This window comes from Danio rerio, chromosome 11, assembly GCF_049306965.1.
Source record: "Danio rerio strain Tuebingen ecotype United States chromosome 11, GRCz12tu, whole genome shotgun sequence".
In the NCBI taxonomy this organism is placed as follows: domain Eukaryota; kingdom Metazoa; phylum Chordata; class Actinopteri; order Cypriniformes; family Danionidae; genus Danio; species Danio rerio.
This window is the reverse complement of record NC_133186.1, coordinates 15,891,247-16,035,425: the sequence shown is the minus strand read 5'-3', so window position 1 is coordinate 16,035,425 and position 144,179 is coordinate 15,891,247.

Sequence of the window (144,179 nt, the reverse complement as noted above, 5' to 3'; positions counted from 1 at the left end):
GCTTATCTCAGCCAGCAGAGAGGTCAAATCACAGTAATGCAAACTCAGTCAGAGACATAGATTTTCACTTGCAACTTGCTTTAACATGTTTAACAGTGCATGAAATGTTGTCTAAAACAAAAAAGAATGATGCATTTTATAGCTGGATCAGGTTTTATTACATTCTGAATTGGACGTTGAAAATGAGCTTATCTCAGCCAGCAGAGAGGTCAAATCACAGTAATGCAAACTCAGTCAGAGACATAGATTTTCACTTGCAACTTGCTTTAACATGTTTAACAGTGCATGAAATGTTGTCTAAAACAAAAAAGAATGATGCATTTTATGGCTGGATCTGTTTTTATCACTTTCTGAATTGGACGTTGAAAATGAGCTTATCTCAGCCAGCAGAGAGGTCAAATCACAGTAATGCAAACTCAGTCAGAGACATAGATTTTCACTTGCAACTTGCTTTAACATGTTTAACAGTGCATGAAATGTTGTSTAAAACAAAAAAGAATGATGCATTTTATGGCTGGATCTGGTTTTATTACATTCTGAATTGGACGTTGAAAATGAGCTTATCTCAGCCAGCAGAGAGGTCAAATCACAGTAATGCAAACTCAGTCAGAGACATAGATTTTCWYTTGCAACTTGCTTTAACATGTTTAACAGTGCATGAAATGTTGTCTAAAACAAAAAAGAATGATGCATTTTATAGCTGGATCTGGTTTTATTACATTCTGAATTGGACGTTGAAAATGAGCTTATCTCAGCCAGCAGAGAGGTCAAATCACAGTAATGCAAACTCAGTCAGAGACATAGATTTTCACTTGCAACTTGCTTTAACATGTTTAACAGTGCATGAAATGTTGTCTAAAACAAAAAAGAATGATGCATTTTATAGCTGGATCTGGTTTTATCACTTTCTGAATTGGACGTTGAAAATGAGCTTATCTCAGCCAGCAGAGAGGTCAAATCACAGTAATGCAAACTCAGTCAGAGACATAGATTTTCACTTGCAACTTGCTTTAACATGTTTAACAGTGCATGAAATGTTGTCTAAAACAAAAAAGAATGATGCATTTTATAGCTGGATCAGGTTTTATTACATTCTGAATTGGACGTTGAAAATGAGCTTATCTCAGCCAGCAGAGAGGTCAAATCACAGTAATGCAAACTCAGTCAGAGACATAGATTTTCACTTGCAACTTGCTTTAACATGTTTAACAGTGCATGAAATGTTGTCTAAAACAAAAAAGAATGATGCATTTTATGGCTGGATCTGGTTTTATCACTTTCTGAATTGGACGTTGAAAATGAGCTTATCTCAGCCAGCAGAGAGGYCAAATCACAGTAATGCAAACTCAGTCAGAGACATAGATTTTCACTTGCAACTTGCTTTAACATGTTTAACAGTGCATGAAATGTTGTGTAAAACAAAAAAGAATGATGCATTTTATGGCTGGATCTGGTTTTATTACATTCTGAATTGGACGTTGAAAATGAGCTTATCTCAGCCAGCAGAGAGGTCAAATCACAGTAATGCAAACTCAGTCAGAGACATAGATTTTCACTTGCAACTTGCTTTAACATGTTTAACAGTGCATGAAATGTTGTCTAAAACAAAAAAGAATGATGCATTTTATAGCTGGATCTGGTTTTATTACATTCTGAATTGGACGTTGAAAATGAGCTTATCTCAGCCAGCAGAGAGGTCAAATCACAGAAATGCAAACTCAGTCAGAGACATAGATTTTCACTTGCAACTTGCTTTAACATGTTTAACAGTGCATGAAATGTTGTCTAAAACAAAAAAGAATGATGCATTTTATAGCTGGATCAGTATTTATTATATTCTGAATTGGACGTTGAAAATGAGCTTATCTCAGCCAGCAGAGAGGTCAAATCACAGTAATGCTAACTCAGTCAGAGACATAGATTTTCACTTGCAACTTGCTTTAACATGTTTAACAGTGCATGAAATGTTGTCTAAAACAAAAAAGAATGATGCATTTTATGGCTGGATCTGGTTTTATTACATTCTGAATTGGACGTTGAAAATGAGCTTATCTCAGCCAGCAGAGAGGTCAAATCACAGTAATGCAAACTCAGTCAGAGACATAGATTTTCACTTGCAACTTGCTTTAACATGTTTAACAGTGCATGAAATGTTGTCTAAAACAAAAAAGAATGATGCATTTTATGGCTGGATCTGGTTTTATCACTTTCTGAATTGGACGTTGAAAATGAGCTTATCTCAGTCAGCAGAGAGGTCAAATCACAGTAATGCAAACTCAGTCAGAGACATAGATTTTCACTTGCAACTTGCTTTAACATGTTTAACAGTGCATGAAATGTTGTCTAAAACAAAAAAGAATGATGCATTTTATAGCTGGATCAGGTTTTATTACATTCTGAATTGGACGTTGAAAATGAGCTTATCTCAGCCAGCAGAGAGGTCAAATCACAGTAATGCAAACTCAGTCAGAGACATAGATTTTCACTTGCAACTTGCTTTAACATGTTTAACAGTGCATGAAATGTTGTCTAAAACAAAAAAGAATGATGCATTTTATGGCTGGATCTGTTTTTATCACTTTCTGAATTGGACGTTGAAAATGAGCTTATCTCAGCCAGCAGAGAGGTCAAATCACAGTAATGCAAACTCAGTCAGAGACATAGATTTTCACTTGCAACTTGCTTTAACATGTTTAACAGTGCATGAAATGTTGTCTAAAACAAAAAAGAATGATGCATTTTATGGCTGGATCTGGTTTTATTACATTCTGAATTGGACGTTGAAAATGAGCTTATCTCAGCCAGCAGAGAGGTCAAATCACAGTAATGCAAACTCAGTCAGAGACATAGATTTTCACTTGCAACTTGCTTTAACATGTTTAACAGTGCATGAAATGTTGTCTAAAACAAAAAAGAATGATGCATTTTATAGCTGGATCAGGTTTTATTACATTCTGAATTGGACGTTGAAAATGAGCTTATCTCAGCCAGCAGAGAGGTCAAATCACAGTAATGCAAACTCAGTCAGAAACATAGATTTTCACTTGCAACTTGCTTTAACATGTTTAACAGTGCATGAAATGTTGTCTAAAACAAAAAAGAATGATGCATTTTATGGCTGGATCTGGTTTTATCACTTTCTGAATTGGACGTTGAAAATGAGCTTATCTCAGCCAGCAGAGAGGTCAAATCACAGTAATGCAAACTCAGTCAGAGACATAGATTTTCACTTGCAACTTGCTTTAACATGTTTAACAGTGCATGAAATGTTGTGTAAAACAAAAAAGAATGATGCATTTTATGGCTGGATCTGGTTTTATTACATTCTGAATTGGACGTTGAAAATGAGCTTATCTCAGCCAGCAGAGAGGTCAAATCACAGTAATGCAAACTCAGTCAGAGACATAGATTTTCACTTGCAACTTGCTTTAACAGTGCATGAAATGTTGTCTAAAACAAAAAAGAATGATGCATTTTATAGCTGGATCTGGTTTTATTACATTCTGAATTGGACGTTGAAAATGAGCTTATCTCAGCCAGCAGAGAGGTCAAATCACAGTAATGCAAACTCAGTCAGAGACATAGATTTTCACTTGCAACTTGCTTTAACATGTTTAACAGTGCATGAAATGTTGTCTAAAACAAAAAAGAATGATGCATTTTATGGCTGGATCTGGTTTTATTACATTCTGAATTGGACGTTGAAAATGAGCTTATCTCAGCCAGCAGAGAGGTCAAATCACAGAAATGCAAACTCAGTCAGAGACATAGATTTTCACTTGCAACTTGCTTTAACATGTTTAACAGTGCATGAAATGTTGTCCAAAACAAAAAAGAATGATGCATTTTATAGCTGGATCTGGTTTTATTACATTCTGAATTGGACGTTGAAAATGAGCTTATCTCAGCCAGCAGAGAGGTCAAATCACAGTAATACAAACTCAGTCAGAGACATAGATTTTCACTTGCAACTTGCTTTAACATGTTTAACAGTGCATGAAATGTTGTCTAAAACAAAAAAGAATGATGCATTTTATGGCTGGATCTGGTTTTATCACTTTCTGAATTGGACGTTGAAAATGAGCTTATCTCAGTCAGCAGAGAGGTCAAATCACAGTAATGCAAACTCAGTCAGAGACATAGATTTTCACTTGCAACTTGCTTTAACATGTTTAACAGTGCATGAAATGTTGTCTAAAACAAAAAAGAATGATGCATTTTATAGCTGGATCAGGTTTTATTACATTCTGAATTGGACGTTGAAAATGAGCTTATCTCAGCCAGCAGAGAGGTCAAATCACAGTAATGCAAACTCAGTCAGAGACATAGATTTTCACTTGCAACTTGCTTTAACATGTTTAACAGTGCATGAAATGTTGTCTAAAACAAAAAAGAATGATGCATTTTATGGCTGGATCTGTTTTTATCACTTTCTGAATTGGACGTTGAAAATGAGCTTATCTCAGCCAGCAGAGAGGTCAAATCACAGTAATGCAAACTCAGTCAGAGACATAGATTTTCACTTGCAACTTGCTTTAACATGTTTAACAGTGCATGAAATGTTGTCTAAAACAAAAAAGAATGATGCATTTTATGGCTGGATCTGGTTTTATTACATTCTGAATTGGACGTTGAAAATGAGCTTATCTCAGCCAGCAGAGAGGTCAAATCACAGTAATGCAAACTCAGTCAGAGACATAGATTTTCACTTGCAACTTGCTTTAACATGTTTAACAGTGCATGAAATGTTGTCTAAAACAAAAAAGAATGATGCATTTTATAGCTGGATCAGGTTTTATTACATTCTGAATTGGACGTTGAAAATGAGCTTATCTCCGCCAGCAGAGAGGTCAAATCACAGTAATGCAAACTCAGTCAGAGACATAGATTTTCACTTGCAACTTGCTTTAACATGTTTAACAGTGCATGAAATGTTGTCTAAAACAAAAAAGAATGATGCATTTTATGGCTGGATCTGTTTTTATCACTTTCTGAATTGGACGTTGAAAATGAGCTTATCTCAGCCAGCAGAGAGGTCAAATCACAGTAATGCAAACTCAGTCAGAGACATAGATTTTCACTTGCAACTTGCTTTAACATGTTTAACAGTGCATGAAATGTTGTCTAAAACAAAAAAGAATGATGCATTTTATGGCTGGATCTGGTTTTATCACTTTCTGAATTGGACGTTGAAAATAAGCTTATCTCAGCCAGCAGAGAGGTCAAATCACAGTAATGCAAACTCAGTCAGAGACATAGATTTTCACTTGCAACTTGCTTTAACATGTTTAACAGTGCATGAAATGTTGTGTAAAACAAAAAAGAATGATGCATTTTATGGCTGGATCTGGTTTTATTACATTCTGAATTGGACGTTGAAAATGAGCTTATCTCAGCCAGCAGAGAGGTCAAATCACAGTAATGCAAACTCAGTCAGAGACATAGATTTTCACTTGCAACTTGCTTTAACATGTTTAACAGTGCATGAAATGTTGTCTAAAACAAAAAAGAATGATGCATTTTATAGCTGGATCTGGTTTTATTACATTCTGAATTGGACGTTGAAAATGAGCTTATCTCAGCCAGCAGAGAGGTCAAATCACAGTAATGCAAACTCAGTCAGAGACATAGATTTTCACTTGCAACTTGCTTTAACATGTTTAACAGTGCATGAAATGTTGTCTAAAACAAAAAAGAATGATGCATTTTATAGCTGGATCTGGTTTTATCACTTTCTGAATTGGACGTTGAAAATGAGCTTATCTCAGCCAGCAGAGAGGTCAAATCACAGTAATGCAAACTCAGTCAGAGACATAGATTTTCACTTGCAACTTGCTTTAACATGTTTAACAGTGCATGAAATGTTGTCTAAAACAAAAAAGAATGATGCATTTTATAGCTGGATCAGGTTTTATTACATTCTGAATTGGACGTTGAAAATGAGCTTATCTCAGCCAGCAGAGAGGTCAAATCACAGTAATGCAAACTCAGTCAGAGACATAGATTTTCACTTGCAACTTGCTTTAACATGTTTAACAGTGCATGAAATGTTGTCTAAAACAAAAAAGAATGATGCATTTTATGGCTGGATCTGGTTTTATCACTTTCTGAATTGGACGTTGAAAATGAGCTTATCTCAGCCAGCAGAGAGGCCAAATCACAGTAATGCAAACTCAGTCAGAGACATAGATTTTCACTTGCAACTTGCTTTAACATGTTTAACAGTGCATGAAATGTTGTGTAAAACAAAAAAGAATGATGCATTTTATGGCTGGATCTGGTTTTATTACATTCTGAATTGGACGTTGAAAATGAGCTTATCTCAGCCAGCAGAGAGGTCAAATCACAGTAATGCAAACTCAGTCAGAGACATAGATTTTCACTTGCAACTTGCTTTAACATGTTTAACAGTGCATGAAATGTTGTCTAAAACAAAAAAGAATGATGCATTTTATAGCTGGATCTGGTTTTATTACATTCTGAATTGGACGTTGAAAATGAGCTTATCTCAGCCAGCAGAGAGGTCAAATCACAGAAATGCAAACTCAGTCAGAGACATAGATTTTCACTTGCAACTTGCTTTAACATGTTTAACAGTGCATGAAATGTTGTCTAAAACAAAAAAGAATGATGCATTTTATAGCTGGATCAGTATTTATTATATTCTGAATTGGACGTTGAAAATGAGCTTATCTCAGCCAGCAGAGAGGTCAAATCACAGTAATGCTAACTCAGTCAGAGACATAGATTTTCACTTGCAACTTGCTTTAACATGTTTAACAGTGCATGAAATGTTGTCTAAAACAAAAAAGAATGATGCATTTTATGGCTGGATCTGGTTTTATTACATTCTGAATTGGACGTTGAAAATGAGCTTATCTCAGCCAGCAGAGAGGTCAAATCACAGTAATGCAAACTCAGTCAGAGACATAGATTTTCACTTGCAACTTGCTTTAACATGTTTAACAGTGCATGAAATGTTGTCTAAAACAAAAAAGAATGATGCATTTTATGGCTGGATCTGGTTTTATCACTTTCTGAATTGGACGTTGAAAATGAGCTTATCTCAGTCAGCAGAGAGGTCAAATCACAGTAATGCAAACTCAGTCAGAGACATAGATTTTCACTTGCAACTTGCTTTAACATGTTTAACAGTGCATGAAATGTTGTCTAAAACAAAAAAGAATGATGCATTTTATAGCTGGATCAGGTTTTATTACATTCTGAATTGGACGTTGAAAATGAGCTTATCTCAGCCAGCAGAGAGGTCAAATCACAGTAATGCAAACTCAGTCAGAGACATAGATTTTCACTTGCAACTTGCTTTAACATGTTTAACAGTGCATGAAATGTTGTCTAAAACAAAAAAGAATGATGCATTTTATGGCTGGATCTGTTTTTATCACTTTCTGAATTGGACGTTGAAAATGAGCTTATCTCAGCCAGCAGAGAGGTCAAATCACAGTAATGCAAACTCAGTCAGAGACATAGATTTTCACTTGCAACTTGCTTTAACATGTTTAACAGTGCATGAAATGTTGTCTAAAACAAAAAAGAATGATGCATTTTATGGCTGGATCTGGTTTTATTACATTCTGAATTGGACGTTGAAAATGAGCTTATCTCAGCCAGCAGAGAGGTCAAATCACAGTAATGCAAACTCAGTCAGAGACATAGATTTTCACTTGCAACTTGCTTTAACATGTTTAACAGTGCATGAAATGTTGTCTAAAACAAAAAAGAATGATGCATTTTATAGCTGGATCAGGTTTTATTACATTCTGAATTGGACGTTGAAAATGAGCTTATCTCAGCCAGCAGAGAGGTCAAATCACAGTAATGCAAACTCAGTCAGAAACATAGATTTTCACTTGCAACTTGCTTTAACATGTTTAACAGTGCATGAAATGTTGTCTAAAACAAAAAAGAATGATGCATTTTATGGCTGGATCTGGTTTTATCACTTTCTGAATTGGACGTTGAAAATGAGCTTATCTCAGCCAGCAGAGAGGTCAAATCACAGTAATGCAAACTCAGTCAGAGACATAGATTTTCACTTGCAACTTGCTTTAACATGTTTAACAGTGCATGAAATGTTGTGTAAAACAAAAAAGAATGATGCATTTTATGGCTGGATCTGGTTTTATTACATTCTGAATTGGACGTTGAAAATGAGCTTATCTCAGCCAGCAGAGAGGTCAAATCACAGTAATGCAAACTCAGTCAGAGACATAGATTTTCACTTGCAACTTGCTTTAACAGTGCATGAAATGTTGTCTAAAACAAAAAAGAATGATGCATTTTATAGCTGGATCTGGTTTTATTACATTCTGAATTGGACGTTGAAAATGAGCTTATCTCAGCCAGCAGAGAGGTCAAATCACAGTAATGCAAACTCAGTCAGAGACATAGATTTTCACTTGCAACTTGCTTTAACATGTTTAACAGTGCATGAAATGTTGTCTAAAACAAAAAAGAATGATGCATTTTATGGCTGGATCTGGTTTTATTACATTCTGAATTGGACGTTGAAAATGAGCTTATCTCAGCCAGCAGAGAGGTCAAATCACAGAAATGCAAACTCAGTCAGAGACATAGATTTTCACTTGCAACTTGCTTTAACATGTTTAACAGTGCATGAAATGTTGTCCAAAACAAAAAAGAATGATGCATTTTATAGCTGGATCTGGTTTTATTACATTCTGAATTGGACGTTGAAAATGAGCTTATCTCAGCCAGCAGAGAGGTCAAATCACAGTAATACAAACTCAGTCAGAGACATAGATTTTCACTTGCAACTTGCTTTAACATGTTTAACAGTGCATGAAATGTTGTCTAAAACAAAAAAGAATGATGCATTTTATGGCTGGATCTGGTTTTATCACTTTCTGAATTGGACGTTGAAAATGAGCTTATCTCAGTCAGCAGAGAGGTCAAATCACAGTAATGCAAACTCAGTCAGAGACATAGATTTTCACTTGCAACTTGCTTTAACATGTTTAACAGTGCATGAAATGTTGTCTAAAACAAAAAAGAATGATGCATTTTATAGCTGGATCAGGTTTTATTACATTCTGAATTGGACGTTGAAAATGAGCTTATCTCAGCCAGCAGAGAGGTCAAATCACAGTAATGCAAACTCAGTCAGAGACATAGATTTTCACTTGCAACTTGCTTTAACATGTTTAACAGTGCATGAAATGTTGTCTAAAACAAAAAAGAATGATGCATTTTATGGCTGGATCTGTTTTTATCACTTTCTGAATTGGACGTTGAAAATGAGCTTATCTCAGCCAGCAGAGAGGTCAAATCACAGTAATGCAAACTCAGTCAGAGACATAGATTTTCACTTGCAACTTGCTTTAACATGTTTAACAGTGCATGAAATGTTGTCTAAAACAAAAAAGAATGATGCATTTTATGGCTGGATCTGGTTTTATTACATTCTGAATTGGACGTTGAAAATGAGCTTATCTCAGCCAGCAGAGAGGTCAAATCACAGTAATGCAAACTCAGTCAGAGACATAGATTTTCACTTGCAACTTGCTTTAACATGTTTAACAGTGCATGAAATGTTGTCTAAAACAAAAAAGAATGATGCATTTTATAGCTGGATCAGGTTTTATTACATTCTGAATTGGACGTTGAAAATGAGCTTATCTCCGCCAGCAGAGAGGTCAAATCACAGTAATGCAAACTCAGTCAGAGACATAGATTTTCACTTGCAACTTGCTTTAACATGTTTAACAGTGCATGAAATGTTGTCTAAAACAAAAAAGAATGATGCATTTTATGGCTGGATCTGTTTTTATCACTTTCTGAATTGGACGTTGAAAATGAGCTTATCTCAGCCAGCAGAGAGGTCAAATCACAGTAATGCAAACTCAGTCAGAGACATAGATTTTCACTTGCAACTTGCTTTAACATGTTTAACAGTGCATGAAATGTTGTCTAAAACAAAAAAGAATGATGCATTTTATGGCTGGATCTGGTTTTATCACTTTCTGAATTGGACGTTGAAAATAAGCTTATCTCAGCCAGCAGAGAGGTCAAATCACAGTAATGCAAACTCAGTCAGAGACATAGATTTTCACTTGCAACTTGCTTTAACATGTTTAACAGTGCATGAAATGTTGTGTAAAACAAAAAAGAATGATGCATTTTATGGCTGGATCTGGTTTTATTACATTCTGAATTGGACGTTGAAAATGAGCTTATCTCAGCCAGCAGAGAGGTCAAATCACAGTAATGCAAACTCAGTCAGAGACATAGATTTTCACTTGCAACTTGCTTTAACATGTTTAACAGTGCATGAAATGTTGTGTAAAACAAAAAAGAATGATGCATTTTATGGCTGGATCTGGTTTTATTACATTCTGAATTGGACGTTGAAAATGAGCTTATCTCAGCCAGCAGAGAGGTCAAATCACAGTAATGCAAACTCAGTCAGAGACATAGATTTTCACTTGCAACTTGCTTTAACATGTTTAACAGTGCATGAAATGTTGTCTAAAACAAAAAAGAATGATGCATTTTATAGCTGGATCTGGTTTTATTACATTCTGAATTGGACGTTGAAAATGAGCTTATCTCAGCCAGCAGAGAGGTCAAATCACAGAAATGCAAACTCAGTCAGAGACATAGATTTTCACTTGCAACTTGCTTTAACATGTTTAACAGTGCATGAAATGTTGTCTAAAACAAAAAAGAATGATGCATTTTATAGCTGGATCAGTATTTATTATATTCTGAATTGGACGTTGAAAATGAGCTTATCTCAGCCAGCAGAGAGGTCAAATCACAGTAATGCAAACTCAGTCAGAGACATAGATTTTCACTTGCAACTTGCTTTAACATGTTTAACAGTGCATGAAATGTTGTCTAAAACAAAAAAGAATGATGCATTTTATGGCTGGATCTGGTTTTATTACATTCTGAATTGGACGTTGAAAATGAGCTTATCTCAGCCAGCAGAGAGGTCAAATCACAGTAATGCAAACTCAGTCAGAGACATAGATTTTCACTTGCAACTTGCTTTAACATGTTTAACAGTGCATGAAATGTTGTCTAAAACAAAAAAGAATGATGCATTTTATGGCTGGATCTGGTTTTATCACTTTCTGAATTGGACGTTGAAAATGAGCTTATCTCAGTCAGCAGAGAGGTCAAATCACAGTAATGCAAACTCAGTCAGAGACATAGATTTTCACTTGCAACTTGCTTTAACATGTTTAACAGTGCATGAAATGTTGTCTAAAACAAAAAAGAATGATGCATTTTATAGCTGGATCAGGTTTTATTACATTCTGAATTGGACGTTGAAAATGAGCTTATCTCAGCCAGCAGAGAGGTCAAATCACAGTAATGCAAACTCAGTCAGAGACATAGATTTTCACTTGCAACTTGCTTTAACATGTTTAACAGTGCATGAAATGTTGTCTAAAACAAAAAAGAATGATGCATTTTATGGCTGGATCTGTTTTTATCACTTTCTGAATTGGACGTTGAAAATGAGCTTATCTCAGCCAGCAGAGAGGTCAAATCACAGTAATGCAAACTCAGTCAGAGACATAGATTTTCACTTGCAACTTGCTTTAACATGTTTAACAGTGCATGAAATGTTGTGTAAAACAAAAAAGAATGATGCATTTTATGGCTGGATCAGGTTTTATTACATTCTGAATTGGACGTTGAAAATGAGCTTATCTCAGCCAGCAGAGAGGTCAAATCACAGTAATGCAAACTCAGTCAGAAACATAGATTTTCACTTGCAACTTGCTTTAACATGTTTAAAAGTGCATGAGATGTTGTCTAAAACAAAAAAGAATGATGCATTTTATAGCTGGATCAGGTTTTATTACATTCTGAATTGGACGTTGAAAATGAGCTTATCTCAGCCAGCAGAGAGGTCAAATCACAGTAATGCAAACTCAGTCAGAAACATAGATTTTCACTTGCAACTTGCTTTAACATGTTTAACAGTGCATGAAATGTTGTCTAAAACAAAAAAGAATGATGCATTTTATGGCTGGATCTGGTTTTATCACTTTCTGAATTGGACGTTGAAAATGAGCTTATCTCAGCCAGCAGAGAGGTCAAATCACAGTAATGCAAACTCAGTCAGAGACATAGATTTTCACTTGCAACTTGCTTTAACATGTTTAACAGTGCATGAAATGTTGTCTAAAACAAAAAAGAATGATGCATTTTATGGCTGGATCTGGTTTTATTACATTCTGAATTGGACGTTGAAAATGAGCTTATCTCAGCCAGCAGAGAGGTCAAATCACAGTAATGCAAACTCAGTCAGAGACATAGATTTTCACTTGCAACTTGCTTTAACAGTGCATGAAATGTTGTCTAAAACAAAAAAGAATGATGCATTTTATAGCTGGATCTGGTTTTATTACATTCTGAATTGGACGTTGAAAATGAGCTTATCTCAGCCAGCAGAGAGGTCAAATCACAGTAATGCAAACTCAGTCAGAGACATAGATTTTCACTTGCAACTTGCTTTAACATGTTTAACAGTGCATGAAATGTTGTCTAAAACAAAAAAGAATGATGCATTTTATGGCTGGATCTGGTTTTATTACATTCTGAATTGGACGTTGAAAATGAGCTTATCTCAGCCAGCAGAGAGGTCAAATCACAGAAATGCAAACTCAGTCAGAGACATAGATTTTCACTTGCAACTTGCTTTAACATGTTTAACAGTGCATGAAATGTTGTCTAAAACAAAAAAGAATGATGCATTTTATAGCTGGATCTGGTTTTATTACATTCTGAATTGGACGTTGAAAATGAGCTTATCTCAGCCAGCAGAGAGGTCAAATCACAGTAATACAAACTCAGTCAGAGACATAGATTTTCACTTGCAACTTGCTTTAACATGTTTAACAGTGCATGAAATGTTGTCTAAAACAAAAAAGAATGATGCATTTTATAGCTGGATCAGTTTTTATTATATTCTGAATTGGACGTTGAAAATGAGCTTATCTCAGCCAGCAGAGAGGTCAAATCACAGTAATGCAAACTCAGTCAGAGACATAGATTTTCACTTGCAACTTGCTTTAACATGTTTAACAGTGCATGAAATGTCTAAAACAAAAAAGAATGATGCATTTTATGGCTGGATCTGGTTTTATTACATTCTGAATTGGACGTTGAAAATGAGCTTATCTCAGCCAGCAGAGAGGTCAAATCACAGTAATGCAAACTCAGTCAGAGACATAGATTTTCACTTGCAACTTGCTTTAACATGTTTAACAGTGCATGAAATGTTGTCTAAAACAAAAAAGAATGATGCATTTTATGGCTGGATCTGGTTTTATCACTTTCTGAATTGGACGTTGAAAATGAGTTTATCTCAGCCAGCAGAGAGGTCAAATCACAGTAATGCAAACTCAGTCAGAGACATAGATTTTCACTTGCAACTTGCTTCAACATGTTTAACAGTGCATGAAATGTTGTCTAAAACAAAAAAGAATGATGCATTTTATAGCTGGATCAGGTTTTATTACATTCTGAATTGGACGTTGAAAATGAGCTTATCTCAGCCAGCAGAGAGGTCAAATCACAGTAATGCAAACTCAGTCAGAGACATAGATTTTCACTTGCAACTTGCTTTAACATGTTTAACAGTGCATGAAATGTTGTCTAAAACAAAAAAGAATGATGCATTTTATGGCTGGATCTGTTTTTATCACTTTCTGAATTGGACGTTGAAAATGAGCTTATCTCAGCCAGCAGAGAGGTCAAATCACAGTAATGCAAACTCAGTCAGAGACATAGATTTTCACTTGCAACTTGCTTTAACATGTTTAACAGTGCATGAAATGTTGTCTAAAACAAAAAAGAATGATGCATTTTATGGCTGGATCTGGTTTTATTACATTCTGAATTGGACGTTGAAAATGAGCTTATCTCAGCCAGCAGAGAGGTCAAATCACAGTAATGCAAACTCAGTCAGAGACATAGATTTTCACTTGCAACTTGCTTTAACATGTTTAACAGTGCATGAAATGTTGTCTAAAACAAAAAAGAATGATGCATTTTATGGCTGGATCTGGTTTTATTACATTCTGAATTGGACGTTGAAAATGAGCTTATCTCAGCCAGCAGAGAGGTCAAATCACAGTAATGCAAACTCAGTCAGAGACATAGATTTTCACTTGCAACTTGCTTTAACAGTGCATGAAATGTTGTCTAAAACAAAAAAGAATGATGCATTTTATAGCTGGATCTGGTTTTATTACATTCTGAATTGGACGTTGAAAATGAGCTTATCTCAGCCAGCAGAGAGGTCAAATCACAGTAATGCAAACTCAGTCAGAGACATAGATTTTCACTTGCAACTTGCTTTAACATGTTTAACAGTGCATGAAATGTTGTCTAAAACAAAAAAGAATGATGCATTTTATGGCTGGATCTGGTTTTATTACATTCTGAATTGGACGTTGAAAATGAGCTTATCTCAGCCAGCAGAGAGGTCAAATCACAGAAATGCAAACTCAGTCAGAGACATAGATTTTCACTTGCAACTTGCTTTAACATGTTTAACAGTGCATGAAATGTTGTCTAAAACAAAAAAGAATGATGCATTTTATAGCTGGATCTGGTTTTATTACATTCTGAATTGGACGTTGAAAATGAGCTTATCTCAGCCAGCAGAGAGGTCAAATCACAGTAATACAAACTCAGTCAGAGACATAGATTTTCACTTGCAACTTGCTTTAACATGTTTAACAGTGCATGAAATGTTGTCTAAAACAAAAAAGAATGATGCATTTTATAGCTGGATCAGTTTTTATTATATTCTGAATTGGACGTTGAAAATGAGCTTATCTCAGCCAGCAGAGAGGTCAAATCACAGTAATGCAAACTCAGTCAGAGACATAGATTTTCACTTGCAACTTGCTTTAACATGTTTAACAGTGCATGAAATGTCTAAAACAAAAAAGAATGATGCATTTTATGGCTGGATCTGGTTTTATTACATTCTGAATTGGACGTTGAAAATGAGCTTATCTCAGCCAGCAGAGAGGTCAAATCACAGTAATGCAAACTCAGTCAGAGACATAGATTTTCACTTGCAACTTGCTTTAACATGTTTAACAGTGCATGAAATGTTGTCTAAAACAAAAAAGAATGATGCATTTTATGGCTGGATCTGGTTTTATCACTTTCTGAATTGGACGTTGAAAATGAGTTTATCTCAGCCAGCAGAGAGGTCAAATCACAGTAATGCAAACTCAGTCAGAGACATAGATTTTCACTTGCAACTTGCTTCAACATGTTTAACAGTGCATGAAATGTTGTCTAAAACAAAAAAGAATGATGCATTTTATAGCTGGATCAGGTTTTATTACATTCTGAATTGGACGTTGAAAATGAGCTTATCTCAGCCAGCAGAGAGGTCAAATCACAGTAATGCAAACTCAGTCAGAGACATAGATTTTCACTTGCAACTTGCTTTAACATGTTTAACAGTGCATGAAATGTTGTCTAAAACAAAAAAGAATGATGCATTTTATGGCTGGATCTGTTTTTATCACTTTCTGAATTGGACGTTGAAAATGAGCTTATCTCAGCCAGCAGAGAGGTCAAATCACAGTAATGCAAACTCAGTCAGAGACATAGATTTTCACTTGCAACTTGCTTTAACATGTTTAACAGTGCATGAAATGTTGTCTAAAACAAAAAAGAATGATGCATTTTATGGCTGGATCTGGTTTTATTACATTCTGAATTGGACGTTGAAAATGAGCTTATCTCAGCCAGCAGAGAGGTCAAATCACAGTAATGCAAACTCAGTCAGAGACATAGATTTTCACTTGCAACTTGCTTTAACATGTTTAACAGTGCATGAAATGTTGTCTAAAACAAAAAAGAATGATGCATTTTATAGCTGGATCAGGTTTTATTACATTCTGAATTGGACGTTGAAAATGAGCTTATCTCAGCCAGCAGAGAGGTCAAATCACAGTAATGCAAACTCAGTCAGAGACATAGATTTTCACTTGCAACTTGCTTTAACATGTTTAACAGTGCATGAAATGTTGTCTAAAACAAAAAAGAATGATGCATTTTATAGCTGGATCAGGTTTTATTACATTCTGAATTGGACGTTGAAAATGAGCTTATCTCCGCCAGCAGAGAGGTCAAATCACAGTAATGCAAACTCAGTCAGAGACATAGATTTTCACTTGCAACTTGCTTTAACATGTTTAACAGTGCATGAAATGTTGTCTAAAACAAAAAAGAATGATGCATTTTATGGCTGGATCTGTTTTTATCACTTTCTGAATTGGACGTTGAAAATGAGCTTATCTCAGCCAGCAGAGAGGTCAAATCACAGTAATGCAAACTCAGTCAGAGACATAGATTTTCACTTGCAACTTGCTTTAACATGTTTAACAGTGCATGAAATGTTGTCTAAAACAAAAAAGAATGATGCATTTTATGGCTGGATCTGGTTTTATCACTTTCTGAATTGGACGTTGAAAATAAGCTTATCTCAGCCAGCAGAGAGGTCAAATCACAGTAATGCAAACTCAGTCAGAGACATAGATTTTCACTTGCAACTTGCTTTAACATGTTTAACAGTGCATGAAATGTTGTGTAAAACAAAAAAGAATGATGCATTTTATGGCTGGATCTGGTTTTATTACATTCTGAATTGGACGTTGAAAATGAGCTTATCTCAGCCAGCAGAGAGGTCAAATCACAGTAATGCAAACTCAGTCAGAGACATAGATTTTCACTTGCAACTTGCTTTAACATGTTTAACAGTGCATGAAATGTTGTCTAAAACAAAAAAGAATGATGCATTTTATAGCTGGATCTGGTTTTATTACATTCTGAATTGGACGTTGAAAATGAGCTTATCTCAGCCAGCAGAGAGGTCAAATCACAGTAATGCAAACTCAGTCAGAGACATAGATTTTCACTTGCAACTTGCTTTAACATGTTTAACAGTGCATGAAATGTTGTCTAAAACAAAAAAGAATGATGCATTTTATAGCTGGATCTGGTTTTATCACTTTCTGAATTGGACGTTGAAAATGAGCTTATCTCAGCCAGCAGAGAGGTCAAATCACAGTAATGCAAACTCAGTCAGAGACATAGATTTTCACTTGCAACTTGCTTTAACATGTTTAACAGTGCATGAAATGTTGTCTAAAACAAAAAAGAATGATGCATTTTATAGCTGGATCAGGTTTTATTACATTCTGAATTGGACGTTGAAAATGAGCTTATCTCAGCCAGCAGAGAGGTCAAATCACAGTAATGCAAACTCAGTCAGAGACATAGATTTTCACTTGCAACTTGCTTTAACATGTTTAACAGTGCATGAAATGTTGTCTAAAACAAAAAAGAATGATGCATTTTATGGCTGGATCTGGTTTTATCACTTTCTGAATTGGACGTTGAAAATGAGCTTATCTCAGCCAGCAGAGAGGCCAAATCACAGTAATGCAAACTCAGTCAGAGACATAGATTTTCACTTGCAACTTGCTTTAACATGTTTAACAGTGCATGAAATGTTGTGTAAAACAAAAAAGAATGATGCATTTTATGGCTGGATCTGGTTTTATTACATTCTGAATTGGACGTTGAAAATGAGCTTATCTCAGCCAGCAGAGAGGTCAAATCACAGTAATGCAAACTCAGTCAGAGACATAGATTTTCACTTGCAACTTGCTTTAACATGTTTAACAGTGCATGAAATGTTGTCTAAAACAAAAAAGAATGATGCATTTTATAGCTGGATCTGGTTTTATTACATTCTGAATTGGACGTTGAAAATGAGCTTATCTCAGCCAGCAGAGAGGTCAAATCACAGAAATGCAAACTCAGTCAGAGACATAGATTTTCACTTGCAACTTGCTTTAACATGTTTAACAGTGCATGAAATGTTGTCTAAAACAAAAAAGAATGATGCATTTTATAGCTGGATCAGTATTTATTATATTCTGAATTGGACGTTGAAAATGAGCTTATCTCAGCCAGCAGAGAGGTCAAATCACAGTAATGCAAACTCAGTCAGAGACATAGATTTTCACTTGCAACTTGCTTTAACATGTTTAACAGTGCATGAAATGTTGTCTAAAACAAAAAAGAATGATGCATTTTATGGCTGGATCTGGTTTTATTACATTCTGAATTGGACGTTGAAAATGAGCTTATCTCAGCCAGCAGAGAGGTCAAATCACAGTAATGCAAACTCAGTCAGAGACATAGATTTTCACTTGCAACTTGCTTTAACATGTTTAACAGTGCATGAAATGTTGTCTAAAACAAAAAAGAATGATGCATTTTATGGCTGGATCTGGTTTTATCACTTTCTGAATTGGACGTTGAAAATGAGCTTATCTCAGTCAGCAGAGAGGTCAAATCACAGTAATGCAAACTCAGTCAGAGACATAGATTTTCACTTGCAACTTGCTTTAACATGTTTAACAGTGCATGAAATGTTGTCTAAAACAAAAAAGAATGATGCATTTTATAGCTGGATCAGGTTTTATTACATTCTGAATTGGACGTTGAAAATGAGCTTATCTCAGCCAGCAGAGAGGTCAAATCACAGTAATGCAAACTCAGTCAGAGACATAGATTTTCACTTGCAACTTGCTTTAACATGTTTAACAGTGCATGAAATGTTGTCTAAAACAAAAAAGAATGATGCATTTTATGGCTGGATCTGTTTTTATCACTTTCTGAATTGGACGTTGAAAATGAGCTTATCTCAGCCAGCAGAGAGGTCAAATCACAGTAATGCAAACTCAGTCAGAGACATAGATTTTCACTTGCAACTTGCTTTAACATGTTTAACAGTGCATGAAATGTTGTGTAAAACAAAAAAGAATGATGCATTTTATGGCTGGATCAGGTTTTATTACATTCTGAATTGGACGTTGAAAATGAGCTTATCTCAGCCAGCAGAGAGGTCAAATCACAGTAATGCAAACTCAGTCAGAAACATAGATTTTCACTTGCAACTTGCTTTAACATGTTTAAAAGTGCATGAGATGTTGTCTAAAACAAAAAAGAATGATGCATTTTATAGCTGGATCAGGTTTTATTACATTCTGAATTGGACGTTGAAAATGAGCTTATCTCAGCCAGCAGAGAGGTCAAATCACAGTAATGCAAACTCAGTCAGAAACATAGATTTTCACTTGCAACTTGCTTTAACATGTTTAACAGTGCATGAAATGTTGTCTAAAACAAAAAAGAATGATGCATTTTATGGCTGGATCTGGTTTTATCACTTTCTGAATTGGACGTTGAAAATGAGCTTATCTCAGCCAGCAGAGAGGTCAAATCACAGTAATGCAAACTCAGTCAGAGACATAGATTTTCACTTGCAACTTGCTTTAACATGTTTAACAGTGCATGAAATGTTGTCTAAAACAAAAAAGAATGATGCATTTTATGGCTGGATCTGGTTTTATTACATTCTGAATTGGACGTTGAAAATGAGCTTATCTCAGCCAGCAGAGAGGTCAAATCACAGTAATGCAAACTCAGTCAGAGACATAGATTTTCACTTGCAACTTGCTTTAACAGTGCATGAAATGTTGTCTAAAACAAAAAAGAATGATGCATTTTATAGCTGGATCTGGTTTTATTACATTCTGAATTGGACGTTGAAAATGAGCTTATCTCAGCCAGCAGAGAGGTCAAATCACAGTAATGCAAACTCAGTCAGAGACATAGATTTTCACTTGCAACTTGCTTTAACATGTTTAACAGTGCATGAAATGTTGTCTAAAACAAAAAAGAATGATGCATTTTATGGCTGGATCTGGTTTTATTACATTCTGAATTGGACGTTGAAAATGAGCTTATCTCAGCCAGCAGAGAGGTCAAATCACAGAAATGCAAACTCAGTCAGAGACATAGATTTTCACTTGCAACTTGCTTTAACATGTTTAACAGTGCATGAAATGTTGTCTAAAACAAAAAAGAATGATGCATTTTATAGCTGGATCTGGTTTTATTACATTCTGAATTGGACGTTGAAAATGAGCTTATCTCAGCCAGCAGAGAGGTCAAATCACAGTAATACAAACTCAGTCAGAGACATAGATTTTCACTTGCAACTTGCTTTAACATGTTTAACAGTGCATGAAATGTTGTCTAAAACAAAAAAGAATGATGCATTTTATAGCTGGATCAGTTTTTATTATATTCTGAATTGGACGTTGAAAATGAGCTTATCTCAGCCAGCAGAGAGGTCAAATCACAGTAATGCAAACTCAGTCAGAGACATAGATTTTCACTTGCAACTTGCTTTAACATGTTTAACAGTGCATGAAATGTTGTCTAAAACAAAAAAGAATGATGCATTTTATGGCTGGATCTGGTTTTATTACATTCTGAATTGGACGTTGAAAATGAGCTTATCTCAGCCAGCAGAGAGGTCAAATCACAGTAATGCAAACTCAGTCAGAGACATAGATTTTCACTTGCAACTTGCTTTAACATGTTTAACAGTGCATGAAATGTTGTCTAAAACAAAAAAGAATGATGCATTTTATGGCTGGATCTGGTTTTATCACTTTCTGAATTGGACGTTGAAAATGAGTTTATCTCAGCCAGCAGAGAGGTCAAATCACAGTAATGCAAACTCAGTCAGAGACATAGATTTTCACTTGCAACTTGCTTTAACATGTTTAACAGTGCATGAAATGTTGTCTAAAACAAAAAAGAATGATGCATTTTATAGCTGGATCAGGTTTTATTACATTCTGAATTGGACGTTGAAAATGAGCTTATCTCAGCCAGCAGAGAGGTCAAATCACAGTAATGCAAACTCAGTCAGAGACATAGATTTTCACTTGCAACTTGCTTTAACATGTTTAACAGTGCATGAAATGTTGTCTAAAACAAAAAAGAATGATGCATTTTATGGCTGGATCTGGTTTTATTACATTCTGAATTGGACGTTGAAAATGAGCTTATCTCAGCCAGCAGAGAGGTCAAATCACAGTAATGCAAACTCAGTCAGAGACATAGATTTTCACTTGCAACTTGCTTTAACATGTTTAACAGTGCATGAAATGTTGTCTAAAACAAAAAAGAATGATCCATTTTATGGCTGGATCAGGTTTTATTATATTCTGAATTGGACGTTGAAAATGAGCTTATCTCAGCCAGCAGAGAGGTCAAATCACAGTAATGCAAACTCAGTCAGAGACATAGATTTTCACTTGCAACTTGCTTTAACATGTTTAACAGTGCATGAAATGTTGTCTAAAACAAAAAAGAATGATGCATTTTATGGCTGGATCTGGTTTTATTACATTCTGAATTGGACGTTGAAAATGAGTTTATCTAAGCCAGCAGAGAGGTCAAATCACAGTAATGCAAACTCAGTCAGAGACATAGATTTTCACTTGCAACTTGCTTTAACATGTTTAACAGTGCATGAAATGTTGTCTAAAACAAAAAAGAATGATCCATTTTATGGCTGGATCTGTTTTTATCACTTTCTGAATTGGACGTTGAAAATGAGCTTATCTCAGCCAGCAGAGAGGTCAAATCACAGTAATGCAAACTCAGTCAGAGACATAGGTTTTCACTTGCAACTTGCTTTAACATGTTTAACAGTGCATGAAATGTTGTCTAAAACAAAAAAGAATGATGCATTTTATAGCTGGATCAGGTTTTATTACATTCTGAATTGGACGTTGAAAATGAGCTTATCTCAGCCAGCAGAGAGGTCAAATCACAGTAATGCAAACTCAGTCAGAGACATAGATTTTCACTTGCAACTTGCTTTAACATGTTTAACAGTGCATGAAATGTTGTCTAAAACAAAAAAGAATGATGCATTTTATGGCTGGATCTGTTTTTATCACTTTCTGAATTGGACGTTGAAAATGAGCTTATCTCAGCCAGCAGAGAGGTCAAATCACAGTAATGCAAACTCAGTCAGAAACATAGATTTTCACTTGCAACTTGCTTTAACATGTTTAAAAGTGCATGAGATGTTGTCTAAAACAAAAAAGAATGATGCATTTTATAGCTGGATCAGGTTTTATTACATTCTGAATTGGACGTTGAAAATGAGCTTATCTCAGCCAGCAGAGAGGTCAAATCACAGTAATGCAAACTCAGTCAGAAACATAGATTTTCACTTGCAACTTGCTTTAACATGTTTAACAGTGCATGAAATGTTGTCTAAAACAAAAAAGAATGATGCATTTTATGGCTGGATCTGGTTTTATCACTTTCTGAATTGGACGTTGAAAATGAGCTTATCTCAGCCAGCAGAGAGGTCAAATCACAGTAATGCAAACTCAGTCAGAGACATAGATTTTCACTTGCAACTTGCTTTAACATGTTTAACAGTGCATGAAATGTTGTCTAAAACAAAAAAGAATGATGCATTTTATGGCTGGATCTGGTTTTATTACATTCTGAATTGGACGTTGAAAATGAGCTTATCTCAGCCAGCAGAGAGGTCAAATCACAGTAATGCAAACTCAGTCAGAGACATAGATTTTCACTTGCAACTTGCTTTAACAGTGCATGAAATGTTGTCTAAAACAAAAAAGAATGATGCATTTTATAGCTGGATCTGGTTTTATTACATTCTGAATTGGACGTTGAAAATGAGCTTATCTCAGCCAGCAGAGAGGTCAAATCACAGTAATGCAAACTCAGTCAGAGACATAGATTTTCACTTGCAACTTGCTTTAACATGTTTAACAGTGCATGAAATGTTGTCTAAAACAAAAAAGAATGATGCATTTTATGGCTGGATCTGGTTTTATTACATTCTGAATTGGACGTTGAAAATGAGCTTATCTCAGCCAGCAGAGAGGTCAAATCACAGAAATGCAAACTCAGTCAGAGACATAGATTTTCACTTGCAACTTGCTTTAACATGTTTAACAGTGCATGAAATGTTGTCTAAAACAAAAAAGAATGATGCATTTTATAGCTGGATCTGGTTTTATTACATTCTGAATTGGACGTTGAAAATGAGCTTATCTCAGCCAGCAGAGAGGTCAAATCACAGTAATACAAACTCAGTCAGAGACATAGATTTTCACTTGCAACTTGCTTTAACATGTTTAACAGTGCATGAAATGTTGTCTAAAACAAAAAAGAATGATGCATTTTATAGCTGGATCAGTTTTTATTATATTCTGAATTGGACGTTGAAAATGAGCTTATCTCAGCCAGCAGAGAGGTCAAATCACAGTAATGCAAACTCAGTCAGAGACATAGATTTTCACTTGCAACTTGCTTTAACATGTTTAACAGTGCATGAAATGTTGTCTAAAACAAAAAAGAATGATGCATTTTATGGCTGGATCTGGTTTTATTACATTCTGAATTGGACGTTGAAAATGAGCTTATCTCAGCCAGCAGAGAGGTCAAATCACAGTAATGCAAACTCAGTCAGAGACATAGATTTTCACTTGCAACTTGCTTTAACATGTTTAACAGTGCATGAAATGTTGTCTAAAACAAAAAAGAATGATGCATTTTATGGCTGGATCTGGTTTTATCACTTTCTGAATTGGACGTTGAAAATGAGTTTATCTCAGCCAGCAGAGAGGTCAAATCACAGTAATGCAAACTCAGTCAGAGACATAGATTTTCACTTGCAACTTGCTTTAACATGTTTAACAGTGCATGAAATGTTGTCTAAAACAAAAAAGAATGATGCATTTTATAGCTGGATCAGGTTTTATTACATTCTGAATTGGACGTTGAAAATGAGCTTATCTCAGCCAGCAGAGAGGTCAAATCACAGTAATGCAAACTCAGTCAGAGACATAGATTTTCACTTGCAACTTGCTTTAACATGTTTAACAGTGCATGAAATGTTGTCTAAAACAAAAAAGAATGATGCATTTTATGGCTGGATCTGGTTTTATTACATTCTGAATTGGACGTTGAAAATGAGCTTATCTCAGCCAGCAGAGAGGTCAAATCACAGTAATGCAAACTCAGTCAGAGACATAGATTTTCACTTGCAACTTGCTTTAACATGTTTAACAGTGCATGAAATGTTGTCTAAAACAAAAAAGAATGATCCATTTTATGGCTGGATCAGGTTTTATTATATTCTGAATTGGACGTTGAAAATGAGCTTATCTCAGCCAGCAGAGAGGTCAAATCACAGTAATGCAAACTCAGTCAGAGACATAGATTTTCACTTGCAACTTGCTTTAACATGTTTAACAGTGCATGAAATGTTGTCTAAAACAAAAAAGAATGATGCATTTTATGGCTGGATCTGGTTTTATTACATTCTGAATTGGACGTTGAAAATGAGTTTATCTAAGCCAGCAGAGAGGTCAAATCACAGTAATGCAAACTCAGTCAGAGACATAGATTTTCACTTGCAACTTGCTTTAACATGTTTAACAGTGCATGAAATGTTGTCTAAAACAAAAAAGAATGATCCATTTTATGGCTGGATCTGTTTTTATCACTTTCTGAATTGGACGTTGAAAATGAGCTTATCTCAGCCAGCAGAGAGGTCAAATCACAGTAATGCAAACTCAGTCAGAGACATAGGTTTTCACTTGCAACTTGCTTTAACATGTTTAACAGTGCATGAAATGTTGTCTAAAACAAAAAAGAATGATGCATTTTATAGCTGGATCAGGTTTTATTACATTCTGAATTGGACGTTGAAAATGAGCTTATCTCAGCCAGCAGAGAGGTCAAATCACAGTAATGCAAACTCAGTCAGAGACATAGATTTTCACTTGCAACTTGCTTTAACATGTTTAACAGTGCATGAAATGTTGTCTAAAACAAAAAAGAATGATGCATTTTATGGCTGGATCTGTTTTTATCACTTTCTGAATTGGACGTTGAAAATGAGCTTATCTCAGCCAGCAGAGAGGTCAAATCACAGTAATGCAAACTCAGTCAGAAACATAGATTTTCACTTGCAACTTGCTTTAACATGTTTAAAAGTGCATGAGATGTTGTCTAAAACAAAAAAGAATGATGCATTTTATAGCTGGATCAGGTTTTATTACATTCTGAATTGGACGTTGAAAATGAGCTTATCTCAGCCAGCAGAGAGGTCAAATCACAGTAATGCAAACTCAGTCAGAAACATAGATTTTCACTTGCAACTTGCTTTAACATGTTTAACAGTGCATGAAATGTTGTCTAAAACAAAAAAGAATGATGCATTTTATGGCTGGATCTGGTTTTATCACTTTCTGAATTGGACGTTGAAAATGAGCTTATCTCAGCCAGCAGAGAGGTCAAATCACAGTAATGCAAACTCAGTCAGAGACATAGATTTTCACTTGCAACTTGCTTTAACATGTTTAACAGTGCATGAAATGTTGTCTAAAACAAAAAAGAATGATGCATTTTATGGCTGGATCTGGTTTTATTACATTCTGAATTGGACGTTGAAAATGAGCTTATCTCAGCCAGCAGAGAGGTCAAATCACAGTAATGCAAACTCAGTCAGAGACATAGATTTTCACTTGCAACTTGCTTTAACAGTGCATGAAATGTTGTCTAAAACAAAAAAGAATGATGCATTTTATAGCTGGATCTGGTTTTATTACATTCTGAATTGGACGTTGAAAATGAGCTTATCTCAGCCAGCAGAGAGGTCAAATCACAGTAATGCAAACTCAGTCAGAGACATAGATTTTCACTTGCAACTTGCTTTAACATGTTTAACAGTGCATGAAATGTTGTCTAAAACAAAAAAGAATGATGCATTTTATGGCTGGATCTGGTTTTATTACATTCTGAATTGGACGTTGAAAATGAGCTTATCTCAGCCAGCAGAGAGGTCAAATCACAGAAATGCAAACTCAGTCAGAGACATAGATTTTCACTTGCAACTTGCTTTAACATGTTTAACAGTGCATGAAATGTTGTCTAAAACAAAAAAGAATGATGCATTTTATAGCTGGATCTGGTTTTATTACATTCTGAATTGGACGTTGAAAATGAGCTTATCTCAGCCAGCAGAGAGGTCAAATCACAGTAATACAAACTCAGTCAGAGACATAGATTTTCACTTGCAACTTGCTTTAACATGTTTAACAGTGCATGAAATGTTGTCTAAAACAAAAAAGAATGATGCATTTTATAGCTGGATCAGTTTTTATTATATTCTGAATTGGACGTTGAAAATGAGCTTATCTCAGCCAGCAGAGAGGTCAAATCACAGTAATGCAAACTCAGTCAGAGACATAGATTTTCACTTGCAACTTGCTTTAACATGTTTAACAGTGCATGAAATGTTGTCTAAAACAAAAAAGAATGATGCATTTTATGGCTGGATCTGGTTTTATTACATTCTGAATTGGACGTTGAAAATGAGCTTATCTCAGCCAGCAGAGAGGTCAAATCACAGTAATGCAAACTCAGTCAGAGACATAGATTTTCACTTGCAACTTGCTTTAACATGTTTAACAGTGCATGAAATGTTGTCTAAAACAAAAAAGAATGATGCATTTTATGGCTGGATCTGGTTTTATCACTTTCTGAATTGGACGTTGAAAATGAGTTTATCTCAGCCAGCAGAGAGGTCAAATCACAGTAATGCAAACTCAGTCAGAGACATAGATTTTCACTTGCAACTTGCTTTAACATGTTTAACAGTGCATGAAATGTTGTCTAAAACAAAAAAGAATGATGCATTTTATAGCTGGATCAGGTTTTATTACATTCTGAATTGGACGTTGAAAATGAGCTTATCTCAGCCAGCAGAGAGGTCAAATCACAGTAATGCAAACTCAGTCAGAGACATAGATTTTCACTTGCAACTTGCTTTAACATGTTTAACAGTGCATGAAATGTTGTCTAAAACAAAAAAGAATGATGCATTTTATGGCTGGATCTGGTTTTATTACATTCTGAATTGGACGTTGAAAATGAGCTTATCTCAGCCAGCAGAGAGGTCAAATCACAGTAATGCAAACTCAGTCAGAGACATAGATTTTCACTTGCAACTTGCTTTAACATGTTTAACAGTGCATGAAATGTTGTCTAAAACAAAAAAGAATGATCCATTTTATGGCTGGATCAGGTTTTATTATATTCTGAATTGGACGTTGAAAATGAGCTTATCTCAGCCAGCAGAGAGGTCAAATCACAGTAATGCAAACTCAGTCAGAGACATAGATTTTCACTTGCAACTTGCTTTAACATGTTTAACAGTGCATGAAATGTTGTCTAAAACAAAAAAGAATGATGCATTTTATGGCTGGATCTGGTTTTATTACATTCTGAATTGGACGTTGAAAATGAGTTTATCTAAGCCAGCAGAGAGGTCAAATCACAGTAATGCAAACTCAGTCAGAGACATAGATTTTCACTTGCAACTTGCTTTAACATGTTTAACAGTGCATGAAATGTTGTCTAAAACAAAAAAGAATGATCCATTTTATGGCTGGATCTGTTTTTATCACTTTCTGAATTGGACGTTGAAAATGAGCTTATCTCAGCCAGCAGAGAGGTCAAATCACAGTAATGCAAACTCAGTCAGAGACATAGGTTTTCACTTGCAACTTGCTTTAACATGTTTAACAGTGCATGAAATGTTGTCTAAAACAAAAAAGAATGATGCATTTTATAGCTGGATCAGGTTTTATTACATTCTGAATTGGACGTTGAAAATGAGCTTATCTCAGCCAGCAGAGAGGTCAAATCACAGTAATGCAAACTCAGTCAGAGACATAGATTTTCACTTGCAACTTGCTTTAACATGTTTAACAGTGCATGAAATGTTGTCTAAAACAAAAAAGAATGATGCATTTTATGGCTGGATCTGTTTTTATCACTTTCTGAATTGGACGTTGAAAATGAGCTTATCTCAGCCAGCAGAGAGGTCAAATCACAGTAATGCAAACTCAGTCAGAGACATAGATTTTCACTTGCAACTTGCTTTAACATGTTTAACAGTGCATGAAATGTTGTCTAAAACAAAAAAGAATGATGCATTTTATGGCTGGATCTGGTTTTATTACATTCTGATATGGACGTTGAAAATGAGCTTATCTCAGCCAGCAGAGAGGTCAAATCACAGTAATGCAAACTCAGTCAGAGACATAGATTTTCACTTGCAACTTGCTTTAACATGTTTAACAGTGCATGAAATGTTGTCTAAAACAAAAAAGAATGATGCATTTTATGGCTGGATCTGGTTTTATCACTTTCTGAATTGGACGTTGAAAATGAGCTTATCTCAGCCAGCAGAGAGGTCAAATCACAGTAATGCAAACTCAGTCAGAGACATAGATTTTCACTTGCAACTTGCTTTAACATGTTTAACAGTGCATGAAATGTTGTCTAAAACAAAAAAGAATGATCCATTTTATGGCTGGATCTGTTTTTATCACTTTCTGAATTGGACGTTGAAAATGAGCTTATCTCAGCCAGCAGAGAGGTCAAATCACAGTAATGCAAACTCAGTCAGAGACATAGATTTTCACTTGCAACTTGCTTTAACATGTTTAACAGTGCATGAAATGTTGTCTAAAACAAAAAAGAATGATGCATTTTATAGCTGGATCAGGTTTTATTACATTCTGAATTGGACGTTGAAAATGAGCTTATCTCAGCCAGCAGAGAGGTCAAATCACAGTAATGCAAACTCAGTCAGAGACATAGATTTTCACTTGCAACTTGCTTTAACATGTTTAACAGTGCATGAAATGTTGTCTAAAACAAAAAAGAATGATGCATTTTATGGCTGGATCTGTTTTTATCACTTTCTGAATTGGACGTTGAAAATGAGCTTATCTCAGCCAGCAGAGAGGTCAAATCACAGTAATGCAAACTCAGTCAGAGACATAGATTTTCACTTGCAACTTGCTTTAACATGTTTAACAGTGCATGAAATGTTGTCTAAAACAAAAAAGAATGATGCTTTTTATAGCTGGATCAGGTTTTATTACATTCTGAATTGGACGTTGAAAATGAGCTTATCTCAGCCAGCAGAGAGGTCAAATCACAGTAATGCAAACTCAGTCAGAGACATAGATTTTCACTTGCAACTTGCTTTAACATGTTTAACAGTGCATGAAATGTTGTCTAAAACAAAAAAGAATGATGCATTTTATAGCTGGATCAGGTTTTATTACATTCTGAATTGGACGTTGAAAATGAGCTTATCTCAGCCAGCAGAGAGGTCAAATCACAGTAATGCAAACTCAGTCAGAGACATAGATTTTCACTTGCAACTTGCTTTAACATGTTTAACAGTGCATGAAATGTTGTCTAAAACAAAAAAGAATGATGCATTTTATAGCTGGATCAGGTTTATTACATTCTGAATTGGACGTTGAAAATGAGCTTATCTCAGCCAGCAGAGAGGTCAAATCACAGTAATGCAAACTCAGTCAGAGACATAGATTTTCACTTGCAACTTGCTTTAACATGTTTAACAGTGCATGAAATGTTGTCTAAAACAAAAAAGAATGATGCATTTTATGGCTGGATCTGTTTTTATCACTTTCTGAATTGGACGTTGAAAATGAGCTTATCTCAGCCAGCAGAGAGGTCAAATCACAGTAATGCAAACTCAGTCAGAGACATAGATTTTCACTTGCAACTTGCTTTAACATGTTTAACAGTGCATGAAATGTTGTGTAAAACAAAAAAGAATGATGCATTTTATGGCTGGATCTGGTTTTATTACATTCTGAATTGGACGTTGAAAATGAGCTTATCTCAGCCAGCAGAGAGGTCAAATCACAGTAATGCAAACTCAGTCAGAGACATAGATTTTCACTTGCAACTTGCTTTAACATGTTTAACAGTGCATGAAATGTTGTCTAAAACAAAAAAGAATGATGCATTTTATAGCTGGATCTGGTTTTATCACTTTCTGAATTGGACGTTGAAAATGAGCTTATCTCAGCCAGCAGAGAGGTCAAATCACAGTAATGCAAACTCAGTCAGAGACATAGATTTTCACTTGCAACTTGCTTTAACATGTTTAACAGTGCATGAAATGTTGTCTAAAACAAAAAAGAATGATGCATTTTATGGCTGGATCTGGTTTTATTACATTCTGAATTGGACGTTGAAAATGAGCTTATCTCAGCCAGCAGAGAGGTCAAATCACAGTAATGCAAACTCAGTCAGAGACATAGATTTTCACTTGCAACTTGCTTTAACATGTTTAACAGTGCATGAAATGTTGTCTAAAACAAAAAAGAATGATGCATTTTATAGCTGGATCTGGTTTTATTACATTCTGAATTGGACGTTGAAAATGAGCTTATCTCAGCCAGCAGAGAGGTCAAATCACAGTAATGCAAACTCAGTCAGAGACATAGATTTTCACTTGCAACTTGCTTTAACATGTTTAACAGTGCATGAAATGTTGTCTAAAACAAAAAAGAATGATGCATTTTATGGCTGGATCTGGTTTTATTACATTCTGAATTGGACGTTGAAAATGAGCTTATCTCAGCCAGCAGAGAGGTCAAATCACAGTAATGCAAACTCAGTCAGAGACATAGATTTTCACTTGCAACTTGCTTTAACATGTTTAACAGTGCATGAAATGTTGTCTAAAACAAAAAAGAATGATGCATTTTATAGCTGGATCAGTTTTTATTATATTCTGAATTGGACGTTGAAAATGAGCTTATCTCAGCCAGCAGAGAGGTCAAATCACAGTAATGCAAACTCAGTCAGAGACATAGATTTTCACTTGCAACTTGCTTTAACATGTTTAACAGTGCATGAAATGTTGTCTAAAACAAAAAAGAATGATGCATTTTATGGCTGGATCTGGTTTTATTACATTCTGAATTGGACGTTGAAAATGAGCTTATCTCAGCCAGCAGAGAGGTCAAATCACAGTAATGCAAACTCAGTCAGAGACATAGATTTTCACTTGCAACTTGCTTTAACATGTTTAACAGTGCATGAAATGTTGTCTAAAACAAAAAAGAATGATGCATTTTATGGCTGGATCTGGTTTTATCACTTTCTGAATTGGACCTTGAAAATGAGCTTATCTCAGCCAGCAGAGAGGTCAAATCACAGTAATGCAAACTCAGTCAGAGACATAGATTTTCACTTGCAACTTGCTTTAACATGTTTAACAGTGCATGAAATGTTGTCTAAAACAAAAAAGAATGATGCATTTTATGGCTGGATCTGGTTTTATTACATTCTGAATTGGACCTTGAAAATGAGTTTATCTCAGCCAGCAGAGAGGTCAAATCACAGTAATGCAAACTCAGTCAGAGACATAGATTTTCACTTGCAACTTGCTTTAACATGTTTAACAGTGCATGAAATGTTGTCTAAAACAAAAAAGAATGATGCATTTTATAGCTGGATCAGGTTTTATTACATTCTGAATTGGACGTTGAAAATGAGCTTATCTCAGCCAGCAGAGAGGTCAAATCACAGTAATGCAAACTCAGTCAGAGACATAGATTTTCACTTGCAACTTGCTTTAACATGTTTAACAGTGCATGAAATGTTGTCTAAAACAAAAAAGAATGATGCATTTTATGGCTGGATCTGGTTTTATTACATTCTGAATTGGACGTTGAAAATGAGCTTATCTCAGCCAGCAGAGAGGTCAAATCACAGTAATGCAAACTCAGTCAGAGACATAGATTTTCACTTGCAACTTGCTTTAACATGTTTAACAGTGCATGAAATGTTGTCTAAAACAAAAAAGAATGATCCATTTTATGGCTGGATCAGGTTTTATTATATTCTGAATTGGACGTTGAAAATGAGCTTATCTCAGCCAGCAGAGAGGTCAAATCACAGTAATGCAAACTCAGTCAGAGACATAGATTTTCACTTGCAACTTGCTTTAACATGTTTAACAGTGCATGAAATGTTGTCTAAAACAAAAAAGAATGATGCATTTTATGGCTGGATCTGGTTTTATTACATTCTGAATTGGACGTTGAAAATGAGTTTATCTAAGCCAGCAGAGAGGTCAAATCACAGTAATGCAAACTCAGTCAGAGACATAGATTTTCACTTGCAACTTGCTTTAACATGTTTAACAGTGCATGAAATGTTGTCTAAAACAAAAAAGAATGATCCATTTTATGGCTGGATCTGTTTTTATCACTTTCTGAATTGGACGTTGAAAATGAGCTTATCTCAGCCAGCAGAGAGGTCAAATCACAGTAATGCAAACTCAGTCAGAGACATAGATTTTCACTTGCAACTTGCTTTAACATGTTTAACAGTGCATGAAATGTTGTCTAAAACAAAAAAGAATGATGCATTTTATGGCTGGATCTGGTTTTATTACATTCTGAATTGGACGTTGAAAATGAGCTTATCTCAGCCAGCAGAGAGGTCAAATCACAGTAATGCAAACTCAGTCAGAGACATAGATTTTCACTTGCAACTTGCTTTAACATGTTTAACAGTGCATGAAATGTTGTCTAAAACAAAAAAGAATGATGCATTTTATGGCTGGATCTGGTTTTATTACATTCTGAATTGGACGTTGAAAATGAGCTTATCTCAGCCAGCAGAGAGGTCAAATCACAGTAATGCAAACTCAGTCAGAGACATAGATTTTCACTTGCAACTTGCTTTAACATGTTTAACAGTGCATGAAATGTTGTCTAAAACAAAAAAGAATGATGCATTTTATGGCTGGATCTGGTTTTATCACTTTCTGAATTGGACCTTGAAAATGAGCTTATCTCAGCCAGCAGAGAGGTCAAATCACAGTAATGCAAACTCAGTCAGAGACATAGATTTTCACTTGCAACTTGCTTTAACATGTTTAACAGTGCATGAAATGTTGTCTAAAACAAAAAAGAATGATGCATTTTATGGCTGGATCTGGTTTTATTACATTCTGAATTGGACCTTGAAAATGAGTTTATCTCAGCCAGCAGAGAGGTCAAATCACAGTAATGCAAACTCAGTCAGAGACATAGATTTTCACTTGCAACTTGCTTTAACATGTTTAACAGTGCATGAAATGTTGTCTAAAACAAAAAAGAATGATGCTTTTTATAGCTGGATCAGGTTTTATTACATTCTGAATTGGACGTTGAAAATGAGCTTATCTCAGCCAGCAGAGAGGTCAAATCACAGTAATGCAAACTCAGTCAGAGACATAGATTTTCACTTGCAACTTGCTTTAACATGTTTAACAGTGCATGAAATGTTGTCTAAAACAAAAAAGAATGATGCATTTTATGGCTGGATCTGGTTTTATTACATTCTGAATTGGACGTTGAAAATGAGCTTATCTCAGCCAGCAGAGAGGTCAAATCACAGTAATGCAAACTCAGTCAGAGACATAGATTTTCACTTGCAACTTGCTTTAACATGTTTAACAGTGCATGAAATGTTGTCTAAAACAAAAAAGAATGATCCATTTTATGGCTGGATCAGGTTTTATTATATTCTGAATTGGACGTTGAAAATGAGCTTATCTCAGCCAGCAGAGAGGTCAAATCACAGTAATGCAAACTCAGTCAGAGACATAGATTTTCACTTGCAACTTGCTTTAACATGTTTAACAGTGCATGAAATGTTGTCTAAAACAAAAAAGAATGATGCATTTTATGGCTGGATCTGGTTTTATTACATTCTGAATTGGACGTTGAAAATGAGTTTATCTAAGCCAGCAGAGAGGTCAAATCACAGTAATGCAAACTCAGTCAGAGACATAGATTTTCACTTGCAACTTGCTTTAACATGTTTAACAGTGCATGAAATGTTGTCTAAAACAAAAAAGAATGATCCATTTTATGGCTGGATCTGTTTTTATCACTTTCTGAATTGGACGTTGAAAATGAGCTTATCTCAGCCAGCAGAGAGGTCAAATCACAGTAATGCAAACTCAGTCAGAGACATAGGTTTTCACTTGCAACTTGCTTTAACATGTTTAACAGTGCATGAAATGTTGTCTAAAACAAAAAAGAATGATGCATTTTATGGCTGGATCAGGTTTTATTACATTCTGAATTGGACGTTGAAAATGAGCTTATCTCAGCCAGCAGAGAGGTCAAATCACAGTAATGCAAACTCAGTCAGAGACATAGATTTTCACTTGCAACTTGCTTTAACATGTTTAACAGTGCATGAAATGTTGTCTAAAACAAAAAAGAATGATGCATTTTATGGCTGGATCTGTTTTTATCACTTTCTGAATTGGACGTTGAAAATGAGCTTATCTCAGCCAGCAGAGAGGTCAAATCACAGTAATGCAAACTCAGTCAGAGACATAGATTTTCACTTGCAACTTGCTTTAACATGTTTAACAGTGCATGAAATGTTGTCTAAAACAAAAAAGAATGATGCATTTTATGGCTGGATCTGGTTTTATTACATTCTGATATGGACGTTGAAAATGAGCTTATCTCAGCCAGCAGAGAGGTCAAATCACAGTAATGCAAACTCAGTCAGAGACATAGATTTTCACTTGCAACTTGCTTTAACATGTTTAACAGTGCATGAAATGTTGTCTAAAACAAAAAAGAATGATGCATTTTATAGCTGGATCAGGTTTTATTACATTCTGAATTGGACGTTGAAAATGAGCTTATCTCAGCCAGCAGAGAGGTCAAATCACAGTAATGCAAACTCAGTCAGAGACATAGATTTTCACTTGCAACTTGCTTTAACATGTTTAACAGTGCATGAAATGTTGTCTAAAACAAAAAAGAATGATGCATTTTATGGCTGGATCTGGTTTTATTACATTCTGAATTGGACGTTGAAAATGAGCTTATCTCAGCCAGCAGAGAGGTCAAATCACAGTAATGCAAACTCAGTCAGAGACATAGATTTTCACTTGCAACTTGCTTTAACATGTTTAACAGTGCATGAAATGTTGTCTAAAACAAAAAAGAATGATGCATTTTATGGCTGGATCTGGTTTTATCACTTTCTGAATTGGACGTTGAAAATGAGCTTATCTCAGCCAGCAGAGAGGTCAAATCACAGTAATGCAAACTCAGTCAGAGACATAGATTTTCACTTGCAACTTGCTTTAACATGTTTAACAGTGCATGAAATGTTGTCTAAAACAAAAAAGAATGATCCATTTTATGGCTGGATCTGTTTTTATCACTTTCTGAATTGGACGTTGAAAATGAGCTTATCTCAGCCAGCAGAGAGGTCAAATTACAGTAATGCAAACTCAGTCAGAGACATAGATTTTCACTTGCAACTTGCTTTAACATGTTTAACAGTGCATGAAATGTTGTCTAAAACAAAAAAGAATGATGCATTTTATAGCTGGATCAGGTTTTATTACATTCTGAATTGGACGTTGAAAATGAGCTTATCTCAGCCAGCAGAGAGGTCAAATCACAGTAATGCAAACTCAGTCAGAGACATAGATTTTCACTTGCAACTTGCTTTAACATGTTTAACAGTGCATGAAATGTTGTCTAAAACAAAAAAGAATGATGCATTTTATGGCTGGATCTGTTTTTATCACTTTCTGAATTGGACGTTGAAAATGAGCTTATCTCAGCCAGCAGAGAGGTCAAATCACAGTAATGCAAACTCAGTCAGAGACATAGATTTTCACTTGCAACTTGCTTTAACATGTTTAACAGTGCATGAAATGTTGTCTAAAACAAAAAAGAATGATGCTTTTTATAGCTGGATCAGGTTTTATTACATTCTGAATTGGACGTTGAAAATGAGCTTATCTCAGCCAGCAGAGAGGTCAAATCACAGTAATGCAAACTCAGTCAGAGACATAGATTTTCACTTGCAACTTGCTTTAACATGTTTAACAGTGCATGAAATGTTGTCTAAAACAAAAAAGAATGATGCATTTTATAGCTGGATCAGGTTTTATTACATTCTGAATTGGACGTTGAAAATGAGCTTATCTCAGCCAGCAGAGAGGTCAAATCACAGTAATGCAAACTCAGTCAGAGACATAGATTTTCACTTGCAACTTGCTTTAACATGTTTAACAGTGCATGAAATGTTGTCTAAAACAAAAAAGAATGATGCATTTTATAGCTGGATCAGGTTTATTACATTCTGAATTGGACGTTGAAAATGAGCTTATCTCAGCCAGCAGAGAGGTCAAATCACAGTAATGCAAACTCAGTCAGAGACATAGATTTTCACTTGCAACTTGCTTTAACATGTTTAACAGTGCATGAAATGTTGTCTAAAACAAAAAAGAATGATGCATTTTATGGCTGGATCTGTTTTTATCACTTTCTGAATTGGACGTTGAAAATGAGCTTATCTCAGCCAGCAGAAAGGTCAAATCACAGTAATGCAAACTCAGTCAGAGACATAGATTTTCACTTGCAACTTGCTTTAACATGTTTAACAGTGCATGAAATGTTGTGTAAAACAAAAAAGAATTATGCATTTTATGGCTGTTTCTGCTTTTATTACATTCTGAATTGGACGTTGAAAATGAGCTTATCTCAGCCAGCAGAGAGGTCAAATCACAGTAATGCAAACTCAGTCAGAGACATAGATTTTCACTTGCAACTTGCTTTAACATGTTTAACAGTGCATGAAATGTTGTCTAAAACAAAAAAGAATGATGCATTTTATAGCTGGATCTGGTTTTATCACTTTCTGAATTGGACGTTGAAAATGAGCTTATCTCAGCCAGCAGAGAGGTCAAATCACAGTAATGCAAACTCAGTCAGAGACATAGATTTTCACTTGCAACTTGCTTTAACATGTTTAACAGTGCATGAAATGTTGTCTAAAACAAAAAAGAATGATGCATTTTATGGCTGGATCTGGTTTTATTACATTCTGAATTGGACGTTGAAAATGAGCTTATCTCAGCCAGCAGAGAGGTCAAATCACAGTAATGCAAACTCAGTCAGAGACATAGATTTTCACTTGCAACTTGCTTTAACATGTTTAACAGTGCATGAAATGTTGTCTAAAACAAAAAAGAATGATGCATTTTATAGCTGGATCAGGTTTTATTACATTCTGAATTGGACGTTGAAAATGAGCTTATCTCAGCCAGCAGAGAGGTCAAATCACAGTAATGCAAACTCAGTCAGAGACATAGATTTTCACTTGCAACTTGCTTTAACATGTTTAACAGTGCATGAAATGTTGTCTAAAACAAAAAAGAATGATGCATTTTATGGCTGGATCTGTTTTTATCACTTTCTGAATTGGACGTTGAAAATGAGCTTATCTCAGCCAGCAGAGAGGTCAAATCACAGTAATGCAAACTCAGTCAGAGACATAGATTTTCACTTGCAACTTGCTTTAACATGTTTAACAGTGCATGAAATGTTGTCTAAAACAAAAAAGAATGATGCATTTTATAGCTGGATCAGGTTTTATTACATTCTGAATTGGACGTTGAAAATGAGCTTATCTCAGCCAGCAGAGAGGTCAAATCACAGTAATGCAAACTCAGTCAGAGACATAGATTTTCACTTGCAACTTGCTTTAACATGTTTAACAGTGCATGAAATGTTGTCTAAAACAAAAAAGAATGATGCATTTTATAGCTGGATCTGGTTTTATTACATTCTGAATTGGACGTTGAAAATGAGCTTATCTCAGCCAGCAGAGAGGTCAAATCACAGTAATGCAAACTCAGTCAGAGACATAGATTTTCACTTGCAACTTGCTTTAACATGTTTAACAGTGCATGAAATGTTGTCTAAAACAAAAAAGAATGATGCATTTTATAGCTGGATCTGGTTTTATTACATTCTGAATTGGACGTTGAAAATGAGCTTATCTCAGCCAGCAGAGAGGTCAAATCACAGTAATGCAAACTCAGTCAGAGACATAGATTTTCACTTGCAACTTGCTTTAACATGTTTAACAGTGCATGAAATGTTGTCTAAAACAAAAAAGAATGATGCATTTTATGGCTGGATCTGGTTTTATTACATTCTGAATTGGACGTTGAAAATGAGTTTATCTCAGCCAGCAGAGAGGTCAAATCACAGTAATGCAAACTCAGTCAGAGACATAGATTTTCACTTGCAACTTGCTTTAACATGTTTAACAGTGCATGAAATGTTGTCTAAAACAAAAAAGAATGATGCATTTTATAGCTGGATCAGGTTTTATTACATTCTGAATTGGACGTTGAAAATGAGCTTATCTCAGCCAGCAGAGATGTCAAATCACAGTAATGCAAACTCAGTCAGAGACATAGATTTTCACTTGCAACTTGCTTTAACATGTTTAACAGTGCATGAAATGTTGTCTAAAACAAAAAAGAATGATGCATTTTATGGCTGGATCTGGTTTTATTACATTCTGATTTGGACGTTGAAAATGAGCTTATCTCAGCCAGCAGAGAGGTCAAATCACAGTAATGCAAACTCAGTCAGAGACATAGATTTTCACTTGCAACTTGCTTTAACATGTTTAACAGTGCATGAAATGTTGTCTAAAACAAAAAAGAATGATCCATTTTATGGCTGGATCAGGTTTTATTATATTCTGAATTGGACGTTGAAAATGAGCTTATCTCAGCCAGCAGAGAGGTCAAATCACAGTAATGCAAACTCAGTCAGAGACATAGATTTTCACTTGCAACTTGCTTTAACATGTTTAACAGTGCATGAAATGTTGTCTAAAACAAAAAAGAATGATGCATTTTATGGCTGGATCTGGTTTTATTACATTCTGAATTGGACGTTGAAAATGAGTTTATCTAAGCCAGCAGAGAGGTCAAATCACAGTAATGCAAACTCAGTCAGAGACATAGATTTTCACTTGCAACTTGCTTTAACATGTTTAACAGTGCATGAAATGTTGTCTAAAACAAAAAAGAATGATCCATTTTATGGCTGGATCTGTTTTTATCACTTTCTGAATTGGACGTTGAAAATGAGCTTATCTCAGCCAGCAGAGAGGTCAAATCACAGTAATGCAAACTCAGTCAGAGACATAGGTTTTCACTTGCAACTTGCTTTAACATGTTTAACAGTGCATGAAATGTTGTCTAAAACAAAAAAGAATGATGCATTTTATAGCTGGATCAGGTTTTATTACATTCTGAATTGGACGTTGAAAATGAGCTTATCTCAGCCAGCAGAGAGGTCAAATCACAGTAATGCAAACTCAGTCAGAGACATAGATTTTCACTTGCAACTTGCTTTAACATGTTTAACAGTGCATGAAATGTTGTCTAAAACAAAAAAGAATAATGCATTTTATGGCTGGATCTGTTTTTATCACTTTCTGAATTGGACGTTGAAAATGAGCTTATCTCAGCCAGCAGAGAGGTCAAATCACAGTAATGCAAACTCAGTCAGAGACATAGATTTTCACTTGCAACTTGCTTTAACATGTTTAACAGTGCATGAAATGTTGTCTAAAACAAAAAAGAATGATGCTTTTTATAGCTGGATCAGGTTTTATTACATTCTGAATTGGACGTTGAAAATGAGCTTATCTCAGCCAGCAGAGAGGTCAAATCACAGTAATGCAAACTCAGTCAGAGACATAGATTTTCACTTGCAACTTGCTTTAACATGTTTAACAGTGCATGAAATGTTGTCTAAAACAAAAAAGAATGATGCATTTTATAGCTGGATCAGGTTTTATTACATTCTGAATTGGACGTTGAAAATGAGCTTATCTCAGCCAGCAGAGAGGTCAAATCACAGTAATGCAAACTCAGTCAGAGACATAGATTTTCACTTGCAACTTGCTTTAACATGTTTAACAGTGCATGAAATGTTGTCTAAAACAAAAAAGAATGATGCATTTTATAGCTGGATCAGGTTTATTACATTCTGAATTGGACGTTGAAAATGAGCTTATCTCAGCCAGCAGAGAGGTCAAATCACAGTAATGCAAACTCAGTCAGAGACATAGATTTTCACTTGCAACTTGCTTTAACATGTTTAACAGTGCATGAAATGTTGTCTAAAACAAAAAAGAATGATGCATTTTATGGCTGGATCTGTTTTTATCACTTTCTGAATTGGACGTTGAAAATGAGCTTATCTCAGCCAGCAGAGAGGTCAAATCACAGTAATGCAAACTCAGTCAGAGACATAGATTTTCACTTGCAACTTGCTTTAACATGTTTAACAGTGCATGAAATGTTGTGTAAAACAAAAAAGAATGATGCATTTTATGGCTGGATCTGCTTTTATTACATTCTGAATTGGACGTTGAAAATGAGCTTATCTCAGCCAGCAGAGAGGTCAAATCACAGTAATGCAAACTCAGTCAGAGACATAGATTTTCACTTGCAACTTGCTTTAACATGTTTAACAGTGCATGAAATGTTGTCTAAAACAAAAAAGAATGATGCATTTTATAGCTGGATCTGGTTTTATCACTTTCTGAATTGGACGTTGAAAATGAGCTTATCTCAGCCAGCAGAGAGGTCAAATCACAGTAATGCAAACTCAGTCAGAGACATAGATTTTCACTTGCAACTTGCTTTAACATGTTTAACAGTGCATGAAATGTTGTCTAAAACAAAAAAGAATGATGCATTTTATGGCTGGATCTGGTTTTATTACATTCTGAATTGGACGTTGAAAATGAGCTTATCTCAGCCAGCAGAGAGGTCAAATCACAGTAATGCAAACTCAGTCAGAGACATAGATTTTCACTTGCAACTTGCTTTAACATGTTTAACAGTGCATGAAATGTTGTCTAAAACAAAAAAGAATGATGCATTTTATAGCTGGATCAGGTTTTATTACATTCTGAATTGGACGTTGAAAATGAGCTTATCTCAGCCAGCAGAGAGGTCAAATCACAGTAATGCAAACTCAGTCAGAGACATAGATTTTCACTTGCAACTTGCTTTAACATGTTTAACAGTGCATGAAATGTTGTCTAAAACAAAAAAGAATGATGCATTTTATGGCTGGATCTGTTTTTATCACTTTCTGAATTGGACGTTGAAAATGAGCTTATCTCAGCCAGCAGAGAGGTCAAATCACAGTAATGCAAACTCAGTCAGAGACATAGATTTTCACTTGCAACTTGCTTTAACATGTTTAACAGTGCATGAAATGTTGTCTAAAACAAAAAAGAATGATGCATTTTATAGCTGGATCAGGTTTTATTACATTCTGAATTGGACGTTGAAAATGAGCTTATCTCAGCCAGCAGAGAGGTCAAATCACAGTAATGCAAACTCAGTCAGAGACATAGATTTTCACTTGCAACTTGCTTTAACATGTTTAACAGTGCATGAAATGTTGTCTAAAACAAAAAAGAATGATGCATTTTATAGCTGGATCTGGTTTTATTACATTCTGAATTGGACGTTGAAAATGAGCTTATCTCAGCCAGCAGAGAGGTCAAATCACAGTAATGCAAACTCAGTCAGAGACATAGATTTTCACTTGCAACTTGCTTTAACATGTTTAACAGTGCATGAAATGTTGTCTAAAACAAAAAAGAATGATGCATTTTATAGCTGGATCTGGTTTTATTACATTCTGAATTGGACGTTGAAAATGAGCTTATCTCAGCCAGCAGAGAGGTCAAATCACAGTAATGCAAACTCAGTCAGAGACATAGATTTTCACTTGCAACTTGCTTTAACATGTTTAACAGTGCATGAAATGTTGTCTAAAACAAAAAAGAATGATGCATTTTATGGCTGGATCTGGTTTTATTACATTCTGAATTGGACGTTGAAAATGAGCTTATCTCAGCCAGCAGAGAGGTCAAATCACAGTAATGCAAACTCAGTCAGAGACATAGATTTTCACTTGCAACTTGCTTTAACATGTTTAACAGTGCATGAAATGTTGTCTAAAACAAAAAAGAATGATGCATTTTATGGCTGGATCTGGTTTTATTACATTCTGAATTGGACGTTGAAAATGAGTTTATCTCAGCCAGCAGAGAGGTCAAATCACAGTAATGCAAACTCAGTCAGAGACATAGATTTTCACTTGCAACTTGCTTTAACATGTTTAACAGTGCATGAAATGTTGTCTAAAACAAAAAAGAATGATGCATTTTATAGCTGGATCAGGTTTTATTACATTCTGAATTGGACGTTGAAAATGAGCTTATCTCAGCCAGCAGAGATGTCAAATCACAGTAATGCAAACTCAGTCAGAGACATAGATTTTCACTTGCAACTTGCTTTAACATGTTTAACAGTGCATGAAATGTTGTCTAAAACAAAAAAGAATGATGCATTTTATAGCTGGATCAGGTTTTATTACATTCTGAATTGGACGTTGAAAATGAGCTTATCTCAGACAGCAGAGAGGTCAAATCACAGTAATGCAAACTCAGTCAGAGACATAGATTTTCACTTGCAACTTGCTTTAACATGTTTAACAGTGCATGAAATGTTGTCTAAAACAAAAAAGAATGATGCATTTTATGGCTGGATCTGTTTTTATCACTTTCTGAGTTGGACGTTGAAAATGAGCTTATCTCAGCCAGCAGAGAGGTCAAATCACAGTAATGCAAACTCAGTCAGAGACATAGATTTTCACTTGCAACTTGCTTTAACATGTTTAACAGTGCATGAAATGTTGTCTAAAACAAAAAAGAATGATGCATTTTATGGCTGGATCTGGTTTTATTACATTCTGATATGGACGTTGAAAATGAGCTTATCTCAGCCAGCAGAGAGGTCAAATCACAGTAATGCAAACTCAGTCAGAGACATAGATTTTTACTTGCAACTTGCTTTAACATGTTTAACAGTGCATGAAATGTTGTCTAAAACAAAAAAGAATGATGCATTTTATAGCTGGATCAGGTTTTATTACATTCTGAATTGGACGTTGAAAATGAGCTTATCTCAGCCAGCAGAGAGGTCAAATCACAGTAATGCAAACTCAGTCAGAGACATAGATTTTCACTTGCAACTTGCTTTAACATGTTTAACAGTGCATGAAATGTTGTCTAAAACAAAAAAGAATGATGCATTTTATGGCTGGATCTGGTTTTATTACATTCTGAATTGGACGTTGAAAATGAGCTTATCTCAGCCAGCAGAGAGGTCAAATCACAGTAATGCAAACTCAGTCAGAGACATAGATTTTCACTTGCAACTTGCTTTAACATGTTTAACAGTGCATGAAATGTTGTCTAAAACAAAAAARAATGATGCATTTTATGGCTGGATCTGGTTTTATCACTTTCTGAATTGGACGTTGAAAATGAGCTTATCTCAGCCAGCAGAGAGGTCAAATCACAGTAATGCAAACTCAGTCAGAGACATAGATTTTCACTTGCAACTTGCTTTAACATGTTTAACAGTGCATGAAATGTTGTCTAAAACAAAAAAGAATGATGCATTTTATAGCTGGATCAGGTTTTATTACATTCTGAATTGGACGTTGAAAATGAGCTTATCTCAGCCAGCAGAGAGGTCAAATCACAGTAATGCAAACTCAGTCAGAGACATAGATTTTCACTTGCAACTTGCTTTAACATGTTTAACAGTGCATGAAATGTTGTCTAAAACAAAAAAGAATGATCCATTTTATGGCTGGATCTGTTTTTATCACTTTCTGAATTGGACGTTGAAAATGAGCTTATCTCAGCCAGCAGAGAGGTCAAATCACAGTAATGCAAACTCAGTCAGAGACATAGATTTTCACTTGCAACTTGCTTTAACATGTTTAACAGTGCATGAAATGTTGTCTAAAACAAAAAAGAATGATGCATTTTATAGCTGGATCTGGTTTTATCACTTTCTGAATTGGACGTTGAAAATGAGCTTATCTCAGCCAGCAGAGAGGTCAAATCACAGTAATGCAAACTCAGTCAGAGACATAGATTTTCACTTGCAACTTGCTTTAACATGTTTAACAGTGCATGAAATGTTGTCTAAAACAAAAAAGAATGATGCATTTTATGGCTGGATCTGGTTTTATTACATTCTGAATTGGACGTTGAAAATGAGCTTATCTCAGCCAGCAGAGAGGTCAAATCACAGTAATGCAAACTCAGTCAGAGACATAGATTTTCACTTGCAACTTGCTTTAACATGTTTAACAGTGCATGAAATGTTGTCTAAAACAAAAAAGAATGATGCATTTTATAGCTGGATCAGGTTTTATTACATTCTGAATTGGACGTTGAAAATGAGCTTATCTCAGCCAGCAGAGAGGTCAAATCACAGTTATGCAAACTCAGTCAGAGACATAGATTTTCACTTGCAACTTGCTTTAACATGTTTAACAGTGCATGAAATGTTGTCTAAAACAAAAAAGAATGATGCATTTTATGGCTGGATCTGTTTTTATCACTTTCTGAATTGGACGTTGAAAATGAGCTTATCTCAGCCAGCAGAGAGGTCAAATCACAGTAATGCAAACTCAGTCAGAGACATAGATTTTCACTTGCAACTTGCTTTAACATGTTTAACAGTGCATGAAATGTTGTCTAAAACAAAAAAGAATGATGCATTTTATAGCTGGATCAGGTTTTATTACATTCTGAATTGGACGTTGAAAATGAGCTTATCTCAGCCAGCAGAGAGGTCAAATCACAGTAATGCAAACTCAGTCAGAGACATAGATTTTCACTTGCAACTTGCTTTAACATGTTTAACAGTGCATGAAATGTTGTCTAAAACAAAAAAGAATGATGCATTTTATAGCTGGATCTGGTTTTATTACATTCTGAATTGGACGTTGAAAATGAGCTTATCTCAGCCAGCAGAGAGGTCAAATCACAGTAATGCAAACTCAGTCAGAGACATAGATTTTCACTTGCAACTTGCTTTAACATGTTTAACAGTGCATGAAATGTTGTCTAAAACAAAAAAGAATGATGCATTTTATAGCTGGATCTGGTTTTATTACATTCTGAATTGGACGTTGAAAATGAGCTTATCTCAGCCAGCAGAGAGGTCAAATCACAGTAATGCAAACTCAGTCAGAGACATAGATTTTCACTTGCAACTTGCTTTAACATGTTTAACAGTGCATGAAATGTTGTCTAAAACAAAAAAGAATGATGCATTTTATGGCTGGATCTGGTTTTATTACATTCTGAATTGGACGTTGAAAATGAGCTTATCTCAGCCAGCAGAGAGGTCAAATCACAGTAATGCAAACTCAGTCAGAGACATAGATTTTCACTTGCAACTTGCTTTAACATGTTTAACAGTGCATGAAATGTTGTCTAAAACAAAAAAGAATGATGCATTTTATAGCTGGATCTGGTTTTATTACATTCTGAATTGGACGTTGAAAATGAGYTTATCTCAGCCAGCAGAGAGGTCAAATCACAGTAATGCAAACTCAGTCAGAGACATAGATTTTCACTTGCAACTTGCTTTAACATGTTTAACAGTGCATGAAATGTTGTCTAAAACAAAAAAGAATGATGCATTTTATAGCTGGATCAGGTTTTATTACATTCTGAATTGGACGTTGAAAATGAGCTTATCTCAGCCAGCAGAGAKGTCAAATCACAGTAATGCAAACTCAGTCAGAGACATAGATTTTCACTTGCAACTTGCTTTAACATGTTTAACAGTGCATGAAATGTTGTCTAAAACAAAAAAGAATGATGCATTTTATAGCTGGATCAGGTTTTATTACATTCTGAATTGGACGTTGAAAATGAGCTTATCTCAGCCAGCAGAGAGGTCAAATCACAGTAATGCAAACTCAGTCAGAGACATAGATTTTCACTTGCAACTTGCTTTAACATGTTTAACAGTGCATGAAATGTTGTCTAAAACAAAAAAGAATGATGCATTTTATGGCTGGRTCTGTTTTTATCACTTTCTGAATTGGACGTTGAAAATGAGCTTATCTCAGCCAGCAGAGAGGTCAAATCACAGTAATGCAAACTCAGTCAGAGACATAGATTTTCACTTGCAACTTGCTTTAACATGTTTAACAGTGCATGAAATGTTGTCTAAAACAAAAAAGAATGATGCATTTTATGGCTGGATCTGGTTTTATTACATTCTGATATGGACGTTGAAAATGAGCTTATCTCAGCCAGCAGAGAGGTCAAATCACAGTAATGCAAACTCAGTCAGAGACATAGATTTTCACTTGCAACTTGCTTTAACATGTTTAACAGTGCATGAAATGTTGTCTAAAACAAAAAAGAATGATGCATTTTATAGCTGGATCAGGTTTTATTACATTCTGAATTGGACGTTGAAAATGAGCTTATCTCAGCCAGCAGAGAGGTCAAATCACAGTAATGCAAACTCAGTCAGAGACATAGATTTTCACTTGCAACTTGCTTTAACATGTTTAACAGTGCATGAAATGTTGTCTAAAACAAAAAAGAATGATGCATTTTATGGCTGGATCTGGTTTTATTACATTCTGAATTGGACGTTGAAAATGAGCTTATCTCAGCCAGCAGAGAGGTCAAATCACAGTAATGCAAACTCAGTCAGAGACATAGATTTTCACTTGCAACTTGCTTTAACATGTTTAACAGTGCATGAAATGTTGTCTAAAACAAAAAAGAATGATGCATTTTATGGCTGGATCTGGTTTTATCACTTTCTGAATTGGACGTTGAAAATGAGCTTATCTCAGCCAGCAGAGAGGTCAAATCACAGTAATGCAAACTCAGTCAGAGACATAGATTTTCACTTGCAACTTGCTTTAACATGTTTAACAGTGCATGAAATGTTGTCTAAAACAAAAAAGAATGATCCATTTTATGGCTGGATCTGTTTTTATCACTTTCTGAATTGGACGTTGAAAATGAGCTTATCTCAGCCAGCAGAGAGGTCAAATCACAGTAATGCAAACTCAGTCAGAGACATAGATTTTCACTTGCAACTTGCTTTAACATGTTTAACAGTGCATGAAATGTTGTCTAAAACAAAAAAGAATGATGCATTTTATAGCTGGATCAGGTTTTATTACATTCTGAATTGGACGTTGAAAATGAGCTTATCTCAGCCAGCAGAGAGGTCAAATCACAGTAATGCAAACTCAGTCAGAGACATAGATTTTCACTTGCAACTTGCTTTAACATGTTTAACAGTGCATGAAATGTTGTCTAAAACAAAAAAGAATGATGCATTTTATGGCTGGATCTGTTTTTATCACTTTCTGAATTGGACGTTGAAAATGAGCTTATCTCAGCCAGCAGAGAGGTCAAATCACAGTAATGCAAACTCAGTCAGAGACATAGATTTTCACTTGCAACTTGCTTTAACATGTTTAACAGTGCATGAAATGTTGTCTAAAACAAAAAAGAATGATGCTTTTTATGGCTGGATCTGTTTTTATCACTTTCTGAATTGGACGTTGAAAATGAGCTTATCTCAGCCAGCAGAGAGGTCAAATCACAGTAATGCAAACTCAGTCAGAGACATAGATTTTCACTTGCAACTTGCTTTAACATGTTTAACAGTGCATGAAATGTTGTCTAAAACAAAAAAGAATGATGCATTTTATGGCTGGATCTGGTTTTATTACATTCTGATATGGACGTTGAAAATGAGCTTATCTCAGCCAGCAGAGAGGTCAAATCACAGTAATGCAAACTCAGTCAGAGACATAGATTTTCACTTGCAACTTGCTTTAACATGTTTAACAGTGCATGAAATGTTGTCTAAAACAAAAAAGAATGATGCATTTTATAGCTGGATCAGGTTTTATTACATTCTGAATTGGACGTTGAAAATGAGCTTATCTCAGCCAGCAGAGAGGTCAAATCACAGTAATGCAAACTCAGTCAGAGACATAGATTTTCACTTGCAACTTGCTTTAACATGTTTAACAGTGCATGAAATGTTGTCTAAAACAAAAAAGAATGATGCATTTTATGGCTGGATCTGGTTTTATTACATTCTGAATTGGACGTTGAAAATGAGCTTATCTCAGCCAGCAGAGAGGTCAAATCACAGTAATGCAAACTCAGTCAGAGACATAGATTTTCACTTGCAACTTGCTTTAACATGTTTAACAGTGCATGAAATGTTGTCTAAAACAAAAAAGAATGATGCATTTTATGGCTGGATCTGGTTTTATCACTTTCTGAATTGGACGTTGAAAATGAGCTTATCTCAGCCAGCAGAGAGGTCAAATCACAGTAATGCAAACTCAGTCAGAGACATAGATTTTCACTTGCAACTTGCTTTAACATGTTTAACAGTGCATGAAATGTTGTCTAAAACAAAAAAGAATGATSCATTTTATGGCTGGATCTGTTTTTATCACTTTCTGAATTGGACGTTGAAAATGAGCTTATCTCAGCCAGCAGAGAGGTCAAATCACAGTAATGCAAACTCAGTCAGAGACATAGATTTTCACTTGCAACTTGCTTTAACATGTTTAACAGTGCATGAAATGTTGTCTAAAACAAAAAAGAATGATGCATTTTATAGCTGGATCAGGTTTTATTACATTCTGAATTGGACGTTGAAAATGAGCTTATCTCAGCCAGCAGAGAGGTCAAATCACAGTAATGCAAACTCAGTCAGAGACATAGATTTTCACTTGCAACTTGCTTTAACATGTTTAACAGTGCATGAAATGTTGTCTAAAACAAAAAAGAATGATGCATTTTATGGCTGGATCTGTTTTTATCACTTTCTGAATTGGACGTTGAAAATGAGCTTATCTCAGCCAGCAGAGAGGTCAAATCACAGTAATGCAAACTCAGTCAGAGACATAGATTTTCACTTGCAACTTGCTTTAACATGTTTAACAGTGCATGAAATGTTGTCTAAAACAAAAAAGAATGATGCWTTTTATGGCTGGATCTGTTTTTATCACTTTCTGAATTGGACGTTGAAAATGAGCTTATCTCAGCCAGCAGAGAGGTCAAATCACAGTAATGCAAACTCAGTCAGAGACATAGATTTTCACTTGCAACTTGCTTTAACATGTTTAACAGTGCATGAAATGTTGTCTAAAACAAAAAAGAATGATGCATTTTATGGCTGGATCTGGTTTTATTACATTCTGATATGGACGTTGAAAATGAGCTTATCTCAGCCAGCAGAGAGGTCAAATCACAGTAATGCAAACTCAGTCAGAGACATAGATTTTCACTTGCAACTTGCTTTAACATGTTTAACAGTGCATGAAATGTTGTCTAAAACAAAAAAGAATGATGCATTTTGTAGCTGGATCAGGTTTTATTACATTCTGAATTGGACGTTGAAAATGAGCTTATCTCAGCCAGCAGAGAGGTCAAATCACAGTAATGCAAACTCAGTCAGAGACATAGATTTTCACTTGCAACTTGCTTTAACATGTTTAACAGTGCATGAAATGTTGTCTAAAACAAAAAAGAATGATGCATTTTATGGCTGGATCTGGTTTTATTACATTCTGAATTGGACGTTGAAAATGAGCTTATCTCAGCCAGCAGAGAGGTCAAATCACAGTAATGCAAACTCAGTCAGAGACATAGATTTTCACTTGCAACTTGCTTTAACATGTTTAACAGTGCATGAAATGTTGTCTAAAACAAAAAAGAATGATGCATTTTATGGCTGGATCTGGTTTTATCACTTTCTGAATTGGACGTTGAAAATGAGCTTATCTCAGCCAGCAGAGAGGTCAAATCACAGTAATGCAAACTCAGTCAGAGACATAGATTTTCACTTGCAACTTGCTTTAACATGTTTAACAGTGCATGAAATGTTGTCTAAAACAAAAAAGAATGATCCATTTTATGGCTGGATCTGTTTTTATCACTTTCTGAATTGGACGTTGAAAATGAGCTTATCTCAGCCAGCAGAGAGGTCAAATCACAGTAATGCAAACTCAGTCAGAGACATAGATTTTCACTTGCAACTTGCTTTAACATGTTTAACAGTGCATGAAATGTTGTCTAAAACAAAAAAGAATGATGCATTTTATAGCTGGATCAGGTTTTATTACATTCTGAATTGGACGTTGAAAATGAGCTTATCTCAGCCAGCAGAGAGGTCAAATCACAGTAATGCAAACTCAGTCAGAGACATAGATTTTCACTTGCAACTTGCTTTAACATGTTTAACAGTGCATGAAATGTTGTCTAAAACAAAAAAGAATGATGCATTTTATGGCTGGATCTGTTTTTATCACTTTCTGAATTGGACGTTGAAAATGAGCTTATCTCAGCCAGCAGAGAGGTCAAATCACAGTAATGCAAACTCAGTCAGAGACATAGATTTTCACTTGCAACTTGCTTTAACATGTTTAACAGTGCATGAAATGTTGTCTAAAACAAAAAAGAATGATGCTTTTTATAGCTGGATCAGGTTTTATTACATTCTGAATTGGACGTTGAAAATGAGCTTATCTCAGCCAGCAGAGAGGTCAAATCACAGTAATGCAAACTCAGTCAGAGACATAGATTTTCACTTGCAACTTGCTTTAACATGTTTAACAGTGCATGAAATGTTGTCTAAAACAAAAAAGAATGATGCATTTTATAGCTGGATCAGGTTTATTACATTCTGAATTGGACGTTGAAAATGAGCTTATCTCAGCCATCAGAGAGGTCAAATCACAGTAATGCAAACTCAGTCAGAGACATAGATTTTCACTTGCAACTTGCTTTAACATGTTTAACAGTGCATGAAATGTTGTCTAAAACAAAAAAGAATGATGCATTTTATAGCTGGATCTGGTTTTATCACTTTCTGAATTGGACGTTGAAAATGAGCTTATCTCAGCCAGCAGAGAGGTTAAATCACAGTAATGCAAACTCAGTCAGAGACATAGATTTTCACTTGCAACTTGCTTTAACATGTTTAACAGTGCATGAAATGTTGTCTAAAACAAAAAAGAATGATGCATTTTAGGGCTGGATCTGGTTTTATTACATTCTGAATTGGACGTTGAAAATGAGCTTATCTCAGCCAGCAGAGAGGTCAAATCACAGTAATGCAAACTCAGTCAGAGACATAGATTTTCACTTGCAACTTGCTTTAACATGTTTAACAGTGCATGAAATGTTGTCTAAAACAAAAAAGAATGATGCATTTTATAGCTGGATCAGGTTTTATTACATTCTGAATTGGACGTTGAAAATGAGCTTATCTCAGCCAGCAGAGAGATCAAATCACAGTAATGCAAACTCAGTCAGAGACATAGATTTTCACTTGCAACTTGCTTTAACATGTTTAACAGTGCATGAAATGTTGTCTAAAACAAAAAAGAATGATGCATTTTATGGCTGGATCTGGTTTTATTACATTCTGAATTGGACGTTGAAAATGAGCTTATCTCAGCCAGCAGAGAGGTCAAATCACAGTAATGCAAACTCAGTCAGAGACATAGATTTTCACTTGCAACTTGCTTTAACATGTTTAACAGTGCATGAAATGTTGTCTAAAACAAGAAAGAATGATGCATTTTATGGCTGGATCTGGTTTTATCACTTTCTGAATTGGACGTTGAAAATGAGCTTATCTCAGCCAGCAGAGAGGTCAAATCACAGTAATGCAAACTCAGTCAGAGACATAGATTTTCACTTGCAACTTGCTTTAACATGTTTAACAGTGCATGAAATGTTGTGTAAAACAAAAAAGAATGATGCATTTTATGGCTGGATCTGGTTTTATTACATTCTGAATTGGACGTTGAAAATGAGCTTATCTCAGCCAGCAGAGAGGTCAAATCACAGTAATGCAAACTCAGTCAGAGACATAGATTTTCACTTGCAACTTGCTTTAACATGTTTAACAGTGCATGAAATGTTGTCTAAAACAAAAAAGAATGATGCATTTTATAGCTGGATCTGGTTTTATTACATTCTGAATTGGACGTTGAAAATGAGCTTATCTCAGCCAGCAGAGAGGTCAAATCACAGTAATGCAAACTCAGTCAGAGACATAGATTTTCACTTGCAACTTGCTTTAACATGTTTAACAGTGCATGAAATGTTGTCTAAAACAAAAAAGAATGATCCATTTTATGGCTGGATCTGTTTTTATCACTTTCTGAATTGGACGTTGAAAATGAGCTTATCTCAGCCAGCAGAGAGGTCAAATCACAGTAATGCAAACTCAGTCAGAGACATAGATTTTCACTTGCAACTTGCTTTAACATGTTTAACAGTGCATGAAATGTTGTCTAAAACAAAAAAGAATGATGCATTTTATAGCTGGATCAGGTTTTATTACATTCTGAATTGGACGTTGAAAATGAGCTTATCTCAGCCAGCAGAGAGATCAAATCACAGTAATGCAAACTCAGTCAGAGACATAGATTTTCACTTGCAACTTGCTTTAACATGTTTAACAGTGCATGAAATGTTGTCTAAAACAAAAAAGAATGATGCATTTTATAGCTGGATCAGGTTTTTTTACATTCTGAATTGGACGTTGAAAATGAGCTTATCTCAGCCAGCAGAGAGGTCAAATCACAGTAATGCAAACTCAGTCAGAGACATAGATTTTCACTTGCAACTTGCTTTAACATGTTTAACAGTGCATGAAATGTTGTCTAAAACAAAAAAGAATGATGCATTTTATGGCTGGATCTGGTTTTATCACTTTCTGAATTGGACGTTGAAAATGAGCTTATCTCAGCCAGCAGAGAGGTCAAATCACAGTAATGCAAACTCAGTCAGAGACATAGATTTTCACTTGCAACTTGCTTTAACATGTTTAACAGTGCATGAAATGTTGTGTAAAACAAAAAAGAATGATGCATTTTATGGCTGGATCTGGTTTTTTTACATTCTGAATTGGACGTTGAAAATGAGCTTATCTCAGCCAGCAGAGAGGTCAAATCACAGTAATGCAAACTCAGTCAGAGACATAGATTTTCACTTGCAACTTGCTTTAACATGTTTAACAGTGCATGAAATGTTGTCTAAAACAAAAAAGAATGATGCATTTTATAGCTGGATCTGGTTTTATTACATTCTGAATTGGACGTTGAAAATGAGCTTATCTCAGCCAGCAGAGAGGTCAAATCACAGTAATGCAAACTCAGTCAGAGACATAGATTTTCACTTGCAACTTGCTTTAACATGTTTAACAGTGCATGAAATGTTGTCTAAAACAAAAAAGAATGATGCATTTTATGGCTGGATCTGGTTTTATCACTTTCTGAGTTGGACATTGAAAATGAGCTTATCTCAGCCAGCAGAGAGGTCAAATCACAGTAATGCAAACTCAGTCAGAGACATAGATTTTCACTTGCAACTTGCTTTAACATGTTTAACAGTGCATGAAATGTTGTGTAAAACAAAAAAGAATGATGCATTTTATGGCTGGATCTGGTTTTATTACATTCTGAATTGGACGTTGAAAATGAGCTTATCTCAGCCAGCAGAGAGGTCAAATCACAGTAATGCAAACTCAGTCAGAGACATAGATTTTCACTTGCAACTTGCTTTAACATGTTTAACAGTGCATGAAATGTTGTCTAAAACAAAAAACAATGATGCATTTTATAGCTGGATCTGGTTTTATTACATTCTGAATTGGACGTTGAAAATGAGCTTATCTCAGCCAGCAGAGAGGTCAAATCACAGTAATGCAAACTCAGTCAGAGACATAGATTTTCACTTGCAACTTGCTTTAACATGTTTAACAGTGCATGAAATGTTGTCTAAAACAAAAAAGAATGATGCATTTTATAGCTGGATCTGGTTTTATTACATTCTGAATTGGACGTTGAAAATGAGCTTATCTCAGCCAGCAGAGAGGTCAAATCACAGTAATACAAACTCAGTCAGAGACATAGATTTTCACTTGCAACTTGCTTTAACATGTTTAACAGTGCATGAAATGTTGTCTAAAACAAAAAAGAATGATGCATTTTATAGCTGGATCAGTTTTTATTATATTCTGAATTGGACGTTGAAAATGAGCTTATCTCAGCCAGCAGAGAGGTCAAATCACAGTAATGCAAACTCAGTCAGAGACATAGATTTTCACTTGCAACTTGCTTTAACATGTTTAACAGTGCATGAAATGTTGTCTAAAACAAAAAAGAATGATGCATTTTATGGCTGGATCTGGTTTTATTACATTCTGAATTGGACGTTGAAAATGAGCTTATCTCAGCCAGCAGAGAGGTCAAATCACAGTAATGCAAACTCAGTCAGAGACATAGATTTTCACTTGCAACTTGCTTTAACATGTTTAACAGTGCATGAAATGTTGTCTAAAACAAAAAAGAATGATGCATTTTATGGCTGGATCTGGTTTTATCACTTTCTGAATTGGACGTTGAAAATGAGCTTATCTCAGCCAGCAGAGAGGTCAAATCACAGTAATGCAAACTCAGTCAGAGACATAGATTTTCACTTGCAACTTGCTTTAACATGTTTAACAGTGCATGAAATGTTGTCTAAAACAAAAAAGAATGATGCATTTTATGGCTGGATCTGGTTTTATCACTTTCTGAATTGGACGTTGAAAATGAGCTTATCTCAGCCAGCAGAGAGGTCAAATCACAGTAATGCAAACTCAGTCAGAGACATAGATTTTCACTTGCAACTTGCTTTAACATGTTTAACAGTGCATGAAATGTTGTCTAAAACAAAAAAGAATGATCCATTTTATGGCTGGATCAGGTTTTATTATATTCTGAATTGGACGTTGAAAATGAGCTTATCTCAGCCAGCAGAGAGGTCAAATCACAGTAATGCAAACTCAGTCAGAGACATAGATTTTCACTTGCAACTTGCTTTAACATGTTTAACAGTGCATGAAATGTTGTCTAAAACAAAAAAGAATGATGCATTTTATGGCTGGATCTGGTTTTATTACATTCTGAATTGGACGTTGAAAATGAGTTTATCTAAGCCAGCAGAGAGGTCAAATCACAGTAATGCAAACTCAGTCAGAGACATAGATTTTCACTTGCAACTTGCTTTAACATGTTTAACAGTGCATGAAATGTTGTCTAAAACAAAAAAGAATGATCCATTTTATGGCTGGATCTGTTTTTATCACTTTCTGAATTGGACGTTGAAAATGAGCTTATCTCAGCCAGCAGAGAGGTCAAATCACAGTAATGCAAACTCAGTCAGAGACATAGGTTTTCACTTGCAACTTGCTTTAACATGTTTAACAGTGCATGAAATGTTGTCTAAAACAAAAAAGAATGATGCATTTTATAGCTGGATCAGGTTTTATTACATTCTGAATTGGACGTTGAAAATGAGCTTATCTCAGCCAGCAGAGAGGTCAAATCACAGTAATGCAAACTCAGTCAGAGACATAGATTTTCACTTGCAACTTGCTTTAACATGTTTAACAGTGCATGAAATGTTGTCTAAAACAAAAAAGAATGATGCATTTTATGGCTGGATCTGTTTTTATCACTTTCTGAATTGGACGTTGAAAATGAGCTTATCTCAGCCAGCAGAGAGGTCAAATCACAGTAATGCAAACTCAGTCAGAGACATAGATTTTCACTTGCAACTTGCTTTAACATGTTTAACAGTGCATGAAATGTTGTCTAAAACAAAAAAGAATGATGCATTTTATGGCTGGATCTGGTTTTATTACATTCTGAATTGGACGTTGAAAATGAGCTTATCTCAGCCAGCAGAGAGGTCAAATCACAGTAATGCAAACTCAGACAGAGACATAGATTTTCACTTGCAACTTGCTTTAACATGTTTAACAGTGCATGAAATGTTGTCTAAAACAAAAAAGAATGATGCATTTTATAGCTGGATCTGGTTTTATTACATTCTGAATTGGACGTTGAAAATGAGCTTATCTCAGCCAGCAGAGAGGTCAAATCACAGTAATACAAACTCAGTCAGAGACATAGATTTTCACTTGCAACTTGCTTTAACATGTTTAACAGTGCATGAAATGTTGTCTAAAACAAAAAAGAATGATGCATTTTATAGCTGGATCAGTTTTTATTATATTCTGAATTGGACGTTGAAAATGAGCTTATCTCAGCCAGCAGAGAGGTCAAATCACAGTAATGCAAACTCAGTCAGAGACATAGATTTTCACTTGCAACTTGCTTTAACATGTTTAACAGTGCATGAAATGTTGTCTAAAACAAAAAAGAATGATGCATTTTATAGCTGGATCTGGTTTTATTACATTCTGAATTGGACGTTGAAAATGAGTTTATCTCAGCCAGCAGAGAGGTCAAATCACAGTAATGCAAACTCAGTCAGAGACATAGATTTTCACTTGCAACTTGCTTTAACATGTTTAACAGTGCATGAAATGTTGTCTAAAACAAAAAAGAATGATGCATTTTATAGCTGGATCAGGTTTTATTACATTCTGAATTGGACGTTGAAAATGAGCTTATCTCAGCCAGCAGAGATGTCAAATCACAGTAATGCAAACTCAGTCAGAGACATAGATTTTCACTTGCAACTTGCTTTAACATGTTTAACAGTGCATGAAATGTTGTCTAAAACAAAAAAGAATGATGCATTTTATAGCTGGATCAGGTTTTATTACATTCTGAATTGGACGTTGAAAATGAGCTTATCTCAGCCAGCAGAGAGGTCAAATCACAGTAATGCAAACTCAGTCAGAGACATAGATTTTCACTTGCAACTTGCTTTAACATGTTTAACAGTGCATGAAATGTTGTCTAAAACAAAAAAGAATGATGCATTTTATGGCTGGGTCTGTTTTTATCACTTTCTGAATTGGACGTTGAAAATGAGCTTATCTCAGCCAGCAGAGAGGTCAAATCACAGTAATGCAAACTCAGTCAGAGACATAGATTTTCACTTGCAACTTGCTTTAACATGTTTAACAGTGCATGAAATGTTGTCTAAAACAAAAAAGAATGATGCATTTTATGGCTGGATCTGGTTTTATTACATTCTGATATGGACGTTGAAAATGAGCTTATCTCAGCCAGCAGAGAGGTCAAATCACAGTAATGCAAACTCAGTCAGAGACATAGATTTTCACTTGCAACTTGCTTTAACATGTTTAACAGTGCATGAAATGTTGTCTAAAACAAAAAAGAATGATGCATTTTATAGCTGGATCAGGTTTTATTACATTCTGAATTGGACGTTGAAAATGAGCTTATCTCAGCCAGCAGAGAGGTCAAATCACAGTAATGCAAACTCAGTCAGAGACATAGATTTTCACTTGCAACTTGCTTTAACATGTTTAACAGTGCATGAAATGTTGTCTAAAACAAAAAAGAATGATGCATTTTATGGCTGGATCTGGTTTTATTACATTCTGAATTGGACGTTGAAAATGAGCTTATCTCAGCCAGCAGAGAGGTCAAATCACAGTAATGCAAACTCAGTCAGAGACATAGATTTTCACTTGCAACTTGCTTTAACATGTTTAACAGTGCATGAAATGTTGTCTAAAACAAAAAAGAATGATGCATTTTATGGCTGGATCTGGTTTTATCACTTTCTGAATTGGACGTTGAAAATGAGCTTATCTCAGCCAGCAGAGAGGTCAAATCACAGTAATGCAAACTCAGTCAGAGACATAGATTTTCACTTGCAACTTGCTTTAACATGTTTAACAGTGCATGAAATGTTGTCTAAAACAAAAAAGAATGATCCATTTTATGGCTGGATCTGTTTTTATCACTTTCTGAATTGGACGTTGAAAATGAGCTTATCTCAGCCAGCAGAGAGGTCAAATCACAGTAATGCAAACTCAGTCAGAGACATAGATTTTCACTTGCAACTTGCTTTAACATGTTTAACAGTGCATGAAATGTTGTCTAAAACAAAAAAGAATGATGCATTTTATAGCTGGATCAGGTTTTATTACATTCTGAATTGGACGTTGAAAATGAGCTTATCTCAGCCAGCAGAGAGGTCAAATCACAGTAATGCAAACTCAGTCAGAGACATAGATTTTCACTTGCAACTTGCTTTAACATGTTTAACAGTGCATGAAATGTTGTCTAAAACAAAAAAGAATGATGCATTTTATGGCTGGATCTGTTTTTATCACTTTCTGAATTGGACGTTGAAAATGAGCTTATCTCAGCCAGCAGAGAGGTCAAATCACAGTAATGCAAACTCAGTCAGAGACATAGATTTTCACTTGCAACTTGCTTTAACATGTTTAACAGTGCATGAAATGTTGTCTAAAACAAAAAAGAATGATGCTTTTTATGGCTGGATCTGTTTTTATCACTTTCTGAATTGGACGTTGAAAATGAGCTTATCTCAGCCAGCAGAGAGGTCAAATCACAGTAATGCAAACTCAGTCAGAGACATAGATTTTCACTTGCAACTTGCTTTAACATGTTTAACAGTGCATGAAATGTTGTCTAAAACAAAAAAGAATGATGCATTTTATGGCTGGATCTGGTTTTATTACATTCTGATATGGACGTTGAAAATGAGCTTATCTCAGCCAGCAGAGAGGTCAAATCACAGTAATGCAAACTCAGTCAGAGACATAGATTTTCACTTGCAACTTGCTTTAACATGTTTAACAGTGCATGAAATGTTGTCTAAAACAAAAAAGAATGATGCATTTTGTAGCTGGATCAGGTTTTATTACATTCTGAATTGGACGTTGAAAATGAGCTTATCTCAGCCAGCAGAGAGGTCAAATCACAGTAATGCAAACTCAGTCAGAGACATAGATTTTCACTTGCAACTTGCTTTAACATGTTTAACAGTGCATGAAATGTTGTCTAAAACAAAAAAGAATGATGCATTTTATGGCTGGATCTGGTTTTATTACATTCTGAATTGGACGTTGAAAATGAGCTTATCTCAGCCAGCAGAGAGGTCAAATCACAGTAATGCAAACTCAGTCAGAGACATAGATTTTCACTTGCAACTTGCTTTAACATGTTTAACAGTGCATGAAATGTTGTCTAAAACAAAAAAGAATGATGCATTTTATGGCTGGATCTGGTTTTATCACTTTCTGAATTGGACGTTGAAAATGAGCTTATCTCAGCCAGCAGAGAGGTCAAATCACAGTAATGCAAACTCAGTCAGAGACATAGATTTTCACTTGCAACTTGCTTTAACATGTTTAACAGTGCATGAAATGTTGTCTAAAACAAAAAAGAATGATCCATTTTATGGCTGGATCTGTTTTTATCACTTTCTGAATTGGACGTTGAAAATGAGCTTATCTCAGCCAGCAGAGAGGTCAAATCACAGTAATGCAAACTCAGTCAGAGACATAGATTTTCACTTGCAACTTGCTTTAACATGTTTAACAGTGCATGAAATGTTGTCTAAAACAAAAAAGAATGATGCATTTTATAGCTGGATCAGGTTTTATTACATTCTGAATTGGACGTTGAAAATGAGCTTATCTCAGCCAGCAGAGAGGTCAAATCACAGTAATGCAAACTCAGTCAGAGACATAGATTTTCACTTGCAACTTGCTTTAACATGTTTAACAGTGCATGAAATGTTGTCTAAAACAAAAAAGAATGATGCATTTTATGGCTGGATCTGTTTTTATCACTTTCTGAATTGGACGTTGAAAATGAGCTTATCTCAGCCAGCAGAGAGGTCAAATCACAGTAATGCAAACTCAGTCAGAGACATAGATTTTCACTTGCAACTTGCTTTAACATGTTTAACAGTGCATGAAATGTTGTCTAAAACAAAAAAGAATGATGCTTTTTATAGCTGGATCAGGTTTTATTACATTCTGAATTGGACGTTGAAAATGAGCTTATCTCAGCCAGCAGAGAGGTCAAATCACAGTAATGCAAACTCAGTCAGAGACATAGATTTTCACTTGCAACTTGCTTTAACATGTTTAACAGTGCATGAAATGTTGTCTAAAACAAAAAAGAATGATGCATTTTATAGCTGGATCAGGTTTATTACATTCTGAATTGGACGTTGAAAATGAGCTTATCTCAGCCAGCAGAGAGGTCAAATCACAGTAATGCAAACTCAGTCAGAGACATAGATTTTCACTTGCAACTTGCTTTAACATGTTTAACAGTGCATGAAATGTTGTCTAAAACAAAAAAGAATGATGCATTTTATGGCTGGATCTGTTTTTATCACTTTCTGAATTGGACGTTGAAAATGAGCTTATCTCAGCCAGCAGAGAGGTCAAATCACAGTAATGCAAACTCAGTCAGAGACATAGATTTTCACTTGCAACTTGCTTTAACATGTTTAACAGTGCATGAAATGTTGTGTAAAACAAAAAAGAATGATGCATTTTATGGCTGGATCTGCTTTTATTACATTCTGAATTGGACGTTGAAAATGAGCTTATCTCAGCCATCAGAGAGGTCAAATCACAGTAATGCAAACTCAGTCAGAGACATAGATTTTCACTTGCAACTTGCTTTAACATGTTTAACAGTGCATGAAATGTTGTCTAAAACAAAAAAGAATGATGCATTTTATAGCTGGATCTGGTTTTATCACTTTCTGAATTGGACGTTGAAAATGAGCTTATCTCAGCCAGCAGAGAGGTCAAATCACAGTAATGCAAACTCAGTCAGAGACATAGATTTTCACTTGCAACTTGCTTTAACATGTTTAACAGTGCATGAAATGTTGTCTAAAACAAAAAAGAATGATGCATTTTAGGGCTGGATCTGGTTTTATTACATTCTGAATTGGACGTTGAAAATGAGCTTATCTCAGCCAGCAGAGAGGTCAAATCACAGTAATGCAAACTCAGTCAGAGACATAGATTTTCACTTGCAACTTGCTTTAACATGTTTAACAGTGCATGAAATGTTGTCTAAAACAAGAAAGAATGATGCATTTTATGGCTGGATCTGGTTTTATCACTTTCTGAATTGGACGTTGAAAATGAGCTTATCTCAGCCAGCAGAGAGGTCAAATCACAGTAATGCAAACTCAGTCAGAGACATAGATTTTCACTTGCAACTTGCTTTAACATGTTTAACAGTGCATGAAATGTTGTGTAAAACAAAAAAGAATGATGCATTTTATGGCTGGATCTGGTTTTATTACATTCTGAATTGGACGTTGAAAATGAGCTTATCTCAGCCAGCAGAGAGGTCAAATCACAGTAATGCAAACTCAGTCAGAGACATAGATTTTCACTTGCAACTTGCTTTAACATGTTTAACAGTGCATGAAATGTTGTCTAAAACAAAAAAGAATGATGCATTTTATAGCTGGATCTGGTTTTATTACATTCTGAATTGGACGTTGAAAATGAGCTTATCTCAGCCAGCAGAGAGGTCAAATCACAGTAATGCAAACTCAGTCAGAGACATAGATTTTCACTTGCAACTTGCTTTAACATGTTTAACAGTGCATGAAATGTTGTCTAAAACAAAAAAGAATGATCCATTTTATGGCTGGATCTGTTTTTATCACTTTCTGAATTGGACGTTGAAAATGAGCTTATCTCAGCCAGCAGAGAGGTCAAATCACAGTAATGCAAACTCAGTCAGAGACATAGATTTTCACTTGCAACTTGCTTTAACATGTTTAACAGTGCATGAAATGTTGTCTAAAACAAAAAAGAATGATGCATTTTATAGCTGGATCAGGTTTTATTACATTCTGAATTGGACGTTGAAAATGAGCTTATCTCAGCCAGCAGAGAGATCAAATCACAGTAATGCAAACTCAGTCAGAGACATAGATTTTCACTTGCAACTTGCTTTAACATGTTTAACAGTGCATGAAATGTTGTCTAAAACAAAAAAGAATGATGCATTTTATAGCTGGATCAGGTTTTTTTACATTCTGAATTGGACGTTGAAAATGAGCTTATCTCAGCCAGCAGAGAGGTCAAATCACAGTAATGCAAACTCAGTCAGAGACATAGATTTTCACTTGCAACTTGCTTTAACATGTTTAACAGTGCATGAAATGTTGTCTAAAACAAAAAAGAATGATGCATTTTATGGCTGGATCTGGTTTTATCACTTTCTGAATTGGACGTTGAAAATGAGCTTATCTCAGCCAGCAGAGAGGTCAAATCACAGTAATGCAAACTCAGTCAGAGACATAGATTTTCACTTGCAACTTGCTTTAACATGTTTAACAGTGCATGAAATGTTGTGTAAAACAAAAAAGAATGATGCATTTTATGGCTGGATCTGGTTTTTTTACATTCTGAATTGGACGTTGAAAATGAGCTTATCTCAGCCAGCAGAGAGGTCAAATCACAGTAATGCAAACTCAGTCAGAGACATAGATTTTCACTTGCAACTTGCTTTAACATGTTTAACAGTGCATGAAATGTTGTCTAAAACAAAAAAGAATGATGCATTTTATAGCTGGATCTGGTTTTATTACATTCTGAATTGGACGTTGAAAATGAGCTTATCTCAGCCAGCAGAGAGGTCAAATCACAGTAATGCAAACTCAGTCAGAGACATAGATTTTCACTTGCAACTTGCTTTAACATGTTTAACAGTGCATGAAATGTTGTCTAAAACAAAAAAGAATGATGCATTTTATGGCTGGATCTGGTTTTATCACTTTCTGAGTTGGACATTGAAAATGAGCTTATCTCAGCCAGCAGAGAGGTCAAATCACAGTAATGCAAACTCAGTCAGAGACATAGATTTTCACTTGCAACTTGCTTTAACATGTTTAACAGTGCATGAAATGTTGTGTAAAACAAAAAAGAATGATGCATTTTATGGCTGGATCTGGTTTTATTACATTCTGAATTGGACGTTGAAAATGAGCTTATCTCAGCCAGCAGAGAGGTCAAATCACAGTAATGCAAACTCAGTCAGAGACATAGATTTTCACTTGCAACTTGCTTTAACATGTTTAACAGTGCATGAAATGTTGTCTAAAACAAAAAACAATGATGCATTTTATAGCTGGATCTGGTTTTATTACATTCTGAATTGGACGTTGAAAATGAGCTTATCTCAGCCAGCAGAGAGGTCAAATCACAGTAATGCAAACTCAGTCAGAGACATAGATTTTCACTTGCAACTTGCTTTAACATGTTTAACAGTGCATGAAATGTTGTCTAAAACAAAAAAGAATGATGCATTTTATAGCTGGATCTGGTTTTATTACATTCTGAATTGGACGTTGAAAATGAGCTTATCTCAGCCAGCAGAGAGGTCAAATCACAGTAATACAAACTCAGTCAGAGACATAGATTTTCACTTGCAACTTGCTTTAACATGTTTAACAGTGCATGAAATGTTGTCTAAAACAAAAAAGAATGATGCATTTTATAGCTGGATCAGTTTTTATTATATTCTGAATTGGACGTTGAAAATGAGCTTATCTCAGCCAGCAGAGAGGTCAAATCACAGTAATGCAAACTCAGTCAGAGACATAGATTTTCACTTGCAACTTGCTTTAACATGTTTAACAGTGCATGAAATGTTGTCTAAAACAAAAAAGAATGATGCATTTTATGGCTGGATCTGGTTTTATTACATTCTGAATTGGACGTTGAAAATGAGCTTATCTCAGCCAGCAGAGAGGTCAAATCACAGTAATGCAAACTCAGTCAGAGACATAGATTTTCACTTGCAACTTGCTTTAACATGTTTAACAGTGCATGAAATGTTGTCTAAAACAAAAAAGAATGATGCATTTTATGGCTGGATCTGGTTTTATCACTTTCTGAATTGGACGTTGAAAATGAGCTTATCTCAGCCAGCAGAGAGGTCAAATCACAGTAATGCAAACTCAGTCAGAGACATAGATTTTCACTTGCAACTTGCTTTAACATGTTTAACAGTGCATGAAATGTTGTCTAAAACAAAAAAGAATGATGCATTTTATGGCTGGATCTGGTTTTATCACTTTCTGAATTGGACGTTGAAAATGAGCTTATCTCAGCCAGCAGAGAGGTCAAATCACAGTAATGCAAACTCAGTCAGAGACATAGATTTTCACTTGCAACTTGCTTTAACATGTTTAACAGTGCATGAAATGTTGTCTAAAACAAAAAAGAATGATCCATTTTATGGCTGGATCAGGTTTTATTATATTCTGAATTGGACGTTGAAAATGAGCTTATCTCAGCCAGCAGAGAGGTCAAATCACAGTAATGCAAACTCAATCAGAGACATAGATTTTCACTTGCAACTTGCTTTAACATGTTTAACAGTGCATGAAATGTTGTCTAAAACAAAAAAGAATGATGCATTTTATGGCTGGATCTGGTTTTATTACATTCTGAATTGGACGTTGAAAATGAGTTTATCTAAGCCAGCAGAGAGGTCAAATCACAGTAATGCAAACTCAGTCAGAGACATAGATTTTCACTTGCAACTTGCTTTAACATGTTTAACAGTGCATGAAATGTTGTCTAAAACAAAAAAGAATGATCCATTTTATGGCTGGATCTGTTTTTATCACTTTCTGAATTGGACGTTGAAAATGAGCTTATCTCAGCCAGCAGAGAGGTCAAATCACAGTAATGCAAACTCAGTCAGAGACATAGGTTTTCACTTGCAACTTGCTTTAACATGTTTAACAGTGCATGAAATGTTGTCTAAAACAAAAAAGAATGATGCATTTTATAGCTGGATCAGGTTTTATTACATTCTGAATTGGACGTTGAAAATGAGCTTATCTCAGCCAGCAGAGAGGTCAAATCACAGTAATGCAAACTCAGTCAGAGACATAGATTTTCACTTGCAACTTGCTTTAACATGTTTAACAGTGCATGAAATGTTGTCTAAAACAAAAAAGAATGATGCATTTTATGGCTGGATCTGTTTTTATCACTTTCTGAATTGGACGTTGAAAATGAGCTTATCTCAGCCAGCAGAGAGGTCAAATCACAGTAATGCAAACTCAGTCAGAGACATAGATTTTCACTTGCAACTTGCTTTAACATGTTTAACAGTGCATGAAATGTTGTCTAAAACAAAAAAGAATGATGCATTTTATGGCTGGATCTGGTTTTATTACATTCTGAATTGGACGTTGAAAATGAGCTTATCTCAGCCAGCAGAGAGGTCAAATCACAGTAATGCAAACTCAGACAGAGACATAGATTTTCACTTGCAACTTGCTTTAACATGTTTAACAGTGCATGAAATGTTGTCTAAAACAAAAAAGTATGATGCATTTTATAGCTGGATCTGGTTTTATTACATTCTGAATTGGACGTTGAAAATGAGCTTATCTCAGCCAGCAGAGAGGTCAAATCACAGTAATACAAACTCAGTCAGAGACATAGATTTTCACTTGCAACTTGCTTTAACATGTTTAACAGTGCATGAAATGTTGTCTAAAACAAAAAAGAATGATGCATTTTATAGCTGGATCAGTTTTTATTATATTCTGAATTGGACGTTGAAAATGAGCTTATCTCAGCCAGCAGAGAGGTCAAATCACAGTAATGCAAACTCAGTCAGAGACATAGATTTTCACTTGCAACTTGCTTTAACATGTTTAACAGTGCATGAAATGTTGTCTAAAACAAAAAAGAATGATGCATTTTATGGCTGGATCTGGTTTTATTACATTCTGAATTGGACGTTGAAAATGAGCTTATCTCAGCCAGCAGAGAGGTCAAATCACAGTAATGCAAACTCAGTCAGAGACATAGATTTTCACTTGCAACTTGCTTTAACATGTTTAACAGTGCATGAAATGTTGTCTAAAACAAAAAAGAATGATGCATTTTATGGCTGGATCTGGTTTTATCACTTTCTGAATTGGACGTTGAAAATGAGCTTATCTCAGCCAGCAGAGAGGTCAAATCACAGTAATGCAAACTCAGTCAGAGACATAGATTTTCACTTGCAACTTGCTTTAACATGTTTAACAGTGCATGAAATGTTGTCTAAAACAAAAAAGAATGATGCATTTTATGGCTGGATCTGGTTTTATCACTTTCTGAATTGGACGTTGAAAATGAGCTTATCTCAGCCAGCAGAGAGGTCAAATCACAGTAATGCAAACTCAGTCAGAGACATAGATTTTCACTTGCAACTTGCTTTAACATGTTTAACAGTGCATGAAATGTTGTCTAAAACAAAAAAGAATGATCCATTTTATGGCTGGATCAGGTTTTATTATATTCTGAATTGGACGTTGAAAATGAGCTTATCTCAGCCAGCAGAGAGGTCAAATCACAGTAATGCAAACTCAGTCAGAGACATAGATTTTCACTTGCAACTTGCTTTAACATGTTTAACAGTGCATGAAATGTTGTCTAAAACAAAAAAGAATGATGCATTTTATGGCTGGATCTGTTTTTATCACTTTCTGAATTGGACGTTGAAAATGAGCTTATCTCAGCCAGCAGAGAGGTCAAATCACAGTAATGCAAACTCAGTCAGAGACATAGATTTTCACTTGCAACTTGCTTTAACATGTTTAACAGTGCATGAAATGTTGTCTAAAACAAAAAAGAATGATGCATTTTATGGCTGGATCTGGTTTTATTACATTCTGAATTGGACGTTGAAAATGAGCTTATCTCAGCCAGCAGAGAGGTCAAATCACAGTAATGCAAACTCAGACAGAGACATAGATTTTCACTTGCAACTTGCTTTAACATGTTTAACAGTGCATGAAATGTTGTCTAAAACAAAAAAGAATGATGCATTTTATAGCTGGATCAGGTTTTATTACATTTTGAATTGGACGTTGAAAATGAGCTTATCTCAGCCAGCAGAGAGGTCAAATCACAGTAATGCAAACTCAGTCAGAGACATAGATTTTCACTTGCAACTTGCTTTAACATGTTTAACAGTGCATGAAATGTTGTCTAAAACAAAAAAGAATGATGCATTTTATGGCTGGATCTGGTTTTATCACTTTCTGAATTGGACGTTGAAAATGAGCTTATCTCAGCCAGCAGAGAGGTCAAATCACAGTAATGCAAACTCAGTCAGAGACATAGATTTTCACTTGCAACTTGCTTTAACATGTTTAACAGTGCATGAAATGTTGTGTAAAACAAAAAAGAATGATGCATTTTATGGCTGGATCTGGTTTTATTACATTCTGAATTGGACGTTGAAAATGAGCTTATCTCAGCCAGCAGAGAGGTCAAATCACAGTAATGCAAACTCAGTCAGAGACATAGATTTTCACTTGCAACTTGCTTTAACATGTTTAACAGTGCATGAAATGTTGTCTAAAACAAAAAAGAATGATGCATTTTATGGCTGGATCTGTTTTTATCACTTTCTGAATTGGACGTTGAAAATGAGCTTATCTCAGCCAGCAGAGAGGTCAAATCACAGTAATGCAAACTCAGTCAGAGACATAGATTTTCACTTGCAACTTGCTTTAACATGTTTAACAGTGCATGAAATGTTGTCTAAAACAAAAAAGAATGATGCATTTTATGGCTGGATCTGGTTTTATTACATTCTGAATTGGACGTTGAAAATGAGTTTATCTAAGCCAGCAGAGAGGTCAAATCACAGTAATGCAAACTCAGTCAGAGACATAGATTTTCACTTGCAACTTGCTTTAACATGTTTAACAGTGCATGAAATGTTGTCTAAAACAAAAAAGAATGATCCATTTTATGGCTGGATCTGTTTTTATCACTTTCTGAATTGGACGTTGAAAATGAGCTTATCTCAGCCAGCAGAGAGGTCAAATCACAGTAATGCAAACTCAGTCAGAGACATAGGTTTTCACTTGCAACTTGCTTTAACATGTTTAACAGTGCATGAAATGTTGTCTAAAACAAAAAAGAATGATGCATTTTATAGCTAGATCAGGTTTTATTACATTCTGAATTGGACGTTGAAAATGAGCTTATCTCAGCCAGCAGAGAGGTCAAATCACAGTAATGCAAACTCAGTCAGAGACATAGATTTTCACTTGCAACTTGCTTTAACATGTTTAACAGTGCATGAAATGTTGTCTAAAACAAAAAAGAATGATGCATTTTATGGCTGGATCTGTTTTTATCACTTTCTGAATTGGACGTTGAAAATGAGCTTATCTCAGCCAGCAGAGAGGTCAAATCACAGTAATGCAAACTCAGTCAGAGACATAGATTTTCACTTGCAACTTGCTTTAACATGTTTAACAGTGCATGAAATGTTGTCTAAAACAAAAAAGAATGATGCATTTTATGGCTGGATCTGGTTTTATTACATTCTGAATTGGACGTTGAAAATGAGCTTATCTCAGCCAGCAGAGAGGTCAAATCACAGTAATGCAAACTCAGTCAGAGACATAGATTTTCACTTGCAACTTGCTTTAACATGTTTAACAGTGCATGAAATGTTGTCTAAAACAAAAAAGAATGATGCATTTTATAGCTGGATCAGGTTTTATTACATTCTGAATTGGACGTTGAAAATGAGCTTATCTCAGCCAGCAGAGAGGTCAAATCACAGTAATGCAAACTCAGTCAGAGACATAGATTTTCACTTGCAACTTGCTTTAACATGTTTAACAGTGCATGAAATGTTGTCTAAAACAAGAAAGAATGATGCATTTTATGGCTGGATCTGGTTTTATCACTTTCTGAATTGGACGTTGAAAATGAGCTTATCTCAGCCAGCAGAGAGGTCAAATCACAGTAATGCAAACTCAGTCAGAGACATAGATTTTCACTTGCAACTTGCTTTAACATGTTTAACAGTGCATGAAATGTTGTGTAAAACAAAAAAGAATGATGCATTTTATGGCTGGATCTGGTTTTATAACATTCTGAATTGGACGTTGAAAATGAGCTTATCTCAGCCAGCAGAGAGGTCAAATCACAGTAATGCAAACTCAGTCAGAGACATAGATTTTCACTTGCAACTTGCTTTAACATGTTTAACAGTGCATGAAATGTTGTCTAAAACAAAAAAGAATGATGCATTTTATAGCTGGATCTGGTTTTATTACATTCTGAATTGGACGTTGAAAATGAGCTTATCTCAGCCAGCAGATAGGTCAAATCACAGTAATGCAAACTCAGTCAGAGACATAGATTTTCACTTGCAACTTGCTTTAACATGTTTAACAGTGCATGAAATGTTGTCTAAAACAAAAAAGAATGATGCATTTTATGGCTGGATCTGGTTTTATCACTTTCTGAATTGGACGTTGAAAATGAGCTTATCTCAGCCAGCAGAGAGGTCAAATCACAGTAATGCAAACTCAGTCAGAGACATAGATTTTCACTTGCAACTTGCTTTAACATGTTTAACAGTGCATGAAATGTTGTCTAAAACAAAAAAGAATGATGCATTTTATGGCTGGATCTGGTTTTATCACTTTCTGAATTGGACGTTGAAAATGAGCTTATCTCAGCCAGCAGAGAGGTCAAATCACAGTAATGCAAACTCAGTCAGAGACATAGATTTTCACTTGCAACTTGCTTTAACATGTTTAACAGTGCATGAAATGTTGTCTAAAACAAAAAAGAATGATCCATTTTATGGCTGGATCTGTTTTTATTACATTCTGAATTGGACGTTGAAAATGAGCTTATCTCAGCCAGCAGAGAGGTCAAATCACAGTAATGCAAACTCAGTCAGAGACATAGATTTTCACTTGCAACTTGCTTTAACATGTTTAACAGTGCATGAAATGTTGTCTAAAACAAAAAAGAATGATCCATTTTATGGCTGGATCTGTTTTTATTACATTCTGAATTGGACGTTGAAAATGAGCTTATCTCAGCCAGCAGAGAGGTCAAATCACAGTAATGCAAACTCAGTCAGAGACATAGATTTTCACTTGCAACTTGCTTTAACATGTTTAACAGTGCATGAAATGTTGTCTAAAACAAAAAAGAATGATCCATTTTATGGCTGGATCTGTTTTTATCACTTTCTGAATTGGACGTTGAAATGAGCTTATCTCAGCCAGCAGAGAGGTCAAATCACAGTAATGCAAACTCAGTCAGAGACATAGATTTTCACTTGCAACTTGCTTTAACATGTTTAACAGTGCATGAAATGTTGTCTAAAACAAAAAAGAATGATCCATTTTATGGCTGGATCTGTTTTTATTACATTCTGAATTGGACGTTGAAAATGAGCTTATCTCAGCCAGCAGAGAGGTCAAATCACAGTAATGCAAACTCAGTCAGAGACATAGATTTTCACTTGCAACTTGCTTTAACATGTTTAACAGTGCATGAAATGTTGTCTAAAACAAAAAAGAATGATGCATTTTATAGCTGGATCAGGTTTTATTACATTCTGAATTGGACGTTGAAAATGAGCTTATCTCAGCCAGCAGAGAGGTCAAATCACAGTAATGCAAACTCAGTCAGAGACATAGATTTTCACTTGCAACTTGCTTTAACATGTTTAACAGTGCATGAAATGTTGTCTAAAACAAAAAAGAATGATCCATTTTATGGCTGGATCTGTTTTTATCACTTTCTGAATTGGACGTTGAAATGAGCTTATCTCAGCCAGCAGAGAGGTCAAATCACAGTAATGCAAACTCAGTCAGAGACATAGATTTTCACTTGCAACTTGCTTTAACATGTTTAACAGTGCATGAAATGTTGTCTAAAACAAAAAAGAATGATGCATTTTATGGCTGGATCTGGTTTTATTACATTCTGAATTGGACGTTGAAAATGAACTTACCTCAGCCAGCAGAGAGGTCAAATCACAGTAATGCAAACTCAGTCAGAGACATAGATTTTCACTTGCAACTTGCTTTAACATGTTTAACAGTGCATGAAATGTTGTCTAAAACAAAAAAGAATGATGCATTTTATGGCTGGATCTGGTTTTATTACATTCTGAATTGGATGTTGAAAATGAGCTTATCTCAGCCAGCAGAGAGGTCAAATCACAGTAATGCAAACTCAGTCAGAGACATAGATTTTCACTTGCAACTTGCTTTAACATGTTTAACAGTGCATGAAATGTTGTCTAAAACAAAAAAGAATGATGCATTTTATGGCTGGATCTGGTTTTATCACTTTCTGAATTGGACGTTGAAAATGAGCTTATCTCAGCCAGCAGAGAGGTCAAATCACAGTAATGCAAACTCAGTCAGAGACATAGATTTTCACTTGCAACTTGCTTTAACATGTTTAACAGTGCATGAAATGTTGTCTAAAACAAAAAAGAATGATGCATTTTATGGCTGGATCTGGTTTTATTACATTCTGAATTGGACATTGAAAATGAGCTTATCTCAGCCAGCAGAGAGGTCAAATCACAGTAATGCAAACTCAGTCAGAGACATAGATTTTCACTTGCAACTTGCTTTAACATGTTTAACAGTGCATGAAATGTTGTCTAAAACAAAAAAGAATGATGCATTTTATGGCTGGATCTGGTTTTATTACATTCTGAATTGGACGTTGAAAATGAGCTTATCTCAGCCAGCAGAGAGGTCAAATCACAGTAATGCAAACTCAGTCAGAGACATAGATTTTCACTTGCAACTTGCTTTAACATGTTTAACAGTGCATGAAATGTTGTCTAAAACAAAAAAGAATGATGCATTTTATAGCTGGATCTGGTTTTATTACATTCTGAATTGGACGTTGAAAATGAGCTTATCTCATTTAGCAGAGAGGTCAAATCACAGTAATGCAAACTCAGTCAGAAACATTGATTTTCACTTGCAACTTGCTTTAACATGTTTAACAGTGCATGAAATGTTGTCTAAAACAAAAAGAATGATGCATTTTATAGCTGGATCAGGTTTTATTACATTCTGAATTGGACGTTGAAAATGAGCTTATCTCAGCCAGCAGAGAGGTCAAATCACAGTAATGCAAACTCAGTCAGAGACATAGATTTTCACTTGCAACTTGCTTTAACATGTTTAACAGTGCATGAAATGTTGTCAAAAACAAAAAAGAATGATGCATTTTATGGCTGGATCTGGTTTTATTACATTCTGAATTGGACGTTGAAAATGAGCTTATCTCAGCCAGCAGAGAGGTCAAATCACAGTAATGCAAACTCAGTCAGAGACATAGATTTTCACTTGCAACTTGCTTTAACATGTTTAACAGTGCATGAAATGTTGTCTAAAACAAAAAAGAATGATGCATTTTATAGCTGGATCTGGTTTTATTACATTCTGAATTGGACGTTGAAAATTAGCTTATCTCAGCCAGCAGAGAGGTCAAATCACAGTAATGCAAACTCAGTCAGAGACATAGATTTTCACTTGCAACTTGCTTTAACATGTTTAACAGTGCATGAAATGTTGTCTAAAACAAAAAAGAATGATGCATTTTATGGCTGGATCTGGTTTTATTACATTCTGAATTGGACGTTGAAAATGAGTTTATCTCAGCCAGCAGAGAGGTCAAATCACAGTAATGCAAACTCAGTCAGAGACATAGATTTTCACTTGCAACTTGCTTTAACATGTTTAACAGTGCATGAAATGTTGTCTAAAACAAAAAAGAATGATGCATTTTATAGCTGGATCTGGTTTTATTACATTCTGAATTGGACGTTGAAAATGAGCTTATCTCAGCCAGCAGAGAGGTCAAATCACAGTAATGCAAACTCAGTCAGAGACATAGATTTTCACTTGCAACTAGCTTTAACATGTTTAACAGTGCATGAAATGTTGTCTAAAACAAAAAAGAATGATGCATTTTATGGCTGGATCTGTTTTTATCACTTTCTGAATTGGACGTTGAAGATGAGCTTATCTCAGCCAGCAGAGAGGTCAAATCACAGTAATGCAAACTCAGTCAGAGACATAGATTTTCACTTGCAACTTGCTTTAACATGTTTAACAGTGCATGAAATGTTGTCTAAAACAAAAAAGAATGATGCATTTTATAGCTGGATCAGGTTTTATTACATTCTGAATTGGACGTTAAAAATGAGCTTATCTCAGCCAGCAGAGAGGTCAAATCACAGTAATGCAAACTCAGTCAGAGACATAGATTTTCACTTGCAACTTGCTTTAACATGTTTAACAGTGCATGAAATGTTGTCTAAAACAAAAAAGAATGATCCATTTTATGGCTGGATCTGTTTTTATCACTTTCTGAATTGGACGTTGAAATGAGCTTATCTCAGCCAGCAGAGAGGTCAAATCACAGTAATGCAAACTCAGTCAGAGACATAGATTTTCACTTGCAACTTGCTTTAACATGTTTAACAGTGCATGAAATGTTGTCTAAAACAAAAAAGAATGATGCATTTTATGGCTGGATCTGGTTTTATTACATTCTGAATTGGACGTTGAAAATGAACTTACCTCAGCCAGCAGAGAGGTCAAATCACAGTAATGCAAACTCAGTCAGAGACATAGATTTTCACTTGCAACTTGCTTTAACATGTTTAACAGTGCATGAAATGTTGTCTAAAACAAAAAAGAATGATGCATTTTATGGCTGGATCTGGTTTTATTACATTCTGAATTGGATGTTGAAAATGAGCTTATCTCAGCCAGCGGAGAGGTCAAATCACAGTAATGCAAACTCAGTCAGAGACATAGATTTTCACTTGCAACTTGCTTTAACATGTTTAACAGTGCATGAAATGTTGTCTAAAACAAAAAAGAATGATGCATTTTATGGCTGGATCTGGTTTTATCACTTTCTGAATTGGACGTTGAAAATGAGCTTATCTCAGCCAGCAGAGAGGTCAAATCACAGTAATGCAAACTCAGTCAGAGACATAGATTTTCACTTGCAACTTGCTTTAACATGTTTAACAGTGCATGAAATGTTGTCTAAAACAAAAAAGAATGATGCATTTTATGGCTGGATCTGGTTTTATTACATTCTGAATTGGACATTGAAAATGAGCTTATCTCAGCCAGCAGAGAGGTCAAATCACAGTAATGCAAACTCAGTCAGAGACATAGATTTTCACTTGCAACTTGCTTTAACATGTTTAACAGTGCATGAAATGTTGTCTAAAACAAAAAAGAATGATGCATTTTATGGCTGGATCTGGTTTTATTACATTCTGAATTGGACGTTGAAAATGAGTTTATCTCAGCCAGCAGAGAGGTCAAATCACAGTAATGCAAACTCAGTCAGAGACATAGATTTTCACTTGCAACTTGCTTTAACATGTTTAACAGTGCATGAAATGTTGTCTAAAACAAAAAAGAATGATGCATTTTATAGCTGGATCTGGTTTTATTACATTCTGAATTGGACGTTGAAAATGAGCTTATCTCAGCCAGCAGAGAGGTCAAATCACAGTAATGCAAACTCAGTCAGAGACATAGATTTTCACTTGCAACTAGCTTTAACATGTTTAACAGTGCATGAAATGTTGTCTAAAACAAAAAAGAATGATGCATTTTATGGCTGGATCTGTTTTTATCACTTTCTGAATTGGACGTTGAAGATGAGCTTATCTCAGCCAGCAGAGAGGTCAAATCACAGTAATGCAAACTCAGTCAGAGACATAGATTTTCACTTGCAACTTGCTTTAACATGTTTAACAGTGCATGAAATGTTGTCTAAAACAAAAAAGAATGATGCATTTTATAGCTGGATCTGTTTTTATCACATTCTGAATTGGACGTTGAAATGAGCTTATCTCAGCCAGCAGAGAGGTCAAATCACAGTAATGCAAACTCAGTCAGAGACATAGATTTTCACTTGCAACTTGCTTTAACATGTTTAACAGTGCATGAAATGTTGTCTAAAACAAAAAAGAATGATGCATTTTATGGCTGGATCTGGTTTTATTACATTCTGAATTGGACGTTGAAAATGAACTTACCTCAGCCAGCAGAGAGGTCAAATCACAGTAATGCAAACTCAGTCAGAGACATAGATTTTCACTTGCAACTTGCTTTAACATGTTTAACAGTGCATGAAATGTTGTCTAAAACAAAAAAGAATGATGCATTTTATGGCTGGATCTGGTTTTATTACATTCTGAATTGGATGTTGAAAATGAGCTTATCTCAGCCAGCAGAGAGGTCAAATCACAGTAATGCAAACTCAGTCAGAGACATAGATTTTCACTTGCAACTTGCTTTAACATGTTTAACAGTGCATGAAATGTTGTCTAAAACAAAAAAGAATGATGCATTTTATGGCTGGATCTGGTTTTATCACTTTCTGAATTGGACGTTGAAAATGAGCTTATCTCAGCCAGCAGAGAGGTCAAATCACAGTAATGCAAACTCAGTCAGAGACAGATTTTCACTTGCAACTTGCTTTAACATGTTTAACAGTGCATGAAATGTTGTCTAAAACAAAAAAGAATGATGCATTTTATGGCTGGATCTGGTTTTATTACATTCTGAATTGGACATTGAAAATGAGCTTATCTCAGCCAGCAGAGAGGTCAAATCACAGTAATGCAAACTCAGTCAGAGACATAGATTTTCACTTGCAACTTGCTTTAACATGTTTAACAGTGCATGAAATGTTGTCTAAAACAAAAAAGAATGATGCATTTTATGGCTGGATCTGGTTTTATTACATTCTGAATTGGACGTTGAAAATGAGCTTATCTCAGCCAGCAGAGAGGTCAAATCACAGTAATGCAAACTCAGTCAGAGACATAGATTTTCACTTGCAACTTGCTTTAACATGTTTAACAGTGCATGAAATGTTGTCTAAAACAAAAAAGAATGATGCATTTTATAGCTGGATCTGGTTTTATTACATTCTGAATTGGACGTTGAAAATGAGCTTATCTCATTTAGCAGAGAGGTCAAATCACAGTAATGCAAACTCAGTCAGAAACATTGATTTTCACTTGCAACTTGCTTTAACATGTTTAACAGTGCATGAAATGTTGTCTAAAACAAAAAGAATGATGCATTTTATAGCTGGATCAGGTTTTATTACATTCTGAATTGGACGTTGAAAATGAGCTTATCTCAGCCAGCAGAGAGGTCAAATCACAGTAATGCAAACTCAGTCAGAGACATAGATTTTCACTTGCAACTTGCTTTAACATGTTTAACAGTGCATGAAATGTTGTCAAAAACAAAAAAGAATGATGCATTTTATGGCTGGATCTGGTTTTATTACATTCTGAATTGGACGTTGAAAATGAGCTTATCTCAGCCAGCAGAGAGGTCAAATCACAGTAATGCAAACTCAGTCAGAGACATAGATTTTCACTTGCAACTTGCTTTAACATGTTTAACAGTGCATGAAATGTTGTCTAAAACAAAAAAGAATGATGCATTTTATAGCTGGATCTGGTTTTATTACATTCTGAATTGGACGTTGAAAATGAGCTTATCTCAGCCAGCAGAGAGGTCAAATCACAGTAATGCAAACTCAGTCAGAGACATAGATTTTCACTTGCAACTTGCTTTAACATGTTTAACAGTGCATGAAATGTTGTCTAAAACAAAATAGAATGATGCATTTTATGGCTGGATCTGTTTTTATCACTTTCTGAATTGGACGTTGAAAATGAGCTTATCTCAGCCAGCAGATAGGTCAAATCACAGTAATGCAAACTCAGTCAGAGACATAGATTTTCACTTGCAACTTGCTTTAACATGTTTAACAGTGCATGAAATGTTGTCTAAAACAAAAAAGAATGATGCATTTTATGGCTGGATCTGGTTTTATTACATTCTGAATTGGATGTTGAAAATGAGCTTATCTCAGCCAGCAGAGAGGTCAAATCACAGTAATGCAAACTCAGTCAGAGACATAGATTTTCACTTGCAACTTGCTTTAACATGTTTAACAGTGCATGAAATGTTGTCTAAAACAAAAAAGAATGATGCATTTTATGGCTGGATCTGGTTTTATCACTTTCTGAATTGGACGTTGAAAATGAGCTTATCTCAGCCAGCAGAGAGGTCAAATCACAGTAATGCAAACTCAGTCAGAGACATAGATTTTCACTTGCAACTTGCTTTAACATGTTTAACAGTGCATGAAATGTTGTCTAAAACAAAAAAGAATGATGCATTTTATGGCTGGATCTGGTTTTATTACATTCTGAATTGGACGTTGAAAATGAGCTTATCTCAGCCAGCAGAGAGGTCAAATCACAGTAATGCAAACTCAGTCAGAGACATAGATTTTCACTTGCAACTTGCTTTAACATGTTTAACAGTGCATGAAATGTTGTCTAAAACAAAAAAGAATGATGCATTTTATGGCTGGATCTGTTTTTATCACTTTCTGAATTGGACGTTGAAAATGAGCTTATCTCAGCCAGCAGAGAGGTCAAATCACAGTAATGCAAACTCAGTCAGAGACATAGATTTTCACTTGCAACTTGCTTTAACATGTTTAACAGTGCATGAAATGTTGTCTAAAACAAAAAAGAATGATGCATTTTATGGCTGGATCAGGTTTTATTACATTCTGAATTGGACGTTGAAAATGAGCTTATCTCAGCCAGCAGAGAGGTCAAATCACAGTAATGCAAACTCAGTCAGAGACATAGATTTTCACTTGCAACTTGCTTTAACATGTTTAACAGTGCATGAAATGTTGTCTAAAACAAAAAAGAATGATGCATTTTATAGCTGGATCAGGTTTTATTACATTCTGAATTGGACGTTGAAAATGAGCTTATCTCAGCCAGCAGAGAGGTCAAATCACAGTAATGCAAACTCAGTCAGAGACATAGATTTTCACTTGCAACTTGCTTTAACATGTTTAACAGTGCATGAAATGTTGTCTAAAACAAAAAAGAATGATGCATTTTATGGCTGGATCTGTTTTTATCACTTTCTGAATTGGACGTTGAAAATGAGCTTATCTCAGCCAGCAGAGAGGTCAAATCACAGTAATGCAAACTCAGTCAGAGACATAGATTTTGACTTGCAACTTGCTTTAACATGTTTAACAGTGCATGAAATGTTGTCTAAAACAAAAAAGAATGATGCATTTTATGGCTGGATCTGGTTTTATTACATTCTAAATTGGACGTTAAAAATGAGCTTATCTCAGCCAGCAGAGAGGGCAAATCACAGTAATGCAAACTCAGTCAGAGACATAGATTTTCACTTGCAACTTGCTTTAACATGTTTAACAGTGCATGAAATGTTGTCTAAAACAAAAAAGAATGATGCATTTTATAGCTGGATCAGGTTTTATTACATTCTGAATTGGACGTTGAAAATGAGCTTATCTCAGCCAGCAGAGAGGTTAAATCACAGTAATGCAAACTCAGTCAGAGACATAGATTTTCACTTGCAACTTGCTTTAACATGTTTAACAGTGCATGAAATGTTGTCTAAAACAAAAAAGAATGATGCATTTTATGGCTGGATCTGTTTTTATCACTTTCTGAATTGGACGTTGAAAATGAGCTTATCTCAGCCAGCAGAGAGGTCAAATCACAGTAATGCAAACTCAGTCAGAGACATAGATTTTGACTTGCAACTTGCTTTAACATGTCTAACAGTGCATGAAATGTTGTCTAAAACAAAAAAGAATGATGCATTTTATGGCTGGATCTGGTTTTATTACATTCTAAATTGGACGTTGAAAATGAGCTTATCTCAGCCAGCAGAGAGGTCAAATCACAGTAATGCAAACTCAGTCAGAGACATAGATTTTCACTTGCAACTTGCTTTAACATGTTTAACAGTGCATGAAATGTTGTCTAAAACAAAAAAGAATGATGCATTTTATGGCTGGATCTGGTTTTATTACATTCTAAATTGGACGTTGAAAATGAGCTTATCTCAGCCAGCAGAGAGGGCAAATCACAGTAATGCAAACTCAGTCAGAGACATAGATTCTTACTTGCAACTTGCTTTAACATGTTTAACAGTGCATGAAATGTTGTCTAAAACAAAAAAGAATGATGCATTTTATAGCTGGATCAGGTTTCATTACATTCTGAATTGGACGTTAAAAAATGAGCTTATCTCAGCCAGCAGAGAGGTCAAATCACAGTAATGCAAACTCAGTCAGAGACATAGATTTTCACTTGCAACTTGCTTTAACATGTTTAACAGTGCATGAAATGTTGTCTAAAACAAAAAAGAATGATGCATTTTATGGCTGGATCTGTTTATATCACTTTCTGAATTGGACGTTGAAAATGAGCTTATCTCAGCCAGCAGAGAGGTCAAATCACAGTAATGCAAACTCAGTCAGAGACATAGATTTTCACTTGCAACTTGCTTTAACATGTTTAACAGTGCATGAAATGTTGTCTAAAACAAAAAAGAATGATGCATTTTATAGCTGGATCTGGTTTTATTACATTCTGAATTGGACGTTGAAAATGAGCTTATCTCAGCCAGCAGAGAGGTCAAATCACAGTAATGCAAACTCAGTCAGAGACATAGATTTTCACTTGCAACTTGCTTTAACATGTTTAACAGTGCATGAAATGTTGTCTAAAACAAAAAAGAATGATGCATTTTATGGCTGGATCTGTTTTTATCACTTTCTGAATTGGACGTTGAAAATGAGCTTATCTCAGCCAGCAGAGAGGTCAAATCACAGTAATGCAAACTCAGTCAGAGACATAGATTTTGACTTGCAACTTGCTTTAACATGTTTAACAGTGCATGAAATGTTGTCTAAAACAAAAAAGAATGATGCATTTTATGGCTGGATCTGGTTTTATTACATTCTAAATTGGACGTTGAAAATGAGCTTATCTCAGCCAGCAGAGAGGGCAAATCACAGTAATGCAAACTCAGTCAGAGACATAGATTCTTACTTGCAACTTGCTTTAACATGTTTAACAGTGCATGAAATGTTGTCTAAAACAAAAAAGAATGATGCATTTTATAGCTGGATCAGGTTTCATTACATTCTGAATTGGACGTTAAAAAATGAGCTTATCTCAGCCAGCAGAGAGGTCAAATCACAGTAATGCAAACTCAGTCAGAGACATAGATTTTCACTTGCAACTTGCTTTAACATGTTTAACAGTGCATGAAATGTTGTCTAAAACAAAAAAGAATGATGCATTTTATGGCTGGATCTGTTTATATCACTTTCTGAATTGGACGTTGAAAATGAGCTTATCTCAGCCAGCAGAGAGGTCAAATCACAGTAATGCAAACTCAGTCAGAGACATAGATTTTCACTTGCAACTTGCTTTAACATGTTTAACAGTGCATGAAATGTTGTCTAAAACAAAAAAGAATGATGCATTTTATAGCTGGATCTGGTTTTATTACATTCTGAATTGGACGTTGAAAATGAGCTTATCTCAGCCAGCAGAGAGGTCAAATCACAGTAATGCAAACTCAGTCAGAGACATAGATTTTCACTTGCAACTTGCTTTAACATGTTTAACAGTGCATGAAATGTTGTCTAAAACAAAAAAGAATGATGCATTTTATGGCTGGATCTGTTTTTATCACTTTCTGAATTGGACGTTGAAAATGAGCTTATCTCAGCCAGCAGAGAGGTCAAATCACAGTAATGCAAACTCAGTCAGAGACATAGATTTTGACTTGCAACTTGCTTTAACATGTTTAACAGTGCATGAAATGTTGTCTAAAACAAAAAAGAATGATGCATTTTATGGCTGGATCTGGTTTTATTACATTCTAAATTGGACGTTGAAAATGAGCTTATCTCAGCCAGCAGAGAGGGCAAATCACAGTAATGCAAACTCAGTCAGAGACATAGATTTTCACTTGCAACTTGCTTTAACATGTTTAACAGTGCATGAAATGTTGTCTAAAACAAAAAAAAAAATGATGCATTTTATAGCTGGATCAGGTTTTATTACATTCTGAATTGGACCTTGAAAATGAGCTTATCTCAGCCAGCAGAGAGGTCAAATCACAGTAATGCAAACTCAGTCAGAGACATAGATTTTCACTTGCAACTTGCTTTAACATGTTTAACAGTGCATGAAATGTTGTCTAAAACAAAAAAGAATGATGCATTTTATGGCTGGATCTGTTTTTATCACTTTCTGAATTGGACGTTGAAAATGAGCTTATCTCAGCCAGCAGAGAGGTCAAATCACAGTAATGCAAACTCAGTCAGAGACATAGATTTTCACTTGCAACTTGCTTTAACATGTTTAACAGTGCATGAAATGTTGTCTAAAACAAAAAAGAATGATGCATTTTATAGCTGGATCAGGTTTTATTACATTCTGAATTGGACGTTGAAAATGAGCTTATCTCAGCCAGCAGAGAGGTCAAATCACAGTAATGCAAACTCAGTCAGAGACATAGATTTTCACTTGCAACTTGCTTTAACATGTTTAACAGTGCATGAAATGTTGTCTAAAACAAAAAAGAATGATGCATTTTATGGCTGGATCTGGTTTTATTACATTCTAAATTGGACGTTGAAAATGAGCTTATCTCAGCCAGCAGAGAGGGCAAATCACAGTAATGCAAACTCAGTCAGAGACATAGATTTTCACTTGCAACTTGCTTTAACATGTTTAACAGTGCATGAAATGTTGTCTGAAACAAAAAAGAATGATGCATTTTATAGCTGGATCAGGTTTTATTACATTCTGAATTGGACCTTGAAAATGAGCTTATCTCAGCCAGCAGAGAGGTCAAATCACAGTAATGCAAACTCAGTCAGAGACATAGATTTTCACTTGCAACTTGCTTTAACATGTTTAACAGTGCATGAAATGTTGTCTAAAACAAAAAAGAATGATGCATTTTATGGCTGGATCTGTTTTTATCACTTTCTGAATTGGACGTTGAAAATGAGCTTATCTCAGCCAGCAGAGAGGTCAAATCACAGTAATGCAAACTCAGTCAGAGACATAGATTTTCACTTGCAACTTGCTTTAACATGTTTAACAGTGCATGAAATGTTGTCTAAAACAAAAAAGAATGATGCATTTTATGGCTGGATCTGGTTTTATTACATTCTGAATTGGATGTTGAAAATGAGCTTATCTCAGCCAGCAGAGAGGTCAAATCACAGTAATGCAAACTCAGTCAGAGACATAGATTTTCACTTGCAACTTGCTTTAACATGTTTAACAGTGCATGAAATGTTGTCTAAAACAAAAAAGAATGATGCATTTTATGGCTGGATCTGGTTTTATCACTTTCTGAATTGGACGTTGAAAATGAGCTTATCTCAGCCAGCAGAGAGGTCAAATCACAGTAATGCAAACTCAGTCAGAGACATAGATTTTCACTTGCAACTTGCTTTAACATGTTTAACAGTGCATGAAATGTTGTCTAAAACAAAAAAGAATGATGCATTTTATGGCTGGATCTGGTTTTATTACATTCTGAATTGGACGTTGAAAATGAGCTTATCTCAGCCAGCAGAGAGGTCAAATCACAGTAATGCAAACTCAGTCAGAGACATAGATTTTCACTTGCAACTTGCTTTAACATGTTTAACAGTGCATGAAATGTTGTCTAAAACAAAAAAGAATGATGCATTTTATGGCTGGATCTGTTTTTATCACTTTCTGAATTGGACGTTGAAAATGAGCTTATCTCAGCCAGCAGAGAGGTCAAATCACAGTAATGCAAACTCAGTCAGAGACATAGATTTTCACTTGCAACTTGCTTTAACATGTTTAACAGTGCATGAAATGTTGTCTAAAACAAAAAAGAATGATGCATTTTATGGCTGGATCTGTTTTTATCACTTTCTGAATTGGACGTTGAAAATGAGCTTATCTCAGCCAGCAGAGAGGTCAAATCACAGTAATGCAAACTCAGTCAGAGACATAGATTTTCACTTGCAACTTGCTTTAACATGTTTAACAGTGCATGAAATGTTGTTTAAAACAAAAAAGAATGATGCATTTTATGGCTGGATCTGGTTTTATTACATTCTGAATTGGACGTTGAAAATGAGCTTATCTCAGCCAGCAGAGAGGTCAAATCACAGTAATGCAAACTCAGTCAGAGACATAGATTTTCACTTGCAACTTGCTTTAACATGTATAACAGTGCATGAAATGTTGTCTAAAACAAAAAAGAATGATGCATTTTATAGCTGGATCAGGTTTCATTACATTCTGAATTGGACGTTGAAAATGAGCTTATCTCAGCCAGCAGAGAGGTCAAATCACAGTAATGCAAACTCAGTCAGAGACATAGATTTTCACTTGCAACTTGCTTTAACATGTTTAACAGTGCATGAAATGTTGTCTAAAACAAAAAAGAATGATGCATTTTATGGCTGGATCAGGTTTTATTACATTCTGAATTGGACGTTGAAAATGAGCTTATCTCAGCCAGCAGAGAGGTCAAATCACAGTAATGCAAACTCAGTCAGAGACATAGATTTTCACTTGCAACTTGCTTTAACATGTTTAACAGTGCATGAAATGTTGTCTAAAACAAAAAAGAATGATGCATTTTATAGCTGGATCAGGTTTTATTACATTCTGAATTGGACGTTGAAAATGAGCTTATCTCAGCCAGCAGAGAGGTCAAATCACAGTAATGCAAACTCAGTCAGAGACATAGATTTTCACTTGCAACTTGCTTTAACATGTTTAACAGTGCATGAAATGTTGTCTAAAACAAAAAAGAATGATGCATTTTATGGCTGGATCTGTTTTTATCACTTTCTGAATTGGACGTTGAAAATGAGCTTATCTCAGCCAGCAGAGAGGTCAAATCACAGTAATGCAAACTCAGTCAGAGACATAGATTTTGACTTGCAACTTGCTTTAACATGTTTAACAGTGCATGAAATGTTGTCTAAAACAAAAAAGAATGATGCATTTTATGGCTGGATCTGGTTTTATTACATTCTAAATTGGACGTTGAAAATGAGCTTATCTCAGCCAGCAGAGAGGTCAAATCACAGTAATGCAAACTCAGTCAGAGACATAGATTTTCACTTGCAACTTGCTTTAACATGTTTAACAGTGCATGAAATGTTGTCTAAAACAAAAAAGAATGATGCATTTTATAGCTGGATCTGGTTTTATTACATTCTGAATTGGACGTTGAAAATGAGCTTATCTCAGCCAGCAGAGAGGTCAAATCACAGTAATGCAAACTCAGTCAGAGACATAGATTTTCACTTGCAACTTGCTTTAACATGTTTAACAGTGCATGAAATGTTGTCTAAAACAAAAAAGAATGATCCATTTTATGGCTGGATCTGTTTTTATCACATTCTGAATTGGACGTTGAAAATGAGCTTATCTCAGCCAGCAGAGAGGTCAAATCACAGTAATGCAAACTCAGTCAGAGACATAGATTTTCACTTGCAACTTGCTTTAACATGTTTAACAGTGCATGAAATGTTGTCTAAAAAAAAAAGAATGATGCATTTTATAGCTGGATCAGGTTTTATTATATTCTGAATTGGACGTTGAAAATGAGCTTATCTCAGCCAGCAGAGAGGTCAAATCACAGTAATGCAAACTCAGTCAGAGACATAGATTTTCACTTGCAACTTGCTTTAACATGTTTAACAGTGCATGAAATGTTGTCTAAAACAAAAAAGAATGATGCATTTTATAGCTGGATCAGGTTTTATTACATTCTGAATTGGACGTTGAAAATGAGCTTATCTCAGCCAGCAGAGAGGTCAAATCACAGTAATGCAAACTCAGTCAGAGACATAGATTTTCACTTGCAACTTGCTTTAACATGTTTAACAGTGCATGAAATGTTGTCTAAAACAAAAAAGAATGATGCATTTTATGGCTGGATCTGTTTTTATCACTTTCTGAATTGGACGTTGAAAATGAGCTTATCTCAGCCAGCAGACAGGTCAAATCACAGTAATGCAAACTCAGTCAGAGACATAGATTTTGACTTGCAACTTGCTTTAACATGTTTAACAGTGCATGAAATGTTGTCTAAAACAAAAAAGAATGATGCATTTTATGGCTGGATCTGGTTTTATTACATTCTAAATTGGACGTTGAAAATGAGCTTATCTCAGCCAGCAGAGAGGGCAAATCACAGTAATGCAAACTCAGTCAGAGACATAGATTTTCACTTGCAACTTGCTTTAACATGTTTAACAGTGCATGAAATGTTGTCTAAAACAAAAAAAAATGATGCATTTTATAGCTGGATCAGGTTTTATTACATTCTGAATTGGACCTTGAAAATGAGCTTATCTCAGCCAGCAGAGAGGTCAAATCACAGTAATGCAAACTCAGTCAGAGACATAGATTTTGACTTGCAACTTGCTTTAACATGTTTAACAGTGCATGAAATGTTGTCTAAAACAAAAAAGAATGATGCATTTTATGGCTGGATCTGTTTTTATCACTTTCTGAATTGGACGTTGAAAATGAGCTTATCTCAGCCAGCAGAGAGGTCAAATCACAGTAATGCAAACTCAGTCAGAGACATAGATTTTGACTTGCAACTTGCTTTAACATGTTTAACAGTGCATGAAATGTTGTCTAAAACAAAAAAGAATGATGCATTTTATGGCTGGATCTGGTTTTATTACATTCTAAATTGGACGTTGAAAATGAGCTTATCTCAGCCAGCAGAGAGGGCAAATCACAGTAATGCAAACTCAGTCAGAGACATAGATTTTCACTTGCAACTTGCTTTAACATGTTTAACAGTGCATGAAATGTTGTCTAAAACAAAAAAGAATGATGCATTTTATGGCTGGATCTGTTTTTATTACATTCTGAATTGGACCTTGAAAATGAGCTGATCTCAGCCAGCAGAGAGGTCAAATCACAGTAATGCAAACTCAGTCAGAGACATAGTTTTTCACTTGCAACTTGCTTTAACATGTTTAACAGTGCATGAAATGTTGTCTAAAACTAAAAAGAATGATGCATTTTATAGCTGGATCAGGTTTTATTACATTCTGAATTGGACGCTGAAAATGAGCTTATCTCAGCCAGCAGAGAGGTCAAATCACAGTAATGCAAACTCAGTCAGAGACATAGATTTTCACTTGCAACTTGCTTTAACATGTTTAACAGTGCATGAAATGTTGTCTAAAACAAAAAAGAATGATCCATTTTATGGCTGTATCTGTTTTTATCACTTTCTGATTGGACGTTGAAAATGAGCTTATCTCAGCCAGCAGAGAGGTCAAATCACAGTAATGCAAACTCAGTCAGAGACATAGATTTTCACTTGCAACTTGCTTTAACATGTTTAACAGTGCATGAAATGTTGTCTAAAACAAAAAAAAATGATGCATTTTATGGCTGGATCTGGTTTTATTACATTCTGAATTGGACGTTGAAAATGAGCTTATCTCAGCCAGCAGAGAGGTCAAATCACAGTAATGCAAACTCAGTCAGAGACATAGATTTTCACTTGCAACTTGCTTTAACATGTTTAACAGTGCATGAAATGTTGTCTAAAACAAAAAAGAATGATGCATTTTATAGCTGGATCAGGTTTTATTACATTCTGAATTGGACGTTGAAAATGAGCTTATCTTAGCCAGCAGAGAGGTCAAATCACAGTAATGCAAACTCAGTCAGAGACATAGATTTTCACTTGCAACTTGCTTTAACATGTTTAACAGTGCATGAAATGTTGTCTAAAACAAAAAAAAATGATGCATTTTATGGCTGGATCTGGTTTTATTACATTCTGAATTGGACATTGAAAATGAGATTATCTCAGCGAGCAGAGAGGTCAAATCACAGTAATGCAAACTCAGTCAGAGACATAGATTTTCACTTGCAACTTGCTTTAACATGTTTAACAGTGCATGAAATGTTGTCTAAAACAAAAAAGAATGATGCATTTTATAGCTGGATCTGGTTTTATTACATTCTGAATTGAACGTTGAAAATGAGCTTATCTCAGCCAGCAGAGAGGTCAAATCACAGTAATGCAAACTCAGTCAGAGACATAGATTTTCACTTGCAACTTGCTTTAACATGTTTAACAGTGCATGAAATGTTGTCTAAAACAAAAAAGAATGATGCATTTTATAGCTGGATCAGGTTTTATTACATTCTGAATTGGACGTTGAAAATGAGCTTATCTCAGCCAGCAGAGAGGTCAAATCACAGTAATGCAAACTCAGTCAGAGACATAGATTTTCACTTGCAACTTGCTTTAACATGTTTAACAGTGCATGAAATGTTGTCTAAAACAAAAAAGAATGATGCATTTTATGGCTGTATCTGTTTTTATCACTTTCTGAATTGGACGTTGAAAATGAGCTTATCTCAGCCAGCAGAGAGGTCAAATCACAGTAATGCAAACTCAGTCAGAGACATAAATTTTCACTTGCAACTTGCTTTAACATGTTTAACAGTGCATGAAATGTTGTCTAAAACAAAAAAGAATGATGCATTTTATGGCTGGATCTGGTTTTATTACATTCTGAATTGGACGTTGAAAATTAGCTTATCTCAGCCAGCAGATAGGTCAAATCACAGTAATGCAAACTCAGTCAGAGACATAGATTTTCACTTGCAACTTGCTTTAACATGTTTAACAGTGCATGAAATGTTGTCTAAAACAAAAAAGAATGATGCATTTTATAGCTGGATCAGGTTTTATTACATTCTGAATTGGACGTTGAAAATGAGCTTATCTCAGCCAGCAGAGAGGTCAAATCACAGTAATGCAAACTCAGTCAGAGACATAGATTTTCACTTGCAACTTGCTTTAACATGTTTAAGAGTGCATGAAATGTTGTCTAAAACAAAAAAGAATGATGCATTTTATGGCTGGATCTGGTTTTATTACATTCTGAATTGGACGTTGAAAATGAGCTTATCTCAGCCAGCAGAGAGGTCAAATCACAGTAATGCAAACTCAGTCAGAGACATAAATTTTCACTTGCAACTTGCTTTAACATGTTTAACAGTGCATGAAATGTTGTCTAAAACAAAAAGGAATGATGCATTTTATGGCTGGATCTGTTTTTATTACATTCTGAATTGGACGTTGAAAATGAGCTTATCTCAGCCAGCAGATAGGTCAAATCACAGTAATGCAAACTCAGTCAGAGACATAGATTTTCACTTGCAACTTGCTTTAACATGTTTAACAGTGCATGAAATGTTGTCTAAAACAAAAAAGAATGATGAATTTTATAGCTGGATCAGGTTTTATTACATTCTGAATTGGACGTTGAAAATGAGCTTATCTCAGCCAGCAGAGAGGTCAAATCACAGTAATGCAAACTCAGTCAGAGACATAGGCTTTCACCTGCAACTTGCTTTAACATGTTTAACAGTGCATGAAATGTTGTCTAAAACAAAAAAGAATGATGCATTTTATGGCTGGATCTGGTTTTATTACATTCTGAATTGGACGTTGAAAATGAGCTTATCTCAGCCAGCAGAGAGGTCAAATCACAGTAATGCAAACTCAGTCAGAGACATAGATTTTCACTTGCAACTTGCTTTAACATGTTTAACAGTGCATGAAATGTTGTCTAAAACAAAAAAAAATGATGCATTTTATGGCTGGATCTGGTTTTATTACATTCTGAATTGGACGTTGAAAATGAGCTTATCTCAGCCAGCAGAGAGGTCAAATCACAGTAATGCAAACTCAGTCAGAGACATAGATTTTCACTTGCAACTTGCTTTAACATGTTTAACAGTGCATGAAATGTTGTCTAAAACAAAAAAGAATGATGCATTTTATAGCTGGATCAGGTTTTATTACATTCTGAATTGGACGTTGAAAATGAGCTTATCTCAGCCAGCAGAGAGGTCAAATCACAGTAATGCAAACTCAGTCAGAGACATAGATTTTCACTTGCAACTTGCTTTAACATGTTTAACAGTGCATGAAATGTTGTCTAAAACAAAAAAGAATGATGCATTTTATGGCTGGATCTGGTTTTATTACATTCTGAATTGGACATTGAAAATGAGATTATCTCAGCGAGCAGAGAGGTCAAATCACAGTAATGCAAACTCAGTCAGAGACATAGATTTTCACTTGCAACTTGCTTTAACATGTTTAACAGTGCATGAAATGTTGTCTAAAACAAAAAAGAATGATGCATTTTATAGCTGGATCTGGTTTTATTACATTCTGAATTGGACGTTGAAAATGAGCTTATCTCAGCCAGCAGAGAGGTCAAATCACAGTAATGCAAACTCAGTCAGAGACATAGATTTTCACTTGCAACTTGCTTTAACATGTTTAACAGTGCATGAAATGTTGTCTAAAACAAAAAAGAATGATGCATTTTATAGCTGGATCAGGTTTTATTACATTCTGAATTGGACGTTGAAAATGAGCTTATCTCAGCCAGCAGAGAGGTCAAATCACAGTAATGCAAACTCAGTCAGAGACATAGATTTTCACTTGCAACTTGCTTTAACATGTTTAACAGTGCATGAAATGTTGTCTAAAACAAAAAAGAATGATCCATTTTATGGCTGTATCTGTTTTTATCACTTTCTGAATTGGACGTTGAAAATGAGCTTATCTCAGCCAGCAGAGAGGTCAAATCACAGTAATGCAAACTCAGTCAGAGACATAAATTTTCACTTGCAACTTGCTTTAACATGTTTAACAGTGCATGAAATGTTGTCTAAAACAAAAAAGAATGATGCATTTTATGGCTGGATCTGGTTTTATTACATTCTGAATTGGACGTTGAAAATGAGCTTATCTCAGCCAGCAGATAGGTCAAATCACAGTAATGCAAACTCAGTCAGAGACATAGATTTTCACTTGCAACTTGCTTTAACATGTTTAACAGTGCATGAAATGTTGTCTAAAACAAAAAAGAATGATGCATTTTATAGCTGGATCAGGTTTTATTACATTCTGAATTGGACGTTGAAAATGAGCTTATCTCAGCCAGCAGAGAGGTCAAATCACAGTAATGCAAACTCAGTCAGAGACATAGATTTTCACTTGCAACTTGCTTTAACATGTTTAACAGTGCATGAAATGTTGTCTAAAACAAAAAAGAATGATGCATTTTATGGCTGGATCTGGTTTTATTACATTCTGAATTGGACGTTGAAAATGAGCTTATCTCAGCCAGCAGAGAGGTCAAATCACAGTAATGCAAACTCAGTCAGAGACATAAATTTTCACTTGCAACTTGCTTTAACATGTTTAACAGTGCATGAAATGTTGTCTAAAACAAAAAAGAATGATGCATTTTATGGCTGGATCTGTTTTTATTACATTCTGAATTGGACGTTGAAAATGAGCTTATCTCAGCCAGCAGATAGGTCAAATCACAGTAATGCAAACTCAGTCAGAGACATAGATTTTCACTTGCAACTTGCTTTAACATGTTTAACAGTGCATGAAATGTTGTCTAAAACAAAAAAGAATGATGAATTTTATAGCTGGATCAGGCTTTATTACATTCTGAATTGGACGTTGAAAATGAGCTTATCTCAGCCAGCAGAGAGGTCAAATCACAGTAATGCAAACTCAGTCAGAGACATAGATTTTCACTTGCAACTTGCTTTAACATGTTTAACAGTGCATGAAATGTTGTCTAAAACAAAAAAGAATGATGCATTTTATGGCTGGATCTGGTTTTATTACATTCTGAATTGGACGTTGAAAATGAGCTTATCTCAGCCAGCAGAGAGGTCAAATCACAGTAATGCAAACTCAGTCAGAGACATAGAATTTCACTTGCAACTTGCTTTAACATGTTTAACAGTGCATGAAATGTTGTCTAAAACAAAAAAGAATGATGCATTTTATGGCTGGATCTGGTTTTATTACATTCTGAATTGGACGTTGAAAATGAGCTTATCTCAGCCAGCAGATAGGTCAAATCACAGTAATGCAAACTCAGTCAGAGACATAGATTTTCACTTGCAACTTGCTTTAACATGTTTAACAGTGCATGAAATGTTGTCTAAAACAAAAAAGAATGATGCATTTTATAGCTGGATCAGGTTTTATTACATTCTGAATTGGACGTTGAAAATGAGCTTATCTCAGCCAGCAGAGAGGTCAAATCACAGTAATGCAAACTCAGTCAGAGACATAGATTTTCACTTGCAACTTGCTTTAACATGTTTAACAGTGCATGAAATGTTGTCTAAAACAAAAAAGAATGATGCATTTTATGGCTGGATCTGGTTTTATTACATTCTGAATTGGACGTTGAAAATGAGCTTATCTCAGCCAGCAGAGAGGTCAAATCACAGTAATGCAAACTCAGTCAGAGACATAAATTTTCACTTGCAACTTGCTTTAACATGTTTAACAGTGCATGAAATGTTGTCTAAAACAAAAAAGAATGATGCATTTTATGGCTGGATCTGTTTTCATTACATTCTGAATTGGACGTTGAAAATGAGCTTATCTCAGCCAGCAGATAGGTCAAATCACAGTAATGCAAACTCAGTCAGAGACATAGATTTTCACTTGCAACTTGCTTTAACATGTTTAACAGTGCATGAAATGTTGTCTAAAACAAAAAAGAATGATGCATTTTATAGCTGGATCTGGTTTTATTACATTCTGAATTGGACGTTGAAAATGAGCTTATCTCAGCCAGCAGAGAGGTCAAATCACAGTAATGCAAACTCAGTCAGAGACATAGATTTTCACTTGCAACTTGCTTTAACATGTTTAACAGTGCATGAAATGTTTTCTAAAACAAAAAAGAATGATGCATTTTATGGCTGGATCTGTTTTTATAACTTTCTGAATTGGACGTTGAAAATGAGCTTATCTCAGCCAGCAGATAGGTCAAATCACAGTAATGCAAACTCAGTCAGAGACATAGATTTTCACTTGCAACTTGCTTTAACATGTTTAACAGTGCATGAAATGTTGTCTAAAACAAAAAAGAATGATCCATTTTATGGCTGGATCTGTTTTTATCACATTCTGAATTGGACGTTGAAAATGAGCTTATCTCAGCCAGCAGAGAGGTCAAATCACAGTAATGCAAACTCAGTCAGAGACATAGATTTTCACTTGCAACTTGCTTTAACATGTTTAACAGTGCATGAAATGTTGTCTAAAAAAAAAAGAATGATGCATTTTATAGCTGGATCAGGTTTTATTATATTCTGAATTGGACGTTGAAAATGAGCTTATCTCAGCCAGCAGAGAGGTCAAATCACAGTAATGCATACTCAGTCAGAGACATAGATTTTCACTTGCAACTTGCTTTAACATGTTTAACAGTGCATGAAATGTTGTCTAAAACAAAAAAGAATGATGCATTTTATGGCTGGATCTGTTTTTATCACTTTCTGAATTGGACGTTGAAATGAGCTTATCTCAGCCAGCAGAGAGGTCAAATCACAGTAATGCAAACTCAGTCAGAGACATAGATTTTCACTTGCAACTTGCTTTAACATGTTTAACAGTGCATGAAATGTTGTCTAAAACAAAAAAGAATGATGCATTTTATGGCTGGATCTGGTTTTATTACATTCTGAATTGGACGTTGAAAATGAACTTACCTCAGCCAGCAGAGAGGTCAAATCACAGTAATGCAAACTCAGTCAGAGACATAGATTTTCACTTGCAACTTGCTTTAACATGTTTAACAGTGCATGAAATGTTGTCTAAAACAAAAAAGAATGATGCATTTTATGGCTGGATCTGGTTTTATTACATTCTGAATTGGATGTTGAAAATGAGCTTATCTCAGCCAGCAGAGAGGTCAAATCACAGTAATGCAAACTCAGTCAGAGACATAGATTTTCACTTGCAACTTGCTTTAACATGTTTAACAGTGCATGAAATGTTGTCTAAAACAAAAAAGAATGATGCATTTTATGGCTGGATCTGGTTTTATCACTTTCTGAATTGGACGTTGAAAATGAGCTTATCTCAGCCAGCAGAGAGGTCAAATCACAGTAATGCAAACTCAGTCAGAGACATAGATTTTCACTTGCAACTTGCTTTAACATGTTTAACAGTGCATGAAATGTTGTCTAAAACAAAAAAGAATGATGCATTTTATGGCTGGATCTGGTTTTATTACATTCTGAATTGGACATTGAAAATGAGCTTATCTCAGCCAGCAGAGAGGTCAAATCACAGTAATGCAAACTCAGTCAGAGACATAGATTTTCACTTGCAACTTGCTTTAACATGTTTAACAGTGCATGAAATGTTGTCTAAAACAAAAAAGAATGATGCATTTTATGGCTGGATCTGGTTTTATTACATTCTGAATTGGACGTTGAAAATGAGCTTATCTCAGCCAGCAGAGAGGTCAAATCACAGTAATGCAAACTCAGTCAGAGACATAGATTTTCACTTGCAACTTGCTTTAACATGTTTAACAGTGCATGAAATGTTGTCTAAAACAAAAAAGAATGATGCATTTTATAGCTGGATCTGGTTTTATTACATTCTGAATTGGACGTTGAAAATGAGCTTATCTCATTTAGCAGAGAGGTCAAATCACAGTAATGCAAACTCAGTCAGAAACATTGATTTTCACTTGCAACTTGCTTTAACATGTTTAACAGTGCATGAAATGTTGTCTAAAACAAAAAGAATGATGCATTTTATAGCTGGATCAGGTTTTATTACATTCTGAATTGGACGTTGAAAATGAGCTTATCTCAGCCAGCAGAGAGGTCAAATCACAGTAATGCAAACTCAGTCAGAGACATAGATTTTCACTTGCAACTTGCTTTAACATGTTTAACAGTGCATGAAATGTTGTCAAAAACAAAAAAGAATGATGCATTTTATGGCTGGATCTGGTTTTATTACATTCTGAATTGGACGTTGAAAATGAGCTTATCTCAGCCGGCAGAGAGGTCAAATCACAGTAATGCAAACTCAGTCAGAGACATAGATTTTCACTTGCAACTTGCTTTAACATGTTTAACAGTGCATGAAATGTTGTCTAAAACAAAAAAGAATGATGCATTTTATAGCTGGATCTGGTTTTATTACATTCTGAATTGGACGTTGAAAATTAGCTTATCTCAGCCAGCAGAGAGGTCAAATCACAGTAATGCAAACTCAGTCAGAGACATAGATTTTCACTTGCAACTTGCTTTAACATGTTTAACAGTGCATGAAATGTTGTCTAAAACAAAAAAGAATGATGCATTTTATAGCTGGATCTGGTTTTATTACATTCTGAATTGGACGTTGAAAATGAGCTTATCTCAGCCAGCAGAGAGGTCAAATCACAGTAATGCAAACTCAGTCAGAGACATAGATTTTCACTTGCAACTAGCTTTAACATGTTTAACAGTGCATGAAATGTTGTCTAAAACAAAAAAGAATGATGCATTTTATGGCTGGATCTGTTTTTATCACTTTCTGAATTGGACGTTGAAGATGAGCTTATCTCAGCCAGCAGAGATGTCAAATCACAGTAATGCAAACTCAGTCAGAGACATAGATTTTCACTTGCAACTTGCTTTAACATGTTTAACAGTGCATGAAATGTTGTCTAAAACAAAAAAGAATGATGCATTTTATAGCTGGATCAGGTTTTATTACATTCTGAATTGGACGTTAAAAATGAGCTTATCTCAGCCAGCAGAGAGGTCAAATCACAGTAATGCAAACTCAGTCAGAGACATAGATTTTCACTTGCAACTTGCTTTAACATGTTTAACAGTGCATGAAATGTTGTCTAAAACAAAAAAGAATGATCCATTTTATGGCTGGATCTGTTTTTATCACTTTCTGAATTGGACGTTGAAATGAGCTTATCTCAGCCAGCAGAGAGGTCAAATCACAGTAATGCAAACTCAGTCAGAGACATAGATTTTCACTTGCAACTTGCTTTAACATGTTTAACAGTGCATGAAATGTTGTCTAAAACAAAAAAGAATGATGCATTTTATGGCTGGATCTGGTTTTATTACATTCTGAATTGGACGTTGAAAATGAACTTACCTCAGCCAGCAGAGAGGTCAAATCACAGTAATGCAAACTCAGTCAGAGACATAGATTTTCACTTGCAACTTGCTTTAACATGTTTAACAGTGCATGAAATGTTGTCTAAAACAAAAAAGAATGATGCATTTTATGGCTGGATCTGGTTTTATTACATTCTGAATTGGATGTTGAAAATGAGCTTATCTCAGCCAGCGGAGAGGTCAAATCACAGTAATGCAAACTCAGTCAGAGACATAGATTTTCACTTGCAACTTGCTTTAACATGTTTAACAGTGCATGAAATGTTGTCTAAAACAAAAAAGAATGATGCATTTTATGGCTGGATCTGGTTTTATCACTTTCTGAATTGGACGTTGAAAATGAGCTTATCTCAGCCAGCAGAGAGGTCAAATCACAGTAATGCAAACTCAGTCAGAGACATAGATTTTCACTTGCAACTTGCTTTAACATGTTTAACAGTGCATGAAATGTTGTCTAAAACAAAAAAGAATGATGCATTTTATGGCTGGATCTGGTTTTATTACATTCTGAATTGGACATTGAAAATGAGCTTATCTCAGCCAGCAGAGAGGTCAAATCACAGTAATGCAAACTCAGTCAGAGACATAGATTTTCACTTGCAACTTGCTTTAACATGTTTAACAGTGCATGAAATGTTGTCTAAAACAAAAAAGAATGATGCATTTTATGGCTGGATCTGGTTTTATTACATTCTGAATTGGACGTTGAAAATGAGTTTATCTCAGCCAGCAGAGAGGTCAAATCACAGTAATGCAAACTCAGTCAGAGACATAGATTTTCACTTGCAACTTGCTTTAACATGTTTAACAGTGCATGAAATGTTGTCTAAAACAAAAAAGAATGATGCATTTTATAGCTGGATCTGGTTTTATTACATTCTGAATTGGACGTTGAAAATGAGCTTATCTCAGCCAGCAGAGAGGTCAAATCACAGTAATGCAAACTCAGTCAGAGACATAGATTTTCACTTGCAACTAGCTTTAACATGTTTAACAGTGCATGAAATGTTGTCTAAAACAAAAAAGAATGATGCATTTTATGGCTGGATCTGTTTTTATCACTTTCTGAATTGGACGTTGAAGATGAGCTTATCTCAGCCAGCAGAGAGGTCAAATCACAGTAATGCAAACTCAGTCAGAGACATAGATTTTCACTTGCAACTTGCTTTAACATGTTTAACAGTGCATGAAATGTTGTCTAAAACAAAAAAGAATGATGCATTTTATAGCTGGATCTGTTTTTATCACATTCTGAATTGGACGTTGAAATGAGCTTATCTCAGCCAGCAGAGAGGTCAAATCACAGTAATGCAAACTCAGTCAGAGACATAGATTTTCACTTGCAACTTGCTTTAACATGTTTAACAGTGCATGAAATGTTGTCTAAAACAAAAAAGAATGATGCATTTTATGGCTGGATCTGGTTTTATTACATTCTGAATTGGACGTTGAAAATGAACTTACCTCAGCCAGCAGAGAGGTCAAATCACAGTAATGCAAACTCAGTCAGAGACATAGATTTTCACTTGCAACTTGCTTTAACATGTTTAACAGTGCATGAAATGTTGTCTAAAACAAAAAAGAATGATGCATTTTATGGCTGGATCTGGTTTTATTACATTCTGAATTGGATGTTGAAAATGAGCTTATCTCAGCCAGCAGAGAGGTCAAATCACAGTAATGCAAACTCAGTCAGAGACATAGATTTTCACTTGCAACTTGCTTTAACATGTTTAACAGTGCATGAAATGTTGTCTAAAACAAAAAAGAATGATGCATTTTATGGCTGGATCTGGTTTTATCACTTTCTGAATTGGACGTTGAAAATGAGCTTATCTCAGCCAGCAGAGAGGTCAAATCACAGTAATGCAAACTCAGTCAGAGACAGATTTTCACTTGCAACTTGCTTTAACATGTTTAACAGTGCATGAAATGTTGTCTAAAACAAAAAAGAATGATGCATTTTATGGCTGGATCTGGTTTTATTACATTCTGAATTGGACATTGAAAATGAGCTTATCTCAGCCAGCAGAGAGGTCAAATCACAGTAATGCAAACTCAGTCAGAGACATAGATTTTCACTTGCAACTTGCTTTAACATGTTTAACAGTGCATGAAATGTTGTCTAAAACAAAAAAGAATGATGCATTTTATGGCTGGATCTGGTTTTATTACATTCTGAATTGGACGTTGAAAATGAGCTTATCTCAGCCAGCAGAGAGGTCAAATCACAGTAATGCAAACTCAGTCAGAGACATAGATTTTCACTTGCAACTTGCTTTAACATGTTTAACAGTGCATGAAATGTTGTCTAAAACAAAAAAGAATGATGCATTTTATAGCTGGATCTGGTTTTATTACATTCTGAATTGGACGTTGAAAATGAGCTTATCTCATTTAGCAGAGAGGTCAAATCACAGTAATGCAAACTCAGTCAGAAACATTGATTTTCACTTGCAACTTGCTTTAACATGTTTAACAGTGCATGAAATGTTGTCTAAAACAAAAAGAATGATGCATTTTATAGCTGGATCAGGTTTTATTACATTCTGAATTGGACGTTGAAAATGAGCTTATCTCAGCCAGCAGAGAGGTCAAATCACAGTAATGCAAACTCAGTCAGAGACATAGATTTTCACTTGCAACTTGCTTTAACATGTTTAACAGTGCATGAAATGTTGTCAAAAACAAAAAAGAATGATGCATTTTATGGCTGGATCTGGTTTTATTACATTCTGAATTGGACGTTGAAAATGAGCTTATCTCAGCCAGCAGAGAGGTCAAATCACAGTAATGCAAACTCAGTCAGAGACATAGATTTTCACTTGCAACTTGCTTTAACATGTTTAACAGTGCATGAAATGTTGTCTAAAACAAAAAAGAATGATGCATTTTATAGCTGGATCTGGTTTTATTACATTCTGAATTGGACGTTGAAAATGAGCTTATCTCAGCCAGCAGAGAGGTCAAATCACAGTAATGCAAACTCAGTCAGAGACATAGATTTTCACTTGCAACTTGCTTTAACATGTTTAACAGTGCATGAAATGTTGTCTAAAACAAAATAGAATGATGCATTTTATGGCTGGATCTGTTTTTATCACTTTCTGAATTGGACGTTGAAAATGAGCTTATCTCAGCCAGCAGATAGGTCAAATCACAGTAATGCAAACTCAGTCAGAGACATAGATTTTCACTTGCAACTTGCTTTAACATGTTTAACAGTGCATGAAATGTTGTCTAAAACAAAAAAGAATGATGCATTTTATGGCTGGATCTGGTTTTATTACATTCTGAATTGGATGTTGAAAATGAGCTTATCTCAGCCAGCAGAGAGGTCAAATCACAGTAATGCAAACTCAGTCAGAGACATAGATTTTCACTTGCAACTTGCTTTAACATGTTTAACAGTGCATGAAATGTTGTCTAAAACAAAAAAGAATGATGCATTTTATGGCTGGATCTGGTTTTATCACTTTCTGAATTGGACGTTGAAAATGAGCTTATCTCAGCCAGCAGAGAGGTCAAATCACAGTAATGCAAACTCAGTCAGAGACATAGATTTTCACTTGCAACTTGCTTTAACATGTTTAACAGTGCATGAAATGTTGTCTAAAACAAAAAAGAATGATGCATTTTATGGCTGGATCTGGTTTTATTACATTCTGAATTGGACGTTGAAAATGAGCTTATCTCAGCCAGCAGAGAGGTCAAATCACAGTAATGCAAACTCAGTCAGAGACATAGATTTTCACTTGCAACTTGCTTTAACATGTTTAACAGTGCATGAAATGTTGTCTAAAACAAAAAAGAATGATGCATTTTATGGCTGGATCTGTTTTTATCACTTTCTGAATTGGACGTTGAAAATGAGCTTATCTCAGCCAGCAGAGAGGTCAAATCACAGTAATGCAAACTCAGTCAGAGACATAGATTTTCACTTGCAACTTGCTTTAACATGTTTAACAGTGCATGAAATGTTGTCTAAAACAAAAAAGAATGATGCATTTTATGGCTGGATCAGGTTTTATTACATTCTGAATTGGACGTTGAAAATGAGCTTATCTCAGCCAGCAGAGAGGTCAAATCACAGTAATGCAAACTCAGTCAGAGACATAGATTTTCACTTGCAACTTGCTTTAACATGTTTAACAGTGCATGAAATGTTGTCTAAAACAAAAAAGAATGATGCATTTTATAGCTGGATCAGGTTTTATTACATTCTGAATTGGACGTTGAAAATGAGCTTATCTCAGCCAGCAGAGAGGTCAAATCAAAGTAATGCAAACTCAGTCAGAGACATAGATTTTCACTTGCAACTTGCTTTAACATGTTTAACAGTGCATGAAATGTTGTCTAAAACAAAAAAGAATGATGCATTTTATGGCTGGATCTGTTTTTATCACTTTCTGAATTGGACGTTGAAAATGAGCTTATCTCAGCCAGCAGAGAGGTCAAATCACAGTAATGCAAACTCAGTCAGAGACATAGATTTTGACTTGCAACTTGCTTTAACATGTTTAACAGTGCATGAAATGTTGTCTAAAACAAAAAAGAATGATGCATTTTATGGCTGGATCTGGTTTTATTACATTCTAAATTGGACGTTAAAAATGAGCTTATCTCAGCCAGCAGAGAGGGCAAATCACAGTAATGCAAACTCAGTCAGAGACATAGATTTTCACTTGCAACTTGCTTTAACATGTTTAACAGTGCATGAAATGTTGTCTAAAACAAAAAAGAATGATGCATTTTATAGCTGGATCAGGTTTTATTACATTCTGAATTGGACGTTGAAAATGAGCTTATCTCAGCCAGCAGAGAGGTTAAATCACAGTAATGCAAACTCAGTCAGAGACATAGATTTTCACTTGCAACTTGCTTTAACATGTTTAACAGTGCATGAAATGTTGTCTAAAACAAAAAAGAATGATGCATTTTATGGCTGGATCTGTTTTTATCACTTTCTGAATTGGACGTTGAAAATGAGCTTATCTCAGCCAGCAGAGAGGTCAAATCACAGTAATGCAAACTCAGTCAGAGACATAGATTTTGACTTGCAACTTGCTTTAACATGTCTAACAGTGCATGAAATGTTGTCTAAAACAAAAAAGAATGATGCATTTTATGGCTGGATCTGGTTTTATTACATTCTAAATTGGACGTTGAAAATGAGCTTATCTCAGCCAGCAGAGAGGTCAAATCACAGTAATGCAAACTCAGTCAGAGACATAGATTTTCACTTGCAACTTGCTTTAACATGTTTAACAGTGCATGAAATGTTGTCTAAAACAAAAAAGAATGATGCATTTTATGGCTGGATCTGGTTTTATTACATTCTAAATTGGACGTTGAAAATGAGCTTATCTCAGCCAGCAGAGAGGGCAAATCACAGTAATGCAAACTCAGTCAGAGACATAGATTCTTACTTGCAACTTGCTTTAACATGTTTAACAGTGCATGAAATGTTGTCTAAAACAAAAAAGAATGATGCATTTTATAGCTGGATCAGGTTTTATTACATTCTGAATTGGACGTTAAAAAATGAGCTTATCTCAGCCAGCAGAGAGGTCAAATCACAGTAATGCAAACTCAGTCAGAGACATAGATTTTCACTTGCAACTTGCTTTAACATGTTTAACAGTGCATGAAATGTTGTCTAAAACAAAAAAGAATGATGCATTTTATGGCTGGATCTGTTTATATCACTTTCTGAATTGGACGTTGAAAATGAGCTTATCTCAGCCAGCAGAGAGGTCAAATCACAGTAATGCAAACTCAGTCAGAGACATAGATTTTCACTTGCAACTTGCTTTAACATGTTTAACAGTGCATGAAATGTTGTCTAAAACAAAAAAGAATGATGCATTTTATAGCTGGATCTGGTTTTATTACATTCTGAATTGGACGTTGAAAATGAGCTTATCTCAGCCAGCAGAGAGGTCAAATCACAGTAATGCAAACTCAGTCAGAGACATAGATTTTCACTTGCAACTTGCTTTAACATGTTTAACAGTGCATGAAATGTTGTCTAAAACAAAAAAGAATGATGCATTTTATGGCTGGATCTGTTTTTATCACTTTCTGAATTGGACGTTGAAAATGAGCTTATCTCAGCCAGCAGAGAGGTCAAATCACAGTAATGCAAACTCAGTCAGAGACATAGATTTTGACTTGCAACTTGCTTTAACATGTTTAACAGTGCATGAAATGTTGTCTAAAACAAAAAAGAATGATGCATTTTATGGCTGGATCTGGTTTTATTACATTCTAAATTGGACGTTGAAAATGAGCTTATCTCAGCCAGCAGAGAGGGCAAATCACAGTAATGCAAACTCAGTCAGAGACATAGATTTTCACTTGCAACTTGCTTTAACATGTTTAACAGTGCATGAAATGTTGTCTAAAACAAAAAAAAAAATGATGCATTTTATAGCTGGATCAGGTTTTATTACATTCTGAATTGGACCTTGAAAATGAGCTTATCTCAGCCAGCAGAGAGGTCAAATCACAGTAATGCAAACTCAGTCAGAGACATAGATTTTCACTTGCAACTTGCTTTAACATGTTTAACAGTGCATGAAATGTTGTCTAAAACAAAAAAGAATGATGCATTTTATGGCTGGATCTGTTTTTATCACTTTCTGAATTGGACGTTGAAAATGAGCTTATCTCAGCCAGCAGAGAGGTCAAATCACAGTAATGCAAACTCAGTCAGAGACATAGATTTTCACTTGCAACTTGCTTTAACATGTTTAACAGTGCATGAAATGTTGTCTAAAACAAAAAAGAATGATGCATTTTATAGCTGGATCAGGTTTTATTACATTCTGAATTGGACGTTGAAAATGAGCTTATCTCAGCCAGCAGAGAGGTCAAATCACAGTAATGCAAACTCAGTCAGAGACATAGATTTTCACTTGCAACTTGCTTTAACATGTTTAACAGTGCATGAAATGTTGTCTAAAACAAAAAAGAATGATGCATTTTATGGCTGGATCTGGTTTTATTACATTCTAAATTGGACGTTGAAAATGAGCTTATCTCAGCCAGCAGAGAGGGCAAATCACAGTAATGCAAACTCAGTCAGAGACATAGATTTTCACTTGCAACTTGCTTTAACATGTTTAACAGTGCATGAAATGTTGTCTGAAACAAAAAAGAATGATGCATTTTATAGCTGGATCAGGTTTTATTACATTCTGAATTGGACCTTGAAAATGAGCTTATCTCAGCCAGCAGAGAGGTCAAATCACAGTAATGCAAACTCAGTCAGAGACATAGATTTTCACTTGCAACTTGCTTTAACATGTTTAACAGTGCATGAAATGTTGTCTAAAACAAAAAAGAATGATGCATTTTATGGCTGGATCTGTTTTTATCACTTTCTGAATTGGACGTTGAAAATGAGCTTATCTCAGCCAGCAGAGAGGTCAAATCACAGTAATGCAAACTCAGTCAGAGACATAGATTTTCACTTGCAACTTGCTTTAACATGTTTAACAGTGCATGAAATGTTGTCTAAAACAAAAAAGAATGATGCATTTTATGGCTGGATCTGGTTTTATTACATTCTGAATTGGACGTTGAAAATGAGCTTATCTCAGCCAGCAGATAGGTCAAATCACAGTAATGCAAACTCAGTCAGAGACATAGATTTTCACTTGCAACTTGCTTTAACATGTTTAACAGTGCATGAAATGTTGTCTAAAACAAAAAAGAATGATGCATTTTATGGCTGGATCTGGTTTTATCACTTTCTGAATTGGACGTTGAAAATGAGCTTATCTCAGCCAGCAGAGAGGTCAAATCACAGTAATGCAAACTCAGTCAGAGACATAGATTTTCACTTGCAACTTGCTTTAACATGTTTAACAGTGCATGAAATGTTGTCTAAAACAAAAAAGAATGATGCATTTTATGGCTGGATCTGGTTTTATTACATTCTGAATTGGACGTTGAAAATGAGCTTATCTCAGCCAGCAGAGAGGTCAAATCACAGTAATGCAAACTCAGTCAGAGACATAGATTTTCACTTGCAACTTGCTTTAACATGTTTAACAGTGCATGAAATGTTGTCTAAAACAAAAAAGAATGATGCATTTTATGGCTGGATCTGTTTTTATCACTTTCTGAATTGGACGTTGAAAATGAGCTTATCTCAGCCAGCAGAGAGGTCAAATCACAGTAATGCAAACTCAGTCAGAGACATAGATTTTCACTTGCAACTTGCTTTAACATGTTTAACAGTGCATGAAATGTTGTCTAAAACAAAAAAGAATGATGCATTTTATGGCTGGATCTGTTTTTATCACTTTCTGAATTGGACGTTGAAAATGAGCTTATCTCAGCCAGCAGAGAGGTCAAATCACAGTAATGCAAACTCAGTCAGAGACATAGATTTTCACTTGCAACTTGCTTTAACATGTTTAACAGTGCATGAAATGTTGTTTAAAACAAAAAAGAATGATGCATTTTATGGCTGGATCTGGTTTTATTACATTCTGAATTGGACGTTGAAAATGAGCTTATCTCAGCCAGCAGAGAGGTCAAATCACAGTAATGCAAACTCAGTCAGAGACATAGATTTTCACTTGCAACTTGCTTTAACATGTATAACAGTGCATGAAATGTTGTCTAAAACAAAAAAGAATGATGCATTTTATAGCTGGATCAGGTTTCATTACATTCTGAATTGGACGTTGAAAATGAGCTTATCTCAGCCAGCAGAGAGGTCAAATCACAGTAATGCAAACTCAGTCAGAGACATAGATTTTCACTTGCAACTTGCTTTAACATGTTTAACAGTGCATGAAATGTTGTCTAAAACAAAAAAGAATGATGCATTTTATGGCTGGATCAGGTTTTATTACATTCTGAATTGGACGTTGAAAATGAGCTTATCTCAGCCAGCAGAGAGGTCAAATCACAGTAATGCAAACTCAGTCAGAGACATAGATTTTCACTTGCAACTTGCTTTAACATGTTTAACAGTGCATGAAATGTTGTCTAAAACAAAAAAGAATGATGCATTTTATAGCTGGATCAGGTTTTATTACATTCTGAATTGGACGTTGAAAATGAGCTTATCTCAGCCAGCAGAGAGGTCAAATCACAGTAATGCAAACTCAGTCAGAGACATAGATTTTCACTTGCAACTTGCTTTAACATGTTTAACAGTGCATGAAATGTTGTCTAAAACAAAAAAGAATGATGCATTTTATGGCTGGATCTGTTTTTATAACTTTCTGAATTGGACGTTGAAAATGAGCTTATCTCAGCCAGCAGAGAGGTCAAATCACAGTAATGCAAACTCAGTCAGAGACATAGATTTTGACTTGCAACTTGCTTTAACATGTTTAACAGTGCATGAAATGTTGTCTAAAACAAAAAAGAATGATGCATTTTATGGCTGGATCTGGTTTTATTACATTCTAAATTGGACGTTGAAAATGAGCTTATCTCAGCCAGCAGAGAGGTCAAATCACAGTAATGCAAACTCAGTCAGAGACATAGATTTTCACTTGCAACTTGCTTTAACATGTTTAACAGTGCATGAAATGTTGTCTAAAACAAAAAAGAATGATGCATTTTATAGCTGGATCTGGTTTTATTACATTCTGAATTGGACGTTGAAAATGAGCTTATCTCAGCCAGCAGAGAGGTCAAATCACAGTAATGCAAACTCAGTCAGAGACATAGATTTTCACTTGCAACTTGCTTTAACATGTTTAACAGTGCATGAAATGTTGTCTAAAACAAAAAAGAATGATCCATTTTATGGCTGGATCTGTTTTTATCACATTCTGAATTGGACGTTGAAAATGAGCTTATCTCAGCCAGAAGAGAGGTCAAATCACAGTAATGCAAACTCAGTCAGAGACATAGATTTTCACTTGCAACTTGCTTTAACATGTTTAACAGTGCATGAAATGTTGTCTAAAAAAAAAAGAATGATGCATTTTATAGCTGGATCAGGTTTTATTATATTCTGAATTGGACGTTGAAAATGAGCTTATCTCAGCCAGCAGAGAGGTCAAATCACAGTAATGCAAACTCAGTCAGAGACATAGATTTTCACTTGCAACTTGCTTTAACATGTTTAACAGTGCATGAAATGTTGTCTAAAACAAAAAAGAATGATGCATTTTATAGCTGGATCAGGTTTTATTACATTCTGAATTGGACGTTGAAAATGAGCTTATCTCAGCCAGCAGAGAGGTCAAATCACAGTAATGCAAACTCAGTCAGAGACATAGATTTTCACTTGCAACTTGCTTTAACATGTTTAACAGTGCATGAAATGTTGTCTAAAACAAAAAAGAATGATGCATTTTATGGCTGGATCTGTTTTTATCACTTTCTGAATTGGACGTTGAAAATGAGCTTATCTCAGCCAGCAGACAGGTCAAATCACAGTAATGCAAACTCAGTCAGAGACATAGATTTTGACTTGCAACTTGCTTTAACATGTTTAACAGTGCATGAAATGTTGTCTAAAACAAAAAAGAATGATGCATTTTATGGCTGGATCTGGTTTTATTACATTCTAAATTGGACGTTGAAAATGAGCTTATCTCAGCCAGCAGAGAGGGCAAATCACAGTAATGCAAACTCAGTCAGAGACATAGATTTTCACTTGCAACTTGCTTTAACATGTTTAACAGTGCATGAAATGTTGTCTAAAACAAAAAAAAATGATGCATTTTATAGCTGGATCAGGTTTTATTACATTCTGAATTGGACCTTGAAAATGAGCTTATCTCAGCCAGCAGAGAGGTCAAATCACAGTAATGCAAACTCAGTCAGAGACATAGATTTTGACTTGCAACTTGCTTTAACATGTTTAACAGTGCATGAAATGTTGTCTAAAACAAAAAAGAATGATGCATTTTATGGCTGGATCTGTTTTTATCACTTTCTGAATTGGACGTTGAAAATGAGCTTATCTCAGCCAGCAGAGAGGTCAAATCACAGTAATGCAAACTCAGTCAGAGACATAGATTTTGACTTGCAACTTGCTTTAACATGTTTAACAGTGCATGAAATGTTGTCTAAAACAAAAAAGAATGATGCATTTTATGGCTGGATCTGGTTTTATTACATTCTAAATTGGACGTTGAAAATGAGCTTATCTCAGCCAGCAGAGAGGGCAAATCACAGTAATGCAAACTCAGTCAGAGACATAGATTTTCACTTGCAACTTGCTTTAACATGTTTAACAGTGCATGAAATGTTGTCTAAAACAAAAAAGAATGATGCATTTTATAGCTGGATCAGGTTTTATTACATTCTGAATTGGACGTTGAAAATGAGCTTATCTCAGCCAGCAGAGAGGTCAAATCACAGTAATGCAAACTCAGTCAGAGACATAGATTTTCACTTGCAACTTGCTTTAACATGTTTAACAGTGCATGAAATGTTGTCTAAAACAAAAAAGAATGATCCATTTTATGGCTGTATCTGTTTTTATCACTTTCTGAATTGGACGTTGAAAATGAGCTTATCTCAGCCAGCAGAGAGGTCAAATCACAGTAATGCAAACTCAGTCAGAGACATAAATTTTCACTTGCAACTTGCTTTAACATGTTTAACAGTGCATGAAATGTTGTCTAAAACAAAAAAGAATGATGCATTTTATGGCTGGATCTGGTTTTATTACATTCTGAATTGGACGTTGAAAATTAGCTTATCTCAGCCAGCAGATAGGTCAAATCACAGTAATGCAAACTCAGTCAGAGACATAGATTTTCACTTGCAACTTGCTTTAACATGTTTAACAGTGCATGAAATGTTGTCTAAAACAAAAAAGAATGATGCATTTTATAGCTGGATCAGGTTTTATTACATTCTGAATTGGACGTTGAAAATGAGCTTATCTCAGCCAGCAGAGAGGTCAAATCACAGTAATGCAAACTCAGTCAGAGACATAGATTTTCACTTGCAACTTGCTTTAACATGTTTAAGAGTGCATGAAATGTTGTCTAAAACAAAAAAGAATGATGCATTTTATGGCTGGATCTGGTTTTATTACATTCTGAATTGGACGTTGAAAATGAGCTTATCTCAGCCAGCAGAGAGGTCAAATCACAGTAATGCAAACTCAGTCAGAGACATAAATTTTCACTTGCAACTTGCTTTAACATGTTTAACAGTGCATGAAATGTTGTCTAAAACAAAAAAGAATGATGCATTTTATGGCTGGATCTGTTTTTATTACATTCTGAATTGGACGTTGAAAATGAGCTTATCTCAGCCAGCAGATAGGTCAAATCACAGTAATGCAAACTCAGTCAGAGACATAGATTTTCACTTGCAACTTGCTTTAACATGTTTAACAGTGCATGAAATGTTGTCTAAAACAAAAAAGAATGATGAATTTTATAGCTGGATCAGGTTTTATTACATTCTGAATTGGACGTTGAAAATGAGCTTATCTCAGCCAGCAGAGAGGTCAAATCACAGTAATGCAAACTCAGTCAGAGACATAGATTTTCACTTGCAACTTGCTTTAACATGTTTAACAGTGCATGAAATGTTGTCTAAAACAAAAAAGAATGATGCATTTTATGGCTGGATCTGGTTTTATTACATTCTGAATTGGACGTTGAAAATGAGCTTGTCTCAGCCAGCAGAGAGGTCAAATCACAGTAATGCAAACTCAGTCAGAGACATAGATTTTCACTTGCAACTTGCTTTAACATGTTTAACAGTGCATGAAATGTTGTCTAAAACAAAAAAAAATGATGCATTTTATGGCTGGATCTGGTTTTATTACATTCTGAATTGGACGTTGAAAATGAGCTTATCTCAGCCAGCAGAGAGGTCAAATCACAGTAATGCAAACTCAGTCAGAGACATAGATTTTCACTTGCAACTTGCTTTAACATGTTTAACAGTGCATGAAATGTTGTCTAAAACAAAAAAGAATGATGCATTTTATAGCTGGATCAGGTTTTATTACATTCTGAATTGGACGTTGAAAATGAGCTTATCTCAGCCAGCAGAGAGGTCAAATCACAGTAATGCAAACTCAGTCAGAGACATAGATTTTCACTTGCAACTTGCTTTAACATGTTTAACAGTGCATGAAATGTTGTCTAAAACAAAAAAGAATGATGCATTTTATGGCTGGATCTGGTTTTATTACATTCTGAATTGGACATTGAAAATGAGATTATCTCAGCGAGCAGAGAGGTCAAATCACAGTAATGCAAACTCAGTCAGAGACATAGATTTTCACTTGCAACTTGCTTTAACATGTTTAACAGTGCATGAAATGTTGTCTAAAACAAAAAAGAATGATGCATTTTATAGCTGGATCTGGTTTTATTACATTCTGAATTGGACGTTGAAAATGAGCTTATCTCAGCCAGCAGAGAGGTCAAATCACAGTAATGCAAACTCAGTCAGAGACATAGATTTTCACTTGCAACTTGCTTTAACATGTTTAACAGTGCATGAAATGTTGTCTAAAACAAAAAAGAATGATGCATTTTATAGCTGGATCTGGTTTTATTACATTCTGAATTGGACGTTGAAAATGAGCTTATCTCAGCCAGCAGAGAGGTCAAATCACAGTAATGCAAACTCAGTCAGAGACATAGATTTTCACTTGCAACTTGCTTTAACATGTTTAACAGTGCATGAAATGTTGTCTAAAACAAAAAAGAATGATCCATTTTATGGCTGGATCTGTTTTTATCACATTCTGAATTGGACGTTGAAAATGAGCTTATCTCAGCCAGAAGAGAGGTCAAATCACAGTAATGCAAACTCAGTCAGAGACATAGATTTTCACTTGCAACTTGCTTTAACATGTTTAACAGTGCATGAAATGTTGTCTAAAAAAAAAAGAATGATGCATTTTATAGCTGGATCAGGTTTTATTATATTCTGAATTGGACGTTGAAAATGAGCTTATCTCAGCCAGCAGAGAGGTCAAATCACAGTAATGCAAACTCAGTCAGAGACATAGATTTTCACTTGCAACTTGCTTTAACATGTTTAACAGTGCATGAAATGTTGTCTAAAACAAAAAAGAATGATGCATTTTATAGCTGGATCAGGTTTTATTACATTCTGAATTGGACGTTGAAAATGAGCTTATCTCAGCCAGCAGAGAGGTCAAATCACAGTAATGCAAACTCAGTCAGAGACATAGATTTTCACTTGCAACTTGCTTTAACATGTTTAACAGTGCATGAAATGTTGTCTAAAACAAAAAAGAATGATGCATTTTATGGCTGGATCTGTTTTTATCACTTTCTGAATTGGACGTTGAAAATGAGCTTATCTCAGCCAGCAGACAGGTCAAATCACAGTAATGCAAACTCAGTCAGAGACATAGATTTTGACTTGCAACTTGCTTTAACATGTTTAACAGTGCATGAAATGTTGTCTAAAACAAAAAAGAATGATGCATTTTATGGCTGGATCTGGTTTTATTACATTCTAAATTGGACGTTGAAAATGAGCTTATCTCAGCCAGCAGAGAGGGCAAATCACAGTAATGCAAACTCAGTCAGAGACATAGATTTTCACTTGCAACTTGCTTTAACATGTTTAACAGTGCATGAAATGTTGTCTAAAACAAAAAAAAAATGATGCATTTTATAGCTGGATCAGGTTTTATTACATTCTGAATTGGACCTTGAAAATGAGCTTATCTCAGCCAGCAGAGAGGTCAAATCACAGTAATGCAAACTCAGTCAGAGACATAGATTTTGACTTGCAACTTGCTTTAACATGTTTAACAGTGCATGAAATGTTGTCTAAAACAAAAAAGAATGATGCATTTTATGGCTGGATCTGTTTTTATCACTTTCTGAATTGGACGTTGAAAATGAGCTTATCTCAGCCAGCAGAGAGGTCAAATCACAGTAATGCAAACTCAGTCAGAGACATAGATTTTGACTTGCAACTTGCTTTAACATGTTTAACAGTGCATGAAATGTTGTCTAAAACAAAAAAGAATGATGCATTTTATGGCTGGATCTGGTTTTATTACATTCTAAATTGGACGTTGAAAATGAGCTTATCTCAGCCAGCAGAGAGGGCAAATCACAGTAATGCAAACTCAGTCAGAGACATAGATTTTCACTTGCAACTTGCTTTAACATGTTTAACAGTGCATGAAATGTTGTCTAAAACAAAAAAGAATGATGCATTTTATGGCTGGATCTGTTTTTATTACATTCTGAATTGGACCTTGAAAATGAGCTTATCTCAGCCAGCAGAGAGGTCAAATCACAGTAATGCAAACTCAGTCAGAGACATAGTTTTTCACTTGCAACTTGCTTTAACATGTTTAACAGTGCATGAAATGTTGTCTAAAACTAAAAAGAATGATGCATTTTATAGCTGGATCAGGTTTTATTACATTCTGAATTGGACGCTGAAAATGAGCTTATCTCAGCCAGCAGAGAGGTCAAATCACAGTAATGCAAACTCAGTCAGAGACATAGATTTTCACTTGCAACTTGCTTTAACATGTTTAACAGTGCATGAAATGTTGTCTAAAACAAAAAAGAATGATCCATTTTATGGCTGTATCTGTTTTTATCACTTTCTGATTGGACGTTGAAAATGAGCTTATCTCAGCCAGCAGAGAGGTCAAATCACAGTAATGCAAACTCAGTCAGAGACATAGATTTTCACTTGCAACTTGCTTTAACATGTTTAACAGTGCATGAAATGTTGTCTAAAACAAAAAAAAAATGATGCATTTTATGGCTGGATCTGGTTTTATTACATTCTGAATTGGACGTTGAAAATGAGCTTATCTCAGCCAGCAGAGAGGTCAAATCACAGTAATGCAAACTCAGTCAGAGACATAGATTTTCACTTGCAACTTGCTTTAACATGTTTAACAGTGCATGAAATGTTGTCTAAAACAAAAAAGAATGATGCATTTTATAGCTGGATCAGGTTTTATTACATTCTGAATTGGACGTTGAAAATGAGCTTATCTTAGCCAGCAGAGAGGTCAAATCACAGTAATGCAAACTCAGTCAGAGACATAGATTTTCACTTGCAACTTGCTTTAACATGTTTAACAGTGCATGAAATGTTGTCTAAAACAAAAAAAAATGATGCATTTTATGGCTGGATCTGGTTTTATTACATTCTGAATTGGACATTGAAAATGAGATTATCTCAGCGAGCAGAGAGGTCAAATCACAGTAATGCAAACTCAGTCAGAGACATAGATTTTCACTTGCAACTTGCTTTAACATGTTTAACAGTGCATGAAATGTTGTCTAAAACAAAAAAGAATGATGCATTTTATAGCTGGATCTGGTTTTATTACATTCTGAATTGAACGTTGAAAATGAGCTTATCTCAGCCAGCAGAGAGGTCAAATCACAGTAATGCAAACTCAGTCAGAGACATAGATTTTCACTTGCAACTTGCTTTAACATGTTTAACAGTGCATGAAATGTTGTCTAAAACAAAAAAGAATGATGCATTTTATAGCTGGATCAGGTTTTATTACATTCTGAATTGGACGTTGAAAATGAGCTTATCTCAGCCAGCAGAGAGGTCAAATCACAGTAATGCAAACTCAGTCAGAGACATAGATTTTCACTTGCAACTTGCTTTAACATGTTTAACAGTGCATGAAATGTTGTCTAAAACAAAAAAGAATGATCCATTTTATGGCTGTATCTGTTTTTATCACTTTCTGAATTGGACGTTGAAAATGAGCTTATCTCAGCCAGCAGAGAGGTCAAATCACAGTAATGCAAACTCAGTCAGAGACATAAATTTTCACTTGCAACTTGCTTTAACATGTTTAACAGTGCATGAAATGTTGTCTAAAACAAAAAAGAATGATGCATTTTATGGCTGGATCTGGTTTTATTACATTCTGAATTGGACGTTGAAAATTAGCTTATCTCAGCCAGCAGATAGGTCAAATCACAGTAATGCAAACTCAGTCAGAGACATAGATTTTCACTTGCAACTTGCTTTAACATGTTTAACAGTGCATGAAATGTTGTCTAAAACAAAAAAGAATGATGCATTTTATAGCTGGATCAGGTTTTATTACATTCTGAATTGGACGTTGAAAATGAGCTTATCTCAGCCAGCAGAGAGGTCAAATCACAGTAATGCAAACTCAGTCAGAGACATAGATTTTCACTTGCAACTTGCTTTAACATGTTTAAGAGTGCATGAAATGTTGTCTAAAACAAAAAAGAATGATGCATTTTATGGCTGGATCTGGTTTTATTACATTCTGAATTGGACGTTGAAAATGAGCTTATCTCAGCCAGCAGAGAGGTCAAATCACAGTAATGCAAACTCAGTCAGAGACATAAATTTTCACTTGCAACTTGCTTTAACATGTTTAACAGTGCATGAAATGTTGTCTAAAACAAAAAAGAATGATGCATTTTATGGCTGGATCTGTTTTTATTACATTCTGAATTGGACGTTGAAAATGAGCTTATCTCAGCCAGCAGATAGGTCAAATCACAGTAATGCAAACTCAGTCAGAGACATAGATTTTCACTTGCAACTTGCTTTAACATGTTTAACAGTGCATGAAATGTTGTCTAAAACAAAAAAGAATGATGAATTTTATAGCTGGATCAGGTTTTATTACATTCTGAATTGGACGTTGAAAATGAGCTTATCTCAGCCAGCAGAGAGGTCAAATCACAGTAATGCAAACTCAGTCAGAGACATAGATTTTCACTTGCAACTTGCTTTAACATGTTTAACAGTGCATGAAATGTTGTCTAAAACAAAAAAGAATGATGCATTTTATGGCTGGATCTGGTTTTATTACATTCTGAATTGGACGTTGAAAATGAGCTTGTCTCAGCCAGCAGAGAGGTCAAATCACAGTAATGCAAACTCAGTCAGAGACATAGATTTTCACTTGCAACTTGCTTTAACATGTTTAACAGTGCATGAAATGTTGTCTAAAACAAAAAAAAATGATGCATTTTATGGCTGGATCTGGTTTTATTACATTCTGAATTGGACGTTGAAAATGAGCTTATCTCAGCCAGCAGAGAGGTCAAATCACAGTAATGCAAACTCAGTCAGAGACATAGATTTTCACTTGCAACTTGCTTTAACATGTTTAACAGTGCATGAAATGTTGTCTAAAACAAAAAAGAATGATGCATTTTATAGCTGGATCAGGTTTTATTACATTCTGAATTGGACGTTGAAAATGAGCTTATCTCAGCCAGCAGAGAGGTCAAATCACAGTAATGCAAACTCAGTCAGAGACATAGATTTTCACTTGCAACTTGCTTTAACATGTTTAACAGTGCATGAAATGTTGTCTAAAACAAAAAAGAATGATGCATTTTATGGCTGGATCTGGTTTTATTACATTCTGAATTGGACATTGAAAATGAGATTATCTCAGCGAGCAGAGAGGTCAAATCACAGTAATGCAAACTCAGTCAGAGACATAGATTTTCACTTGCAACTTGCTTTAACATGTTTAACAGTGCATGAAATGTTGTCTAAAACAAAAAAGAATGATGCATTTTATAGCTGGATCTGGTTTTATTACATTCTGAATTGGACGTTGAAAATGAGCTTATCTCAGCCAGCAGAGAGGTCAAATCACAGTAATGCAAACTCAGTCAGAGACATAGATTTTCACTTGCAACTTGCTTTAACATGTTTAACAGTGCATGAAATGTTGTCTAAAACAAAAAAGAATGATGCATTTTATAGCTGGATCAGGTTTTATTACATTCTGAATTGGACGTTGAAAATGAGCTTATCTCAGCCAGCAGAGAGGTCAAATCACAGTAATGCAAACTCAGTCAGAGACATAGATTTTCACTTGCAACTTGCTTTAACATGTTTAACAGTGCATGAAATGTTGTCTAAAACAAAAAAGAATGATCCATTTTATGGCTGTATCTGTTTTTATCACTTTCTGAATTGGACGTTGAAAATGAGCTTATCTCAGCCAGCAGAGAGGTCAAATCACAGTAATGCAAACTCAGTCAGAGACATAAATTTTCACTTGCAACTTGCTTTAACATGTTTAACAGTGCATGAAATGTTGTCTAAAACAAAAAAGAATGATGCATTTTATGGCTGGATCTGGTTTTATTACATTCTGAATTGGACGTTGAAAATGAGCTTATCTCAGCCAGCAGATAGGTCAAATCACAGTAATGCAAACTCAGTCAGAGACATAGATTTTCACTTGCAACTTGCTTTAACATGTTTAACAGTGCATGAAATGTTGTCTAAAACAAAAAAGAATGATGCATTTTATAGCTGGATCAGGTTTTATTACATTCTGAATTGGACGTTGAAAATGAGCTTATCTCAGCCAGCAGAGAGGTCAAATCACAGTAATGCAAACTCAGTCAGAGACATAGATTTTCACTTGCAACTTGCTTTAACATGTTTAACAGTGCATGAAATGTTGTCTAAAACAAAAAAGAATGATGCATTTTATGGCTGGATCTGGTTTTATTACATTCTGAATTGGACGTTGAAAATGAGCTTATCTCAGCCAGCAGAGAGGTCAAATCACAGTAATGCAAACTCAGTCAGAGACATAAATTTTCACTTGCAACTTGCTTTAACATGTTTAACAGTGCATGAAATGTTGTCTAAAACAAAAAAGAATGATGCATTTTATGGCTGGATCTGTTTTTATTACATTCTGAATTGGACGTTGAAAATGAGCTTATCTCAGCCAGCAGATAGGTCAAATCACAGTAATGCAAACTCAGTCAGAGACATAGATTTTCACTTGCAACTTGCTTTAACATGTTTAACAGTGCATGAAATGTTGTCTAAAACAAAAAAGAATGATGAATTTTATAGCTGGATCAGGCTTTATTACATTCTGAATTGGACGTTGAAAATGAGCTTATCTCAGCCAGCAGAGAGGTCAAATCACAGTAATGCAAACTCAGTCAGAGACATAGATTTTCACTTGCAACTTGCTTTAACATGTTTAACAGTGCATGAAATGTTGTCTAAAACAAAAAAGAATGATGCATTTTATGGCTGGATCTGGTTTTATTACATTCTGAATTGGACGTTGAAAATGAGCTTATCTCAGCCAGCAGAGAGGTCAAATCACAGTAATGCAAACTCAGTCAGAGACATAGAATTTCACTTGCAACTTGCTTTAACATGTTTAACAGTGCATGAAATGTTGTCTAAAACAAAAAAGAATGATGCATTTTATGGCTGGATCTGGTTTTATTACATTCTGAATTGGACGTTGAAAATGAGCTTATCTCAGCCAGCAGATAGGTCAAATCACAGTAATGCAAACTCAGTCAGAGACATAGATTTTCACTTGCAACTTGCTTTAACATGTTTAACAGTGCATGAAATGTTGTCTAAAACAAAAAAGAATGATGCATTTTATAGCTGGATCAGGTTTTATTACATTCTGAATTGGACGTTGAAAATGAGCTTATCTCAGCCAGCAGAGAGGTCAAATCACAGTAATGCAAACTCAGTCAGAGACATAGATTTTCACTTGCAACTTGCTTTAACATGTTTAACAGTGCATGAAATGTTGTCTAAAACAAAAAAGAATGATGCATTTTATGGCTGGATCTGGTTTTATTACATTCTGAATTGGACGTTGAAAATGAGCTTATCTCAGCCAGCAGAGAGGTCAAATCACAGTAATGCAAACTCAGTCAGAGACATAAATTTTCACTTGCAACTTGCTTTAACATGTTTAACAGTGCATGAAATGTTGTCTAAAACAAAAAAGAATGATGCATTTTATGGCTGGATCTGTTTTCATTACATTCTGAATTGGACGTTGAAAATGAGCTTATCTCAGCCAGCAGATAGGTCAAATCACAGTAATGCAAACTCAGTCAGAGACATAGATTTTCACTTGCAACTTGCTTTAACATGTTTAACAGTGCATGAAATGTTGTCTAAAACAAAAAAGAATGATGCATTTTATAGCTGGATCTGGTTTTATTACATTCTGAATTGGACGTTGAAAATGAGCTTATCTCAGCCAGCAGAGAGGTCAAATCACAGTAATGCAAACTCAGTCAGAGACATAGATTTTCACTTGCAACTTGCTTTAACATGTTTAACAGTGCATGAAATGTTTTCTAAAACAAAAAAGAATGATGCATTTTATGGCTGGATCTGTTTTTATAACTTTCTGAATTGGACGTTGAAAATGAGCTTATCTCAGCCAGCAGATAGGTCAAATCACAGTAATGCAAACTCAGTCAGAGACATAGATTTTCACTTGCAACTTGCTTTAACATGTTTAACAGTGCATGAAATGTTGTCTAAAACAAAAAAGAATGATCCATTTTATGGCTGGATCTGTTTTTATCACATTCTGAATTGGACGTTGAAAATGAGCTTATCTCAGCCAGCAGAGAGGTCAAATCACAGTAATGCAAACTCAGTCAGAGACATAGATTTTCACTTGCAACTTGCTTTAACATGTTTAACAGTGCATGAAATGTTGTCTAAAAAAAAAAGAATGATGCATTTTATAGCTGGATCAGGTTTTATTATATTCTGAATTGGACGTTGAAAATGAGCTTATCTCAGCCAGCAGAGAGGTCAAATCACAGTAATGCATACTCAGTCAGAGACATAGATTTTCACTTGCAACTTGCTTTAACATGTTTAACAGTGCATGAAATGTTGTCTAAAACAAAAAAGAATGATGCATTTTATGGCCGGATCTGTTTTTTATCACTTTCTGAATTGGACGTTGAAAATGAGCTTGTCTCAGCCAGCAGAGAGGTCAAATCACAGTAATGCAAACTCAGTCAGAGACATAGATTTTCACTTGCAACTTGCTTTAACATGTTTAACAGTGCATGAAATGTTGTCTAAAACAAAAAAGAATGATGCATTTTATGGCTGGATCTGTTTTTATTACATTCTGAATTGGACGTTGAAAATGAGCTTATCTCAGCCAGCAGAGAGGTCAAATCACAGTAATGCAAACTCAGTCAGAGACATAGATTTTCACTTGCAACTTGCTTTAACATGTTTAACAGTGCATGAAATGTTGTCTAAAACAAAAAAGAATGATGCATTTTATAGCTGGATCAGGTTTTATTATATTCTGAATTGGACGTTGAAAATGAGCTTATCTCAGCCAGCAGAGAGGTCAAATCACAGTAATGCAAACTCAGTCAGAGACATAGATTTTCTCTTGCAACTTGCTTTAACATGTTTAACAGTGCATGAAATGTTGTCTAAAACAAAAAAGAATGATGCATTTTATAGCTGGATCAGGTTTTATTACATTCTGAATTGGACGTTGAAAATGAGCTTATCTCAGCCAGCAGAGAGGTCAAATCACAGTAATGCAAACTCAGTCAGAGACATAGATTTTCACTTGCAACTTGCTTTAACATGTTTAACAGTGCATGAAATGTTGTCTAAAACAAAAAAGAATGATGCATTTTATTGCTGGATCTGTTTTTATCACTTTCTGAATTGGACGTTGAAAATGAGCTTATCTCAGCCAGCAGAGAGGTCAAATCACAGTAATGCAAACTCAGTCAGAGACATAGATTTTCACTTGCAACTTGCTTTAACATGTTTAAGAGTGCATGAAATGTTGTCTAAAACAAAAAAGAATGATGCATTTTATGGCTGGATCTGGTTTTATTACATTCTGAATTGGACGTTAAAAATGAGCTTATCTCAGCCAGCAGAGAGGTCAAATCACAGTAATGCAAACTCAGTCAGAGACATAGATTTTCACTTGCAACTTGCTTTAACATGTTTAACAGTGCATGAAATGTTGTCTAAAACAAAAAAGAATGATGCATTTTATGGCTGGATCTGTTTTTATAACTTTCTGAATTGGACGTTGAAAATGAGCTTATCTCAGCCAGCAGATAGGTCAAATCACAGTAATGCAAACTCAGTCAGAGACATAGATTTTCACTTGCAACTTGCTTTAACACGTTTAACAGTGCATGAAATGTTGTCTAAAACAAAAAAGAATGATGCATTTTATGGCTGGATCTGGTTTTATTACATTCTGAATTGGACGTTGAAAATGAGCTTATCTCAGCCAGCAGAGAGGTCAAATCACAGTAATGCAAACTCAGTCAGAGACATAGATTTTCACTTGCAACTTGCTTTAACATGTTTAAAAGTGCATGAAATGTTGTCTAAAACAAAAAAAGAATGATGCATTTTATGGCTGGATCTGGTTTTATTACATTCTGAATTGGACGTTGAAAATGAGCTTATCTCAGCCAGCAGAGAGGTCAAATCACAGTAATGCAAACTCAGTCAGAGACATAGATTTTCACTTGCAACTTGCTTTAACATGTTTAACAGTGCATGAAATGTTGTCTAAAACAAAAAAGATTGATGCATTTTATGGCTGGATCTGTTTTTATCACTTTCTGAATTGGACGTTGAAAATGAGCTTATCTCAGCCAGCAGATAGGTCAAATCACAGTAATGCAAACTCAGTCAGAGACATAGATTTTCACTTGCAACTTGCTTTAACATGTTTAACAGTGCATGAAATGTTGTCTAAAACAAAAAAGAATGATGCATTTTATGGCTGGATCTGGTTTTATTACATTCTGAATTGGACGCTGAAAATGAGCTTATCTCAGCCAGCAGAGAGGTCAAATCACAGTAATGCAAACTCAGTCAGAGACATAGATTTTCACTTGCAACTTGCTTTAACATGTTTAACAGTGCATGAAATGTTGTCTAAAACAAAAAAGAATGATGCATTTTATGGCTGGATCTGGTTTTATTACATTCTGAATTGGACGTTGAAAATGAGCTTATCTCAGCCAGCAGATAGGTCAAATCACAGTAATGCAAACTCAGTCAGAGACATAGATTTTCACTTGCAACTTGCTTTAACATGTTTAACAGTGCATGAAATGTTGTCTAAAACAAAAAAGAATGATGCATTTTATAGCTGGATCAGGTTTTATTACATTCTGAATTGGACGTTGAAAATGAGCTTATCTCAGCCAGCAGAGAGGTCAAATCACAGTAATGCAAACTCAGTCAGAGACATAGATTTTCACTTGCAACTTGCTTTAACATGTTTAACAGTGCATGAAATGTTGTCTAAAACAAAAAAGAATGATGCATTTTATGGCTGGATCTGGTTTTATTACATTCTGAATTGGACGTTGAAAATGAGCTTATCTCAGCCAGCAGAGAGGTCAAATCACAGTAATGCAAACTCAGTCAGAGACATAGATTTTAATTTGCAACTTGCTTTAACATGTTTAACAGTGCATGAAATGTTGTCTAAAACAAAAAAGAATGATGCATTTTATAGCTGGATCTGGTTTTATTACATTCTGAATTGGACGTTGAAAATGAGCTTATCTCAGCCAGCAGAGAGGTCAAATCACAGTAATGCAAACTCAGTCAGAGACATAGATTTTCACTTGCAACTTGCTTTAACATGTTTAACAGTGCATGAAATGTTTTCTAAAACAAAAAAGAATGATGCATTTTATGGCTGGATCTCTTTTTATAACTTTCTGAATTGGACGTTGAAAATGAGCTTATCTCAGCCAGCAGATAGGTCAAATCACAGTAATGCAAACTCAGTCAGAGACATAGATTTTCACTTGCAACTTGCTTTAACATGTTTAACAGTGCATGAAATGTTGTCTAAAACAAAAAAGAATGATCCATTTTATGGCTGGATCTGTTTTTATCACATTCTGAATTTGACGTTGAAAATGAGCTTATCTCAGCCAGCAGAGAGGTCAAATCACAGTAATGCAAACTCAGTCAGAGACATAGATTTTCACTTGCAACTTGCTTTAACATGTTTAACAGTGCATGAAATGTTGTCTAAAAAAAAAAGAATGATGCATTTTATAGCTGGATCAGGTTTTATTATATTCTGAATTGGACGTTGAAAATGAGCTTATCTCAGCCAGCAGAGAGGTCAAATCACAGTAATGCATACTCAGTCAGAGACATAGATTTTCACTTGCAACTTGCTTTAACATGTTTAACAGTGCATGAAATGTTGTCTAAAACAAAAAAGAATGATGCATTTTATGGCCGGATCTGTTTTTTATCACTTTCTGAATTGGACGTTGAAAATGAGCTTGTCTCAGCCAGCAGAGAGGTCAAATCACAGTAATGCAAACTCAGTCAGAGACATAGATTTTCACTTGCAACTTGCTTTAACATGTTTAACAGTGCATGAAATGTTGTCTAAAACAAAAAAGAATGATGCATTTTATGGCTGGATCTGTTTTTATTACATTCTGAATTGGACGTTGAAAATGAGCTTATCTCAGCCAGCAGAGAGGTCAAATCACAGTAATGCAAACTCAGTCAGAGACATAGATTTTCACTTGCAACTTGCTTTAACATGTTTAACAGTGCATGAAATGTTGTCTAAAACAAAAAAGAATGATGCATTTTATAGCTGGATCAGGTTTTATTATATTCTGAATTGGACGTTGAAAATGAGCTTATCTCAGCCAGCAGAGAGGTCAAATCACAGTAATGCAAACTCAGTCAGAGACATAGATTTTCACTTGCAACTTGCTTTAACATGTTTAACAGTGCATGAAATGTTGTCTAAAACAAAAAAGAATGATGCATTTTATAGCTGGATCAGGTTTTATTACATTCTGAATTGGACGTTGAAAATGAGCTTATCTCAGCCAGCAGAGAGGTCAAATCACAGTAATGCAAACTCAGTCAGAGACATAGATTTTCACTTGCAACTTGCTTTAACATGTTTAACAGTGCATGAAATGTTGTCTAAAACAAAAAAGAATGATGCATTTTATGGCTGGATCTGTTTTTATCACTTTCTGAATTGGACGTTGAAAATGAGCTTATCTCAGCCAGCAGAGAGGTCAAATCACAGTAATGCAAACTCAGTCAGAGACATAGATTTTCACTTGCAACTTGCTTTAACATGTTTAAGAGTGCATGAAATGTTGTCTAAAACAAAAAAGAATGATGCATTTTATGGCTGGATCTGGTTTTATTACATTCTGAATTGGACGTTGAAAATGAGCTTATCTCAGCCAGCAGAGAGGTCAAATCACAGTAATGCAAACTCAGTCAGAGACATAGATTTTCACTTGCAACTTGCTTTAACATGTTTAACAGTGCATGAAATGTTGTCTAAAACAAAAAAGAATGATGCATTTTATGGCTGGATCTGTTTTTATAACTTTCTGAATTGGACGTTGAAAATGAGCTTATCTCAGCCAGCAGATAGGTCAAATCACAGTAATGCAAACTCAGTCAGAGACATAGATTTTCACTTGCAACTTGCTTTAACATGTTTAACAGTGCATGAAATGTTGTCTAAAACAAAAAAGAATGATGCATTTTATGGCTGGATCTGGTTTTATTACATTCTGAATTGGACGTTGAAAATGAGCTTATCTCAGCCAGCAGAGAGGTCAAATCACAGTAATGCAAACTCAGTCAGAGACATAGATTTTCACTTGCAACTTGCTTTAACATGTTTAAAAGTGCATGAAATGTTGTCTAAAACAAAAAAAGAATGATGCATTTTATGGCTGGATCTGGTTTTATTACATTCTGAATTGGACGTTGAAAATTAGCTTATCTCAGCCAGCAGAGAGGTCAAATCACAGTAATGCAAACTCAGTCAGAGACATAGATTTTCACTTGCAACTTGCTTTAACATGTTTAACAGTGCATGAAATGTTGTCTAAAACAAAAAAGATTGATGCATTTTATGGCTGGATCTGTTTTTATCACTTTCTGAATTGGACGTTGAAAATGAGCTTATCTCAGCCAGCAGATAGGTCAAATCACAGTAATGCAAACTCAGTCAGAGACATAGATTTTCACTTGCAACTTGCTTTAACATGTTTAACAGTGCATGAAATGTTGTCTAAAACAAAAAAGAATGATGCATTTTATGGCTGGATCTGGTTTTATTACATTCTGAATTGGACGCTGAAAATGAGCTTATCTCAGCCAGCAGAGAGGTCAAATCACAGTAATGCAAACTCAGTCAGAGACATAGATTTTCACTTGCAACTTGCTTTAACATGTTTAACAGTGCATGAAATGTTGTCTAAAACAAAAAAGAATGATGCATTTTATGGCTGGATCTGGTTTTATTACATTCTGAATTGGACGTTGAAAATGAGCTTATCTCAGCCAGCAGAGAGGTCAAATCACAGTAATGCAAACTCAGTCAGAGACATAGATTTTAATTTGCAACTTGCTTTAACATGTTTAACAGTGCATGAAATGTTGTCTAAAACAAAAAAGAATGATGCATTTTATAGCTGGATCTGGTTTTATTACATTCTGAATTGGACGTTGAAAATGAGCTTATCTCAGCCAGCAGAGAGGTCAAATCACAGTAATGCAAACTCAGTCAGAGACATAGATTTTCACTTGCAACTTGCTTTAACATGTTTAACAGTGCATGAAATGTTTTCTAAAACAAAAAAGAATGATGCATTTTATGGCTGGATCTGTTTTTATAACTTTCTGAATTGGACGTTGAAAATGAGCTTATCTCAGCCAGCAGATAGGTCAAATCACAGTAATGCAAACTCAGTCAGAGACATAGATTTTCACTTGCAACTTGCTTTAAAATGTTTAACAGTGCATGAAATGTTGTCTAAAACAAAAAAGAATGATGCATTTTATGGCTGGATCTGGTTTTATTACATTCTGAATTGGACGTTGAAAATGAGCTTATCTCAGCCAGCAGAGAGGTCAAATCACAGTAATGCAAACTCAGTCAGAGACATAAATTTTCATTTGCAACTTGCTTTAACATGTTTAACAGTGCATGAAATGTTGTCTAAAACAAAAAAGAATGATGCATTTTATAGCTGGATCTGGTTTTATTACATTCTGAATTGGACGTTGAAAATGAGCTTATCTCAGCCAGCAGAGAGGTCAAATCACAGTAATGCAAACTCAGTCAGAGACATAGATTTTCACTTGCAACTTGCTTTAACATGTTTAACAGTGCATGAAATTTTGTCTAAAACAAAAAAGAATGATGCATTTTATGGCTGGATCTGTTTTTATAACTTTCTGAATTGGACGTTGAAAATGAGCTTATCTCAGCCAGCAGATAGGTCAAATCACAGTAATGCAAACTCAGTCAGAGACATAGATTTTCACTTGCAACTTGCTTTAACATGTTTAACAGTGCATGAAATGTTGTCTAAAACAAAAAAGAATGATGCATTTTATGGCTGGATCTGGTTTTATTACATTCTGAATTGGACGTTGAAAATGAGCTTATCTCAGCCAGCAGAGAGGTCAAATCACAGTAATGCAAACTCAGTCAGAGACATAGATTTTCACTTGCAACTTGCTTTAACATGTTTAACAGTGCATGAAATGTTGTCTAAAACAAAAAAGAATGATGCATTTTATGGCTGGATCTGGTTTTATTACATTCTGAATTGGACGTTGAAAATGAGCTTATCTCAGCCAGCAGAGAGGTCAAATCACAGTAATGCAAACTCAGTCAGAGACATAGATTTTCACTTGCAACTTGCTTTAACATGTTTAACAGTGCATGAAATGTTGTCTAAAACAAAAAAGATTGATGCATTTTATGGCTGGATCTGTTTTTATCACTTTCTGAATTGGACGTTGAAAATGAGCTTATCTCAGCCAGCAGATAGGTCAAATCACAGTAATGCAAACTCAGTCAGAGACATAGATTTTCACTTGCAACTTGCTTTAACATGTTTAACAGTGCATGAAATGTTGTCTAAAACAAAAAAGAATGATGCATTTTATAGCTGGATCTGGTTTTTTTACATTCTGAATTGGACGTTGAAAATGAGCTTATCTCAGCCAGCAGAGAGGTCAAATCACAGTAATGCAAACTTAGTCAGAGACATAGATTTTCACTTGCAACTTGCTTTAACATGTTTAACAGTGCATGAAATGTTGTCTAAAACAAAAAAGAATGATCCATTTTATGGCTGGATCTGTTTTTATCACATTCTGAATTGGACGTTGAAAATGAGCTTATCTCAGCCAGCAGAGAGGTCAAATCACAGTAATGCAAACTCAGTCAGAGACATAGATTTTCACTTGCAACTTGCTTTAACATGTTTAACAGTGCATGAAATGTTGTCTAAAAAAAAAAGAATGATGCATTTTATAGCTGGATCAGGTTTTATTATATTCTGAATTGGACGTTGAAAATGAGCTTATCTCAGCCAGCAGAGAGGTCAAATCACAGTAATGCATACTCAGTCAGAGACATAGATTGTCACTTGCAACTTGCTTTAACATGTTTAACAGTGCATGAAATGTTGTCTAAAACAAAAAAGAATGATGCATTTTATGGCCGGATCTGTTTTTTATCACTTTCTGAATTGGACGTTGAAAATGAGCTTGTCTCAGCCAGCAGAGAGGTCAAATCACAGTAATGCAAACTCAGTCAGAGAGATAGATTTTCACTTGCAACTTGCTTTAACATGTTTAACAGTGCATGAAATGTTGTCTAAAACAAAAAAGAATGATGCATTTTATGGCTGGATCTGTTTTTATTACATTCTGAATTGGACGTTGAAAATGAGCTTATCTCAGCCAGCAGAGAGGTCAAATCACAGTAATGCAAACTCAGTCAGAGACATAGATTTTCACTTGCAACTTGCTTTAACATGTTTAACAGTGCATGAAATGTTGTCTAAAACAAAAAAGAATGATGCATTTTATAGCTGGATCAGGTTTTATTATATTCTGAATTGGACGTTGAAAATGAGCTTATCTCAGCCAGCAGAGAGGTCAAATCACAGTAATGCAAACTCAGTCAGAGACATAGATTTTCACTTGCAACTTGCTTTAACATGTTTAACAGTGCATGAAATGTTTTCTAAAACAAAAAAGAATGATGCATTTTATGGCTGGATCTGTTTTTATAACTTTCTGAATTGGACGTTGAAAATGAGCTTATCTCAGCCAGCAGATAGGTCAAATCACAGTAATGCAAACTCAGTCAGAGACATAGATTTTCACTTGCAACTTGCTTTAACATGTTTAACAGTGCATGAAATGTTGTCTAAAACAAAAAAGAATGATGCATTTTATAGCTGGATCAGGTTTTATTATATTCTGAATTGGACGTTGAAAATGAGCTTATCTCAGCCAGCAGAGAGGTCAAATCACAGTAATGCAAACTCAGTCAGAGACATAGATTTTCACTTGCAACTTGCTTTAACATGTTTAACAGTGCATGAAATGTTGTCTAAAACAAAAAAGAATGATGCATTTTATGGCTGGATCTGGTTTTATTACATTCTGAATTGGACGTTGAAAATGAGCTTATCTCAGCCAGCAGAGAGGTCAAATCACAGTAATGCAAACTCAGTCAGAGACATAGATTTTCACTTGCAACTTGCTTTAACATGTTTAACAGTGCATGAAATGTTGTCTAAAACAAAAAAGAATGATGCATTTTATGGCTGGATCTGGTTTTATTAAATTCTGAATTGGACGTTGAAAATGAGCTTATCTCAGCCAGCAGAGAAGTCAAATCACAGTAATGCAAACTCAGTCAGAGACATAGATTTTCACTTGCAACTTGCTTTAACATGTTTAACAGTGCATGAAATGTTGTCTAAAACAAAAAAGAATGATGCATTTTATAGCTGGATCTGGTTTTTTTACATTCTGAATTGGACGTTGAAAATGAGCTTATCTCAGCCAGCAGAGAGGTCAAATCACAGTAATGCAAACTCAGTCAGAGACATAGATTTTCACTTGCAACTTGCTTTAACATGTTTAACAGTGCATGAAATGTTGTCTAAAACAAAAAAGAATGATCCATTTTATGGCTGGATCTGTTTTTATCACATTCTGAATTGGACGTTGAAAATGAGCTTATCTCAGCCAGCAGAGAGGTCAAATCACAGTAATGCAAACTCAGTCAGAGACATAGATTTTCACTTGCAACTTGCTTTAACATGTTTAACAGTGCATGAAATGTTGTCTAAAAAAAAAAGAATGATGCATTTTATAGCTGGATCAGGTTTTATTATATTCTGAATTGGACGTTGAAAATGAGCTTATCTCAGCCAGCAGAGAGGTCAAATCACAGTAATGCATACTCAGTCAGAGACATAGATTTTCACTTGCAACTTGCTTTAACATGTTTAACAGTGCATGAAATGTTGTCTAAAACAAAAAAGAATGATGCATTTTATGGCCGGATCTGTTTTTTATCACTTTCTGAATTGGACGTTGAAAATGAGCTTGTCTCAGCCAGCAGAGAGGTCAAATCACAGTAATGCAAACTCAGTCAGAGACATAGATTTTTACTTGCAACTTGCTTTAACATGTTTAACAGTGCATGAAATGTTGTCTAAAACAAAAAAGAATGATGCATTTTATGGCTGGATCTGTTTTTATTACATTCTGAATTGGACGTTGAAAATGAGCTTATCTCAGCCAGCAGAGAGGTCAAATCACAGTAATGCAAACTCAGTCAGAGACATAGATTTTCACTTGCAACTTGCTTTAACATGTTTAACAGTGCATGAAATGTTGTCTAAAACAAAAAAGAATGATGCATTTTATGGCTGGATCTGTTTTTATCACTTTCTGAATTGGACGTTGAAAATGAGCTTATCTCAGCCAGCAGAGAGGTCAAATCACAGTAATGCAAACTCAGTCAGAGACATAGATTTTCACTTGCAACTTGCTTTAACATGTTTAAGAGTGCATGAAATGTTGTCTAAAACAAAAAAGAATGATGCATTTTATGGCTGGATCTGGTTTTATTACATTCTGAATTGGACGTTGAAAATGAGCTTATCTCAGCCAGCAGAGAGGTCAAATCACAGTAATGCAAACTCAGTCAGAGACATAGATTTTCACTTGCAACTTGCTTTAACATGTTTAACAGTGCATGAAATGTTGTCTAAAACAAAAAAGAATGATGCATTTTATGGCTGGATCTGGTTTTATTACATTCTGAATTGGACGTTGAAAATGAGCTTATCTCAGCCAGCAGAGAGGTCAAATCACAGTAATGCAAACTCAGTCAGAGACATAGATTTTCACTTGCAACTTGCTTTAACATGTTTAACAGTGCATGAAATGTTGTCTAAAACAAAAAAGAATGATGCATTTTATAGCTGGATCTGGTTTTATTACATTCTGAATTGGACGTTGAAAATGAGCTTATCTCAGCCAGCAGAGAGGTCAAATCACAGTAATGCAAACTCAGTCAGAGACATAGATTTTCACTTGCAACTTGCTTTAAAATGTTTAACAGTGCATGAAATGTTGTCTAAAACAAAAAAGAATGATGCATTTTATAGCTGGATCAGGTTTTATTATATTCTGAATTGGACGTTGAAAATGAGCTTATCTCAGCCAGCAGAGAGGTCAAATCACAGTAATGCAAACTCAGTCAGAGACATAGATTTTCACTTGCAACTTGCTTTAACATGTTTAACAGTGCATGAAATGTTGTCTAAAACAAAAAAGAATGATGCATTTTATGGCTGGATCTGGTTTTATTACATTCTGAACTGGACGTTGAAAATGAGCTTATCTCAACCAGCAGAGAGGTCAAATCACAGTAATGCAAACTCAGTCAGAGACATAGATTTTCACTTGCAACTTGCTTTAACATGTTTAACAGTGCATGAAATGTTGTCTAAAACAAAAAAGAATGATGCATTTTATAGCTGGATCTGTTTTTATTACATTCTGAATTGGACGTTGAAAATGAGCTTATCTCAGCCAGCAGAGAGGTCAAATCACAGTAATGCAAACTCAGTCAGAGACATAGATTTTCACTTGCAACTTGCTTTAACATGTTTAACAGTGCATGAAATGTTGTCTAAAACAAAAAAGAATGATGCATTTTATAGCTGGATCAGGTTTTATTACATTCTGAATTGGACGTTGAAAATGAGCTTATCTCAGCCAGCAGAGAGGTCAAATCACAGTAATGCAAACTCAGTCAGAGACATAGATTTTCACTTGCAACTTGCTTTAACATGTTTAACAGTGCATGAAATGTTGTCTAAAACAAAAAAGAATGATGCATTTTATGGCTGGATCTGTTTTTATCACTTTCTGAATTGGACGTTGAAAATGAGCTTATCTCAGCCAGCAGAGAGGTCAAGTCACAGTAATGCAAACTCAGTCAGAGACATAGATTTTCACTTGCAACTTGCTTTAACATGTTTAAGAGTGCATGAAATGTTGTCTAAAACAAAATAGAATGATGCATTTTATGGCTGGATCTGGTTTTATTACATTCTGAATTGGACGTTGAAAATGAGCTTATCTCAGCCAGCAGAGAGGTCAAATCACAGTAATGCAAACTCAGTCAGAGACATAGATTTTCACTTGCAACTTGCTTTAACATGTTTAACAGTGCATGAAATGTTGTCTAAAACAAAAAAGAATGATGCATTTTATGGCTGGATCTGGTTTTATTACATTCTGAATTGGACGTTGAAAATGAGCTTATCTCAGCCAGCAGAGAGGTCAAATCACAGTAATGCAAACTCAGTCAGAGACATAGATTTTCACTTGCAACTTGCTTTAACATGTTTAACAGTGCATGAAATGTTGTCTAAAACAAAAAAGAATGATGCATTTTATAGCTGGATCTGGTTTTATTACATTCTGAATTGGACGTTGAAAATGAGCTTATCTCAGCCAGCAGAGAGGTCAAATCACAGTAATGCAAACTCAGTCAGAGACATAGATTTTCACTTGCAACTTGCTTTAACATGTTTAACAGTGCATGAAATGTTGTCTAAAACAAAAAAGAATGATGCATTTTATAGCTGGATCAGGTTTTATTATATTCTGAATTGGACGTTGAAAATGAGCTTATCTCAGCCAGCAGAGAGGTCAAATCACAGTAATGCAAACTCAGTCAGAGACATAGATTTTCACTTGCAACTTGCTTTAACATGTTTAACAGTGCATGAAATGTTGTCTAAAACAAAAAAGAATGATGCATTTTATGGCTGGATCTGGTTTTATTACATTCTGAATTGGACGTTGAAAATGAGCTTATCTCAGCCAGCAGAGAGGTCAAATCACAGTAATGCAAACTCAGTCAGAGACATAGATTTTCACTTGCAACTTGCTTTAACATGTTTAACAGTGCATGAAATGTTGTCTAAAACAAAAAAGAATGATGCATTTTATGGCTGGATCTGGTTTTATTAAATTCTGAATTGGACGTTGAAAATGAGCTTATCTCAGCCAGCAGAGAGGTCAAATCACAGTAATGCAAACTCAGTCAGAGACATAGATTTTCACTTGCAACTTGCTTTAACATGTTTAACAGTGCATGAAATGTTGTCTAAAACAAAAAAGAATGATGCATTTTATAGCTGGATCTGGTTTTTTTACATTCTGAATTGGACGTTGAAAATGAGCTTATCTCAGCCAGCAGAGAGGTCAAATCACAGTAATGCAAACTCAGTCAGAGACATAGATTTTCACTTGCAACTTGCTTTAACATGTTTAACAGTGCATGAAATGTTGTCTAAAACAAAAAAGAATGATCCATTTTATGGCTGGATCTGTTTTTATCACATTCTGAATTGGACGTTGAAAATGAGCTTATCTCAGCCAGCAGAGAGGTCAAATCACAGTAATGCAAACTCAGTCAGAGACATAGATTTTCACTTGCAACTTGCTTTAACATGTTTAACAGTGCATGAAATGTTGTCTAAAAAAAAAAGAATGATGCATTTTATAGCTGGATCAGGTTTTATTATATTCTGAATTGGACGTTGAAAATGAGCTTATCTCAGCCAGCAGAGAGGTCAAATCACAGTAATGCATACTTAGTCAGAGACATAGATTTTCACTTGCAACTTGCTTTAACATGTTTAACAGTGCATGAAATGTTGTCTAAAACAAAAAAGAATGATGCATTTTATGGCCGGATCTGTTTTTTATCACTTTCTGAATTGGACGTTGAAAATGAGCTTGTCTCAGCCAGCAGAGAGGTCAAATCACAGTAATGCAAACTCAGTCAGAGACATAGATTTTCACTTGCAACTTGCTTTAACATGTTTAACAGTGCATGAAATGTTGTCTAAAACAAAAAAGAATGATGCATTTTATGGCTGGATCTGTTTTTATTACATTCTGAATTGGACGTTGAAAATGAGCTTATCTCAGCCAACAGAGAGGTCAAATCACAGTAATGCAAACTCAGTCAGAGACATAGATTTTCACTTGCAACTTGCTTTAACATGTTTAACAGTGCATGAAATGTTGTCTAAAACAAAAAAGAATGATGCATTTTATGGCTGGATCTGTTTTTATCACTTTCTGAATTGGACGTTGAAAATGAGCTTATCTCAGCCAGCAGAGAGGTCAAATCACAGTAATGCAAACTCAGTCAGAGACATAGATTTTCACTTGCAACTTGCTTTAACATGTTTAAGAGTGCATGAAATGTTGTCTAAAACAAAAAAGAATGATGCATTTTATGGCTGGATCTGGTTTTATTACATTCTGAATTGGACGTTGAAAATGAGCTTATCTCAGCCAGCAGAGAGGTCAAATCACAGTAATGCAAACTCAGTCAGAGACATAGATTTTCACTTGCAACTTGCTTTAACATGTTTAACAGTGCATGAAATGTTGTCTAAAACAAAAAAGAATGATGCATTTTATGGCTGGATCTGGTTTTATTACATTCTGAATTGGACGTTGAAAATGAGCTTATCTCAGCCAGCAGAGAGGTCAAATCACAGTAATGCAAACTCAGTCAGAGACATAGATTTTCACTTGCAACTTGCTTTAACATGTTTAACAGTGCATGAAATGTTGTCTAAAACAAAAAAGAATGATGCATTTTATAGCTGGATCTGGTTTTATTACATTCTGAATTGGACGTTGAAAATGAGCTTATCTCAGCCAGCAGAGAGGTCAAATCACAGTAATGCAAACTCAGTCAGAGACATAGATTTTCACTTGCAACTTGCTTTAACATGTTTAACAGTGCATGAAATGTTGTCTAAAACAAAAAAGAATGATGCATTTTATAGCTGGATCAGGTTTTATTATATTCTGAATTGGACGTTGAAAATGAGCTTATCTCAGCCAGCAGAGAGGTCAAATCACAGTAATGCAAACTCAGTCAGAGACATAGATTTTCACTTGCAACTTGCTTTAACATGTTTAACAGTGCATGAAATGTTGTCTAAAACAAAAAAGAATGATGCATTTTATGGCTGGATCTGGTTTTATTACATTCTGAATTGGACGTTGAAAATGAGCTTATCTCAGCCAGCAGAGAGGTCAAATCACAGTAATGCAAACTCAGTCAGAGACATAGATTTTCACTTGCAACTTGCTTTAACATGTTTAACAGTGCATGAAATGTTKTCTAAAACAAAAAAGAATGATGCATTTTATGGCTGGATCTGTTTTTATACCTTTCTGAATTGGACGTTGAAAATGAGCTTATCTCAGCCAGCAGATAGGTCAAATCACAGTAATGCAAACTCAGTCAGAGACATAGATTTTCACTTGCAACTTGCTTTAACATGTTTAACAGTGCATGAAATGTTGTCTAAAACAAAAAAGAATGATGCATTTTATGGCTGGATCTGGTTTTATTACATTCTGAATTGGACGTTGAAAATGAGCTTATCTCAGCCAGCAGAGAGGTCAAATCACAGTAATGCAAACTCAGTCAGAGACATAGATTTTCACTTGCAACTTGCTTTAACATGTTTAACAGTGCATGAAATGTTGTCTAAAACAAAAAAGAATGATGCATTTTATAGCTGGATCTGGTTTTATTACATTCTGAATTGGACGTTGAAAATGAGCTTATCTCAGCCAGCAGAGAGGTCAAATCACAGTAATGCAAACTCAGTCAGAGACATAGATTTTCACTTGCAACTTGCTTTAACATGTTTAACAGTGCATGAAATGTTGTCTAAAACAAAAAAGAATGATGCATTTTATAGCTGGATCAGGTTTTATTATATTCTGAATTGGACGTTGAAAATGAGCTTATCTCAGCCAGCAGAGAGGTCAAATCACAGTAATGCAAACTCAGTCAGAGACATAGATTTTCACTTGCAACTTGCTTTAACATGTTTAACAGTGCATGAAATGTTGTCTAAAACAAAAAAGAATGATGCATTTTATGGCTGGATCTGGTTTTATTACATTCTGAATTGGACGTTGAAAATGAGCTTATCTCAGCCAGCAGAGAGGTCAAATCACAGTAATGCAAACTCAGTCAGAGACATAGATTTTCACTTGCAACTTGCTTTAACATGTTTAACAGTGCATGAAATGTTTTCTAAAACAAAAAAGAATGATGCATTTTATGGCTGGATCTGTTTTTATAACTTTCTGAATTGGACGTTGAAAATGAGCTTATCTCAGCCAGCAGATAGGTCAAATCACAGTAATGCAAACTCAGTCAGAGACATAGATTTTCACTTGCAACTTGCTTTAACATGTTTAACAGTGCATGAAATGTTGTCTAAAACAAAAAAGAATGATGCATTTTATGGCTGGATCTGGTTTTATTACATTCTGAATTGGACGTTGAAAATGAGCTTATCTCAGCCAGCAGAGAGGTCAAATCACAGTAATGCAAACTCAGTCAGAGACATAAATTTTCATTTGCAACTTGCTTTAACATGTTTAACAGTGCATGAAATGTTGTCTAAAACAAAAAAGAATGATGCATTTTATAGCTGGATCTGGTTTTATTACATTCTGAATTGGACGTTGAAAATGAGCTTATCTCAGCCAGCAGAGAGGTCAAATCACAGTAATGCAAACTCAGTCAGAGACATAGATTTTCACTTGCAACTTGCTTTAACATGTTTAACAGTGCATGAAATTTTGTCTAAAACAAAAAAGAATGATGCATTTTATGGCTGGATCTGTTTTTATAACTTTCTGAATTGGACGTTGAAAATGAGCTTATCTCAGCCAGCAGATAGGTCAAATCACAGTAATGCAAACTCAGTCAGAGACATAGATTTTCACTTGCAACTTGCTTTAACATGTTTAACAGTGCATGAAATGTTGTCTAAAACAAAAAAGAATGATGCATTTTATGGCTGGATCTGGTTTTATTACATTCTGAATTGGACGTTGAAAATGAGCTTATCTCAGCCAGCAGAGAGGTCAAATCACAGTAATGCAAACTCAGTCAGAGACATAGATTTTCACTTGCAACTTGCTTTAACATGTTTAACAGTGCATGAAATGTTGTCTAAAACAAAAAAAGAATGATGCATTTTATGGCTGGATCTGGTTTTATTACATTCTGAATTGGACGTTGAAAATGAGCTTATCTCAGCCAGCAGAGAGGTCAAATCACAGTAATGCAAACTCAGTCAGAGACATAGATTTTCACTTGCAACTTGCTTTAACATGTTTAACAGTGCATGAAATGTTGTCTAAAACAAAAAAGAATGATGCATTTTATGGCTGGATCTGTTTTTATCACTTTCTGAATTGGACGTTGAAAATGAGCTTATCTCAGCCAGCAGAGAGGTCAAATCACAGTAATGCAAACTCAGTCAGAGACATAGATTTTCACTTGCAACTTGCTTTAACATGTTTAAGAGTGCATGAAATGTTGTCTAAAACAAAAAAGAATGATGCATTTTATGGCTGGATCTGGTTTTATTACATTCTGAATTGGACGTTGAAAATGAGCTTATCTCAGCCAGCAGAGAGGTCAAATCACAGTAATGCAAACTCAGTCAGAGACATAGATTTTCACTTGCAACTTGCTTTAACATGTTTAACAGTGCATGAAATGTTGTCTAAAACAAAAAAGAATGATGCATTTTATGGCTGGATCTGGTTTTATTACATTCTGAATTGGACGTTGAAAATGAGCTTATCTCAGCCAGCAGAGAGGTCAAATCACAGTAATGCAAACTCAGTCAGAGACATAGATTTTCACTTGCAACTTGCTTTAACATGTTTAACAGTGCATGAAATGTTGTCTAAAAAAAAAAGAATGATGCATTTTATAGCTGGATCAGGTTTTATTATATTCTGAATTGGACGTTGAAAATGAGCTTATCTCAGCCAGCAGAGAGGTCAAATCACAGTAATGCATACTCAGTCAGAGACATAGATTTTCACTTGCAACTTGCTTTAACATGTTTAACAGTGCATGAAATGTTGTCTAAAACAAAAAAGAATGATGCATTTTATGGCCGGATCTGTTTTCTATCACTTTCTGAATTGGACGTTGAAAATGAGCTTGTCTCAGCCAGCAGAGAGGTCAAATCACAGTAATGCAAACTCAGTCAGAGACATAGATTTTCACTTGCAACTTGCTTTAACATGTTTAACAGTGCATGAAATGTTGTCTAAAACAAAAAAGAATGATGCATTTTATGGCTGGATCTGTTTTTATTACATTCTGAATTGGACGTTGAAAATGAGCTTATCTCAGCCAGCAGAGAGGTCAAATCACAGTAATGCAAACTCAGTCAGAGACATAGATTTTCACTTGCAACTTGCTTTAACATGTTTAACAGTGCATGAAATGTTGTCTAAAACAAAAAAGAATGATGCATTTTATAGCTGGATCAGGTTTTATTATATTCTTAATTGGACGTTGAAAATGAGCTTATCTCAGCCAGCAGAGAGGTCAAATCACAGTAATGCAAACTCAGTCAGAGACATAGATTTTCACTTGCAACTTGCTTTAACATGTTTAACAGTGCATGAAATGTTGTCTAAAACAAAAAAGAATGATGCATTTTATAGCTGGATCTGGTTTTATTACATTCTGAACTGGACGTTGAAAATGAGCTTATCTCAGCCAGCAGAGAGGTCAAATCACAGTAATGCAAACTCAGTCAGAGACATAGATTTTCACTTGCAACTTGCTTTAACATGTTTAACAGTGCATGAAATGTTGTCTAAAACAAAAAAGAATGATGCATTTTATAGCTGGATCTGTTTTTATTACATTCTGAATTGGACGTTGAAAATGAGCTTATCTCAGCCAGCAGAGAGGTCAAATCACAGTAATGCAAACTCAGTCAGAGACATAGATTTTCACTTGCAACTTGCTTTAACATGTTTAACAGTGCATGAAATGTTGTCTAAAACAAAAAAGAATGATGCATTTTATAGCTGGATCAGGTTTTATTACATTCTGAATTGGACGTTGAAAATGAGCTTATCTCAGCCAGCAGAGAGGTCAAATCACAGTAATGCAAACTCAGTCAGAGACATAGATTTTCACTTGCAACTTGCTTTAACATGTTTAACAGTGCATGAAATGTTGTCTAAAACAAAAAAGAATGATGCATTTTATGGCTGGATCTGTTTTTATCACTTTCTGAATTGGACGTTGAAAATGAGCTTATCTCAGCCAGCAGAGAGGTCAAATCACAGTAATGCAAACTCAGTCAGAGACATAGATTTTCACTTGCAACTTGCTTTAACATGTTTAAGAGTGCATGAAATGTTGTCTAAAACAAAAAAGAATGATGCATTTTATGGCTGGATCTGGTTTTATTACATTCTGAATTGGACGTTGAAAATGAGCTTATCTCAGCCAGCAGAGAGGTCAAATCACAGTAATGCAAACTCAGTCAGAGACATAGATTTTCACTTGCAACTTGCTTTAACATGTTTAACAGTGCATGAAATGTTGTCTAAAACAAAAAAGAATGATGCATTTTATGGCTGGATCTGGTTTTATTACATTCTGAATTGGACGTTGAAAATGAGCTTATCTCAGCCAGCAGAGAGGTCAAATCACAGTAATGCAAACTCAGTCAGAGACATAGATTTTCACTTGCAACTTGCTTTAACATGTTTAACAGTGCATGAAATGTTGTCTAAAACAAAAAAGATTGATGCATTTTATGGCTGGATCTGTTTTTATCACTTTCTGAATTGGACGTTGAAAATGAGCTTATCTCAGCCAGCAGAGAGGTCAAATCACAGTAATGCAAACTCAGTCAGACACATAGATTTTCACTTGCAACTTGCTTTAACATGTTTAACAGTGCATGAAATGTTGTCTAAAACAAAAAAGAATGATGCATTTTATGGCTGGATCTGGTTTTATTACATTCTGAATTGGACGTTGAAAATGAGCTTATCTCAGCCAGCAGAGAGGTCAAATCACAGTAATGCAAACTCAGTCAGAGACATAAATTTTCATTTGCAACTTGCTTTAACATGTTTAACAGTGCATGAAATGTTGTCTAAAACAAAAAAGAATGATGCATTTTATAGCTGGATCAGGTTTTATTATATTCTGAATTGGACGTTGAAAATGAGCTTATCTCAGCCAGCAGAGAGGTCAAATCACAGTAATGCAAACTCAGTCAGAGACATAGATTTTCACTTGCAACTTGCTTTAACATGTTTAACAGTGCATGAAATGTTGTCTAAAACAAAAAAGAATGATGCATTTTATGGCTGGATCTGGTTTTATTACATTCTGAACTGGACGTTGAAAATGAGCTTATCTCAACCAGCAGAGAGGTCAAATCACAGTAATGCAAACTCAGTCAGAGACATAGATTTTCACTTGCAACTTGCTTTAACATGTTTAACAGTGCATGAAATGTTGTCTAAAACAAAAAAGAATGATGCATTTTATAGCTGGATCTGTTTTTATTACATTCTGAATTGGACGTTGAAAATGAGCTTATCTCAGCCAGCAGAGAGGTCAAATCACAGTAATGCAAACTCAGTCAGAGACATAGATTTTCACTTGCAACTTGCTTTAACATGTTTAACAGTGCATGAAATGTTGTCTAAAACAAAAAAGAATGATGCATTTTATAGCTGGATCAGGTTTTATTACATTCTGAATTGGACGTTGAAAATGAGCTTATCTCAGCCAGCAGAGAGGTCAAATCACAGTAATGCAAACTCAGTCAGAGACATAGATTTTCACTTGCAACTTGCTTTAACATGTTTAACAGTGCATGAAATGTTGTCTAAAACAAAAAAGAATGATGCATTTTATGGCTGGATCTGTTTTTATCACTTTCTGAATTGGACGTTGAAAATGAGCTTATCTCAGCCAGCAGAGAGGTCAAATCACAGTAATGCAAACTCAGTCAGAGACATAGATTTTCACTTGCAACTTGCTTTAACATGTTTAAGAGTGCATGAAATGTTGTCTAAAACAAAAAAGAATGATGCATTTTATGGCTGGATCTGGTTTTATTACATTCTGAATTGGACGTTGAAAATGAGCTTATCTCAGCCAGCAGAGAGGTCAAATCACAGTAATGCAAACTCAGTCAGAGACATAGATTTTCACTTGCAACTTGCTTTAACATGTTTAACAGTGCATGAAATGTTGTCTAAAACAAAAAAGAATGATGCATTTTATGGCTGGATCTGGTTTTATTACATTCTGAATTGGACGTTGAAAATGAGCTTATCTCAGCCAGCAGAGAGGTCAAATCACAGTAATGCAAACTCAGTCAGAGACATAGATTTTCACTTGCAACTTGCTTTAACATGTTTAACAGTGCATGAAATGTTGTCTAAAACAAAAAAGAATGATGCATTTTATAGCTGGATCTGGTTTTATTACATTCTGAATTGGACGTTGAAAATGAGCTTATCTCAGCCAGCAGAGAGGTCAAATCACAGTAATGCAAACTCAGTCAGAGACATAGATTTTCACTTGCAACTTGCTTTAACATGTTTAACAGTGCATGAAATGTTGTCTAAAACAAAAAAGAATGATGCATTTTATAGCTGGATCAGGTTTTATTATATTCTGAATTGGACGTTGAAAATGAGCTTATCTCAGCCAGCAGAGAGGTCAAATCACAGTAATGCAAACTCAGTCAGAGACATAGATTTTCACTTGCAACTTGCTTTAACATGTTTAACAGTGCATGAAATGTTGTCTAAAACAAAAAAGAATGATGCATTTTATGGCTGGATCTGGTTTTATTACATTCTGAATTGGACGTTGAAAATGAGCTTATCTCAGCCAGCAGAGAGGTCAAATCACAGTAATGCAAACTCAGTCAGAGACATAGATTTTCACTTGCAACTTGCTTTAACATGTTTAACAGTGCATGAAATGTTGTCTAAAACAAAAAAGAATGATGCATTTTATGGCTGGATCTGGTTTTATTAAATTCTGAATTGGACGTTGAAAATGAGCTTATCTCAGCCAGCAGAGAGGTCAAATCACAGTAATGCAAACTCAGTCAGAGACATAGATTTTCACTTGCAACTTGCTTTAACATGTTTAACAGTGCATGAAATGTTGTCTAAAACAAAAAAGAATGATGCATTTTATAGCTGGATCTGGTTTTTTTACATTCTGAATTGGACGTTGAAAATGAGCTTATCTCAGCCAGCAGAGAGGTCAAATCACAGTAATGCAAACTCAGTCAGAGACATAGATTTTCACTTGCAACTTGCTTTAACATGTTTAACAGTGCATGAAATGTTGTCTAAAACAAAAAAGAATGATCCATTTTATGGCTGGATCTGTTTTTATCACATTCTGAATTGGACGTTGAAAATGAGCTTATCTCAGCCAGCAGAGAGGTCAAATCACAGTAATGCAAACTCAGTCAGAGACATAGATTTTCACTTGCAACTTGCTTTAACATGTTTAACAGTGCATGAAATGTTGTCTAAAAAAAAAAGAATGATGCATTTTATAGCTGGATCAGGTTTTATTATATTCTGAATTGGACGTTGAAAATGAGCTTATCTCAGCCAGCAGAGAGGTCAAATCACAGTAATGCATACTCAGTCAGAGACATAGATTTTCACTTGCAACTTGCTTTAACATGTTTAACAGTGCATGAAATGTTGTCTAAAACAAAAAAGAATGATGCATTTTATGGCCGGATCTGTTTTTTATCACTTTCTGAATTGGACGTTGAAAATGAGCTTGTCTCAGCCAGCAGAGAGGTCAAATCACAGTAATGCAAACTCAGTCAGAGACATAGATTTTCACTTGCAACTTGCTTTAACATGTTTAACAGTGCATGAAATGTTGTCTAAAACAAAAAAGAATGATGCATTTTATGGCTGGATCTGTTTTTATTACATTCTGAATTGGACGTTGAAAATGAGCTTATCTCAGCCAGCAGAGAGGTCAAATCACAGTAATGCAAACTCAGTCAGAGACATAGATTTTCACTTGCAACTTGCTTTAACATGTTTAAGAGTGCATGAAATGTTGTCTAAAACAAAAAAGAATGATGCATTTTATGGCTGGATCTGGTTTTATTACATTCTGAATTGGACGTTGAAAATGAGCTTATCTCAGCCAGCAGAGAGGTCAAATCACAGTAATGCAAACTCAGTCAGAGACATAGATTTTCACTTGCAACTTGCTTTAACATGTTTAACAGTGCATGAAATGTTGTCTAAAACAAAAAAGAATGATGCATTTTATGGCTGGATCTGGTTTTATTACATTCTGAATTGGACGTTGAAAATGAGCTTATCTCAGCCAGCAGAGAGGTCAAATCACAGTAATGCAAACTCAGTCAGAGACATAGATTTTCACTTGCAACTTGCTTTAACATGTTTAACAGTGCATGAAATGTTGTCTAAAACAAAAAAGATTGATGCATTTTATGGCTGGATCTGTTTTTATCACTTTCTGAATTGGACGTTGAAAATGAGCTTATCTCAGCCAGCAGAGAGGTCAAATCACAGTAATGCAAACTCAGTCAGAGACATAGATTTTCACTTGCAACTTGCTTTAACATGTTTAACAGTGCATTAAATGTTGTCTAAAACAAAAAAGAATGATGCATTTTATAGCTGGATCTGGTTTTTTTACATTCTGAATTGGACGTTGAAAATGAGCTTATCTCAGCCAGCAGAGAGGTCAAATCACAGTAATGCAAACTCAGTCAGAGACATAGATTTTCACTTGCAACTTGCTTTAACATGTTTAACAGTGCATGAAATGTTGTCTAAAACAAAAAAGAATGATCCATTTTATGGCTGGATCTGTTTTTATCACATTCTGAATTGGACGTTGAAAATGAGCTTATCTCAGCCAGCAGAGAGGTCAAATCACAGTAATGCAAACTCAGTCAGAGACATAGATTTTCACTTGCAACTTGCTTTAACATGTTTAACAGTGCATGAAATGTTGTCTAAAACAAAAAAGAATGATGCATTTTATGGCTGGATCTGGTTTTATTACATTCTGAATTGGACGTTGAAAATGAGCTTATCTCAGCCAGCAGATAGGTCAAATCACAGTAATGCAAACTCAGTCAGAGACATAGATTTTCACTTGCAACTTACTTTAACATGTTTAACAGTGCATGAAATGTTTTCTAAAACAAAAAAGAATGATGCATTTTATGGCTGGATCTGTTTTTATAACTTTCTGAATTGGACGTTGAAAATGAGCTTATCTCAGCCAGCAGATAGGTCAAATCACAGTAATGCAAACTCAGTCAGAGACATAGATTTTCACTTGCAACTTGCTTTAACATGTTAAACAGTGCATGAAATGTTGTCTAAAACAAAAAAGAATGATGCATTTTATGGCTGGATCTGGTTTTATTACATTCTGAATTGGACGTTGAAAATGAGCTTATCTCAGCCAGCAGAGAGGTCAAATCACAGTAATGCAAACTCAGTCAGAGACATAAATTTTCATTTGCAACTTGCTTTAACATGTTTAACAGTGCATGAAATGTTGTCTAAAACAAAAAAGAATGATGCATTTTATAGCTGGATCAGGTTTTATTATATTCTGAATTGGACGTTGAAAATGAGCTTATCTCAGCCAGCAGAGAGGTCAAATCACAGTAATGCAAACTCAGTCAGAGACATAGATTTTCACTTGCAACTTGCTTTAACATGTTTAACAGTGCATGAAATGTTGTCTAAAACAAAAAAGAATGATGCATTTTATGGCTGGATCTGGTTTTATTACATTCTGAACTGGACGTTGAAAATGAGCTTATCTCAACCAGCAGAGAGGTCAAATCACAGTAATGCAAACTCAGTCAGAGACATAGATTTTCACTTGCAACTTGCTTTAACATGTTTAACAGTGCATGAAATGTTGTCTAAAACAAAAAAGAATGATGCATTTTATAGCTGGATCTGTTTTTATTACATTCTGAATTGGACGTTGAAAATGAGCTTATCTCAGCCAGCAGAGAGGTCAAATCACAGTAATGCAAACTCAGTCAGAGACATAGATTTTCACTTGCAACTTGCTTTAACATGTTTAACAGTGCATGAAATGTTGTCTAAAACAAAAAAGAATGATGCATTTTATAGCTGGATCAGGTTTTATTACATTCTGAATTGGACGTTGAAAATGAGCTTATCTCAGCCAGCAGAGAGGTCAAATCACAGTAATGCAAACTCAGTCAGAGACATAGATTTTCACTTGCAACTTGCTTTAACATGTTTAACAGTGCATGAAATGTTGTCTAAAACAAAAAAGAATGATGCATTTTATGGCTGGATCTGTTTTTATCACTTTCTGAATTGGACGTTGAAAATGAGCTTATCTCAGCCAGCAGAGAGGTCAAATCACAGTAATGCAAACTCAGTCAGAGACATAGATTTTCACTTGCAACTTGCTTTAACATGTTTAAGAGTGCATGAAATGTTGTCTAAAACAAAAAAGAATGATGCATTTTATGGCTGGATCTGGTTTTATTACATTCTGAATTGGACGTTGAAAATGAGCTTATCTCAGCCAGCAGAGAGGTCAAATCACAGTAATGCAAACTCAGTCAGAGACATAGATTTTCACTTGCAACTTGCTTTAACATGTTTAACAGTGCATGAAATGTTGTCTAAAACAAAAAAGAATGATGCATTTTATGGCTGGATCTGGTTTTATTACATTCTGAATTGGACGTTGAAAATGAGCTTATCTCAGCCAGCAGAGAGGTCAAATCACAGTAATGCAAACTCAGTCAGAGACATAGATTTTCACTTGCAACTTGCTTTAACATGTTTAACAGTGCATGAAATGTTGTCTAAAACAAAAAAGAATGATGCATTTTATAGCTGGATCTGGTTTTATTACATTCTGAATTGGACGTTGAAAATGAGCTTATCTCAGCCAGCAGAGAGGTCAAATCACAGTAATGCAAACTCAGTCAGAGACATAGATTTTCACTTGCAACTTGCTTTAACATGTTTAACAGTGCATGAAATGTTGTCTAAAACAAAAAAGAATGATGCATTTTATAGCTGGATCAGGTTTTATTATATTCTGAATTGGACGTTGAAAATGAGCTTATCTCAGCCAGCAGAGAGGTCAAATCACAGTAATGCAAACTCAGTCAGAGACATAGATTTTCACTTGCAACTTGCTTTAACATGTTTAACAGTGCATGAAATGTTGTCTAAAACAAAAAAGAATGATGCATTTTATGGCTGGATCTGGTTTTATTACATTCTGAATTGGACGTTGAAAATGAGCTTATCTCAGCCAGCAGAGAGGTCAAATCACAGTAATGCAAACTCAGTCAGAGACATAGATTTTCACTTGCAACTTGCTTTAACATGTTTAACAGTGCATGAAATGTTGTCTAAAACAAAAAAGAATGATGCATTTTATGGCTGGATCTGGTTTTATTAAATTCTGATTTGGACGTTGAAAATGAGCTTATCTCAGCCAGCAGAGAGGTCAAATCACAGTAATGCAAACTCAGTCAGAGACATAGATTTTCACTTGCAACTTGCTTTAACATGTTTAACAGTGCATGAAATGTTGTCTAAAACAAAAAAGAATGATGCATTTTATAGCTGGATCTGGTTTTTTTACATTCTGAATTGGACGTTGAAAATGAGCTTATCTCAGCCAGCAGAGAGGTCAAATCACAGTAATGCAAACTCAGTCAGAGACATAGATTTTCACTTGCAACTTGCTTTAACATGTTTAACAGTGCATGAAATGTTGTCTAAAACAAAAAAGAATGATCCATTTTATGGCTGGATCTGTTTTTATCACATTCTGAATTGGACGTTGAAAATGAGCTTATCTCAGCCAGCAGAGAGGTCAAATCACAGTAATGCAAACTCAGTCAGAGACATAGATTTTCACTTGCAACTTGCTTTAACATGTTTAACAGTGCATGAAATGTTGTCTAAAAAAAAAAGAATGATGCATTTTATAGCTGGATCAGGTTTTATTATATTCTGAATTGGACGTTGAAAATGAGCTTATCTCAGCCAGCAGAGAGGTCAAATCACAGTAATGCATACTCAGTCAGAGACATAGATTTTCACTTGCAACTTGCTTTAACATGTTTAACAGTGCATGAAATGTTGTCTAAAACAAAAAAGAATGATGCATTTTATGGCCGGATCTGTTTTTTATCACTTTCTGAATTGGACGTTGAAAATGAGCTTGTCTCAGCCAGCAGAGAGGTCAAATCACAGTAATGCAAACTCAGTCAGAGACATAGATTTTCACTTGCAACTTGCTTTAACATGTTTAACAGTGCATGAAATGTTGTCTAAAACAAAAAAGAATGATGCATTTTATGGCTGGATCTGTTTTTATTACATTCTGAATTGGACGTTGAAAATGAGCTTATCTCAGCCAGCAGAGAGGTCAAATCACAGTAATGCAAACTCAGTCAGAGACATAGATTTTCACTTGCAACTTGCTTTAACATGTTTAACAGTGCATGAAATGTTGTCTAAAACAAAAAAGAATGATGCATTTTATGGCTGGATCTGTTTTTATCACTTTCTGAATTGGACGTTGAAAATGAGCTTATCTCAGCCAGCAGAGAGGTCAAATCACAGTAATGCAAACTCAGTCAGAGACATAGATTTTCACTTGCAACTTGCTTTAACATGTTTAAGAGTGCATGAAATGTTGTCTAAAACAAAAAAGAATGATGCATTTTATGGCTGGATCTGGTTTTATTACATTCTGAATTGGACGTTGAAAATGAGCTTATCTCAGCCAGCAGAGAGGTCAAATCACAGTAATGCAAACTCAGTCAGAGACATAGATTTTCACTTGCAACTTGCTTTAACATGTTTAACAGTGCATGAAATGTTGTCTAAAACAAAAAAGAATGATGCATTTTATGGCTGGATCTGGTTTTATTACATTCTGAATTGGACGTTGAAAATGAGCTTATCTCAGCCAGCAGAGAGGTCAAATCACAGTAATGCAAACTCAGTCAGAGACATAGATTTTCACTTGCAACTTGCTTTAACATGTTTAACAGTGCATGAAATGTTGTCTAAAACAAAAAAGAATGATGCATTTTATAGCTGGATCTGGTTTTATTACATTCTGAATTGGACGTTGAAAATGAGCTTATCTCAGCCAGCAGAGAGGTCAAATCACAGTAATGCAAACTCAGTCAGAGACATAGATTTTCACTTGCAACTTGCTTTAACATGTTTAACAGTGCATGAAATGTTGTCTAAAACAAAAAAGAATGATGCATTTTATAGCTGGATCAGGTTTTATTATATTCTGAATTGGACGTTGAAAATGAGCTTATCTCAGCCAGCAGAGAGGTCAAATCACAGTAATGCAAACTCAGTCAGAGACATAGATTTTCACTTGCAACTTGCTTTAACATTTTTAACAGTGCATGAAATGTTGTCTAAAACAAAAAAGAATGATGCATTTTATGGCTGGATCTGGTTTTATTACATTCTGAATTGGACGTTGAAAATGAGCTTATCTCAGCCAGCAGAGAGGTCAAATCACAGTAATGCAAACTCAGTCAGAGACATAGATTTTCACTTGCAACTTGCTTTAACATGTTTAACAGTGCATGAAATGTTTTCTAAAACAAAAAAGAATGATGCATTTTATGGCTGGATCTGTTTTTATACCTTTCTGAATTGGACGTTGAAAATGAGCTTATCTCAGCCAGCAGATAGGTCAAATCACAGTAATGCAAACTCAGTCAGAGACATAGATTTTCACTTGCAACTTGCTTTAACATGTTTAACAGTGCATGAAATGTTGTC